The sequence below is a fragment of the Pinus tabuliformis genome, chromosome 9, assembly GCF_031772625.1.
Source record: "Pinus tabuliformis cultivar Carrire ecotype Pingquan chromosome 9, CPIR1, whole genome shotgun sequence".
Taxonomy (NCBI): Eukaryota; Viridiplantae; Streptophyta; class Pinopsida; order Pinales; family Pinaceae; genus Pinus; species Pinus tabuliformis.
Window position 1 is genome coordinate 21,183,220 of NC_142307.1, and position 144,179 is coordinate 21,327,398.

A 144,179-nucleotide genomic window follows, 5' to 3' on the forward strand; every position below is an offset into this window, starting at 1 on the left:
AATGGAATTTGCAGCTCTGGAAAAAGGGTTAAGAATCCTCCAAATTAACCAAACAAGCAAAGCAGTAATTGAGGGAGATTCAGAGGTAGCCATTAATGTGGCCAGGAAAATCCATGGAGGAACACCAGCCAGCAGAGTCACAAAACACTGGTGATCGTCCAAGGTCACAGACAACATCGCCAAGCTGATAGGAGCAATGAAAGGCCTCATCTTTCAGGCGGTAAGGAGAAATCCCAATGCGGTTGCTGACCACTTGGTAAATCATGGGATTGAACACCCCAACGAAATATGGGACAATTGTTGGCAGCAGGTTGACAACCAGCAATTAAGGGGAAAATGCATCCAACTCTCACGATTAGATATGGTGACGGCAGAGGAGTCCGACCGGAGGGTCGAATAACCCAATGCCATAATTGCATGAACAGGCTGACTAGGCGCGTTCCTTTAATTTCCAGCAGAATGCGAAGGACACACAGGATGAGGGCAACCATGATAGAAGCAGGTGACAAAGATTTGTGCAGGGTCACAATCTGTCGTGATATGAGCCACCGAAACATTATAAGGGAAAGGGACACTTGGCACAATTTGGAGCAAGCAGGGCACGGTGACCGTAGACGCATTCAATTATTCCACAACCCAACCAAAACTCCGTCACGCAACTATTATGGTGATCTGACGTGCAAGTTGCAAAAATTTAATCGATCACACACCGGAAATCTCCCCGAATTTTGTTATTTAACCACTCTCAATTGCCAAACGATAAACATTGTCTCAGTGTGCAGCAAAACCATTCTTCCTCACTCTGCAAACAGTGCTCGGGATAAAGCTAGGCAAGATAGTAACACCATGGCTGGGGAGAGCAGCCGCAACAAATCCGCCAACAATGATCTGCAGCAAGCAAGAGAGATGTTTGAGAGGCGAACCTCGCAACGGAACAAGCGCAAAATCATTGACTTAGAAGCCACTGTCCAGGACGAGGAAAGCAAGCTTTCTGATCAGCAAATCGGGAAAGAAGTCGACTGGCTCCAAGACCCTGGAACTCCGAGCACTCGGGCCACTCAGTTCGTAAGAACTCAAGTGGAAAGTTGGCGCATGAAGACCCTCCTCACCAAAGCTATGGACGTCCAAGGTGAACACGCAGAGCAGAGCAGCTGCGTAAGATTAAGCAATTTGCAGAAACTATGTCGCATGACCACATGGCGGTGGTGGAAAGCAGCGAATTCAAATTAAGCGTGATTCACCAACAAGTCGATACCATGGATAAGAAACTCACTGTGTTGATCAAGCTTCTAAAACAAACCATTGGGCAAGACAACAAGCCCTCCGACATGCATAAGGGTGAACCATCAGGAGACCAGCAGGGCAACTCGCCCAAGCCAGGGCAGATCTACATGTCAAGATCTAATCCGGTCATGGAAATGTTCAAGCGCCTCTGACTTTGCAGTCCACCAGGCCTTCTTTTGCCCCGAGGCTTGCCACCCCTGTTTTCCTCCTCTCAGCGGGATATTATGTCTTTTGTCCAGGTTTCCTTTGTCTTTGTCTATTGTCCACTCTTGTTAATCGCCGCCCTGCGTGGTGTGCCTGTTCTCAGTTTACTGTTATTATGTCTTTTCTAGTCATCAGTCAATCTGTTCTCTTCTGGTATCATGGGGTAAGGCCTGCAGCTTAACGGCCAGTAATCTGCTTCAGCAGAAGTTTTGTACTATATTTTGTTTTTTGTTAATATCAAAGCTTACTTACACAAAAAAAAAGTCAGTTGAACCGACAAGTCACAACTTGCTTTCTTTTAATATATTTAATTTAAAAGATAGCCGACCCCTTAAGGAATATTATAACAATTTATTTTGGATAAGGTTGAAGGAGATTGGACCGTGTGAAAGGGGGGGTGTTTCTTCTGAGGAAAGAAACTATTGAAGAAAGTGTAACTAGTTTCGGTCTTCATAAATGTAATTTTGATCTTTGTACTTGTAAAAGAAAAGAAATATTATTTTTGTAAATTATAAAAATGAGTTTCTTGCTCATTGCATAGGTCTAGCACATGTTAAAGCGTTATAGGAAGTCTAAAAATCAAAGTAAATGTTGAAGACCCTTAAGGACATGTTACACCATGTAAATTTATGTATTAGAGTCCAAGAAAGATCTCCAAGCAAAGTCACAAGCCTCCTCCATATGTCGGCCTCATAAAAAGGACTAATTTGAATCTCCAAAGACAAGTCGGCCTAAAGTGATCAAGTCAACCCAGAAGAGGAGGACAAACCACTATATATAGGGTCCCTCGTCCTCACCAAAGAGAAGCAAGTCACCTCTGAAATCAGCAAGGAAGAAGGAAGAGAAAAGGGTACGAAAAAGGATGAAGAAACGTGTCTCTCTTACAGCGAAGGAGGAGGGATAGAAGACTGAATTCACAAGGCATATTTCAAGCCTAATTACAGTCACACGTGCGAAGAGAAGGAGGCTCAATTTGTTGTCATAACTAACCTCCTAGTACAGTCATACGAAGAGGCTTGGTTGGGCTAGAAAAAGAGTGCCAATTAGGCCTCTTACTCAAGCGAAGGAAGAGACTCTCAAGCGAAGGTAAGAGAGCATGCAAAGCTGCAATTCTTGAAGGTATCCTCCACATGTGCAAAGAAAGGGAAGACATATTGTTGTTGTTCTAGATTTGCAACCACAGTGAAGAAAAGAGAGCTCGGTTGGGTTAGTAACAAGGTCTTCTCCTTGATTAAGGAAGTCTCTATCTCAAGCAAAGGAAGAGAAGAAGTATATCTCTTCTAGGGCATACAAACTAGGGTTGTTGCAATAAAGTTGTTAGTTGTTGGAAGAAGGAGGACGAAGTGCTGCAAGAGGAAGTGATCTCAAGAAAGGCTTGACTTGTGCTTGGAGGATCTTCTTGTCAAGGGTCTAGGGTTTGGCATTTGTCAATTGAAGCTTCAATAAGAGAAACTTGCAGAAGGGTTTTCCTCTCTAGGAGAGAGAGGTTTTGCCCTGGCTAAGAGCCAACATCTTGTGTTCTTGTCTCTTTTGTTTTGGTAATTGTTTGATGAAGTAAGAGAACACACACTGATAATAATAAGAGAAGATTGTGGTAATAAGAAAAATAAAAAGTACTTCACAAATTCTTATCATTGCTAGAAGAATCTCATTATAACTCAAATGCCCTAGATTCTTCAACATGGTATCAGAGCTAAGGTGACACATCAAGGAAGGGAATCTCAAGAACACATAGAAGAGTGAAGCATCAAGATCAAGAAGCAAAGACATACAAAGATTGAAGCATCAGATCTTCAAGCAAGGGTTCCAGATCCATCAAAGACAAGGAGAATTACCATCTCCTCTCCTAGATCCATCAAGAAGGACTACCATCCTAGGAACAAAGAAAGAAGAAAGACTTCCATCTAAAGGCATCCACAAGAAGGCTCATTCAAGAAGAGTATCCATCCTTGAAAAGAAAATCACTCTAGATCAAGCTTCATCATTAAAGGCCTCTACACATTGGGAAGTCTTCATCACCAAGCAATCTCTCACAAGGCACCTTGAAGAAAGAATTTTGAAGATCTCTAAGATCCAAGAAGACAAATCATCAAATCCTCAAAGAAGCAGCAAGACCTCTTCATCACCAACACTCTCAAGTAACTATTTGTATGTCCTCTTCTAAACATATCAAAATGTATTTTTGCAAGGAAAGCAACATTACCCAAGAAGTGAAAGAAGAAGATAAGAAGCAGAAGAAGCAGGACCCTCCAGATCTCTACTATGATTGAAATCAACTTCTTCACATAAGTCTTCTTTAAAAGTTTTGGGTATCATAGGAACATGTAGCAGTAGGATAGAATGCATGGTTTATGAAAATGGCATCTTCAGGAATATAGGAGCATTATGTAGAAATAGCTCAGATAAAGATATTCATGTAGGAAGGATGTAGCCATTGAATGACCTCATCAATGCAGAAAGGAATGATCATGATCAAGAAGAATAATCTTAGAAGGCCACTATCATCAACAGGAAAGAGCATTTGCAGAATGAGGACTATAAGGATCCTCCGGTGGAATCTTCAATAAGAAGGTTCATGACTTTCACGAAAGGCAGATGTCTTGATAGGAATCCCACTTATGGGGATTCAAGAAAGGATGATAAGTAGGCTGAGAAAGATGTAGCAAAGCAAAGAAGATTGAGATTATCTCAATCAAGGAAGCTATCAAAGGAAGTTGAAATGATCAAAGAACTAAGATGAGGTATGTATGCATCTATGTTTTTAGTTTAAAAGGTCATGTCATCATATGTGTTAATGAGCATAGGGAATGGCTCTAAAAAGCATGGTCAAGAATAGGGAAGATCTCTTTCAATAAGAATATGCTCGAAGACATGATTCACACACAGATGAAGGTCAACATGAAGAAATGTCCTCATAAGGAGTATGAGGTGGTTGACTAAGCAATCTATAAAGAAGCATATGGGCAAAGAGATTGGGGATAAAAAGGACACCATGGACACTAGGAATCAACATCTGACAGATTTGTTAAAGGCATCTCCCAGAAGAAGGCACAAGAACTCTGACAAAGGCGGAAAAATATCAAAGGACCCTTGACACCTGAAAATCCTTGGAGATGTGAAAAAGCAGGATGTTGATGATTCAAGTCAACAAGATGTCATGATAGAAAGCCATCTCGCAAGGTACTATTTGATTTAATGTTATACTTTGAATTCTTGAACAATGTTTGGATAGGTTCATGCAGGGCTACTAGAACAAGAGTTGTAAGTACAAGTACAACTAAGAATTCATGTGATGGATGGAAACTCCTAAAAGAAACATGATGAGGAAGAAGTAGCCACATGACGAAGGTTCCAGATATATATCAAGAAGACCACTTTCCATGAAGAAAAAAAATGACATGACAAACCAAGAAGGAAAGTGATCGATGGTTGATGCCCTACAAGGAAGAAGCTTGAATGAACTTCATGACATCAAGAAAGAAATTGATCAAGCAATTGAAGGTCCCACAAGAAGAAAGTTGATGATGTATAGGAGAGTCCCTAGTTAAGAGGGAGCTCTGACAAGTCCCTGATTAAGAGGGAGCTCTGACAAGTCCCTGATTAAGAGGGAGCTTGGGCAAGTTCTTGGTCAGATGGAGCTTGGGTACATTCCTTCATAAGAAAGGGCATATCTTCCCTCGCTGAGAGGGAGAGATAGACACAACATTCTTGTCTTCACTTTGGAAGAAAGAATGGAGGAATGGTTAATCATCTAGCATCTGATACCCTTCGAGGACATGTAGGGCACCCAAGACAAGAGTAGGCAAGAGGAACGATATTCTTTGAGGTTTGGGGACCCAAGACAAGAATCCTAGAAGGTCATACAAAGTGAACACTTGAGTGGGTATGTACCTTGAGAGACAATGATGAAGGTGTCTATAATCATTGATCTCGCAAACATTGTGCTCTGATCTATTGAGAGATTGAGTTCTCAGTCGAGGCCTTGCTATGGAAACAATGTTGGTTATTATGATGTATAACAGATGGATTAACAATCTGATTTCTCTTATGTCAATTCTTCAGATTGAAAATGGTCAAACACCAATGATTTATGAATACCTCCCTAGTGAAGAGGGAGTGTTGAAGAAAGTGTAACTAGGTTCGGTCTTCATAAATGTAATTTTGATCTTTGTACTTGTAAAAGAAAAGAAATATTATTTTTGTAAATTATAAAAATGAGTTTCTTGCTCATTGCATAGGTCTAGCACATGTTAAAGTGCTATAGGAAAGTCAAAGAGTCAAAGTAAATGTTGAAGACCCTTAAGGGCATGTTACACCATGTAAATTTATGTATTATAGTCCAAGAAAGACCTCCAAGCAAAGTCACAAGCCTCCTCCATATGTCGGCCTCATAAAAAGGACTAATTCGAATCTCCAAAGTCAAGTCAGCGCAAAAGGGGAGGACAACTCATCCTCACCAAAGAGTGGCAAGTCACCTCTGAAATCAGCGAGGAAGAAGGAAGAGAAAAGGGTATGAAAAAGGACAAAGAAAGGTGTCTATCTTACAGCGAAGGAGGAGGGATAGAAGACCGAGTTCACAAGGCATATTTCAGGCCTAATTACAGTCACATGTGTGAACAGAAGGAGGCTCACTCTGTTGTCATAACTAACCTCCTAGTACAGTCATACGAAGAGGCTTGGTTGGGCTAGAAAAAGAGTGCCAATTAGACCTCTTACTCAAGCGAAGGTAAGAGAGCATGCAAGTACAATTCTTGAAGGTATCCTCCACACGTGCGAAGAAAGGGAAGACATATTGTTGTCGTTCTAGATTTGCAACCACAGTGAAGAAAAGAGACCTCGGTTGGGTTAGTAACAAGGCATTCTCCTTGATTAAGGAAGTCTCTATCTCAAGAAAAGGAAGAGAAGTATATCTCTTCTAGGGCATACAAACTAGGGTTGTTGCAGTGAAGTTTTCAGTGGTCGAAAGGAGGACGAAGCGCTGCAAGAGGAAGTGATCTCAAGAAAGGCTTGACTTGTGCTTAGAGGATCTTCTTGTCAAGGGTCTAGGGTTTGGCATTTGTCAATTGAAGCTTCAATAAGAGAAACTTGCAGAAGGGTTTTCCTCTCTAGGAGAGAGAGGTTTTGCCCTAGCTAAGAGTCAAAATCTTGTGTTCTTGCCTCTTTTGTTTTGGTAACTGTTTGATGAAGTAAGAGAACACACACTGATAATAATAAGAGAAGATTGTGGTAACAAGAAAAATAAAAAGTACTTCACAAATTGTTATCATTGCTAGAAGAATCTCATTATAACTCAAATGCCCTAGATTCTTCAACAGAAACCTCCCCTATAAAATAAAATCTAAAATTGGAAAGGGGGGGGGTGTTGTTGCACAAAATTTTGGAAGAGGAAACTTGAGAATTTGGGGTTATAGACATTTAGAGTTGTGGGAGATTTGGGAGACAAGCCTTGGGCTCGAGATCTTGATTATTTGACCAATGGAAATTGGGAATTGTTCTTGGAGTTTTGGGCACGGGAGCCAGAAGACTTTGATCTCGAAGTCTTCTAGGTCTAGGAGCCGAAGAGGCTTGTCCTAGATTGGTTGGTTGGAATCAGTCGGCTTGGAAACGAAGCGGGAGCTCAAAACTTGGATAAAAATCTCATCCAGGGATCAACGTCGTCCAAGGATCAACATCAACCGGGAGAAACATAGACAATGTTTATTAAATGTATGTTAAATTAAATGTCATGTGAAAATATTATTCTATATGGTAGAGATTAACTGACAACCTAGTCCCTACACATGGTATATCTAGAAATGAACATATAATTTTACTTGATTGTAATGAAATTGCATGATATGAAGGAAAGTCTAGTCCGGGTCTTACAACCCATCAGGGAAAATGGAGATAATGGATAGATTATTTATTCGAAAATCAACATTTATTAATTTCCCCGAGACTTTTTGTTCCCGCCTAACAAACCTAGAAGCATGTAACTCACTGTTTTCGAGGAGATCAACCTAAGATAAAGATTGATGGTATTCTGATTTGAAGAAACAACAATGAAATCCATTTGTTGGAGAAAGGATATGAAACAACAACTACATTAGCAATGGTTCGATCTCTCCCAAATGCTTTACATTTAATGAATCAAAAAATATATATAAACAATTGTCTTTCCAACTTTATTCCTATGGGATTAGCAATCGTACTAGGACCTCCAGTCTATGTAAAAGTAGTATTAAATAAGATAAAAGCTAGTTAAAAGTGGAAACATCTTTTGGCTAGTAGATATCATGAAAAGAAAATATTTGACTTGAAGGGAAAAGGTAGTAAACAGCGAAATCAAACTAAAAAGAGACAGAATTTCAAAAGCAAGAAAGCTAATTGTGTACATACAGTGTTTTGGCCTTTCTTGGATTTTTTTCTCTCATTGAATAAGCAGGTCGACTAGGTCTTGAGAAAGGAAAGAATTTGCAATATAGGCATTTCAAAGAAGTGGTAGAAGTGTTGGGCAATTTTTCTTGGATGCTTTGGTAGCAACAGAGATCTCACTATTCCATACTCTATCTCTTAGACCCACAAGTGAATGAATTCATGACAGCCTATTACCCAATACTCATTATGGTGCAACCAACTTCTTGGGTAATCTGTTATTTATTTAATTATGTTTGATTCTAACTCTTTGAATGTATTTAAGCCCCAAGGGTTAGCTCAGTTGGTCAAAAACCGTGCCTCGCCATCGGGAGGTCACAGGGTCGAATCCACCCGAAGCCCTTGGGGTCAGGTCTTGCAGTAGGCCGAGGGGCGATTTAGCCCAGCTATCGCCCAGATTTTTCCGTGGGCGTAGCGATCACTCACTGACTAGGGTGCTCGTGAACCACATGCAAAAAAAAAAAAAACTCTTTGAATGTATTGGAGGCTATTGAATATCTTTATGCAATGTGATGGTATATTGAAGTGCACTTGTTTTAAATTATTTCACTTGATGCACACATTCATTTCTTGCATAACTTTCAATTTCGTTGTTACTATTACTTTTAGAAATCTTATTTTAACCATTAAAATTTTCATTTACAAAAATTACTTCACTTTTGATTGTTCATCGGCAAGTCAAAAGTGAAACTTTGTTGTATGTTAATCAAATTGAATTTTTATGTAGAACTACTACATGGATCAACATACATCATCTAGGGACCCCCCTGAGACTGGAAAACACCAGTCCGAATGGAGAGACTTACAATTGTAACAAGATCGACTGTCTAAGAGTGTCATGCAGGTTTGTGTACGAAGATTTGTGTGATAACATTTCCCAAGATTGTGAATGGACGCAAAGAAACTATCAAGATACAAAAGAAATTAATACCTAATCAAATTTTTTCCCCCTTTTTGTTTGAAATTTCAAAAGAAATATCTAAATTTGCAAATAAAGGCAATGAATAAGTTGAGAGAATTATCTGATATCATTCCTATGAGAATAGCAAGAATATAAATTGTTTAGATTTCAAAAGAAATATCTAAATTTGCAAAGAAAGGCAATGATAAACTTGAGTGAATTATCTCATATCCTTCCAATGAGAATAGCAAGAATATAAATTCTACAAGAAAATCCAGTTTAATGCAGTTCCTTGCCAAATTCTGAGAGAATGAAGAGAGAAATCGATGCACCTGCAATAAAGCATCTATCATGACTAAGCCTCAAGGACATAGAACTAAAATATTTTGCGCAACCAAAGCTTCTTCTATTTCTTCTTTCCCTCAGATTATAAGTGGAATTCATCTAACTTTCAACATAGTCCTTGCTATGAATGAAAATATATTTTCCAATATGTATTCAAACTATATTTTTTCTTTATTCAACATTCCACATATAATATGTCAAACTCAAGCTATTATGTTGTGAATCTCTCCTTTACAAACAGATAATGAATCACAATACATCCTCCGGTGAAGTGTAATAATGATCCATTCCGATATCCAAATTATAACTTAACACATTTCACTCAGAGAAGTCTTATCAAAGTGTACAAGTAGCCTAGTCATCATATCCAACTGGATTTCATTGAGTAAATTTTGCACGATCATGAGGAGCAGAATAGTCAATGTCAGAACCAAGAGGAATAATTCCATATGGATTGATAGATGGATGACTGCCATAGTAGTGGCGCTTAATGTGATCCATGTTGACAGTAACTGAAATTCCTGGGATCTGGTATATGTCTTTGGTGTAATTGAAAAGGTTAGGGTATTCACGTACCAATTTCTTGTTGCACTTGAAATGAACCACATAAACCTGATAACCAAACAGACAAATGTAACATTTGCATGTGACTGAACAAATGAATGAAAGAACACTAGAGTTGCAGGATATGTCAAGATGCACCTTACTAATAAGCATTCAGAATGATGAGGGACTATTAAAAAGCAGGTGGAACAATAATTTGAAGAAATGACAAACATACCTCATCAAATCTTATAAGAGTTACAAACAATCGTATGTCAGCCTCTGTCAAGACATTCCCACAGATGTATCGTTGATGGCTTAAGATCTCCTCACATCTGTTGAGAGCGTCAAATAATTCTTTGAATGCCTGTGTGCATTAAATTGGACAAAGTTAAAATCTAATTTGTACCATTAATGGCCCAGATGATAATGTTGAAAGGGAACCAGAATGTCAAATTAACCTGTTCATAAGGTTCTTGCTTCTTGGCAAAGCCACATCTATAAACTCCATTATTGATTGCATTATATACCCAGTCATTGACCTCATCAATCTGGGACTGCAAATGAGGTGGATATAGGTCCACCTCTGGATATTTTGCTATGTCATTAAACTCTGAGTTCAGCATGCGGGTGATCTCAGAGCTTTCATTGTTGACAATTATTTTGTTCTTTTTATCCCATAATACCTGTATATTTGAGTTAGATGAGTGCATCAAAAAAATTTAGACATGTATAGTTTCAAAATAGAATATTACAACTAACAGGATTTTCAAAAATGCAGGGAAAGGATGCTGAGGAGCTGCTTATACCGGGACAGTGTATTTGCCACTGTAATTACTGCTAGAAAGCTCATAAAGTTCTCGTATATTTTTGGCTCCATTCAATTTATCTGACTCTGCGCCAGGATCTTCGTCTTCAGATGTTGGGAATGTCCAACCAAAGTGATCCTCACCCTCTTTTGTCCTTTCCCATTTTGGTTTTACTGACTATTCAACAAGAATCATTGAAAAGTCAATTCATAAAGTAATAGATTACTCAGCAAACGTCTTTAAAGATGGAGAGATTTTACAAAAAGAGATGGTACCGTGACACCGATATAATCCTCCAGTCCCTTCAGCTTCAAGAAGGCATAACACCTGGATGCCCAAGGGCATGCATAGGATATGTACAGGTGGTATCTACCAGACTCGGCATAGAATTCAGAGGACTTATCCCTTGAAATGAATGAGCGAAAGGTAGATGCTGTGCGTTTGAATTCTCCACTATCTGTCATTTCATCTAATGAGACTCTAGCAGAAGATTGAACCATCTGCATGATTTCAGCAGGTCTAATTTAGAAACAAAGTGAAAACGAGTTGTGTTTATTCTTGTGCGTATGTGTTGTTTTCATTTAACGTTCTTCCGAGACCTAGTGGTCTGTAGGACCTCTTTCTCTTAGAATTGACATCATGAAGTCTCATTTAATCAGAATTCAATCACAAGTTAAGTAGCTGATGGAAAACTAAGAGAAAAGGACAAAGATGATAATTGATGAACATTTTTTAACCTATCTATTAGATCGATAATGACGACAAGTGAAATCAATAATGTTAAGAATCAAAACGGATAATCACAAGGGAAGACTAATGACCCAATCCTTTAAGAGTAAAAAGGGATTCCCATGTAATGTACCTTTCTATACATTGAAGAACCATAGAAAGACTTGCATGTCAGCTTAAATTATAGTCTCACGGATGTCAGAGGGAGCTCTAGAAAAAAACTTAGTAGATTTCATGTGAAAGGAGAGTATCTAGAACAGGAATCCAACAAAGAGGAAACTGCCCAGCTTTGGTCTGCACAACAGAATTTGGGACTGTTTTGCCTATCGTTGAATGTTCTTCAGGATGCAAATATGGAAAAACTTAAAAGCATATGCAATTTTTCAAGAGGGCAGTCTCAGAACTTATCGCTGTGGAGTTGCTGAGGCCATACTTTAAGGATTTCCAGTATGGGCAGCAGCTCAATTGGTGATCGCCATGTTAAAGTATTATGTAAATGACGAGATTCAAGGTTCAAATGCCAGTGGGTCAAGCCAACAAAAAAAAGAAAGGAAAATTATTATAGGAGCTGTAGAGGGGTTTCATTGTCTATGAACACCTTGCACTGTAAGATTGAGGATATTGCCTGGTACTCTCTTTAACATTTAAAAGGCTTATCTTTTATCCCCCAAGTCAAAGTTCAAATGTCAGGATTGATCGCTTGCAACATGATGGCAAGAGTCCAATTTTTATGGAGACTACTGATCCTATGTGCAACTTATAAAATGAAGAGGGATAACAAAGAAAATAAGAGGCCAACAGTCTTCAATGCATATATAAAAGGCCAAATTCTGGACCTCGTATTAGTTATACAAGGACAATTTCTGGGTTTCTTTTTAGTTGATGCATTGCTTTGATGTTCTGTTTGGATATGTAAAATTAATTTGTTATGTAGCACAAAATTACAAGGTAAAAGAATTTTAGGAGAGAAAAACTGAGAGACTGTATGACAATACACACAGATTGAGTGCGTTGTACAAACTTTCCCTCTATAAAATTTTGGAAATGATGGATTTCCAGAGTAAATCATGTCAGATTGTAATTATTTCCATTCAGGAATCTCAGGATTGGAAAATGGCAGGTTTGTTGGATTGAAGCAGAAAAGTAATTTTGGGTAAACTACAACCCAGAACTGATTTCATGAAGGTTACGATATCTTGCAAAGTAGTTCAAGTGGAAAAAGTATAAGCTATGAAACAAAATTAATCAGGCAAACCATGAAAGAATTCAAAGTTGCCAGTAAATCAGGAAAATAACTACTGGGATCACCTTAATTAATCTCCTAGCAAGAAGTTGCGAGAAGTATAATCACTCCTTTTAAAGCAAGCAGAATAGAAATTCCATGTGTCCTTTCTTTCTAGGTTTACTTTGATCTAACACTTTGCACAGACTGTATCCCTAAATGATTTATGTTACTGTTTCAGATGAATGAATTTACAATAATAACCTGCAAAATTTTAAAAATAGGCCATCAATTACCTAATGAAAACAAATAAAATTAAATTAAACTTTTGTAATTGTCTTCGGAAGACCCATGGGATCTATGGGACGTTATCAAAAGTGTCAGGCCAGGAGAGTAACTCCACGAATCAATTGTATTTTGCATTAAGAGAGAACATGAAAATATACAAGGAAAGGGAGACTATTGAGATTCATCTCCCAATGTCTCTTCGTCTTCCAATTTCCTTTATTTTACTATTTACAATATTTACATAGATTTTCCTAATCCCAAAGATTAGGTGTCAACATTCCCCCTCTTAATCTGAAGGGATGGTGAGTCCAAGCATCATTTTGAATCTTTCAAACTTTTCCTTTCCAAGCGCTTTGGTGAAGATGTTTGCAATCTTCCCCTTTTTGGAACAATGTCGTAGGTGGATTGTTTTGGCCTCAACAAGACATCGAATCAGATGATATTTTGTATTAATGTCCTTGGTTTGATCATGGAACTTTGGGTTCTTTGCCAAATTTATTGCAGAAGTGTTATCAATCAAAAGAGGAGTTGAATGCACCTGTTTCTCCTACAAATCTTCCAGAATTTTTCAGAGCCACACAATTTCCTTCGTTGCTTCAGCTACTGCCACATACTCTGCCTTGGTTGTGGAATCAGATGGAACTGATTGTTTGTGTGACCTCCAGGAGACAACTCTGGATCCAAGACTCATAAGATAACCTGAAGTAGATACTCTAGTTTTTTTTTATCTCCATCGAAATTTGAATCAGAGTATCCAATCAAGCTGAAGTCACCCACTTGTGTATACTTGAGTCCAAAGTCTTGAGTACCCTTCAAGTACTTTAGAACTCTTTTTGCAACAAACCAATGACCCTCACAAGGATTTTGCATAAACCTAGAGAGGATTCCAACAGCAAATGAAATGTCTGGTATGGTAGTAGTCAGGTAGTTGATACTTCCTACAAGATGTCTATACTTTTTTGCATCATCAAATTCTTTTCCTTTAGTGAATGTGAGCTTTAGATTCTATTCCATTGGAGTAGTTAAAGGATTGCACTCATCCATGCCATCTCCAATGTAATTCTTTTCAGAAAGGAATATAAACTTTGGATGTTGAGTTACTTCAATACCAAGATAGTAGTGAACATGGCCCAAATCTGTCATTTCAAAACCTTTCCTCAGTTCTTTCCTTATGGATGCAATGTAATTCTCATCGTTCCCTGTCATCAAAAGATCATCTACATACACCACAAGATATACAATTGTTTTGCCAACTTTTTTGACAAACAAAGTTGCATCATCAAGATCATAATGTTTGAAATTGAGTTTTAGAAGATGCTCAGCCAATTTCTCGTACCAGGCTTTTTGCGCTTGTTTGAAGCCATACAAGGTTTTGACAAGCTTGCATACTTTGTGTTCCTGACCCTTCACAACAAATCCTTCTGGTTCGGACATAAAAACATTCTCTTTCAAATCTCCATTTAAGAAAACAGTTTTTACATCCATTTGATGGATTTTCCAACTGTTATGAGCTGTCAAGGCAAAGAGTCTCCAGATGGTAGCCCATTTTGCTGTGGGGTCAAAAGTCTCCTCATAATCGACCCCTTCCTTCTGTGCAAAACCTTTTGCCGCAAGCATGGCTTTATGCTTGTCAAGTGAGTCATCTGCTTTATACTTGTTTTTGAAGCCCCACTTGCAGTCAATTGGTTTGGTTGCGAATGAAGGATCAACCAGCTACCAAGTGCCATTTTTTATCAAAGCATCATATTCTTTGTGCATCGCTTCTTTCCATTTATCATGAGAAGCAGCTTCTTTGAAGCTGTCAGGCCAGGAGTAACTCCAGACTTGGCAGAAAAACTGATTCGTTTATTTCATTAGGTAGCTATTGTTATATACATGAATGTGACTGATCAGTTCATCTTCTTGATGACTGTTCACATTCCAAATTCACCCAATCGAAGAGGATTAGGTGTCAACATTCCCCCCCCTTAATCTGAAGGGATGTTGGTGAGTCCAAGCATCGTTCTGAATCTTTCAAGCTTTTCTCTTCCAAGCGCTTTGGTGAAGATGTCTGCAATTTGCTCATTTGTGGAACAATGACGGAGATGGATTGTTTTGGCCTCAACATGATGTCGGATCAGATGATATTTAGTATTGATGTGCTTTGTACGATCATGCAACTTTGGGTTCTTGGCCAACTTTATTGCAGAGGTGTTGTCAATCATGAGTGGAGTTGATTGTACTTGTTTTACCTATAAATCTTCAAGAATTTTCCTGAGCCACACAATTTCTTTCGTTGCTTCAGCTACTGCCACGTATTCTGCTTCTGTTGTGGAATCTGCTGGAACTAATTGTTTGCGTGATCTCCAAGAGACAGCTCCTGATCCAAGACTCATAGCATATCCTGAAGTAGATACTCCAGTTTCTTTGTCTCCATCGAAGTCTGAATCAGAGTATCCAATCAAGTTGAAGTCGTCCACCTGTGTATACTTGATTCCAAGGTCTTGAGTTCCCTTCAAGTACCTTAGAACTCTTTTTGCAGCAGACCAATGTCCCTCACAAGGCTTTTGCATGAACCTGGAGAGAATTCCAACAGTAAATGAAATGTCTGGTCTGGTAGTAGTGAGGTAGATGAGACTTCCTACAAGCTGTCTATACTTTGTTGCATCCTCAAAATCCTTTCCTTCAATAGATGTGAGCTTTAAGTTTTGTTCCATTGGAGTAGAAAGAGGATTGCACTCTGTCATGCCAAATCTGTTTAACAAATCTCCAATGTATTTCTTTTGAGAAAGAAATATGGATTTTGGATGTTGGGTTACTTCAATGCCAAGATAGTAATGAACATAGCCCAAATCAGTCATTTCAAAACTTTTTCCTAATTCTTTCTTTATGGATGCAATATAGCTTTCATTGTTCCCTGTCATTAAAAGATCATCTACATATACCACAAAATATACAACTGTTTTGCCAACTTTCTTGACAAATAAAGTTGCATCATCAAGATCAAAATGATTGAAGTTGAGTTTCAGAAGATGCTCAGTTAGTTTTTCATACTAGGCTCGTGGTGCTTGTTTGAGGCCATACAAGGACTTCACAAGTTTGCATACTTTATGTTCATGTCCTTTCATAGCAAATCCTTCAGGCTAGGACATAAAAACATTTTCTTTTAGATCTCCATTCAAGAAGGCAGTTTTTACATCCATTTGATGGACTTTCCAACCGTTTTGAGCTGCTAGTGCAAAGAGTGTCCGGATGGTGGCCCATTTTGCTGTGGGGGCAAAAGTTTCCTCATAATCGACCCCTTCCTTTTGTGCAAAACCTTTTGCCACAAGCCTAGCTTTGTGCTTGTCAAGTGAGCCATCAGCTTTGTACTTGTTCTTGTAGACCCACTTGCAGCCAATTGGTTTGGTTCCAAATGGAGGATCAACCAGCTTCCAAGTGCCATTCTTTATGAGGGCATCATACTCCTTTTTCATCGCTTCTTTCCATTCATCATGAGAAGCAGCTTCTTTGAAGGAAGTTGGTTCAAAATCTGTAGACAAGTTCAATTCACAATCATAAGTAACATCCATATCAACAGGTGAATTAGAGTCATCTACATCACCTCCATTTTGTCGGTTTGAATTTCTGGTTCCTGTTTTTCCAATTTCATCAGGATGAACACTTTCAAGTGTCTTTGTCAGCCACTTTGGGGGACCTTTCTGAGATGGTCCAGGCTGCTCTGTTGATTGAGTTGGGACTGAATAAAGATTGAGTCTCCCAATTCTATCAATTACATCACTTAAAGCATCATCCGTTGTTGGAGTTTCATGCAGGGGAGATTGTTCTTCAGAAGAAGATTCCACATGTTGATCTAGTATAGGAATCCCCCCTTCAAGATGTGGAATCTGATTATCAAACTCTTGAAATGATTTCGTTTTTGTGAATCTATCCAAGCGATCAAGTTGCCGCTCAACAACATTGTCAGATTTGGATGATTCAAGAAAAATGACATCTCTAGATACAACAAACTTTTTATTTACTTCATCATAGAGATGGTATGCTTTGGAGGTGTTTGAATACCCCAGGAAGATACACTTACGACTTCTAGCACCAAGTTTGTTTCTATGTACCTTTGGTATCAAAGCATAACAGGTGGAACCAAAGATCCTGAGATGTTTTACTGAAGGAACATGTCCATACCACAATTCATAAGGAGTCTTGTTTCTTATAGCATTAGATGGACATCTATTCTTTATATATGCAGCACATAGAACAGCATCAGCCCAAAACATTATCTTTACATTTTTGAAGAAAAGCATGGATCGTACCATATTCAAATTGTTCTATTCATTCTTTCTGCTACACCATTCTGTTGGGGATTATAAGGTAAAGTTGTTTGATGTTTGATCCCATGTCGGCGAAGATAGTTTTCAAATTCATTTGATGTATATTCTTTTCCATTATCAGTGCGAATAGACCCCATATGAGATTGTGCATCATTTTCAATCCATTTATGAAAATTCTTGAATGTTTGAAAAGCATCAGATTTGTTCTTCAATAAATAAACCCAACACATTCTGGTGTAATCATCAATAAATGTCATGATATATTTATTTCCATTTGCAGAAGGAACAGGCATTGGACCACATAAATCTGAATGAATGAGTTCAAGCTTCCTATGTGCTCTTGAATGTGAATCATGAAAACACTGTTTGCTATGCTTTCCTAGAATGCAAGCATCACATTGCTTATGTTTCCTAGGAATTGTAGGCAAACCAGCAACACCATTTTTCTTCAATAAGTGGAGACTGTCATAGTTTAAATGTCCAAATCTAGCATGCCATAATAAACTTGATGGAAGTGTACCTTCTTGATGATGAGAAATGTTGTGCATGAGCAGAGGTTCCTTGCAGTTTGAGAAGTCTTTCTTCTTCTATTCCCCTCATGACAAGTGAGTGGTCAGATGCTTTTCTTACCTCAAGCTTGCCATCAAACATATGAATGGAGTGACCTTGCTGGCGGATGTGGACCAAGGACAACAAGTTTCTCTTGAGCTGTGGGAGATATAGAACATGATCCAGAAGAAAGTCTGGAAGACCAGGCAGTTTAAGCCTGATTGTGCCAAGCCCTGATGGCTTGATTTTTGACTGATCTGCAAAGTATACTGCTCCATCAACATTGTCAGTTAAATCTTCAAAAAAATCTTTCCTATGAGTCATATGACAGGTTGCTCCTGAATCAAGCAACCAATCATTTTTCGAAGAAGCAAGTGAAGCATTAAACAAATCTTCATTTACTCCAATGTTACATTGTGCCTCAATATAGTGAGCGGATTCAGGTGCTTTACCTTTGTCTGTATCATCAGTTTTACCTCTCTGCTGGTTTCTTTTCCGCTCAATTTTGTCCCATGGTAGCTTGCATGTAGAAGCATCATGTGATCCATTTCGTTTGCAGCGAATGCAATGCAGATCTACCTTTTCTCCTTGAGAATGTCTGCCCCCCCTGCCTCTGAAGTATCTTCCTCTTCCTCTTCGTCCACCTCTTCCTCTTGTAGAATCTTGAGAAGGATGTTTTTCTTTATGAGCAAGGAAAACAGTCTCTTCAGAAGATTCAGGGACTGTCTTCTTTCCAAAGGCTTTCTCTCTTTCAGCAAACTTTTTCACAAGAGAGTCAAAGGTTATATCTTTAAGATTTCCATTTGCTTGTAAAGACTCAAGATAATTGGAGTAAAGAGGATAGAGTGCCTTGAGAAAAGCAATAAGAGGGATATCCAGCTCAACCTTAGTGGATTTGATATCATGCATTATGGATTTTACTTCAGATGCAAGAGCAAGAGGATCATTATTTTTCAGTTCAAGAGTGAAGAGTTTAATCATGAGCTGAACAACTTCAAGTGCAGAATGTGAGTCATAGAGTTCTTTGAGCTTTTGTAAAGCTTCAAAGGCAGTTGAATATGATGAAATATGGCGACTTACTTCTTCATTTACAGATGTTGCGATTAATGCATATGCTTTGTTGTTCTTGTTATCCCAAATGACGAGCTCTTTGTCTGATGTAGGTTGTACTGGGTCATTGTCTCCTTCTCCGACACACACTCCCTTCCACAACTCATTGAAGATGAGGGTGTGTTTTATCATCCGGGACCATTCAGGATAGTTCTCTTTGCCAGTGAGAACTATTCCTACCATAGAGATGATTGAATGCATTCTGTAAAAAATACTTCTGCTAAAAAAAACTTCTGCTGATAAGAAATTTCTGCTGATAAAAAACTTCTGCTGATAAGAAATTTCTGCTGATAAGAAACTTCTACTGATAAGAAATTTCTGCTGATAAAAAACTTCTACTGATGTACAGTGAAATTGTACTCAAAAAGGGCAAAAAAAAATTTCAAATACTTTACTATTTCTTTAAGTCCCTCCAAGGATCCTCATATAATATATGCACCATATTCTATATGTACAGGCTATTTTAATACAGTCATGATCCATTCATGAGACAACCTCCCTTTCTAATTACAATATAATATGATGTGTTTAAATCCTTTAGAATCAACAGTGCCACGTTGTAAAAACCCAATCATAAACAAAAGCTAAAAAAAAGGGCACCACGGGATCATATCACAGCCTCAACGCTACTTTACATCAGATAAATTCATGATCCACCATGAAGGTCAATGTTATCAGCTATATTATAAACAGCCAGACGTTTCCAACTAGAACCAAAGAGCTGTTCACCGTGTATGGAAAATGTCAATGCCCATGATAGAATCACCGTTGTATACACTATAAATCCAATGGCTATTCAAACAGCGTCCAAGGCATATACAACCGACAAGCCACAGTTACAGCACGTTCAAAACATAAACAAGGCATATCATATACAAACAGCGTCCAAGGCATATACAACCCAATTCAATGTTGCACATTACAGAGTATTAAACCAAGGGATATGAATATCAGACCAACACACATATAAACTTCACCGCACATACCAGGAGTTTTAACCAATGCACAAAGAATACGCACAGAGACTCGAAGATTATTCAACACAAAATATAAACCACAGAGCCCCACATAACTTACTGCTCCATACCAGAGATTCAATGCACACCATTGTATTCAACGCTCCATTCCCACGCTACAGCGTTGCATTCAATGTTGTATTCAACGGAGTTCAACCTACGCTTTCAATACGACCTTCACCACAGTCCATTCATCACACAGAGACTATGAATCGATGCATAGAGATGCTTCAGTGTATTCATTGCTCGAACTATTCAACACACTCGCTGCTCAAACACATTCACGGCTTCAACTATTCAACGTATTCACTGCTTGAACAAGGAGGGTGTCAGGCCATCGACAGAGGCAAAGCAGCGCTCAGGACTGAGGTAGTGGCAGACTATTTCAAGACAGAGGCAGTGGCAGAGATGAAGGGAGTTACAACTATTTTTAGAACTGGCTCTGATACCATGTCAGGCCAGGAGTAACTCCAGACTTGGCAGAAAAACTGATTCGTTTATTTCATTAGGTAGCTATTGTTATATACATGAATGTGACTGATTAGTTCATCTTCTTGATGACTGTTCACATTCCAAATTCACCCAATCGAAGAGGATTAGGTGTCAACAGAAGGAAGTTGGTTCAAAATTTGTAGACAAATTTAGTTCACAATCATAAGAATATCCATATCAATAGGTGAATCGGAATCATCAACATCACCTCCATTATGTCTAACAAAGTTTCTTGTCCCTGTCTTTCCAACCTCATCAAGACACACACTTTCAAGTGTCTTTGTGAACCATTTTGGAGGACCTTTCTGAGATGGACCAGGCTGCTTAGTTGACTAAGATGGGGCTGAATCAAGATTTAGCCTCCCAATTCTCTCAATCACATCACTCAAAGTGTCTTCTTGATCAGTGGTTGGAGCTTCATGCGGGGGAGAGAGTGCTTCAGAAAGAGATTCCATAGATTGATCCAATATAGGGATACCCCCTTTAAGATGTGGAATCTCATTATTAAACTCTTGAAAAGACTTTGCATGTATGAATCTATCCAAGCAATCAAGCTGCCGCTCAACAACATTGTCAGCCTTGGAAGATTCAAGAAAGATCACATCTCTAGATATTATAAACTTCTTATTAATTTCATCATAGAGACAATATGCTTTGGAGGTATCTGAGTACCCCAAGAAGATACATTTGTGACTCATTGCACCGAGTTTGTTTCTTTGTTCCTTAGGTATCAAGGCATAGCAGGTGGAATCAAAAACCCTGAGATGCCTCACCGAAGGAATGTGGCCATACCACATTTCATAGGGAGTCTTGTTTTTTATAGCATGAGATGGACACTTATTCTTTATATACATAGCACATAGAACTGCATCAGCTTAACATTCTTGAAAAACATCATCAAATGTACCATATTTAAGATTGTCTTGTTCATTCTTTCAGTTACTCCATTCTGTTGGGGATTATAAGGCACAGTTATTTGATGTTTGATCCCATGCTGGCGAAGATAGTTTTCAAATTCCTTTGAAGTATATTCTTTTCCATTATCAATACGAATAGAGCCAATATGAGATTGTGCATCATTTTTAATCCATGCATGGAAGTTCTTGAATGTTTCAAAAGCTTCAGATCGGTTCTTCAATAAATAAACCCGACACATTCTAAAGTAGCCATCGACAAATGTCATCATATATTTATTACCATTTGTAAAAGAAACGGGCATTGGGCCACATAAATCAGAATGAATGAGTTCAAGCTTTCTATGTGCTCTGGAATGAGAATCATGAAAAGATTGTTTGTTGTGTTTTCCTAAGATACAAACATCACATTGTTTAAATTTCCAAGGAATTGTAGACAAACCAGTAACACCATTTTTCTTCAACAAACAAAGGTTTTCATAATACAAATGTCCAAATCTAGCATACCATAAAAGACTTGATGGAAGTGTACCTTCATCATAGTGGGAACTGTATGAAAACTTTTGTGCACAAGCGGAGGTTCCTTGCAACTTTAGAAGTCTTTCTTCTTTTATCCCATTCATGACAAGTGAGTGATCTAATGCTTTTTTGACCTCAACCTTGCCATCAAATATGTGAATGGAGTGTCCTTGTTGGCGGATGTGGACCAAAGATAGCAAGTTTCTCCTCAACTCTAGGAGATATAGAACATCATGTAGAAGAAATTCTGGAAGACCATGCAATTTGAGCCTAATGGTTGCAAGCCTTGATGGCTTGAGTTTTGGCTTGTCTACAAAGTAAACTGCTCCATCAACACTGTCAGTGAATTCTTCAAAGAAATCTCTTCTAAAAGTCATGTGGCAAGTTGCTCTTGAATCAAGCAACCAAGCATCTTTCCACGTGTTGAAGTTTCTAAGTCTACTTAGTTAGAAACCCTCCATGCACTTTATCTGATTTGTTCCTACCTACTTGTTATTTTACTTAACAAGTTATTTACAATGTAATTACTGAAAATAAACACTAGTGCATGCTCAACATATTACAGATCAACAACTAAAGGAAACAGAAACAATCACACCATATGACACCATTATTTTTGGACTAATGTCCCCGGAAAAACCCAATGTGGGAAAATCGGTGCAGCTATCTGAGGGTTTTTCTTATTAAGCAATATTAGAGTACAATTTGGGTGCCGAAACTAGCCTACCCAATAGAGAATTTCCTTGGCAGTAACACTTCTCAGTTTCTGACAAATCTCTTGGTTGAAACCCCGAATAATCCTTCCGGCAGCTACTCAGCACCAATCTGCCCCAAAAACCCTAGCGTCAGCCTCTCTCTGGACTGCGTCAGCCCCTCTCTGCCCAGCGTTGGCCCTACGTCACCCCGGATGGGTCTGCGTCAGCCTTAGGAGGCCCTGTGTCAACACTCTGGCCCTTTATGTCAGCAACGCTGGCCTCTCTGAGGCTCTGCGTGGCCCTGCATGAGCCCTAGCTGGCTCTGCATCACTCTCCCCAGCTAGTGCGCTGCTCTCCTGGCACTATCTTTGCCTCTCTGTCTCTCTGTACTCAATGCCCCTCAGCTGTAACTCCCGATCACTAATTCTATCTCTCTTAGCAAACCCCATTCTAGAGAATAGAATGACTGATCACTTTGGTGTTTTCTCCAAGTAACCCTCAAGCCTCCTCTTATACTTTTCCTATTAACATATCAACGGCTGATATTAAGTCCCTAATCAACGGCTAAGATTAGATCTGGCTTGATCCATGTCTTTTGGACCATTCTAACACAGTTTCATATTAAGACACATTAATATTTTATTTTCCCTAAGTTTAGACTTAGGGACTCCATTAAAAATATTAATTATTTTAATATCTCCTGAACTGTTTAGAATCTGCCCAAACCCTTTCTGGGTATTGGAAATCTCATGTGCCCCAACCTCTCCACCAAATTTCGTGGTTAGAGCACATACGATGCTACCCCAAATCAACACTCACTCTTAGCGAGGACTGTGCTCTAGCAATACTCCTCACTGAGTATTACTCTAATCATCCAGCATCGGTACATGTGCTGATGCTAGGCCTTTCTGGCCAACATCCTCTGCACTGCTGCATCCTGTACTGCTGCCCATGGTTCTGCCACTGCCACTGCTGCATTTGTACGACATCTCTCGCTGCATCTGTGCTGCTGCTAGTCCTTTCTCCCAGCACTGCACCTCCTCTCATCATGTTGCATCGCGCTGCCCACTATTGCACTGCAACTCAGTTACTGAGAAGTAAGTAACTGATCTCCTAATCTGACCTCCTTGTTGGGCTAGAGACACCCACTGACGCTGAAGCTCCCTCTGTCACTGACAAGTGCTCCCTCTCTAACCTCTGCGCTGCTGCAACAACTTCTTGCATCTCGCACCATTGCACACCTTTTTGTGCCATCCTGCACTGGTGCAACACTCCTGTGCCTCTCACACTACTGCAGCCTGCTAGCCTCACGTTGTCTCGGGACTACTGCACTGTAGCTCTCTTTGTCGCTCCATCCGCATCCGTCTCTACCCACATCAGCCAATCCTGCTACTCCTCTTCGGGGCTCCCGTAGCAAGGTCTAATCCAAGAGGCTGGGTACCTCAAGGATCCTGCCCCTCATCACCTGTAGTCCGCCTGACTATAGCTCGATGTCTCCCCACTTCCACTCAAGTGGCGCATGTGCACTCATGGCACATGTTGGTATCTAAATTTGACTGCCCATTCCACTCCAAATTCATCTTTTAACTATCATTCAACAATAATCCTAAGAAACTAAGTCATATGTTGTCATTTTCGTTATTTTGAGCTTGGGATTAATATTTGAAATTTTTATATTTAAATGACACTTTTCAGAAAAATCACAGGAAGTTGTAACAACCTGTGATTGCTTTATTGTTTGATATGTTGCAGCACAGGTGGGCAAATTCGAAGATTACGGGCATAAAGTACAATGTACAAATATGGTGAAACAACTATTCACTTTTAGTTTTGGAGAAAACAAGCGTCTAGTCAAAGCTGGTCAAACTCGGCCACTTCATCACTTTTTCCTGATTTTTGTGCACAAGATATTTTCCAGTTTTAGAATTTTTGCATAAATGGAGGAACAGACCTAAATTCGACCTCCTTGGGATGTAATTAATAGAATATTGGTAGTATTAGATGGAGAAACAATAGTTGCTTTGGTTATAGAATTCGCGATAAATAACCCCTATGGGAAAACTATGTTTTAGAATGGTTTTATGAACATATGAGAAGACCGCTTGTGTATCTTTGATTCCAGACTTAATACAAACTTCTTCAGCAATTTTATGTTTCAAGATTTAGCAACTACACTCTTCTGAATCATTTCATAGTGTGCTTGTGGACTGTTGAAGGGCTCTCACCACTTTGCTGGTACACTTTATCTTTACTCTGTTTTTCTTACTAGCTGCAAATTCAAATTTAGCAATTAGTCATTCCATGTTCAGAGTTAAAAGTTATGTTAGCAGAATTATCAATGAAGAGAACTTGAATTTGTTGTGAAGAGAGAGCCTTGTAAGAGGACTCAACTAATCTTGATCTTGAAATTGATATTTATATGTTGTTGTCATACAATTTCCAGATTTGTTTGCTAGCTTTAGTTTTGAAGGATAGTTCTAGTTTTATTTCCAAAGTGATTTAAGATTGGAGTTTTAAAATTTAGTTTTCAGTTTGGAAAATGATTCTTGTAAAAGATCTAGCTGATATTTGTTTATAACACTGCTCATCTTACTCACTGTGTGATTTGAAAATACTTTCGATTGTTGTGATTGTAAAAATTCCTTGAAGCAATATTCTTGCAAGGGAATGTAGGATTACAATCAATCATCAATACTCTGCTTTTGTTATTTTTACAACCAGAATTTCATAAAGATTTGTTTCATTTAGATTGATGTTTGAGTGATAATTAAGGATCTTTTGTAAAAAGCGCTATTAATTTAGTCCACTAGGTAGCCATTAGAGTCTTAGAGCCTTCTAGATCTATATATTTTAGGTAAGCACCTCTAAGTGTACTTTCCTGGGTTGATAAAAGAATTAAGACCTTAACTTGCCTTGGTAAGTTGGGACCAAACAGCACAGTCATCATCTGTCAAAACTTCCTTCTCTGCCTGTGCTAGCGCTACCTTAGTCTCGTAAGACTCTCCCTTACTCTTCTTCCTTGGACACTGGGTCGCATAATGACCCAGCTCCCCACAGTGGAATCACTTGATCTTGGAGAGATCCTTCTTCTTCCGCTTTTCCTTCTTTCCCTCAGATATTAGGGCAACATCTTCCTCCTCCTGTTTGACTTTGATACCCTTGCTGCTGCTACCCGTCTTCGACTGCCGTCTGATCTCTTCCTGGTGAAGAGCCGCCCACATCTCGTCCCAAGGTGGGAGAGTCCCTCTACCCAGTATACTCTAAACAAATACCTCCCAATCTTCTGACACAGCATTCAGGGTTGTCCTCACCATCAACTCCTGACCCAGCGTGGCTTCTATAGCAGTCAACTAATCTCGGATCTCATTCAGTCCTCCAAGGAAGGTGTCAATCGGTTCTTCCTTCTTCATCTAATATGAGCTCAATTGATTCTCAAGTAGCATTCTTCTCTACACAGAAGTATGCTGGTACAATTTCTTGAGAGCCTCCTACATCTCATATGTCGTTTCCTTCTCGGCAATATGTGGTACGACGTGATCCTTGACCCCGTCAAGGATGATGCTCTTGGCCCTCACCATTGCCGCCTCGTACTTGTTGTTATCATTGGGGTCGACTACGATAGCTATTACCTTCAAGGCGAAGTTCTTGACACAATTCCTGTCAAGTACGAATAAGATTCTGGCCTTCCAGACTGCAAAGTTTGATGCTCCGTCCAGTCTATCCTGGGCTCTTACTCTATGTAGTGCCATGATGCTCTTCTACTTCCCTCCTAGAAGTTCTCTGTTCGACTCCTCCGAGTCTCTACTTCCCATCTGGAAGTTCTCTTCTGGACTCCCTTTGAGTCCCGATTTCCCTCCTGGAAATCTTTCTGCCATTGTCGAGATGCCCCCTACTCCGGTAGTCTTGTGCAACCGCACCACTGATCCGGGTTCCTCGGCTAGAAACCCTCGGCAGCAATTCCCTCCTCTTGGCCTTGCTCTGTCAGGTATTGTTTTGACTACAGTACCTCACCAGCTCCACTCTGCAATGTTCCCATAGCCTTCTAAACCGCAGCAACCTGAAGGTGAGAGCTCCTAGGCTCTGCGCAATCCCGACCTTCTCAGCCAACTACGTCAGCCCTCCTAGCTTCTGTGTGGCTCTGCGTGAGGCTCCCTTTGCCTTCCTTAGCTTCTGTGCTGCCTCTTCCCGGCTCACCCTTGATGATGCAGGAACTGCGTCACCCTTCCTTGTTGCTGCTCTGCTAGAAACAGCTTTTGTCACCTCGAGACAGTTGTTTTCTGTTGCTATTGCTCCGCTCAGCTGATATCCTTAGTCCTCCTGTGATCTGCAATCACCCTCTGATGCCATGTTGAAGTTTCTAAGTCTACTTAGTTAGAAACCCTCCATGCACTTTATCTGATTTATTCCTACCTACTTGTTATTTTACTTAACAAGTTATTTACAATGTAAATACTGAGAATAAACACTAGTGCATGCTCAACATATTACAGATCAAGAACTAAAGGAAACAGAAACAATCACACCATATGACACCATTATTTTTGGACTAATGTCCCCGGAAAAACACAATGTGGGAAAATCGGAGCAGCTATCTGAGGGTTTTCTTATTAAGCAATATCAGAGTACTGTTAAAATTGGCAACTAGGGCCAAACTCCATATGGGTCATCTTATTAATAGAAGCTGATATTTTTCTTGGATCCCTCTCATCGAGAGATGTAGGATGGATCTAAAGATCAACCGATTCCGATAAGTATTTAAGGCTATCATGATCCGTTTTTACCTTGAAGTGTCTTCCCATTAGGTAGGGTCTCCATTTCTTAAGTGCATGGAGTATTGCCAACATTTCCTTCTCATAAATAGCTTTGCTTAAAAACTTTCCCTTGATTGGACGACTTTCAAAAGCAATGGGTCTTTCATCTTGCATTAGAACAGCACCAATTCCATTTCCTGAAGCATCACATTCCACAATAAAGGTTTTTGTGAAGTCCGGTGTAGCTAAGACCAGTGCTTGGCACATTGCCTCTTTAAGATGTTCAAAGGCCTTTGTTGCTTCCGGAGTCCATGAAAATGAATCTTTCTTCAATAATGTTGTTAGAGGTGCTGCTATTCTCCCGTAATTCTTAACAAACTTGCGATAATACCCTGTCAACCCAAGAAATCCTCGCAGATGCTTTATGGATGTGGGGATTTTCCATTCCTTAATGGCTTTAATTTTGCTAGGGTCTACCTTAACTCCTTCATGAGATACAATATGACCCAAATATTCCACCTCCTGGACTCCAAAGAAACATTTGGATCTTTATGCATATAATTGTTTCTCCTCCAATAGTTGTAGCACCCTGTCAACATGTTCAACATGATCCTTCCAAGACTTGTTGTAGATTAGTATATCATCAAAAAATACTAACACAAATTTTCTAAGGAATGGTTTGAAAATTGAATTCATCAAACCTTGAAATGTTGAAGGTGCATTGGTAAGGCCAAAAGGCATGACCAAAAATTCATAATGACCCTCATGAGTTCTAAATGCCGTTTTCGGAATGTCTTCAATCTTCATTCTGATTTGATGATATCCCGAACGAAGATCCAACTTGGTGAAGTAAATTGATCCATGCAATTCATCCAGTAATTCATCAATGACAGGAATGGGGAACTTATCTTTAATAGTGAGCTTGTTGAGCTCCCTATAATCCGGACACATGCACCATGATCCATCCTTCTTGTGCACCAATACTACTGGAGCTGAGAAAGAACTTTGCCTCGGTTGAATTATACCAGCCTCTAGCATTTCTGCAACCATACGTTCAATTTCACATTTTTGGACATAGGGATATTTGTACGGCCTGATGTTTGGAGGAACACTTCCTGGAATCAGATGAATAGCATGATCATGATCACGCATAGGTGGGAGACCTTTGGGAGTCTCAAATACCTTGGAATGATTGTCCAGGACTTTTTGGAGATCTGGAGAAATAGATGATTCCAATGTGGAAACATCTAGCGAACATAATTGTGCAATTACACCTCTTTGCTCCTTTTTTAGAAGCTTAGTCATGCCATTAGAGCTAATTATCTTTCCTGGTTTCCCTGCAATACCCCTTAATTCAACTTCCTTTCCTTCCGTAGAAAATTTGATGAAAAGTTCTTGAAAATTAAAAGCTATTGTACCCAAGGATTGTAGCCATTGGACTCCTAGTACAACATCGGCACCTCCCATTGGAATGGAAAGCATTGGGCTAGTCAATACATATTCTCCCATGGATAGCTTGATATTATGGCACTTTCCAGAGCAATTTATTGTTCCTCCATTTGCAATCATCACTTGACACTCTAGTGCTGGATATAGGAAGCAATTCAATTCTTTTGCTACCCTACAATGAATAAAATTGTGGGTGCTTCCTGAATCAATCAACACTATTACCTTTTTCTTCTTGATTTGTCCTTCTATCTTGATGGTTTGAGGAGTGGTAATTCCCGCCAATGCATTACAAGATATGGTTGGATTTATTTGTTCTTCATCTAGGCTTTGTTCCTGGAATATATCCTCTTCTTTTGACCTTTCTTGCTCCTTTTCTTCTTCCTCTTCACAATCTATGTAGAATAATTTCTTCTCAGCACACTTATGACCTTTTGTGTATTTGCTATCACAATTGTAACAAAGCCCTTTTGCTCTTTTTTCTTCCAAATGTTGTGGTGTCAACCTTGTAGGTTGTGGAAGATAGGGGCAAAAACACTTCCGTCTTTATAGTTGTGAGTGGTATGCTTCCTAGTTGCCATAATTTTGCTTTCCATTTTTCTTGCTAACCTGAATGCCTTCTCCAATGAATCAGGTTCCCAAAGGCAAACATCATGTTGGATATTATCCTTTAAAGACCCTATGAACACATCAATCCTATGCTCCTCTGGAATATCTTTTACCCTTATGTTCAATTTTTGGAACTCCTCAATGTGCTCCATTATTGAACCCTTTTGTTTGAGACTTATCAATTGGCTAAAAAAAGTGTTGCTTTTTGTATCCTCATAATGTGCTATCAATTCTTCCGTAAAAATTGCCCAAGTGATAAATTGTTTACGAGAACAAAGCCATTGATACCATACAAACTGATTTGGTTCCAAATATACAGTTGCCATACGTACCTTTTGTGCGTTTTGCACATTATTGAGATCGAAGAATTGCTCCATCTGTAATATCCATGTGGCGGGATCCTTGCCATCAAACTTCCTCATATCGATTTTTGGAATATGGTGATCCTTCGATCCAACATTAGCGTCTATGGAATCATGATTAACATTTCTTTTGTTCTCATTATGAGTTTCCTTTACTACCTTTTCACCATTAGTAAGTATTTCTTGTAGAAAATTTGTCAAATCTGTCTTCAAATCTGCCATGCCTGTCTTCAAATTTGTGTTCAAATCTATCTTCAAAATGTCCATCTTCGCTTCCACGCCATTTATCTTAGCATCTGTTAGCTTTTGTGAGCGTGACATTTGTTGCACTTGCTCTTGTAATTTTGATATATCATGTAGCATTTCTTCCTCTTCTTCATGAGTCATGCTAGAGCTTTCAGGTTCCTTACTAGGTGTTTGCATTTTCTTTCCTCGGGGCATCAGTTACCGATAATTTTGCTCTAATATGCCCTTTGAATTCCTTCAAAATAAATTTTCAAACCAAGCTTAAGCAAAAATTTAAAAAATCTACACACCTTTTTTCACTTTGTAGGAGCTCGATATTGCTTCTGATATATCTCTGTACTTTCCAATCATCTAGTTCTGAATTTGTGACCTGTAGTAGCTCTCTGTATCCTCTTTCCAATGCCACCAGTCTGATCCAAATTGGATTCTCCAAGAAAGAGTTATGCACAATCTCCCAAGATGACCTGATTATAGACCTTTCCAGAAGAGCGAAGTTGTATGAAGTGCCACGTGTACAATTTTCGATATTTGGTTCTGAAAAAGATACACAAGAAACTACAGTCCGTCCTCTTTCTGTACCTTCTTACGAAATTCCAATTTGATTCCCAGAGAGAAAGTTATGACAATTTTCCCCAGGTCACCTGTTTTGAATGTAATTCAGGAGTGCAAAAAGACCAACTTCCTCAGATCATATCTCCGAAAATATCGCGTGAAAAGCTCTGAAATTCGGACCCAAAGTTCAGCGCGATTTCTTCTCAATTGGGTTTTTTTTGCGAATTCTGAAACGTCACAGAAAAAAAGTTATAGCGAAAATTCCACGATGACCTGTTTGGAGCAGCGAAACCCTAGAATTCAAAGCTCTGATACCAAATGTTATGAAACCAGCTCAAGAAAAGATAGAAAAGATAAATCAACGCCTTAGAATTCAGCCTCTTTGAGGGGGCAACCTCCTTTACATTACATAAATGAACAATTCTTTAATGATTCAAATGACAAAACCTCCTTTCTATATATAGGAGTCTAAGGAGTCACAATATAATCCAGCCGACCTAACAATAATAATATAAAGCCACAAAAATAACAATATGGGGGTAATAGGGGCACAACAATATAAATAAGGGGTATAACTATAATAGTAATGGGGTAATCACTAGTATTATAGGGACCCAACAGTCGGGAATAGTCGGAATTGTCGGGAACTGCCGGAATTGCCAGTAATAGCCGGAATTGTCGGAACTGTTGGGAAAAGCCAGAACGCGGAACTGTCGGGAATCGCCGGAATTGCCAAAACTGCCAGGAACTGCCGGAACTGCCGAGAAAAGCCAGAACTACTGGAACTGTCGGAATTGCTGGAACTGCCGGAACTGCCGGAATTGCCGGAAATAGCCGGAACTATTGGAACTGTCGGGAATAGCCGGAACAACCGGAATAGCCGGAATAGCCGGGAAAACTGATGCAGAGGGCCAAAGCCGGAACTGCCGGGAACTGCCAGAACTACCAAGACTGCCGGAAATGTCGGGAATAGCCAGAATTTCCGGAACTATCGGAACAGCCAAAATTGTCGAAACTGCCGGAATAGCCAAAGCATCAGTCTCCATAGGACAGCAGCATGCAAGGGACAACTAACTAACATTGGGACAGTTGTATGGTACTTAGCAGCAAATACACCAAGCATGCAATGTTACAGCTAGCATGCAAGGGACAGCAAGCATGCAAAGGACAACAAGCATGCTAGGGACAACAAGCAAGCTAGGGACAACAAGCAAGCAAGATGCAGCCAGCACATAGGTCAGTATGGCAACATGGTGCAACAATGGCACATAATGCAGTACAGTGATGGGTACAGTCATGATTAATGAAGCATGATGAGATGCAGCATAGTGATGATGGATGCAACATGGTGGAGCACGATGAGGTGCAACATGATGATGAAATGCAGCACAACGATAGGTGAAGGAGTCACCTTGGAGAATCAGTGGAAGCAGCATGTCTTCAACTGATCTCATGTATCATCTTCTCAGAGATGATCTATGCTCTTATCTAGATAAGTCAAAGTGTTGACTTCTGTTGTAAACGTACTATCTCTCTCTCTCTCTGTTGAACTATTGAAGAACATATAAGAAGAATTGATCAAGGGTTTCCCCACATTGGGGTTTGTCCCTGGCTAGCACCACATCTTGTGTCCTCTTGTCTTGGCTTGTCTTTTGCGATTTATGTTTATGTTCTATCTGCAGTTTACTTTAATGCTGATGTGATTGTTAATCTGGAAAAGATATTGAGCTAACTGTGAAAATTAAAATAAATTGCTCTAAGCATAGAACATACCTAAAATTAAAAAATCTGGGTGTCAAAACTGGCCTACCCAACAGAGAATTTCCTTGGCAGTAATACCACTCAGTTTCTGACAAATCTCCTGGTTGAAACCCTGGATAATCCTTTCGGCAGCTACTCAACACCAATCTACCCCAAAAACCCCTGCGTCAGCCTCTCTCTATACTGCGTCAACCCCTTTCTGCCCAGTGTTGGCCCTGCGTCACCCCTAATGGGTCTGCGTCAGCCTTAGGAGGCCCTGTGTCAGCCCTTTGGACCTCTGCGTCAGCAATGCTGACCCCTCTGAGGCTCTGCGCAACTCCTGGCTACCTCTGTGTGGCCCTGCGTGAGCCCTAGCTGGCTATGCGTCACTCTCCCCGGCGCTTGCGCTACTCTCCCGGCACTATATTTACCTCTTTGTCTCTATGTACTCAATGCCCCTCAGCTGCAACTCTCGATCACTAATTCTATCTCTCTTAGCAAACCCTGCTCTAGAGAATAGAATAACTTATCACTCTAGTTTTTTCTCCAAGTGACCCTCAAGCCTCCTCTTATACTTTTCTTATTGACATATCAACAGTCGAGATTAAGTCCCTAATCAACAGCTAAGATTAGATCTAGCTTGATCCATGTCTTTTGGACCATTCTAACACAGTTTCATATTAATACACATTAATAAATGTATTTTCCCTAAGTTTAGACTTAGGGACTTCATTAAAAATATTAATCATTTTAATACCTCTTGAACTATTTAAAATCTGCCCAAACCCTTTCTGGATATTGGAGATCTCATGTGCCCCAACCTCTCCACCAAATTTCGTGGCTAGAGCACATTTGATGCTACCCCAAATCAACACCATGAAGCAAGTGAAGCATCAAATAAGCCTTTAGTTACTCCAATGTTGCAATGTGCCACAACATGATGAGCGGACTCGGGTGGTTTTCCTTTCCATTTAGCAGGTGTTTTACCTTTTTCTTCATTTCTTTCCTACTCAATTTTGTCCCAAGGCAGCTTACATGTGGAAGCACCATGTCCATTTCTGTTGCATCGTATACAATGAAGATCAGACCTTTCTCCTTGGAAATGTTTGTCCCCTGCCTCTAAAATTCTTCTTTCCACGTTTTTTCGGCCACCTCTTCCTCTAGAAGAATCTTGTCCCTGATTCTTCTCTTTTTGTGCAAGGCATACAACTTCTTCAGGAGACTGAGGAGCTGTCTTCTTCCCAAAATCCTTCTCTCTTTCAGCAAACTTCTTCTCAAGGGAGTCAAAGGAAATCTCCTTAAGTTTTCCACTTGCTTGCAATGACTCAAGATAATGTGAATAAGTGGGATATAGTGCCTTGACATAGGCTGTGAGAGGAACATCTATTTCAACACCAATGGCTTTTATGTCATGCATAATGGATCTTATTTCTAATGCTAAGGCAAGAGGGTCATCATTTTTCAACTCAAGATTGAACAACTTGATCATCAATTGAACAACTTCAAGTTCAGAGTGTGAGTCATATAATTCCTTCAACTTCTTTAAAGCTTCAAAAGCATTTGAAAATGGCAAAATATGTCGGACTCACCTCTTCATTTACTGACGCTACAATCAAGGCATAGGCCTTGTTGTTCTTATTTTCCCAAATGGCAAGTTCCTTGTCTCCTTTTCCTTCACAAATTCCTTTCCACAACTCATTAAATATCAAGGTGTGTTTTATCTCCCTGGACCACTCATGGTAGTTCTCTTTGCCAGTGAGAACTACTCCCACAATAGAGATTAAGGAGTGCATTATGTACCCGAAAAAAAAAAACTCAACTCAAAGGTAAAAAAATAAGGTCCAACTCTCACCACTACTCACACCATATATTAAACATCTCCAAAATATATTTACAACATACATATGTACTTCATAATGGGAGAACTCAACATATGGCTTTAACATAAATTATGGTCTTCCATATATGGTCATCGCACCATACCACATATACCATGACCTTTTAAAAAGTTATCATATGCACACATTAAAAGTGTTTGAAAACTTCAATGCAGGTTATCATATGCACACATTAAAAGTGTTCAAAAACTTCAATGCAGGTTATTATGCCATCACATATGACCAATAAAAACTTCGGATTATGCAGCCAACCATAAAGCACCAATGCACAGCAGCATATACTACAACACATACAGTGTAATTAACCAAGGCATATAACAGCAATGCTCACGACATAATTAGCCAACACAGAGCCAATGAAATAGTACCAAAATGACCAATGCATTTTTACTTGTCTTCACCATATTTTCATACACGGCCATACCATTTCAATGCATATAATTCCACCCAATTCAACGCAGAGATTACGCACCATTCAACATAGAGATACCACAAGCAGGAATGACCAGTGCTCAAATCAATGCAGGTTTTGAATCCTTCAATGCAGAACCGTAGAAAATGGACCAACGCACAAATCCATCCACGCACAATAATTTCAACAATGCACTGAATGCAGAGGATGGTTTGTCCAAATGCAGAGATTTGACGGAGAACAGAGGGACAATTTAATGGCAGGACACTGACACGAGTTACAACGCAGAAAACTAAATTTGGGGTTGGCTCTGATACCATGTCAGGCCAGGGGAGTAACTCCACAAATCAATTGCATTTTGCATTAAGAAAGAACATGAATATATACAAGGAGAGGGAGACTATTGGAATTCATCTCCCAATGTCTCTTCGTCTTCCAATTTCCTTTATTTTACTATTTACAATATTTACATAGATTTTCCTAATCCCAAAGATTAGGTGTCAACAAAAAGCAGAGTACATAAACTTTATACAGCTCTGTATAGTTGTATAAGATATGTGATAAGCAAATACAAGAAATATATATACTTCCCAAATTACATCGTAAATCAAAAGATGTAGTAAACTGTTTCTCATCTTCCTATGCTAAAAAAATATTTTTTTTCAATAATATAATAACTCCTTGAGTTTAACTATGTTAAAACTTAAAAGAAAGCACACATTTATCAAGCTCAACTTATATGAACTGAATTGCTTCATGGAATCCTGCATGAACCAGAGGTAAATGAGATATATTTTATCTTAATTCAACAAGCAATGGACAGCAGCCTTAATTTTTGTTTTCTAAACAATTCAACATTTTAAAATTATTCTATAAAAACAGGAAACATACCCTGCTTAGATCTAATTTTCTGGAAGCTATGAACTGGACTTCAGAAGTATAATTGTGCACCAGAAAAACCAGCCTCGTGCAGCTATTATCAAATCTGCTGCAAACTTTCAGATTTTTAAAGAGAAAACCATAGTAAGCTTTGCTCATGAGCATTGAACCATTTCTCTGTGGAGAAAAGAAGCCAACATCAGCACAGACTGCCAATGCACACTACAATACCCACTTCACAATTGTGATCTGCTGCTCAAACCAAGTTAAAAATAAAATTAAAAACTGATGGGAAGGACAGCTTGAAACGCCCCAGCTTCCTCATAAAACATTGCATTTGAAAACAAGGTTGCTATCCTACACTATATATATATATAGAGAGAGAGAGAGAGTCACTGCATTCAGCAATTCTTCAAACAAACAAAAAACAAAGTTCACTGAAGATTAAGCATTGGTGAAATTAACAGCAAAATGGTAAATTAAATCAGACAGCTGAATTATCTATATTTTTTCTGTTGATGTTTGTAGCTCGAGCAGGTACTTCTGCACAGGCCTAAATATCTAGGCATGCAGAAGTTACCCAAGATCTCCTTAGACACTTGCTCTCGTGTGAGCAAGTTTCTTTTATACCTTAGCCTAAGTTTTGACCCAGGAAAGCACAAAATTATTATGTTGGCTAACTGAGCTAAAGCAATCTTAAGAAAAGTGAAATAATTACTTTAGTGATTATGTTTTAATCTCAGCCTTTGATCTCAAGGGAGGTGAGATCTAATCTCAACCATCAATGACTTTGGAGATTAGGGTTAGGGATTTAGCTCAATGTATGTTATAAGAGCAAAGCTAAAGAGAAAGAGAAGACACACCAAACATGAGCACAAGATTGAGAGAGGAATATCAATGAATAGTGTGATCCTCTAGGACCTGATCTGCTGGATCAAATCCAAGGTTTATTATAATCTGTTATTTTCTCAGTTCGGCCATTATCCCAGGACGAGATCCCAGTGAATTCTAAGTTTTTAATGAAGAGTTGCAGATTGGGAAAATTCTTTGTCTCATTGTTATTGAGATTGGCTAATATGATTTTTGCTTCCACCAATTAAGTTAAGAACCTAGTTGTCCTTCCATTTAGTTGATCTATAATTTGTTAATTCAATGAATGGTTGGGTGTTAGTTTGCAGCAAAACTAACATGGTATCAGAGAGATAAACTCTAAAAACTAATCTATGAATCACACAAGAAGCTAAGTTCATACAGGATTGCCAGGGGCCAAGTTCGGCCACAATCATACAAGGTACAGAATTAAAAAAATTTAGGCTGCACAACAACAAAGGATTTTTTTTGCTTTTGCAAGGCCATAGTACGTGGTGTAAATTAATCCATATGTGGAAGGGGCCAAGTCATAAAAAAATATTAAAAATTAAAAAATATATACACTAAGAAAAGTTAAAGACAGAAAAAATAAAATGAGGTGGTGGGGGGGGTGGCCAACAGCCTAAGTGGGCTATCAAACCTACCCAAACAGGGTGCAGAGAGCAGTTGAAACACCACCTGCTCGGGCAGAGCAACAACACAAGGGGTTTGTCAAGCAGAGTGCATAGAAGATCAATCGACCAGTTGCATCAAAAGCTGGCATTCGTGGGATTTGATCAAGGAGCGGAGCACGAGCAGAGATGGTGGCAGCAAAGGAAATCTGGCCAAGGGAGGACATCAAGTGCCCAGATGTTGCCGTAACCAGTCACGCACAACCGACCCATGATAGAAACAAAAGTATGCGCAGGTGGCTAGGCCAAGACAAGGGACAGCAGTTTGTGACAGTTCATGACAAATCTAAGGAGTTTTCCTAACAACCAACATAGATAACGACCTACTGGTAGTCGGGCCGCAACAGAACTCTTGCAACCAACACAAGTTGTGGAAAAATGACACCAACCAATGACAAAGGAAAAAGCATAGGGAAAAGGCCGTTGTGGTAAGGTTAAGTCGAGGGGCCAAAAAATGCCATTGTAGCAATGGATTGTTAGGACTAGGCGCGGGGCAGACAACAGGCATAGAGGGATGGCGTGATTGGTGCAAAGAGTTGCCATTACAACCCAGAGACATCATGAAGGAGACACAGGCCACAAGGCGCTGAAGTGGATAGCAGCAAGGTCTGTGTCAACTCGGCAACTAAGTGCACACGTAGTCGAAACAAGCCCATGCAAATCGAGAACAACCATTGGCACAATTTGCGGGTGACTTGAGGTAGAGACAATTGCAGTGGCATTGTGACAAAGTTTCAGCAGGTTGAGCAACTAGAACATGAGCAATTGCAGGCATAAAAGGAAAGAGTGTACCAGAGACAACTTCGTGAGGTCGTCGTTAAGAATGGGCAATGGAAGACAAATCCAAAAGCAACCGGACATAAGTGCGATTGGTGCAAATCAACCCTCGGAGGGAGAGAAGGAGATAGTACCAACAATAATCTTTTAGTTGATCTTATCTAATGATAGCAACTAGTCTGAGGTTCAAGGAGAGGTTGGAGTGTGCTTATAATTTCTATCCATGGAAGGAGAGGTTGGAGGTTCTCATGGAGAATGACCTATGGGATTTTGTAAAGACCCAAGTTGTAGTTCTTTTGGACGTTGTAGCTCTGGCAAAAAAAAAATTTAAGATCTTGGAAGCCTATTCACAAGAGAAGCTCAAATATGTGACTTGCTTGTCTTGGAAGACAAGATGGAAGACTCTCAAGGAAGGGCTTGGGGAGATTTTCAAGGGTTAGTTTTTGAGTATGTGTCTTAAAAAAGGAGATCCCTAAGCCCTAGAATTCTTGTGGAAACTTGGGTTCTAGGTGATCTTTGAAGAATTAACCTTGATCGTGCATGGGACCACACGAGCCCAAGTGGACCAGAGGTTAGGTCAAGGGGATAGGATTTGGCAACAAATGATATGCTTGACCTAATTAGGGAGGGGAAAGCGATCAAGGAACGAATTTTCAATGAAAGGCAATGCAAGGATCCCAATGAGGTTTCTAGCCTAAGGGAACTAAGGGCAAGAATTGGTCTTCGAGCTAGGGCTTGCGACATCTCAAGATCCCACCGTCAAAATCTCTTGAAATTTGGAGGGCTTCTTGAGGACACACCAGCACAGTTGTGGACCAAAAATCGAAGTATTTGGATGGCTAGATTGTGAGATAATTGATGCCCTATGTGACCTAGAGAAGACGGGAGGGGAGAATAAAAATAGGTTTAAGGTGATCACCTTATGGTGGACCAGTGCCTAACCCTTGGGGGAGATTTGGAGTCAAGAGTAATTATGACTATGGACATTGAATTTTCTATGTCAAGAAGGCCTCAAAGACAACTTTGCATAACATTAGGGCAGCAACAAAAGTAGCTTCAAGAACTTTATACTTCATTTTGCAAGATTGATGACTTATCAAGATGAGTTTCAATAAAGAAGCATCTCTAGGAACATTCATTCATAATACATGCCCCATAAATGAAGCATCACTATCTAGAAACTGAATTTCCACAACTTTACATAAATGGATGCAGTAAATTATTCCTAGTATAGCGAAATCCCAGCAACAATGTACGTGACAAGAATAGAAAAGAAAATAGCATTAAATTGTACTTACATGTAATAAGAGTGTATCCAACCATCAAGAATTTGCCAATCAAGAAGCTCCAAGACAAGAGAAAATAATCCAAACATCAAAATTCATTCCATGCTCCAAAATTCATCCTCCAAGAAGGATAGTGAAATTTTCAAGAGAGATACAAGTTCAATCCAAGTGATGATGATAAAATGAAGTCACGTCACTTGTATTTATACACTTCTAATGAGTTCGATTTAGCTAATTAGGCCTACATTAGCCCCTACTACCTAGAATAAAATAATGTGCAAAAGAATTAACTTTTGGTGACAAGCCCACCAAACTAGCTCATAAACAAAAGAATAAGCCCCTTAAGAGGTCGAATGATCAATAATACATATCGTTGGGCCTTCTAAGAAGCTTGATGAAGTCCATAAGTGCCATAATGATGAATAGGACTCCCAAAAGTAGTGGACAAGGGGTTGGCCCCTTGTTCTCCCAATAATAAACCTGTGGTGTTCCTAATGGGTGTGGGGGCACACAAGTAACCTTATGGGTCTCCAAGTAGATCGAAGATCCCTGTAGACCACCTGTAAGGGCTCAGATGATAATGTAAGTGATGCCACATCAGCATACAAGTCTTGGGTCATCTGCAAAGCTTAGTCACCAAGTTCGACGAATTTGAACGAATAAGTTCGAAATTCGCCGAACTTCAAACGAATACGAACTTATTCGTTCAAGTTCGCCGAACTTTATGGCGAACTCGAACTTCAAGCCAAACTCGAATTTGAACGCGAACATAATCGATTAAGTTCGTTTCGGTTCGATAAAAATCGTTTTGGTTCGATTTAAAAAATTTCGAAATGAATTATTGCGGGCCCGTTTTGCTTTTGGTTTCATTGTTTGTGGACGCCAGAGGGTTAGGTTTCAATGTTCATTGTTTGCGGAGGGTTATACCTACCAGTCTACCACCGACCAACGCTGCAGCCTGCGACCGACGACTATTGACCTCAACCGAACGACCAGTCTAGACTCCGCGTGAGCAACATACAGACTACAATTCAGCTCTTGCCTCCTGCTGCCTCAGCTCGCCTCTTGAAGTTCACTCCTGCACGCCGACATACTGATATGGTGATACCTAGCCGCTGGCCGAGCAATCTTGACTCCTGCTGCTTGTGCATAGTAAGTTTATTAACCTATAACCTAGCACCTCTACACATAAATTATAATACCACGCTAAAGCCCCAAATTTTACATTAAAGCCTAAAGGTTCCTCTAGATTGTACCTCGCCCCTTGTACAAGTTTACAACAGACCTCAGCCCTTTATTTTAGGACAACGAGAGACTAAGCAAGGTCTGAGGCCTAATTCTGAAGCAGCAAAGGACCTGTAGGCTATAATGTCATGATTACCCATGCAGAATTAAAATTCATAAACCTAGTGACCTTATACAGTGACCATTGATTGCTTGAATTGCGGCCTACTTCACAATGATTGTCTCTATGATATATCATAACTTGTCAATGAGAGCAAGGAGGTCCAATCCTCTGTTTTTGTGGAACCAGCAAACTCATTATGGATATATGTTGAGGAACACAGAGATGTTTGTTCTCATACACTTTGGAGGCCCTGTTGGACTTCATGTACCCTTCATGCCTTCTCAATGCCCTCTTGAATTCCAACACTTCCCTGTGATCCATGGCTGTCCTCAAAAGGCCAAGCCAAACTTCAAATAAAACCAGATTGTGTAGGATAAGACCAAAAAAAGGCCTCAATTCCAGAGAGATAATGAGGATTCCCCTCCACTCAGATTTAAAAAGCATGCTACCAGAACAGAGTCCCTGCAAGAGAAGATCCTTCACGAAATTGTAGAATCCCCTTCACAAAATACACAGCAACAGACATACCTCAGGAAAGACAGACTTGGATATAAAATCTACTTGAAGCAGAGATGTGAGAACAATTTCCTGGAAAACCTTTTTAAATTGCCACAAGGACTAGAAAAGCGGAAGCAAAAGGCAATGGCGAAACCACTTCTCAGAATTGAAATCAAACAGCCTGGATTCTAAACAAGCTGCCCTATTCCTGGGGAATTGCTTACATAATCATATATCTCCAGACCTGAGTGTAGACAAATACTTGTTTCAATGTTTCAAAATCAATCTAGACAAGCCGACCTAGTATAAACAGTGAACACCATATTATTATACTTGACAATTTTAGAGTAAGAGAACAGAAGTATTACATACAGTAATACGACTCTCAGACTTCAGTTATAAGTTGTAGGTTGTAGGTTGTGATTTTTTTTTATGTTTTGGTAACTTGTGTATCAAGTTATCAACTGATCTGTCTTGACTCCTCTCCTCAAACCCTGCAGGCTGCAATCAATATCATTGATTGGTCTAAATTATAATTGTGAAATCTGAGTAGTGGTGACTGTGAGATAGCTCAAATTTTTTTTTTGAAGTTCTGAGTCTTGACAAAGCCTAAGAGCAGTGAGCCTTCAACTTTCAAGCAGCCTCAAGTTTCCAGCAAGCCGCACTATCCAGGTAAGTCAAAAATTAAAATACACTTTTTTTTATCAGTTCAATAAAATTTACTAGTTTTTATCAGTTAAAACTTAAATACAATTTATCAGTATTTAAAGAGGCTGAGGCTGAATTTTGAACTGATAATTTTTTTTATATAAAATATAGTTTCAAATTTTCATAATTTCATTCTGCAAAAAAAAATAAAACTAATGAAAATGTAAATTCAAAAAAAATTGCAGACATTTTAGACTTCAAGCCTTCACCAGTTTTCAACAATCAGAGGTTCAGAACCTTCAAATTTCAATGGCACCCCCAAAATCAACTGTTGTAGCTTGGAATTTTGTCAAAAAAGATGGTTATAATCTTTCATGTCAGCTGTGTGGACATGATTTCACTGGCACTTTAACTAGAGCAGTGGATCACCTTCTCAGTATTAGCAATGGAAGTGGAGGTGGCATTGAAGCCTGCACTAAGATCTCTGATGAACAAAAAGCCACAGTGCAAAAAGACCAATCCAATTCAAAGATGTAAAAAGAGAAAAGGGTAAATAAGAGGCAGCGAATTGAGAAGGAGATTACCATGTCTTCCTCCAACACCATTAATTCAATATCAAACATTGGTGGATCAAGTTCTACTCAAGCAAAAACAGGTGGAACCAAAACATTAAATCAATTCTGGAAACCTGTCGAGAAACAAGAAGTTGATGATGCTATTGCAGAATTCTTTTATTCATGTGCACTTCCCTTTAATGTGGCAAGGAGTCCATATTTTAAAAATGTAATTAAAAAGGCCATTGATTTTGGGAAGGGCTATGTTCCTCCCGGATCTGAAGCTTTAAGGACAACTTTGCTAAAGAAAACAAAAGACAGAGTGACAGGAAAGTTGGCTGAGATTAAAGAGTCTTGGAAGCTTACAGGATGCACAATTTTGAGTGATGGTTGGTCAGATTTGTGTCATCACCCATTGATCAATGTGCTTGTTTATAGTCCTCAAGGGGTACTTTTCTTGAAGGCAGTAAATGTAATGGATCGAGTGAAGACATCAGAATTTATTTCTGGAATTTTGGATGAAGCGATTCAAGAGGTTGGGAAGGAAAATATTGTCCATGTTATTACAGATAATGCATCAAATTGTGTTGGTGCAAGGAAGCTGATTATGGAAAAGTATAATCAGATTTATTGGACCCCTTGTGCAGCTCACTACTTAGATTTAATGTTGCATGACTTAGCCAAATTTCCTTGGGTCAATGAGACAATTCGAAGAGCCAAAACAATTGCAAACTTCATCATCAACCATCGTCTCACTTTGAGCATATACAGGAAGAATGCATCAAAAGAGTTGTTGAGGCCTTGTGATACAAGGTTTGCCACTTTTTATATTACTCTGAAAAGAGTTGTTGAGGAAAAAGCGAGCCTAAGAGCTGTTTTTTGCAACACTAAGTGGGAGAGATCTACCCTTTCAAAAGAAACTAAGGGGAAAAATGTTGAACAAATAGTGCTCGATAATGGCTTTTGGGAAAATGCAAACAAGGTTTTAAAAATTTGTGGCCCAATTATTAATGTTCTTCGCATGGTTGATGGTGACAAACCTTGTATGGGTCTTGTTTATGAAAGCATTGATCGTTGCAAAGAGACCATTGCAATGGCTTTTAATAATGTGGAAGCTAATTACCAGGAGATATGGGATTTAATTGATCAAAGATGGAAGATGATGCATAGTCCATTACATGAAGTAGCATGCTATTTGGACCCTAGATTGTTTGGGTTACCAAGACGTAGGGATGAAGAAATCATGAATGGACTTATCCAGGCTATTGAGAAGCTAAATTCAAATCTAGAAATTCTAGGTTTGATCAGAAGTCAGTTGAAGAAGGGTTATTTGGAACACAATCAGCAAAGTATGATAGGAGCAGAAGTGATCCAGCAATATGGTGGGAATTTTATGGTTCAGGGGCACTAGAATTGCAAAATTTTGCAATTCGTATCTTAAGCCAGGGATCAAGTGAATCAGCATGTGAAAGGAATTGGAGTTCCTTTGACCACATTCATTCCAAGAAAAGAAATAGATTGTTATCTGGACGATTAGAAGATCTTGTTTGTGTTCGTAGTAACTTGCATTTGGCATTGAAGAATGTGGCTAAAGAGTCATCCAATTCCTCTACTCCGTGGATCGATCCTGTTCCAAATGCATCAATGGATGAAGCTGATTTTGTAGAAATTTCTCATTTCCCACCCCGGTTTTCAGTTTCTCCTTATTTCTCCCATATAGTTAAATGCCCTTTCCCATAACCATACATTTAACAAGCTGGAAAAAATAAATTTTCTGAAAACACAAATTCTGGACATTTTACAAATGTCAAAATGCTGGAAATTGCAGAAATAAAAATCAGCAGTAAATCACAGCCATTAAAACACATTTAAACACTGAGATTTTTTGTCAATGTGACCCTGGAAAAACCCCCTACAACTCTTGGGGAAAACCAGTTTGAAAGCTCTTCTTTATTTCTGGAAAATGCCTTTTTACAGTAAGAGAAATATTCAGCAAAAATCAGCAAGCAAACTTTTACAACTTATCTCAGCCTTGCTGAAACTCAGCCTTGCTGAAACTCCGCCTTGCTGAAACTCCGCCCTGCTGAAACTCCGTTGTACAGACTTGCTGAAACTCAGCCTTGCTGAAACTCCACTGCTGAAACTCCGTTGCTGATACTCCGCTGTTGAAACTCCGTTGCTGATACTCTGCTGCTGAAACTCCGCTGTTGATACTCCGCTGCTGAAACTCTGCTGCTGATACTCCGCTGCTGAAACTCCGCTGCTGATACTCCGCTACTAATACTCCGCTGCTGATACTCCGCTCTGCTGAAACTCCGCCGCTGATACTCCGCAGCTCACTGTCCAGAAATCTCCCTTGCTCTCTTGCTCTCCTTCTCTCAATCTTCTCATGAAAGAATTAATGATCTTTTCCTCATTTTCCTCCTTTAATCTAACCCCAAGTGACTTTTGGGTGATCCCTAAATTCAATGGCTGAAATAGATTGAGATCTAAGGCTGAGATTAAATGCTCATTTAAATCTCACTTTTTATTTTTTAATTCACCCCACTTTAATAAAGACCCACTTAATCATTTATTTCCAAAGTCACTTTTCCTTTCTAATTTTTCATTGAATTTATAAAAGTCACTTTAAAATTAGACTTAGTAACTTTATCACTTAAAGTCACTTTTAAATTAGATTTAACTTTATAAAATTATAAAGTCACTTTAAGAGAAAAATTAAATTCTTTTGGACACTTTTCCCTAGGCCAAAGATCAAAGCCCAAGGGAACCACCTGTCCTCCGGTACCAAATTTCAACACTCCCTCTTACCGAGGAAGGTGTTCCTCACCACACCCATCTTGTCTCTGAAGTAGACATGCTTGCCCCGTGGTAAGGCTTTGGTAAGAATATCTGCAACCTGCTCATCAGTGGAAATATACTCAAGCTTCACAGCTCCCTTCTGAACATAGTCTCTGATGAAATGATATCTGATCCCGATATGCTTTGACCTGTCATGAAACACTGGATTCTCCGCGAGTTTAATGCAACTCTGATTATCACAGTAAATCACTGAAGGTCTCAACGACTGACCAAATAAGCCAAACAACATCTTGCGAAGCCAGATAGCCTCACAACTAGCTAGACTGGCTACCATATACTCTGCTTCCGCTGAACTCAGTGCTACTGACTGCTGCTTCCGGCTGAACCATGACACTACTGCTGAACCCAACCCAAAACAGCACCTTGAAGTGCTCTTCCTATCAGAAGCACAACCTGCCCAATCAGAATCAGTGTATCTTGCCAATCTCACCCATCTCCCTGCCTGTAGTCCACACCATAATCCACTGTCCCCTGCAAGTACTGCAAAATGTGTTTTGCATCCACCCAGTGAACCTTCCTAGGCTCACACAGACTCATCGTGTTGACTGCAAAACAGATATCTGGTCTAGTGTTGACCAAATACATCAAGGAACCAATCAGCTGCCTGTACAATGTGGGATCCACCAACTCGAAATTCGAAGCATGAAGCTTCTTCCAATTGGTGATCATCGGTGTTGACATGGGTCTACAATCCTCCATGTGGAATCTGCTAAGGATGTCCACAATATACTTCCTCTGCCCCAGGAAGAAATGCCCCTCCTCCTGCCACACCTCCAAGCCCAAAAAGTAATGCATCAAGCTGATGTCCTTCATCTCAAACTCCGTCGCAAGATCTCTCTTGCAGTGCTCTATGAGTCTCTCTGCACCTGTAATGACCAAGTCATCCACATACAACACCAGAATGAGAGGCTCCTCACCAATCACAATAAAGTAAAGGTTCGGATCTGCCTCACTCTTTGTGAAACCCATCCCCTGCAAATATGTATCTATCCTGGAGTACCAAGCTCTAGGAGCTTGCTTCAGGCCATAAAGGGCCTTCTTCAGTCTGCACACATGGGACTCCTTCCCATGCACCTCAAAGCTCTGTGGTTGCTCAATGTACACCTCCTCCTGTATGAAGCCATTGAGAAATGCAGTCTTCACATCCATCTGGTGGATCTTCCAACCCATCTCTGCTGCTATCGATATAATGGAGCGGATCGAAGTATATCGAGCCACGGGAGCGAAGGTCTCCTCATAATCAACTCCCTCTACCTGGGAGAACCCTCTAGCCACAAACCTTGCTTTGAATTTCTCAATGCTGCCATCTGCAGCATGCTTTACCTTGTAAAGCCATCTAGAAGTAACCACGGATTTGCCCTCAGGCCTCAGCACCACCTCCCAAACATCATTCTTCATGATAGAAGAATACTCCTCCTGCATGGCCTCTCTCCAGACCTGCTGGCTAGCTGCCTCCTCATAGCTAGAAGGCTCAGAGTCAAGGATGCTGGTAACCATCACCATATAGCTACAAAACCTCTCAGGTGGTCTACTCTCTCTGACCGGCCTCTTCGGCTCAGCAACAGATGTGGCATCTCTCAAGGTGTCCTGAAGCCACTTGGGCTTTCTCTTCCCTGAGCATGCTTCTCCCATAGGAGAATGAAACTCCTCCTCATCATCATCAGGAGCCTGAACTCCTGACTGTCTGTCTGTTGTCCTCCTGCCTCCACCTGAACCTGTAGAAGCTGAGGTACCGTGTGAACTGTCCATCAGTGGATTCCCTAGTGAACTGCTCTGCATGCTGCCCGGAGCACCACCCCTCTGGCTCGATGAGCCACTGTTCACTGACGGACCTGACATCCTCATAGATGTACCTCTTGATCCTCCTGATCCCTGCCCACTGGATCCCTGCGACTGACTCAACTGCTGCTGAGGGTCTGGCTGATCCAGATACTCTAACTCCCGTGACCTCCTAAAGGCTCTGTCCTCCTCGAACTTCACATCTCGTCTGACAACAACTCTCCTCTGTGCAGGAATGTAAATCCGAAAGGCCTTTGAGGTCTCACTGTAGCCCACAAAGATACCCTTCTCTGCGGTGGGCTCTAGTTTGGTCCTCTTCTCCTTGGGTATATAGGAGTATGTAATGCATCCAAAGATATGAAGATGACCAATATCAGGCTTCTTCCCAGAGAAAGCCTCCTCCGGAGTCATGTGCCCCAAGGCACGATGCAGACTCCTGTTCTGCAAGTAAACAGCTGTGTTGCAGGCCTCTGCCCACAAGAACAATGGCAACCCCTGATCATGTAACATGGCTTTGGCAGCCCCTATGATGGATCTGTTCTTCCTCTCTGCAACCCCGTTCTGCTGGGGGTTGTAAGAAACAGTGAACTCCCTCCTAATGCCTGCCTCCGCACAATAGTCAACAAACTCTCCAAGGGTGTACTCTCCTCCATTATCCGACCTCAGGGACTTGATCTTTCGACCTGTCTGTGTCTCCACAAGAGCTCTGAACTCCTAAAACCGCTTGAAGACCTCACTCTTGGTCTTCAAAAAATAAATCCAGGTCCTCCTGGAGTGATCATCAATGAATAAAACATAGTACTCATATCCACTCAAGGAAACATGAGACATCCGACCGCTCACATCGGAATGAATCAAATCAAGTATCCCAGTCGCTCTGCTGTCACTGCTGGGAAAAGGGGATTTGGCAAACTTGCCCATCGCACAACCTCTGCAAGTATCAAAGTGATCAGTACTGAAATCTGGCACACCTGTAGTGATCTCCCGCAATGTCCTCAAGGCTCCATGATACATATGTCCCATCCTGCGGTGCCAAATCTCACACAACTCAGAACTGCTAGCTCTGCTGTCGGTACTACTGCTCAATGCCAAAAGGGGCTGGAATGCAAACTTGTACACCTTTGCATGGCGTACACCTATCACTCTAGCTGAATCAGCTAGAGTGCCCCTGGGATACATCAACACCTGTCCTCCGCTGAACAGTACCTCATATCCTCTGTCCTCCAAAGCTGAGACGGATATGAGATTCTTCCTCATCCCTGGCACATAAAGAACATCTGACACTTTCAAGGGAGATTTGGACTCCCTCTGAAATGTCAGTGTCCCCACCCCGACTGCTCTAACAACTCTGTCATCACCGAGTACTACCTCTATATCAGTGCCAATCTCTGAAAGTTCTGAGAAGTACTCACGGACTCCTGTCATATGACGTGAAGCCCCACTGTCCACATACCAGATACCTGAAGATGCTCCGCTAATCGAGGGAAAAGCATGCTCCCTCTGAACCTGTGTGGCAAGTGATCCTGCACTAGAGGACTCACACGTAGTGAACGCAAACTCCCGGTCAAAACGACCTGCAAAGTCCTCAATCTCTGCTGAAGTTGCCACGTCCTGGTTCTTCCCCTTCTTCTTTTTCTTCTTCTCCAGACACACCACTGCATAGTGTCCCATCTTTTGACAATTCCAACACTTCACCTTGGAATAGTCCTTCTGTGTGTTCCCCTGTTTACCTTTACCTTTGCCTTTGCCCCCACCACTGCTTGTGGAAGCCTGCTTCTTCCCTTTGTCTTTCTTGCCTCCTGCCACCAATGCTACATCCTCATCCTGCTCAACTGGCATGGCTGCCCCAAGCTAACCTTTCTTGATCTCTGTCGGAATGCAATCATCCCAAAACCTCTCCCATGTGGGAAGGGTCTCACGTGCACAAACCCCATTATCAAAGTTCAACTATGAACGGGGGAGGCCATTCACTGCAATCCGCACCAACTCAGTGGGTGGAATGGCCTCTCCAATCGTTGCCAACTCATCTCTCACATTAGTAATCTTTGTGAGATATCCAGCTGCACTATCATTACCCATCTTAATGTTCTTCAGCTTCTCCTTCAGGACCATCTTTCGGTTCTCATTGGTACTCTGGTAGAGATTGGACAATGCTGTCCACATCTCATGGGCATTGCTCTTTCTTCTCACATGAAGAATGCAATGGTCTTTGATTCCGTCTAGAATCAGCCTCTTACCCTTGTTGTTCTTTTTATTATAAGCTGTCAACTGAGTAGCATCAATAGGCACAACAACAGGGTTCTGTGTGGTATGCACCATGATATCCCAGACTTCTGCCTCCTCAAAGATACTCTGCATTCTCTCCTTCCAAACGTTTTAATTTGTATGCCCATCCAGCCTATCCTCCACCCTCAATCCCAATGACATCCTGTTGTCCTAAAACTGAAAAATAGCACTGTTGTAGTAAAGATAAAACCGTTGTTTATGAAAAAATCAGCTTGCTGGAATTTTCTGAGTGAAAAATCAGCAGCTGTAATTTTTCATTTTGCTGTCCCAAACTGTCCTTCAGCACTCAAGCTCTGATACCATGTAGAAATTTCTCATTTCCCACCCCGGTTTTCAGTTTCTCCTTATTTCTCCCATATAGTTAAATGCCCTTTCCCATAACCATACATTTAACAAGCTGGAAAAAATAAATTTGCTGAAAACACAAATTCTGGAAATTTTACAGAATGCTGGAAATTGCAGAAATAAAAATCAGCAGTAATAAACAGCGATTAAAACACATTTAAACACTGAGATTTTTGGTCAATGTGACCCTGGAAAAACCCCCTACAACTCTTGGGGAAAACCAGTTTTAGAGCTCTTCTTTATTTCTGGAAAATGCCTTTTTACAGTAAGAGAAATATTCAGCAAAAATCAGCAAGCAAACTTTTACAACTTATCTCAGCCTTGCTGAAACTCAGCCTTGCTGAAACTCAACCTTGCTGAAACTCCGCCCTGCTGAAACTCCGCTGTACAGACTTGTTGAAACTCCGCTGTTGAAACTCCGCTGTTGAAACTCCGCTACTGATACTCCGCTGCTGATACTCTGTTGCTGAAACTCCGCTGCAGATACTCTGTTGCTGAAACTCCGCTGCTGATACTCCGCTGTTGAAACTCGGCTGCTGATACTCCACTGCTGATACTCCGCTGTTGATACTCCGCTCTGCTGAAACTCCGCTGCTAATACTCCGCAGCTCACTGTCCAGAAATCTCCCTTGCTCTCTTGCTCTCCTTCTCTCAATCTGCTCATGAAAGAATTAATGACCTTTTCCTCCTTTAATCTAACCCCAAGTGACTTTTGGGTGATCCAAGTGACTTTTGGGTGATCTTTAAATCCAATGGCTGAAATAGATTGAGATCTAAGGCTGAGATTAAATGCTCATTTAAATCTCACTTTTTATTTTTTAATTCACCCCACTTTAATAAAGACTCACTTAGTCATTTATTTCCAAAGTCACGTTTCCTTTCTAATTTTTCATTGACTTTATAAAAGTCACTTTAAAATTAGACTTAGTAACTTTATCACTTAAAGTCACTTTTAAATTAGATTTAACTTTATAAAATTATAAAGTCACTTTAGGAGAAAAATTAAATTCTTTTGGACACTTTTCCCTAGGCCAAAGATCAAAGCCTAAGGGAACCACCTGTCTTCCGGTACCAAATTTCAACAGATTTGTACATTGATAGTGACATTGACAGGGAATTGACTGATGAATCTAACGCTGAAGCATCTAGTGGATTCACAACTCCTATTGCTCTTGATGATATAGAACTTTTTGATATAACAAGTGGGCCACATGAACATCAAGAATAAAACTTGTGTTCCTGTTTTAGATTTCTAGTTTACTTTTTGCATGAACAATTTTCTAAAACTACCAAGCTACTTTAAACTTTTGAGTTTATATATTTTGAATACTTTTTATTAGATTGTTTTTCAATAAATGAAATCTGATATGGCCCATGGTTTTGTTGAATTTGATATGTGTGCCAAATTGCCAATGTTTATGATGAATTTCTCACCTTGTTTACAATGTATGGAAGTTGGAACTTGGTTCTTTATTGGAATTTGGCACTCGCTTTCATGGTTTCTAAAATTATGTCGAAATGATTTAAATGTTTGAGCAATAATCTTATGTCTTTGCAATGTGCATTATGGACTTTGAATTTGACTTTAAATTGATTTTTTTTTTATATATACATATTTTTTTCGAATTTCTATGTCGAATTTTATGTTGAACTTTATCGGCAAAATTTTAGTTGCCGAACTATATTTGAATTTCAAGGTCGCCGAACTCGAACTCGAACACGAACCTGGTGACTTAGCTGCCAAGTGCATGATACAACTATGGGGCCGGTTGGGCATGGTGAACCAGGTGCATCTTCCTCATCCAATAGATGAAACTTGAGCAATCTCTGAACATCTCTATGGATCCATGGAATGTTTTCTACTATTGTGGAGGCCCATGGCTCTCTACACACACATTACATGTGCCAATGCAGCGCTTTGGAGGGTTAGGACCCCGTATAGGGAGACCAAACCCAAAATAGAGACCATCTGTAATCCTGCATAAGATCCAATGCGTCCCCTTGCCTTCCAGTACAACAAGTCATTTAAAGAAAACAAGTAGGCACTTCATGATGGCATGCCCTTCCATAGTGGGCTTTGGCATGTGCTAACGTCTCCAAGCTCAAAGGAGGTTGACCAAGTACCCTATTAGGTGGTTTCTACCTTTAGAGGGGATAGTATGTCCAAGGTACATCCTTCAAATGGTTGGTGGCATGTGATAAAGAGATGAATGGAGTAGGGAATGAAAGGGGCAATCTTGGGCCACATGTTAGGGTACAAGGGTAGATAACAAAGGGAAGCCCACACTTGGGTATATAATGTATAGGAGGGAGCAATCGCGATGAATGAGATACCCCGACCTTGATTTTTCCACCCTTCTTCATATGCCTTTTGTCTTTTATGATTCTTCTTTGATCAACTGCTCGGGGCTCAAGGAATAAGAGCATGATGCGTAAGGTATAGCAGTGGATAACCCCTTTGAGGTGGGGCGGTTCACTGCCCACCAGGGGTTGGGAAAATCACGGGTTCCTGAATGATAAAGGAGGCTCATCTAGGGCCCCTATAGGAACCAGGGTGATGGCCATGGGAATGGGGTAGAGTTGATGCATTGGCTTTTGCCCACGTGCTAAATGTGTTTGTCCTTGCCATCTTTTGCATTTTGTGGTACATTTTCCTGTTGAATGTGGCCAATTATGCTTTTACTTTTCTTTTTAGCTGCATCAACCTCTGGGGCATCATTCCATGCCTGACCCAAGGTGTGGGTAAGGGGAAGGGGAGGCTAACCCTATGTGGACCCAGGTGGGAAGAATGATGAAATGGGGTTATAATGAATGGAGGGGGAGTGATATATGTGGATGAGGGAGCGGGACCACGCAACCAAAATCAGGGTTTCCCATGAAGTACCATCCCTAGAACCCAAAGGTCAGTAAAAGAGATCCCACGGGACTAAGGTCCAAGGGTAACATCCAAAAGAGGTCTAGGGGACAGGAGCACAGACCTAGCCCACTCTTTCCGCCGAATCCCCCCATCAATTCATGCCCAAAAGTTTCCATGATAATTAAACTACAATACTCAATTACCAAATGACAAGGCATACGTTTAGATTCAGGAGACCCACCTTCAAACATAAGATCATGATAGATGAGTGAGGGACCACATGGCTAGCTCAAGTGGCAGAGAAATGGCAAAACGAGCTAATTGGTGGCTACAAGGGGTTGTTGGCTCCCGGCTAAGGGCCATCTTGGAGAAAATTTTGTTCCTAGGGATATCACCCACAAAATGGTGGGTAACAGTGGACAGAATCCTCCAAATATGTCAAGAAGGTCTCTTGGTATGAGATGAAATTACGGGATGTTCAGGAGCAGGATGCTTCTAGGAACCAGACCAAGGGGCGCAGGACTTTGAGGATGTTCTCAAACTAGGAGGCAAGGAGGCATCCAATTTGAAGTGAGAAACCAAAGCAGCAAATGCAATTCCATGATTAGAGTCAGTTCCAAGGGGAAAAAGTACCTCCTTGCTAAGAGGAAGTGTTGATGGTTGTAGCTCAGGCAGATACTTTTGCAAAAGCCTAAGTGTCTAGGTGTGTAGATGTTGCCCAAGATCTCCTTCGACACTTGCTCTAGTGTGAGCAAGTTGCTTTTGTAACTTACCCTAAGTTTTAACCTAGGAAAGCACATAATTATTACGTTGCCTAATTCAGCTAAAGTAAACTTAGGAAAAGTGAAATAATTACTTTAGTGATTATTTTTTATCTCAGCCCTTGATCTCAAAAGTGAGGCAAGATCTAATCTGGACTGTCAATCACTTTTGATATTACTGTTAGGGATTTAGCTCAAATGTAAATTTATGAAAGCAAGGCTAAGGAGAGGGAGAAGACACACCATACAGCAACACAAGATTGAGAGAAATCTCAATGAGGAGAGTGATACTCTAGTGTGTTAGGTCAAACGAAGTGCAGAAGGGGAGCTTGGAGATCCATATCAACCAAGGGGATCGAGTATCGTGTAGAAAATCCATGAAATTTTGATCTACTAATATGAGCAATCTGAAATAAAATTTCTCACATAAACACAAAATTTCTCTACTAGATGCAGTGAAATAGGAACAAAAATAAAAGCACAGTCACACAATTCAAAAACACAGAATTGTCTACAGAACCTAACTTGGAAAACCCTCTACTTTATGAGAATTTTATTGATAGAAAAAATTGAGCAATTAATCTCTTACAAAATACAATTGTTTCAACTTAAAAGACACACTTATCTTTCCTGCTTGATCTAAGCTTGAAACCTTTACAACACTGTTTATCTTTGTTGCCCTCTACCAACTTGTGCACAATCTTCTCTTGCACACTCTTCTTCTCACAAGCTCCATGCACAAACTCATGTTTCCTATTGCTTAGTCTCACTAACTCATGCTCACCAAAACAATGATTAAACTTGTGCCTTCATTCCTCCTTTTAAAGGCAATTCAAATGGTTAAAATTTGTGAGTTTTCTAATTAAGGAATGTTTTGTGATTGATTGAGTTAGCATGAGTTAACTGCTCATGCAACTCATCCTATTTCAAGTTAACCACATGAAACTCAATCATGTGTTTTTCATCAATCAACTCACTAGAAAATCAAGAACTCGACTTTCAATTTCAACACATCAGTTAACTGCATCCTAACTCGTCCAAATTTATAGGGAATCTCCTAATATTTAGGAACTCGAGTCATGCACAAGAAGGAACTTGTTCTAGCTCCTATGATTAAGGCACAAATCAAGGAACCCTTTTCTCGCTAATATTTCCAACACTCCCTCTTAGAGAGGAAGGTGTTCTTCGAAGAACCTCGTCCACCTGGATCTGTTTTCAACTCTACCAAGTTCTTTGTTGTTGCAGCTGCTCCCTCTGAGCTAGAAGACTTCCCTGCGTTCTTTTGTGGAACCTGCTTTGAAGACCTTTTCTTTCCCACCATGCTATGCGAGTCCACCACCTTAGTCATAAGTGCCATGTACCTTATGTACCTGAGTGTCTGCTTCTTGATGCTAAGAGACTCAACTCTCTTTTGATCTCCCTTAACCAAATCCTTTGCCCACTTGGCTTGAAATTTCCCTATACTAGAAGTCTGTGACTTAGTGACTACCTCCACTCACCCTGGGCTATGGTTGTCATCATCATCGTCCTCCTGCCGGTCAGACCAACTGCCAACTAGCTTAACCTAAAACTGAGATACTGACTAAGTTGCCATCTTGAGAGTTATATCCTGCCCTCGCTCAACCACCACATCTCTACTCTGAGAACTCCCTACCTTGTTACTCAAGGCTGCACCTATCTCTACCTGCAACTTGTAGAGATTCTTCACCCTCACACCTATCTGCTTCTTACATCCAGAAGCTAAGTGTTGGAGTTATGCCTTACCTCTGTTGAAGATGACATCATATCCCTTGTCCTCAAAGGTAGCTACCGAAACAAGATTTTGCCTCGATCCTATAACATAGAGAACGTCTCTAAGATGAAGAGGATTACCTGACTCCCTCTGAAAGCTGACAATACCAACTCCTCTAGCTGCCTATTGACCATCATCTCCTAGCTCAATCTGAAACTGCATGTCCTTCTCCTTCAGGTGACTAAAACTCTTCTTGTTCTCGGTGATGTGGAAGGAAGCCCCTGAATCAATATATCATATAATATTATCTGTTGAGCTTGTCATACAGGCAATCAAAGAGAAATATTTATCGAACTGGGCAGAAAAGTCATCTACCTCCACTGATGCAATAGCAGGATCCTTCCCGACCCCCTTCTTCTTACCAAGACACTTAGAAGCATAGTGTCCAAACTCATGGCAATGAAAGCACTTGATCTTTCTTAGATCCTTCTTCTTGCCCTTCTGACTGGACTCGGCCTCTCCTTGGCCCTTCTTGCCCTTGGCCTTGCTACTCTTGCCTGCCAGGGCACAGTTCTCCTCGTCCTCTGTCATAATTGATCTCCCTTCTATGGTTCCTCTTCAGATCTCTTCCTGTATGCAGTCAGTCCAAAACCTTTCCCAATTTGGGAAGTTCTCTCGCCCGCTAATAGCAACCTAGAACCCTTTCCATGACTTGTGAAGTCCAAGTAACAACACAAGATTATGATCAGATACAACCACGCCCAGCCCACCTAGTTCATCTCTTACCTGAGTGAACCTTGTCAAATATGGGACGATGAGCTCATCCTTGTTCATCCAGATACTCCCCAACTTCTCCTTAAGAGCAAGCTTCCCGGTATCACTAGTACTCTAATACAACTTCAGGATTGTATCGTACATCTCAAGCATTGTCTACTATATGATCTCTGACCCCTTCTAGAATGATCCTTTTTGCCTTGATATCATTCTTATTATGTTGGGCCAATTGTTGGGCATCTTGTGGTGGTGGGATAGCCTGCTTCACGAATTCTCCCACACCATTATCTTCCAACACTATCATAATCCTCCCTTTCCAAGCTATGAAGTTCGATGCTCCCTCTAGACAATGATTTGCTCTCAACCCTTGGTAAGCCATCTTGCTTCCCCTGAGAGCTCTCTAAAAACTTGCCCACTAACAGTCTTGTAGTTCTTCACAAAAACTGTACTTAGGGCCTCTAAAACAGCCTCTCCTGGCAGACCTAATAGTCCTTCACAGGTCTGCAAATAGGGCTCCCTTTGACACCTGCTAGCAGCCCTCCTCACTACTCTTAAGATTCCAAACACACATTGTCCAACCTAAACAATATCCACTTAGCAAAACATCAACATGAAACACCAATCAACATACCTCCAGTTGTTGTGCTCCTGCTCGGCCTGTGCTTTCCTTTTGTGATTCTCGACATTGGTTAGGACTACCTATAGCTATTGCTACAACCCTGTTCTTGGCCCAAATTTCCTCACAAACACTGCGGCTTCCTCTTCTAGGTAGGCTCCTTTACTCGTTGATCTTTCTACCCTCCTATAACAACCTGTAATGTCTTTCCAGCACTCAAAACTGTCCCTACAAGACTCGGCCTAAAATAGGGCACACACACATAATAGATTAGGCCTGTTTACATGAGAAAACCAACCTCCAACTCGGCATAGAACTGCCCAGAATTGCTCCTTCTAGCCTCGGCATTGCTCCTCTTCTTGAATCTGCCCAAAGAGTCACAAGAAACCAACATGAACCAAGTCACCTTCTCTTCTTTGCTGAGCTCCAAGAGTTTGCGACCTATTTTAGATGTTTCCTTGATGTGTTTTCCACTTTGGATGTGCTATCTTTATTCTGATCTAGCTCAGATACCATGTAGAAAATCCATGAAATTATGATCTACTAATATGAACAATTTGAAATAAAATTTCTTCCCACATAACACAGAATTTCTCTACAAGATACAGCGGAATAGGAACAGAAATAAAAGCACATTCTGTTAAAATTGGCAACCAGGGCAAAGCTTCATGTGGGTCATCTTATTCATGGCTGATAATATTTTTATTAGATTCCTCTCGTCGAGAGGTGTAGGATTGATATAAAGATCATCCGATTCCGATAAGTATTCATGGAGATATGAATTTATTTTGATTATGGAATTATTATCAAGCCGACCTACAATTCATGTAGGCTCAGAAGCCCAACAGTCGCATCTATTCAAACACCAACGTTGTGTATAAATATAAGAGGACTTTTCCTCATTTGCACTCACTCTTCTCATCACATCTCTCTCTCTCTACTGCGCAGAAATGAGTCTCTTCTCTACTGCGCAGAAATGGGTCTCTCTCTCACACATGTGAAGCCGGAAGCTGTTGAACCTGAAGCTGCAACTGCAGATCCAAAGATTGACCTGCGTGGCCTAGAAGATCTCCTCATCTGAACTGCGTTGTAGGTTCATCTAAACCTCCTCTGAAAGCCGCAACTTTTGGTGGTGGAATGAAGTCAATCCGATGAATGGTTTGCAAGATATCGACTGCCCTAGTTTGAAGCCGGAAACTGCTGAAACTGAAGCTGCAACTGCAAAAGTAAACATTGACCTGCGTGGCCTAGAAGATCTCCTCATCTAAACTGCGTTGTAGGTTCATCTGAACCTCCTCTGAAAGCCGCAACTTTTGGTGGTGGAATGAAGTCAATCCGACGAACGGTTTGCAAGATATCGACTGCCCTAGTTTGAAGCCGGAAACTGCTGAAACTGAAGCTGCAACTGCAGAAGTAAAGATTGACCTACATGGCCTAGAAGATCTCCTCATCTGAACTGCACTGTAGGTTCATCTGAACCTCCTCTGGAAGCCGCAACTTTTGGTGGTGGAATGAAGTCAATCCGACGGTCGGTTTGTGAGATATCGTCTGCCCTAGTTTGATAATGAAGTCGCTAATGTTGATGCTGCTAATCTAGGGTTTGCTACTGCTGATATGAATCAGATTTATTGTACTATTGCTCTCTGCTGAATTATTGAAGATAAAAGAAAATTTGATCAAAAGGTTTCCCCACACATTATGGGGTTTGTCCCTGGCTAGCCGCCACATCTTGTGTCTCTTGTCTTGGCTTGTTTTCTGTCGATCGTTTAATGTCCTATCTGCACTTTACTTTATGTAAATGTGATTGCTAATCTGTGAAATATAATAAGAAAAAGAAGTAAACTGTTATAAGCATAGAACATACCATAACTTAACATGGTATCGGAGCTGAGGTGAAGACAAAGCCCAAGCAAGAGCAAGAGCAATCACCGAAGAGAAGATTGGCGAGGCTATCCTAAAAGAACTATGGGGTCCTCAACACTCTGCCGAAAGCAAGCTTCGTAAGAAGGATGACTATCACGCGTGGAAGATGTCTACCGATCTAACCCTAGAAGATCCAGGAGTGCTGGACCATGTAAGAGGCAATATTGTTGAGCCTCCATCAAATGCATCTGCTGCTGCATGGAACAAATGGAAAAGCGAAGAAGTCAAAATAGAAGATCATCTGGGACTCTATCGACTAGCACTTGGTGGCCTACATCTCTGAACTAGACACCTCTAAGGAAATCTACAATAGACTGGGAAATGGCACTCACGACTCTTGGAGGATTACCATCCGAATGGTACGTGTTCAGGACTACTCTTCTGAACTATAATGTAATTCCTAGTTTTGAGGAATTAATGGCTAGATGCATTCAAGAAGAAACAAGGGAAGAAGAGCAAGAAATGCCCATGCCTAAAGGTCCTCTTGCTGCCTTTTCTTCTCATGCTAAGAAAAGAAATAATTCCGAGACTAAATCAAAAGGAAAGGCTGGACCTAAGGGTGGAAGAAAAGGACAATGTTACATCTGCGATAAAGCAGGGCACTATGCAAGGGAGTGCCCTGATAGAAAGGACCCACACCGGGACGATGATCAAAATCCCTCTGATGACAAATCAAAGGAATGACAAATTCAACAGCAAAGGTAAGAGGAGAACTGGGGATCGAGGAAGAGGACAACCATTCAAAAAGGCTAGAAAGTCCAAGATGTATTAAATGCACCTGACCTCAAAAAGAACCTAGTGTCCATCTCGACAATGGAAGACAAAGGCTACAAGGTAACCTTCAGTAATGGCAAGGTATGTATATGGAAAAATAATGTTAAAGATGCCTTTACTCTTGGGTTTAGTGTTATATCAGGTCGATGGAAGTCCGCTAGGTGTCATGTCTTATGACACAACTCTTCAGTTTGAACTTTGGCATCGGAGGTTTGCCCACCTTCATTACAAAGCTCTACCCGATGTAAGACAGATGGTAACAGGGATGCCCGAATTCCAAATAGAGAAAGAAGGTATATGTCTGGGATGTGCTGAAGGAAAGCTCAAAAGGGGACCGTTCCCCTCAAGCCAAAGCAAGACCTCCGATATATTACAGTTGGTTCACTTAGGCATATCTGAGGCTGGCATTAAGAGGGAGACTACTACACCACGTACTCCTGAGCAGAATGGTGTGGCGGGAAGGAAGAACCGCACGATTGTGGAAGCTGTCCAGGCCATGCTACATGATCAAAGACTTCCGAAGTTTCTATGGGCTGAAACTACAAGCACTACCGTATATGTACAAAATCGATGCCCTCGTCAAGCATTGGGTTCCAAGACTCCTGAAGAAAAGTTCACCGGTAAGAAACCTGATGTTTCTCATTTTAGAATTTTTGGAAGCCCTGTATATTTTCATGTGCCGAAAGAGAAAAGAAATAAATTGGATGCATTTGAAAATAAGGGAATTTTCGTGGGCTATCGTGAAAATACTAAAGGCTATAGAATCTATGTAGCAGGTCAATGGGAAGTCGTAATTAGTCATGATGTCACCTTTGACGAAGATATGGCTCTCAGCAAGGTGAACAATCTTCCGACTTTGAGGAGCTCTCAAGAAGCCGACACCAGGGAACCGAAAGAAAAGGATGATGAATCAATGCCTGATGTAGAAGAACCCATGGATCCAATTGATCCTCCTCCACGTGAGCCTTCCTCTTCTAGGAAGAGGCCTTCATGGCTTAGGGGGCTACTTGATGATGCTGAAGGACATGCTGCACCCCGAGAAACCTTTCGTGAAAGTAAGAAACCTAATAGGTATCAGGGATACCTGACCATCATGAGCACGATCATACAAAATAAGCCTTCATCATTTATGGAAGGATGCTATGACCAAAGAATATGAGTCTATCATGAAGAATGATGTCTGGGAAGTAGTTCCCAGACCCCAGGACAAGACAATTGTTACTTCCAAATGGCTTTACAAGATAAAGCATGCAGCAGATGGAAATACGAAAAAGTATAAGGATCGTTTTATTGCTCGTGGTTTCTCCCAGAAGGAAGGTATAGACTGTGATGTGATATTTGCACCTGTTGCCAGATATACGACCATCTGCTCAATCATAGCCCTTGCCGCTTCACAAGGATGGAACCTACATCAAATGGATGTCAAGACTACGTTCTTACACGGCTCGATCAAAGAAGAGGTCTACGTGGAGCAACCCGAAGGATTTGAGATTTATGATTGAAAATCTCATGTATGCATGTTGAAGAAGGCTCTCTATGGGCTGAAGCAAGCACCCCGAGCATGGTATGAGAGGATCGATAGCTACTTGATGAAGCTGGGATTCACTAGGAGTGAAGCCGATTCTAACCTTTACTTTAAGGTTGAAGATGACAAGCCTCTCATACTGGTGTTGTATGTGGATGACCTCTTTCTAACAGGTGCAAACCCTCTCATTCACAATTGTAAGAGGGAGTTGGCTTCTGAATTTGAGATGAAGGACCAAGGACTTGAAGTGTGGCAGAAGCCAAGGGAAATTTTCCTATCTCAAGGAAAATATGTGGTAAAAATATTGGAAAGATTCGGTATGATGGACTACAAGCCTGTGACTACCTCGAGGATCTTAACTTTTAGAAGTTATATGGTAGTGATGTCAGACCAGATTTGGGAAATGCCTCTGAGTTTCATAAACTCTTTCGCATTGATGTTCTTGGTGAACCTCCATCCGAACATATGTTTTGAAATTAGCATTGTGAGCTCATATTTGGTTGAGCCTCACTGGATTGATGCCAAGAATCTTCTGAGATATCTTCGTGGTACAACGGGTTAAGATACACTGTCGGAGATGTGAGACTACTTGGATACATTGATTGGGCAAGCAGTGTGGTGGACCGTAAGAGCACTTTCGGGTGCTGTTTCACCTTGGGATCTGCTTCGATATCCTGGATGAGCAGGAAGCAGAATTCGGTGGCTTTGAGCACCGCCGAAGCAGAATATATTGTTGCTAGCATGACCTCGTGTGAGGCAGTCTGGTTGCGAAAGCTCTTCAGTGAGTTGTTTGGATTTACATTGGATACCACTGTGATTCTCTGTAACAACCAGAGATGGGATTCGATTATTGAGGAATCCCGTATTCGTCAATTGCTCCAGCAGATAGACATCATCTGGGATATGGTAAGTCAATGAGCAAGGAGGCTCCATCGCATTAAGATGATGTACAGGTTGATACACCTTGTCAAAGCCCCGAGAAAAGATCTAATCTGTGATTTTCCCAAACGACTTGGAGTCGTCAAGAAACCCTTGTGCAAGGGTCTTGCATGTTGCATACATTGAGCTCTGGGAGCTCTGAGAGCTTGCGGTTCTTACTGGAGCAACATACGACCACAGGGTGACTCACCCTCCCCTAGTGGCGCGCACTGGAACAAGATGACTCGCTCTCTTGTGGGACAAGATGATTCGCTCTCTTGTGGAACAGGATGATTCGCTCTCCTGTGTAGCAAGATTGATGTGTTCTCCTGTGAGGCCTGGATTGATGTGTTCTCCATGGTGGCCTGGATTGATGTGTTCTCCATGGCGATTGTAGCAGGATTGATGTGTTCTCCTGTGAGGACAGGATTGATTAGTTCTCCTGTCGAGGCATCCTACCCATGTAGTCTGGGACTCATGGGAAGTACCTCTCATCTGATCAATAAGCAGGGAAATGAAGTTAGGGACCATAGTAGTACAATGGACGCATCGTTGTATCTACCGTACTCCCTACGCTAGGATGACCTCCATTGATCTAGGATCAATGATACTGGTTTGGGACCAGCGGTAGGAGTTGTACCATACTATGACGCTGACTTCGGGTCGGTTGAGACTGGTTTGGGACCAGTGGTACATACTTTGAGACTGACTTCGTGTCAGTGCAGTACTGGTCTGGGACCAGTGAGAGTGGTACATACTATGACGCTGACTTCGGGTCAGTTGAGACTGGTCTGGGACCAGTGGTACTCTCTGAGACTGCGATACTGGTCTGGGACCAGTGGTAGGAGTTGTACCATACTATGACGCTGACTTCGGGTTGGTTGAGACTGGTCTGGGACCAGTGGTACATACTCCGAGACTAACTTCGTGTCAGTGCAGTACTGGTCTAGGACCAGTGAGAGTGGTACATAATATGATGTTGACTTCCGGTTGGTTGACACTGGTCTGGGACCAGTAGTACACTCTCTAAGACTGTGATACTGGTCTAGGACTAGTGGTAGGAGTGGTACTTACTATGAAGCTGACTTCGGGTCGGCTGAGACTGGTCTGGGACCAGTGGTACGCACTCTGAGACTGAATTTGAGTCAGTGGAGGATGATACTAGTCTAGGACCAGTGGAGCTGTACTCACTATGACGTTGACTTCGGGTGGGTTGAGACTGTCTGGGACCAGTGGTACATACTCTGAGACCGACTTTAAGTCAGTATGATACATCCTCGATCATTTCTTCTTCTTCATAATTCGGACAAAAGCAAAGCAGAACAGAACAATGCAAGAGTAGAGCAGAACAGAGCAAAACAGTACCGATCAGTACAAGGCAGAACAAGACAAAGCAGAACAGGCAGAATAGAGCAAAGCAGGGCAAGGGTCAGGCTGTACAGGGCAGTGCATTTGATGGATGAATAGTAACGACCGATAGACAGATTGCAGATGAAGTTCTCCCTGGTTGAGAGGGAGTGTTAAAATTGGCAACCAGGGCAAAACTTCATGTGGGTCATCTTATGCATGGTTGATAATATTTTTATTAGATTCCTCTCGTCAAGAGGTGTAGGATCGATATAAAGATCATCCGATTCCGATAAGTATTCATGGAGATATGAATTTATTTTTATTATGGAATTATTATCAAGCCGACCTACAATTCATGTAGGCTAAGAAGCCCAACAGTCGCATCTATTCAAACACCAACGTTGTGTATAAATATAAGAGGACTTTTCCTCATTTGCACTCACTCTTCTCATCACATCTCTCTCTCTCTACTGCGCAGAAATGAGTCTCTTCTCTCATGCGCAGAAATGGGTCTCTCTCTCACACATGTGAAGCCGGAAGTTGTTGAACCTGAAGCTGCAACTGCAGATCCAAAGATTGACCTGCGTGGTCTAGAAGATCTCCTCATCTGAACTGTGTTGTAGGTTCATCTGAACCTCCTCTGAAAGCCGCAACTTTTGGTGGTGGAATGAAGTCAATCCGATGAACGGTTTGCAAGATATCAACTACCCTAGTTTGAAGCCGGAAACTGCTGAAACTGAAGCTGCAACTGCAGAAGTAAAGATTGACCTGCGTGGCCTAGAAGATCTCCTCATTTGAACTGCGTTGTAGGTTCCTCTGAACCTCCTCTCAAAGCCGCAACTTTTGGTGGTGGAATGAAGTCAATCCGACGAACGGTTTGCAAGATATCGACTGCCCTAGTTTGAAAGTGGAAACTGCTAAAACTAAAGTTGCAACTGCAGAAGTAAAGATTGACCTACGTGGCCTAGAATATCTCCTCATCTGAACTGCGCTGTAGGTTCATCTGAACCTCCTTTGGAAGCCGCAACTTTTGGTGGTGTAATGAAGTCAATCCGACTGTCGGTTTGTGAGATATCGTCTGCCCTAGTTTGATAATGAAGCCGCTAATGTTGACGTTGCTAATCTAGGGTTTGCTACTGCTGATATGAATCAGATTTATTGTACTATTTCTCTCTGCTGAATTATTGAAGATAAAAGAATATTTGATCAAAGGGTTTCCCCACACATTGTGGGGTTTGTCCCTAGCTAGCCACCACATCTTGTGTCTCTTGTCTTGGCTTGTTTTCTGTCGATCGTTTAATGTTCTATCTGCACTTTACTTTATGTACATGTGATTGCTAATCTGTGGAATATAATAAGAAAAAGAAGTAAACTGTTATAAGCATAGAACATACCATAACTTAACACATTCACACAATTCAAAAACAAGGAATTGTCTAGGGAACCCAACTGGAAAAACCCTCTACTTGATGAGAATTTCATTGATAGAAAAAATTGAGTAACTGATCTCTTACAAAATACAATTGTTTCAATCTAAAAGACACACTTGTCTTTCCCACTTGATCTAAGCTTGAAACCTTTGCAAGACTGTTGATCTCTGTTGCCCTCTACCAACCTATGCAGAAGCTTCTCTTGCACACTCTTCCTCTCACAAGCTCCACGCACAAACTCGTGCTTCCTATTGCTTGGTCTCACCAACTCATGCTCACCAAAACAATGATTAAACTTGTGCCTTCGTTCCTCCTTTTAAAGGCAATTTGAATGGTTAAAATTTGTGAGTTTTCTAATTAAGGAATCATTTTGTGATAGACTGAGTTAGCATGAGTTAATTGCTCATAAAATTCATCCTATTTCAAGTAAACCACTTGAAACTTAATTACTTGTGTTTTTCCTCAATCAACTCACACTAGAAAATCAAGAACTCAACTTTCAATTTCAACACATCAGTTAACTGCATCCTAACTCATTCTAATTTTTAGGGATTGATTCCTAAATTATAGGAACTTGTCCTAATTTGTAGGGAATCTCCTAATTTTTAGGAACTCAAGTCATGCACAACAAGGAACTCATTCTGGCTCCTGTGATTAAGGCACAAATCAAGGAACCCTTTTCTCGCTAATATTTTCAACAGATCGATCTAAGGCCTAATATGTTGGATCAGATCCAAGGTATATTGTGATCTATTATTTTCTCAGTTGGGCCATTATCACAGGAAAGGAGGCTAAGTAAGTTCTGAGTTTGTATTGAAGAGTTGTTGATTGGGTAGGTTATGTTTGTGTCATTGTGATTGAGATTGGCTAATGTGATTTTTGCTTCTACTAATTAAGTTAAGAACCTAGTTGTGTTTTCATTGAGTAGATATGTAATCTCCTCGGTCAATGAACTGTCGGGTGCTAGATTTGCAAGAAAATTTACATTTTCTCGTAAAAATATTTCATTTATACTATTGAATAAAACAATATGTACATAAAAAGCATTGTTTAAAAAAAAAGCTACTAGGGTAACCACCATTACCAAAATAAAATGGCATTAAAAGCCATTAGCTAGATAAAACTACCTTAGAACATGTCTACACTATCAAGGACCACATGGTGTAGCAAAATGTAGGGGTATCTGTTACCACAAAATCTAGCAACCTAGTGCAAAGCCTCACTAGGAAACCTAGGTATTATGGAAACTAAGAGATCAACCACCATTGTCACCTCAGTGACCTCTCTCCTATTGTTTTGTGGTCGAATGTTATCCCCACAGGGAGGCTTCCCTAGCAAAACTTAGAGGTTCAATGACCTAGGTTTTCCAAGCCAAATGGCTCTCTAAAAAATTTGCAAATAAAATCACCTAGAAAAGTCTTCAATAAAAGAAGGCTCCAGGGTGAGAGGAGTTTAATGGTTATGGAAAAAGGTACCAGCAAAGCCTTGAAGACCAAGATAGGATTTAGAGATGTTCAAATACACTTTCCACCACCCCGAATAAGCTAAAGGAACGCTATTATAGGTTAGGTTTTTAACGATATGTAGATTCACACCATGCAATAGCATATAACATCAGGAAAATAGCTTACAAAGGATGAAATCAACAAAGGCGTTGGGCTATCCAAGAAGGTAAGCACGAGAGAGGTAAACAAGTAATGTTTAATGGCTGACAATGCAGAAACAACAACAAATACCTAGACGTCATATCTATTTTCAGTGGTAAAGTATGCAATAAATGATATATTTTTCCCTTTAAACATTGATGAATGCAACCCTACCTAAAGGACAACAACTTATAGGAGCACCAATGCTATTAAATGCAGATTTAGACCAAACCCTGACCCTGGCTAACATATAATAATAAAAAGAAGAAAATTTAAATTTATCGACACACCAAGACTAGTGCTTTCAATCAATTAGGAAATGGAGTCAATTAGGATAAGGTCAAGATAGAAGGACCTAAGATAGAGAGGGTGTAAGTCAATTTGTGTTCTCTTTAGAAACCCTAGTGACTTTCTTCTTAGGATATTTAAGGTCAAAGGATGCAAGAAAACTAGTTCCTTTGATGGATTCTTGATGACAAATTTTGCATAAACACATAGAAACAAGAGTTCATAAAAGATATTGCACTTTTTAATATGGCATATGACAAACCCTAATTTCAAAAATTTCATGCAAAATGGGAAAAAATAGCATTAGAATTACACCATTCAAGCAAGAATCACTTCATCAAATTGTAAGAAAGCCTCTACGTGCAAAAAATATCCTCCGCAAAACAATTTGCACTATATTCCATTGCATCCAAGAGAAAGAGAAGAAACACTAGTATGCACTCCTTCAAGAGAAGAACAATATGTGTGTTTAACAATGATTCAAAGGAAATAAACTCGCTCTATTTATATGAGGGTAACCAAGTCAATTTTCCTTAATTTACAATTAAAAGCCCTAAAAAAATTCTCAAAATGTTCAATAAGGCTAATAGGTCACAAGCCAACGTAAAGATTACTTTACAAAATGATAAATCATAACAAAATGCTATAAATTTGTTGGAAAATCCATAGGTTTGGCAGTTAAAACCAGTGTTGAAAATATCGGTATCGGCAAAATATCGGCAAGGGTCCAGAAAATATCTTATCGGCAATATCGGCAAAAATATCGGTAAAATATCGGCAAATATCGGCAAGCATAAAAAAATAAATTTTTCAAATTTTTAAATATAGCCGATATTTTCAAAATATCGCGATATTTTGCCGATATTTTCAAAATATCGCGATATTTTGCCGATATTTGCCGATATTTTGAAAATATCGCGATATTTTCTCGGCGATATATCGTTTTGCCGAAAATATCGCGATATTTTCGAATATCGCCGATATTATCAACAGTGGTTAAAACAATTTCCCTTATTATGACATTAACTTGTGATGTTTTCATTATTATTATTAGATCTCTTAATTATATTTTCTTATCATCAAGATTAGTGCCTAGCAACAAAAGAAAAGAACACAAGATATAGGCACGCTGCCAAGGCAAAACCCCCCTCGAGGGGAAAACCCTGTCACAAATTCCTCTTCAAAAAGATGAGACGACCATGACCCTTACAATCTAGACTCGAGACTACCTCCATCCATCAAGTCAACCTTGTCATGTTTCAATTCAATAGCTCCTGTAGTAGTCATTCTTCTTCACACTTGCAATGGCACCGAACTTGTAGCAATGATCTCACTGTGATAGCATTAGCATTGAGATTGTGATACCAAGACTTCATCACTGTACTAACACTGAGCCATTCTGTGGTAACACCGAGAGATATCCACTGTAGTATCAAAGGTCAACGAAATAGATTCATTGTAATAGTGTCAGAACTGTGATAGCACTGAAGAGTGTTCACCGAAATGTGTCCTCTGAGATATCATCGAAGCGTACTCACTGTAATAGAACTGAAATTGTGGTAGTATCGAACTGTTCACTATGATTTCCGCACCTGTAATGACAAAGATCCCTATAATGACAACGAGCCTTTCCATCTGAAATAACACTGAACTGAAGTCATCCGAACTATGATCTCCGAACTTATTACTGTAAAGACCCAAAATATATATCTCTAAAATCATGTCCGAGCTTCTATGTGACCACCAAAAGTAGGCACTTTGAAATCTGAACTTGAAATAGTGTTATGCGAAAATTACAGGCTTGTCTATATAGTGGTATGTCCATACTAAATGAGCCGACATGAATCATGAAGAGATGCGTCTTTGTTGTAGGCCGACATGAATCATTTTATGACTGTTCCTTTGAGGCCAACTTGAAGAAGTCGTTGAGGAGGCTGACTTGATGATGGAGGAGTCTTTAACCAATAAACAAATTGTCTTTGACAACACCCTAAAGCCTACAATGGAGGCTTGACCTAATACAAATGACCCAAGCATGAAACCCATGGTTTAATAAGTCAATAATAAAATTCTTTTTGCTTTTCTTTTGACATATATATTACATTTTGACTTCAAGTACAATTATGAAGACCAAACCTAGTTACATTTTCCAACACTCCCTCTTAACTAGGGAGGTATTCATATTTACATATAACCAAAGAGGTACATGGAAGATCTCAAACCACATCATCTATGAAGAAGTTTAGGCACCGCAATGCCATGGACTAGATTCCTAACCAGGGCAATCTATCCATTGGTCTCTCAACAATTTAGGCACCACAATGCCACAAACTAGATTCCTGACCAAGGAAATCTATCCGGGTGGGACTAAGATGGACTCAAGCTTTCAACCTCTCTAGGTACCATCAAGCTTACTTGCTAACCATCAACCCAGAGATCCAAGTGTGTCAAAGCTCAATGACCAACACCACCCTTCCAACTTTGGGACCTAGACATCAACACAAATTGTCGACCCGATGTCCTCCCAAGCAATGCTTCACTCACAAAGCCTCAACACTCCTTGATCCAACAGAACAAGGACAACAAATATCTCCCAATCAAATTGATTGGTAACCAGCATGCTATCAAAACCTTCGAGAGATTCACCTGTACAAACACAAGTCCAATCAATAATATATAATCAAATTCAAACCTCCAGTGTCTTTCAAACCACTGATGTTGCTTCTCAACACAGTAGGACTATCAACCGAATCTTTGACAGAAGATTCCTCAATCATACACTTTCCTTTCCCACTTCACATGTAGCAACATATCCTTTAAAATGCATTCTCTAATCAAAACCATGCTCTCCCTCTCATCTAGGGAAATTTCCTCCATCCAGGCTCCCTCTTAACTCAGGGAGATTTCTTCTATCCAGGCTCCCTCTTAACTCAGGGAAATCAGCTTCTTCTTTTCGTCATCGAAGAATCTTTCGTGGCTTCCATCCTTCTTATCAAAGTCATTCATATATCATGCTTATCATATCAACTTTATTTTACGATCATCTTCACCAACTTGAAGATGATGTACCTACACAACTTAAATAGCAAGTACAACCAAAATTACAGAAGCATGAAGTTAGCCATATCAAAACTTATAATAGCGGAAGCATTAAACTTTACAAACATAATCAACAAGAGACTATACTTCAATACTTCAACTTCTTGCCCAGATTTAGTTACAAACCTTAAATCACATCAACAACTCAAAATATTAAACTTCATCTAGGGTTTCAATAATCTTTCAAGCAAACTCTAGAAATAATTCAAACAAGTAATGTGTCCAACAATTACAGAATTCATATGTTAGAATCCTCACTAGAATTTCATACATATCGTAAATTTCATACTTGAGCTTCAACAATCAATACAACTTAATCACATCATGACTAGCATCTACTAGGGTTTGATGTAAACCCTAGATTTTCATCTTCAAATTCTCAGCAATCACTATATAGATTCATAAATTCTAGACAGTTATACATACTAGAGAATTTAACTACTACTAGGGTGTAGCAGCTAAACCTTGGGTTTTCCAAACAACATCATCCTAGACCATCAAACTTTGACTAGGGCTTGTTTCCAAACCCTAGGACTCATGACCAAAAACACTTAGGTCAACGCATATGTCAACATATCATAAGCACATCATATGTCAAGCAATATTAAAATGTTAGACATATACCGACCTAGAACAGGCTAGGGTTTCAACCAAATGAACACATACCTAGGGTTTCATTCCTAGGACTCTATATACATAACAAGGGCTTCTCTTATAGATCCAACCAAACCCTAAAGATATAGGGTTTCATAACATAGCAAAGCAAACCCTACTATTCCAAAATTTCAAAGGTTTGGGATCTCAGACAAACATCATTCAACCCTAACAAGTTAGGTTTTCATGATCATACCGAAATCCCAAACATGACATCATCAACAAAAACTTCAAATAGCATTTCCCAATAACCCTAAGCAGTTTTAGGGTTTCAAACATTGACATTAGCATACCCTTAGGTTAGGGTTTTCCAGAGAACCTGTCTAGGGTTCTATAAAATCAATTAAGAATATGAGGAGGGGTAGATTTATCAAGTGATGAATCACCCAGAACAAGAATCATTATGATTCAAGGCTAGACATAACGATGTTAGTCATGTAATGCAAAATTTCAAAATAAGATAAAGAGAATTTTATAGTCTAAGACATACCTAGAGATGTTTCTTGACAAACCTTGTAGGAAGTGTAAGCCATGATCTTCTATACCTGTAATGCATACTTTCAAGCAGAACATGTGATACCAAGAACATGATTTCATTCCTTAAGTTAGATTTCTTACATAGATATGGAGGATGGAATTCTATGAAAAGTTATTCTTTCTTTCAATCAAGGACTTTTGCTTGGAATCCTATATTACTTGTAAATCCTAGGGGGAGAGGATTACGGTTCTAATATGTTATCTAGAGAGTACACTTCTTAATCATAGACTAGATACAAACAATGATTATTAATAGAAACCTAAAAGCTCATAAATGTACCTTATGATTACGTACCTTATTTGACTTGTTGCAAATACATCTTGTTAAATGCTTACTTGATTTTTCTTGAGTTGGTACTGTTGGAAATACTGAGAGGGGGGGGTGTATCAGTATTCCTTAGCAATTAGCACTTTTAAATCTTTAAGAGCATTAGTTAATCTTCAATTATTATTAAAGTTTAGGCAGTAAAAACAGTAAATAATAGAACACAATAGGCACAAGAATTTTAGGTGGAAAACCCCCTCCGGGTCAAAAACCATCGAATGCTTTTCTAATAAATTCTTTAATCTTCAACCCCAACTGAAATAAAAGTTATAACTTCCTAGAATTCTAGAAAAGCATTCTTCTCCAACTCCCACTAGAAGGATGCCCCAACGCCCTGGTTTCTTCAGTAGTCAACTGAATGGATGCCCCAACATCCTAGACCAACCTACCACCCTGAAGTGTTCACACGCTCCAACCTGTAAGCGACTTCATGCACCTGCCTAGCACCTCCCTGCCACCCTATAATGACTGAAATGAGACGAGTGTGGATTCCCATACCAGGGACAACGATCCACGATACAATATGATTTACAATGATTTTGACAGAATGCCCAATCACACTATTACCTGCAACCCAACCATGACATCACCCCAACAGAGACTCCTATACCTCCCAATAATGCCTTTTTGGCTCTAGGCAGATTGACTATTTTACAATAATGACTCTTCCAATGATGACACTTTTACAAATGACTCTTTTACAACTTTACAATGATGACTCTTGGCCTTGACACTTCTTCACAATATATGCATGGTTGTCATGTATTCAAAGGATGTCCCGCTGCAATGCTTCCTTTGATTTGATACTTCAGCTCTTGAATGCTCCCTTGATGTTGTCCTTGAATCTTCTTCCACCTGCATGCAAATTTGCCTAACGAAACCCAATCCCAAACAGAAAAACAAAAAATACCCTTTAACTTACCTTTGCCTGTAGTACACATGTAAGTACATAAAAGTAAATGTACAAATTAAATGATTACAATACGTATCTGAAATGTGTTTGTGTTTTGAGTTCGTCCCTTTTGTTGTTGACTTGTTGCAGCAGCTGACAAACTTTGAACACAATCCTAGACTCTACTTAAACATACCCAACCTTGACATTTTCCAACAAAATTCTCCACATGTGGTGAATTATCTCTTCAACATGACATCATCCTCCATAAATGAGCATCTCCATCAAGTAACATGACAAAATAGGTCCAAGAGTGTTCCTCACTCCAAGATACCTCGTCAAAGTGAATGGGTGCATCTCCTCATCCAAGACGTCATTATCAAGAAGCCTTGGGTCACCTTTCTATGGTCTACATGGGTGACGTAGCAACCATAGGACATGGCATTAGCATCAAAAGTTAGTGTGCCTACCCTCCCAACATGTCTCAAGTGATCTCCATCATCATTTGGGCTCAAGAACAAGGCAACATCCATCAAGTAGTTATAAAGCCAACTGGGGGCATCTTGGGTCCTCTCGGCACATCATCAATCAAGTTGACGACCTGACTTCTTGGCTGAGCATTTCAGCATCTAGAGGTGTATAACAAACCATAGGTCCATGTGAAGGCTCCTCAAGGTCTAACGTTGATCTCCGGAGGGCCAACATTGGGGCTACAATGTCATAAATGCTCTCATAATTGGGCTAGAGATCCTCTTCAATGTGTTGGAAAGGTGTCAAGCCATCCCTCAAGGGACATCCAATGTATCTATGAAAAACCAACTAAAACATACCCTCAAGATCAAGTGAGATCAATATAATTAGGTAAAGAAGCCATTAAAGTATCATAGTGAGCCATATTCAACTCTAGCGAAACAAAATACTTCACACAAACCTTGCCTTCAAATGTCTTTCTAGTAGATGATTTGTAAGCAAGTTACCACACTTGTGTTAGGGATGATTATAAAATTATCCCTATTAGGTGTTTCCAATCCCTAAGGGGAGAGACAATTCCTAGGCAAGCCCATCAATCGATAGGTGCATGTGATAAATGTGGTCATAGAGTGGGAAAGGCTTCAAAGAAGATGTCATAACCATGGTGCCAGCTGAAGGAGGTCCAACATCTTAAGTGTAATGATGATAAAAGGGAGCAATCATGGAGGTTTGAGTTGCCCCTTTCCTCAGCATGCTATTTCCACCCCTCTAGAGCGCCTTTTATTTCAATAATTTTCTTTTCTTTCTTGTATAGCTTAGGTGACCAGCTTGCTTTATGCTTTTCGAATACTCCTTAAAGATGTAACGGTGTATTGCTCATTGACGTTGGAACATTATAAGTTCCCTTGATTTAGATAAAGCATGAGATGCTTAGGAATTGGGTGATGGCTAATGAGGGGGGTAGAGCTCAGACTAAGCTTTTGCCCATGTGCTCATTATTACTCTCAGCCATCTTTTGCATTTTTCATTTTCTCTCAATTGTGTCCATATACACTTTTATCTTTCTTTTTGTTGCATCAACCTCTTAGGGAAAAGCTTTTGGGCCCTAACTCAAAGGTGTGGATATAGGGTGCTAGTACCAATGACAAATGACAATCAACCCAAAGAATCAAAGTGGATATCAAGAACCGATAAAAAGTGACGAGTATGGATTACCTTGGGCACACTATATCAAATAGAGCCTCCTATTTGTGACTCTTGAATAATGGAAAGAAAAGGCCTCATGGGAGGTCACACTGGACTAGGGTCAAAGGATAACCTATATCAAATAGAGCCTCCTATTTGTGCCTCTTGAATAATGGAAAGAAAAGGCCTCATGGGAGGTCACACTGGACTAGGGTCAAAGGATAACCTCCCTGTTAAAGAATATAACTAGTGTCCGTCTTCATAATTATATTTGAATCATAATGTAATGTATTTGTCAAAATAAAGAAAAAGAAATTTTATTGTAAAAGAAATTAATTTATTAAAGCATGGGTTTCATGATTGGGTCAATGATTAATAGGTCAAAGCCTCCATTGGCGGCTTCTAAGTTTTATGTCAATAGTCCTTGTCCATGTCATCATGTAGTAGGCCCTTCTTGGCTTTGTTTATCAAGAAAGAAATTTATTTTTATGTACAATAAGTCATTTAGGCCTCCTCCAACAAGTCGGCCTCAACCTTGACAAGTCAGCCTCATTGGGAGGAAAAATCCACTATATAAAGGCAGCAACTCAACCTCTTTTGGAGCACATTCACAACAAGTTCAATCTGCAGTTGTTGAAGAAGAAAAGAATTTAACAGCCCTGGTGAAAATTCCATGTAATAAAAGTTAATAAAAGCCAAATAATAACCACAGTTGATGGAACACTTATTCCAAGCTGAATGTTGGGCAAAATCCTAGTGATGCGGATCACTTGTGATTGATTAAAATTGGCAAAGGCAATGGCTAAGGCTTTGGAAAAACAAAATGGCATTTTTGGCACATTTATTTATGAAAATAATGGAAATTAGGAGAAAAGGGAGGTGAAAGGTCACAAGTTGCATGTGAGGAGGAAAATGAAGGAAAATAATGGAAAATGAAGAAAATATGGACCTCATTCATAAAAAGGCTTCTGATGATCAGTCGGTAATCTTTAGTCAGTTCAGTTTTGGAGCTCTCTCTTTATTCTCTCTCTCTCATATTCTTTGAGAGTTTTCTTGGAGCACTCTTGGAGGGTGTGGCATACTTGGATTTTGGAGCAAGAAGGCAAAGGAAGAGCAGGAAAGAGCAAGCGGACATCGAGATCACTAACTACAGCGGGATTTGCTTGCAGGTATCGAGTTTCATGTATGTTTTCCTCACTAGTTTTGGCATGCATGGCATATGCATGTGGTTTGTTGGTTGTGATCTGTCATTGGCATGGAGGATGGTCGGGATTGACAGTGGATTGCGTAGCCTTGCCATTTCCTGGATAGCCATGGAGATTGTGGATTTATTTTCATTGTTTTGTTTTGGTTGGTTCTCATGTTTCCTAGTTTGGGTTGAGTTATTAGTCCCGTAGCCTTGGTTGGACAAACGCTCTGAAGCCCTGTAACAACTTGGGTTGAGTCACTAGTCCCATAGCCTTGGTTGGACAAATGCTCTTGAGCCCTTGGTGGGTTGAGCTACTAGTCTCGGAGCCTTGGTTGGACAAACGCTCCAGAGCCCGGTAAAAGTTGTGTGTTGAGTTACTAGTCACGAAGCCTTGGTTGGACAAACGCTCTGGAGCCCTGGAAGGCTTGGCTAGAGACCGATCTGATGATGGCTTTGTGATGTCCGACCGTGAGGTGGAATCACTGTTTAATGGGTTGAGGTGGATGGCCTCTAGAAGCCCTCGATGGTTTTGGATTGATGTGTTCTATGAGATCCCACATTCATGCTTGGAATATGCCACAGGGGTGAATGGCTGAAGAGAGATTTGGCTTAGCCATTCTACGGTCGGGTGGAACGTGGAAGTCCCATCCCGGGTTTGGATTTTGCATCATCAATATGAGGTTATTTCTCCTTGTATTTCTATGAGTATTATACTAGTTTATATGTGGATCATATGGTTGTGATTTCATTGGTATTTTTGTTGCTATTATGTTGGTTATATATATGTTTTATGACAAAAGCTATGTATGGCTCTCATCATGTTTTTACTGGTAAATGAATGAACAATGTATCCATGACCTAATGGATGAAATAGCAGGTCAATGTGTTGAGGGCCGAGGCATCAATGTCTCTTAGTGATTTGCAGCTAAGTATGAGACCGCTATGCTCAGATTTGTTGTTTACACCTGTAGATTACATATTCGTGATATGTTTGACGAAATGCCTGTCATGGCTAGTAGGGGTCCAGTCAAGGTCTCATTCAAGTGATTGCATTTATACTGTCATTTCCTTGTTATTTTACTATTCTGAAGATATGATTCAATTCTGGGCAATGACCTAGGCTCTGGGCCTGAAAAAGTGGCTCAAATCCCGGGGACGTTGGCACAACACTATGCAAAAGAGTCCCTGGACGCTGGCTTGCAGGCCTGTGAGAGCATCCAAAGGTCCCTGGACGCTGGCATGCCCATAGCATGAGAGCGTCCAGAGGTCAAGTGGTCCAAAAGCTCAGTGGAACCCAGGGGCTGGTTGGCAGAAAGGTTGGATTGGTTCCTAAGGGTCCTAACGCTGATGTTGAATGTATGTATGGTGTGTTTTTGTCGATTCCACTTCCTTAATGTGACTTAGGAGGTTGAATCATATCATAGTGGCCTCTTGTCGCATGTTTACCCATGTTGGTCAGTTGCTCGGGTAGATGTGGGTGTTACAAAGAAAGTGTGAAATTCTTGGAAGAAGGAGAAAAACCCTAGCGAAGGAGAAGAAACCCTGGCGAAGAAGTTTGGAGACCATTTTCTCTCTCTTTTGACTCACACGTGCAAAATTCTGAAGTTATTGGAGTGTCGAAGTTATAGGGCTGCAGTTGGGCCGAAATTTTGAAGCTGGGGGTCGAAATTCCAACTTGAAGTTGGGTTGAAGTAGTTTGACAAAAGTTGACTTCTGGTGTTTGGTTCATCATCTTGGAAGGTTGACTTGGTGGAGGAGGAAGGTCTTTTGGTCTGCTCTAAGGACTTGGATTGTCTCAAGTTTGATTTGAATCTACTAGTGGAAGAGTTTAACTAGGTTTTCCCCTACATTGGGGTTTTAGCCCTAGTTGAGTGCCTACTTTTGGTGTCATTGATCTTCATGCTTTTGATTTGATGATGGCTGTTGAAAATAAGATAAAAGAAAAACATAAAGAAATCTAATAAGAATACAAGAATATCAGAAGTGATTATCAATATAAGAAAATCTTTCTGCCTTTCTGGTTTTCTAACATGGTATCAAAGCTAAGGTAAAAGAGGAGAAGGAAAAAGGAAGCTTAAAGATCTATTGAAAGAAGGAAGGATCAAAAAGAAAGGATTCAAGACAAGATCATAAGAAGAAGGGAAGAATCAACATCTAGAAAATCTATGGCAACTTCAATGAAGACAGAGAATAAGTTAGAAGGAGCCACCAACTATAGAGCATGGAAGAAAAGGATGGATCTCATCCTTGCAAAACACAAAGTATTAGAATTTGTTCAAGGGAAAGTTCAAAAACCAATAGATGATGCAGGAAAAGAAAAGTACAGGGAAATTGACATCTTGGCCATGAATCTAATTGTAGATGGAGTGAAGGACAACCTAATCCCCTACATATCCAATATTGACTTCTGCAAAAAAATGTATGAAGCTCTCTCCAAGTTATTCACCATCAAGAACATTGGACAAGTGGCTAGTCTCAAGAATGAACTAAGAACAATAAAAATGACAAAGGATGATATTGTATCTTCCTATTTTGTAAGGATCTCTCGAATAAGAGATGAACTCCAAGCCATTGATGAAATTGTACCAGAGAAAGAACTTGTGATTGTTGCACTATTAGGTTTACCAAAATCATGGAGCTCTTTTGCATCAGGTATTAGTAGTTGGAAGGACACACCATCCTTTGAACAAATGTGGAATGCTTGCAGTCAAGAAGAAGCCCGCATCTCATTAGCAAATAATAAGAAGGAAGAAGATGAGGACAACACCTCCAATGCATACTCTGCTAATCACAAGAAGAAGGGAGGATACAAGAAATTCAAAGGACCAAAGAAGAAGGTTGATCTATCAAAGATTGAATGCTACAATTGTCATAAGATGGGACATTACAAGAGTCAATGTCCTGAAAATCCAAGGAATAAAAAAAGAGAAAGAGAACATGCAATTGTTGTTGATGAAGCTCCACCCAAGAAGAACAAGGCCGAAGAATCCGAAGTCAAAGACTTGTACTATTAAGTCTTTCTTTGCATATCCCTCTAGATAATTGTTTTAAGTTTTGTAAAGTTTGTCTTTTATGTTTTGATCTAATATGTCTTGTTAGAAGTTCTTAAATTGTTTTGATATGTTGTAGGTATCCCTCAAAATGATTGGATTAAGAGGAAGCCTTCACCATTTTACCAAAAGATAAGTATATTGTTCTTTGTTTCCTCTTCAACGTTTTATTTCCTCCACACACCTAGATTCATTTGTATTACATACTCATAATCCTTTCTTTGTATTTTCCTTGGCAGGAAAGCCTGCAGGAATACACAAAGGTTATGGAGTAAACTTCAAGAAAAGACTTGTGTCATGAAAGTAGGCTTGTTGCTAAAGAAACTCTACAAGGTTTGTTAAAGAACAACTCAAGGTATGTTTGATTTTATTTAACTTGTTGCAAAAGAAGGTATGAATATTCTTCATTTTGAAATTTGCTTCATATTACTAACTCTCTCATGTCTAGGGTTTTGAATCATAAGGATTCTTGTTAGGGTGATTAATTGCTAGATTGAATCTACCCTTATCATTTTGTTTTGATAAACCCTAACCTTAGGGTTCACTGTAAAAACCTAGTCTTTCGATGCTTAGGGTATGCCAATGATGAAACCCTAATCCTCTTAGGGTTTATTGATAAAGTTTAGATCTTTTGTCTTAATCCTACTCTTTTAATGTTTAGAGTTTTGGTAATGTTATGGTAAAACCCTAGCCTTTTAGGGTTTGTTGATAGAAACCCTAGTTTTCTTAGGTTTTGGTAAATTAGGGTTTATGACAAAACCCTTGCAATAGTCAGTCCTAGGAATGAAAATATGGGCATATGTGCTTTTGTATAATTGAAACCTTAGCCTGGTTAAAATTTGTTGTATATCTAATTTTTGGAGTTTGATGTTTGTATCTAGAGTTTATGATAAAACCCTAGTATGAGACTGATATAAGTTTCTAGGAAATAATAATGGAACCCTAGAGATGAAATGTTGGTATGCTAACTTGATTGTTGATATTCATGATTTAGTTTTTGAAATCTAGGGTTTGTAACAAAACCCTAGTAGAGATTGATATTCTAGGGCATGATAATGAAACCCTAGAAGTATAATGTTTTTTATTATTGATATGATTTAGTTTTGATAATGAAATCTAGGGTTTATGATGAAACCCTAGTAAATGTTGTTGCAAAAAGTCTAATAGATAAAACTCTTGATTATAAAACCTAACTAGGTTTAGGTCTTGAATGTCTAAAATCTGATTTATTATGACATGTTTGACTTCATGCTCTTGTACATATATATTTGTGTTTGGTTGTACTTGTTGTTAAAGGTTTACAGGTACATAGTCTTCAAGATGATGAAGATGCTTACCTCATATTTGATGATAATTTGATGATGATGTGGAGCATGATAGAAAGAGGGAGTTGTGAGAACCTCGATGACATTCAAAATGACCTTGTTACCACGTGAAGGAATGATGAAGTTTTGGAAAATCTAAACTCTCTGATGGATTGTTGATGCAAAAACGAAGAGCTTGTGTGACTGGAAAAATAAGATGGTTGATGGACTTGTCCCCTGGTTACTTGGATAAAGGAAAGTGTATATCTCCCTAGTTGAGAGGGAGCTTGAAGAGAAGTGAATGACTTGATGAAAAGGCCATGAGGATGTTTGAAATCGGAGAATAGTTGAAGCACTATTAATGGTTATTCATGATCGATAAAGTTGTGAACAAAACTTGGATGTTTTTGAAAGAAGTGTTGAGGCTGAGTTGGGTGTTGCCGAAGAAGTTAAAGAAGATAGCTTCCGACAAAGATATGTTTGGATAATATGATGATGACCTAAGCAGCAATAGTATATTTGAAAATCCCAGAGGTTTGTGTTAACTTGTATATATATTTGAAGTTTGTTGCTAGTTGAGATTGTTATTGTACAAAATATCTCCATAAGAAGATTAATAGTTTGAAGCGTGCTTGGATTGGTGGACGTATCTGAGAGAGATGAAGCATCTTGGGGCAACAAGATGCTTGGGAGGACATTTGGCGAGCCCGTGATGATGTCTAGATCCCGAAGTAGGGAGGGTGGCATTGGTCTTGGAGCTCTAATCTTGGATATGCACCTAGATCCCTAGGTTGGTGTTAGAGCTAAAGTCCAATGTTACCTAGAGTCGCAAAAGCTTGGAACACACCTTAGTCCCACTCGGTTAGATACCCTAGTCAGGTATCTAATCTGTAGCACTACATGTGCTATGACACTTCATAAAGTATATCATTTTGAGATCTTCCATGTACCTCTGAATATATGTAATTATGAATACCTCCCTAGTTAAGAGGGAGTGTTGAAGAATGTAACTAGTGTCGGTCTTCATAATTATATTTCAATCATAATGCAATGTATTTGTCAAAAAAAAAAAAAAAAAATATATATATATATATATATATATATATATTGTAAAAGAAATTGACTTACTAAAAAATATGTTTCATGCTTGGGTCAATGATTAATAGGTCAAAGCCTCCATTGTAGGCTTCTAGGGTTTATGTTGAGTCTTTGTCCATGTCATCATGTAATAGACCCTTCTTAAGCTTTGTTTATCAAGAAAGAAATTTATCTTCATGTAAAATAAGTCATTTAGGCCTCCTCCACCAAGTCAACCTCAACCTAGACAAGTTGGCCTCATTGGGAGGTAGAATCCACCATATAAAGGCAACAACTCGACCTTTTCTTAGCACATTCACAACAAGTTCAATCTGCAATTATTGAAGAAAAGAAAGTGTGAAATTCTTGAAAGAAGGAGAAAAAGCCTAGCAAAGAAGGTTGGAGACCATTTTCTCTCTCTTTTGACTCACACATGTGAAATTCTGAAGTTGTTGGAGGGTTGAAGTTGCAAGGCTATAGTAGGGCCAAAATTCTGAAGCTGGGGGCTGAAATTCTTACTTGAAGCTGGGTTGAAGCAGTTTGACAAAAGTTGACTTATGGTGTTTGGTTCATCATCTTGCAAGGATGACTTGGTGGAGGAGGAAGGTTTTTTGGTCTGGTCTAAGGTCTTGGATTTTCTCAAGTTTGATTTGAATCTACTAGTGGAAGAGTTTGACTGGGTTTTCCCCTACAAAGGGGTTTTAGCCCAGGCTGAGTGCCTACTTCTGGTGTCATTGATCTTCATGCTTTTGATTTGATGATTACTTGTTGAGAAGAAGATAAACGAAGAACATAAAGAAATCTAATAAGAATATAAGAGTATCACAAGTGATTGCCAATATAAGAAAATCTTTCTACCTTTCTGGTTTTCTAACACTCCCAAGTGAAGTGTGGGAACAAGGGTACAATCAAGAGGAATCAATCATCCAACTTAACCTGTGATCCCTATTAGAATTCCATTTTTTTTTAACAAGATCGGATAGTTGTTATATTATCAAAAACGTTTTTGGAGCGAGCTCCTTTTACATTCCGTTGTTCTGATATGATAGATTGAGCAGTTAAATAGGCACGCAGACCTTTCTTCTGTGCTTGGTATCAAAAAATCATAAGGCTTTTTAGTTATTCTAGAGTACTGTTTTACATATTGACCCGCTAAGAAAACAAATTTACATAGCATATTTCACAGATTTTATGGTTTGTAAACTGGGAGAGTATATTCTGTGGCCTTTTCCATATGTTTTGCATTTTGTTGTTCCTTAAGTTTGTTGTTCCTTGTGTTGTTATTCGTTCTGCATGCTGTCCCTTGCTGCTGTTCCATCGACCTGTTATTCCTTTGGTCTGTTTTTCTTTCATCTATTGTTCCTTATGTTGTTGTTTCTTTTTCTGGTTGTTGTTCCTTCTTCTGTTGTTCGTTCTGCTTGTTGTTCCTTGCTGCTATTCCTTCGGCCTGCTGTTCCTTCGTTTTGTTGTTCCTTCGGCCTATTGTTCCTTCGGCTACTGTTCCTTTTGGTTGTTGTTCCTTCGGGCGTTGTTCCTTCTACTGCTGTTCCTTGTGGTTGTTGTTCCTTCTACTGCTATTCCTTCGTCTTCTTGTTGTTCCTTCTGTTGTTGTTCCTTCGGCCTGTTGTTCCTTCAGTTGTTGTTCCTTCTGCTGTTGTTCCTTTTGGTTGTTGTTCCTTCTGGCATTGTTCCTTCTGCTACTGTTCCTTCTGGTTGTTGTTCCTTCTACTGTTGTTCCTTCATCTTTTTGTTGTTCCTTCTTCTGTTGTTCCTTCTTCTGTTGTTCCTTCAGTTTGCCCCGATTTTCCCCAATGCCTCTGCTTTTCTCCTTAAATTTGTGATCTGAGTTGTCATCACTTAATCTTTCATGTGTTGTTCCTCGCTGTCGTGATTTTTCCTTTGACTATCCGAGTTTTTTTTAATTTCCCGATCGCTGCGAATTCCTTGTTGCATTGTACATTCTCTTCCTTGATGTTTCTCTCTACTTCTTCTGCGTTGTCCTATTGTATACCAAAACTTCATTCTTGTCATTTTTCGATGGGAGTTATGGCACGTTGAGATAGTATTCCTCCTTATTCTCTCTAACGATTCCTTCTTCCTTCTCCACAGCCTGATTTGCATGATTATGCGCTTGCTTATTATGCATCCTCAAGACGTGTTTGAAGGTTGCATTTCCGGATCCTGCTAAATTCCTTCTAGTTCTTTGAATGATTCGGCTCATAAACTTGTTGTTGGGGTTCCTGTTTCGAGCCATAATCTCGATTATGATGGCTGAGTCTCCTATGATGATAGGATTTTGAATTCCTTTTTTTGAATCAGCCTTGTTCCCATCAGTAAACTGTATGCTTCCGCCTGATTATTTGACATTTGTCTCAATCCCCACTCGTAGGTGGTTATTTTTTCCCCATTTGGATCATAAATTATTCCACCAGCTCCTGCTTTTCCGGGATTATTCTTTGAGGCTCCATCAAAATACATACAGTGTCTATTCTGAGTTTTCTTCTAGCTTTCCAACTCCTCTTCCATCATTCTTAATTTCCATTTTCCTTTTGTATTTTCTTTTCTCTAACCTTTCTGCCCATTGTTGTCTATTATGGCCTTGCTGAGCCAATCCCTTTCCTCTTGTTGGAGAATGCTATAGTTCGTTGGTGCAGTTCCTTTTGCGTTGAGAATTTCGGAAGTCATTCCCCAAGTTTTGGATAGTGTTTTCCCAATTCTTGGGTTTTGATTTTTGAAAATGCTCTTGTTTCGAGCCAACCAGATTTGCCAACATAGCACTGTTGGTATACATTTCCATATTCTTATAATCATGGCTTTCTTCTTTGTTTCATAAGGGTACGCTTTCTCAAAGTTTCCGAGAAATTCTGGCAAAGGTTTTTCAAAGCTTAAGTTAATTTCCAATGGCTGTATTAGTTGCTTCCAACATTCCTTTGAGAATTCACACTCTTGGAATAAATGTTGTATGTTTTCTTCCGCTTCCCAACATAAAGGGCATCTTGATGGCCCTTGAATGCCTCTATTTTTTAAATTTTCTGTAGTCAAAACCTTCCCTTTTAACAAGGTCCATATGAAAATTTTTATTTTTGGCAGGCTTTCTGACTTCCAGGCTAGTTTCCAGGGGTCCCATTCCCGGTGATCAATCTGCTCTTGGAGGATATTATATCCAAATTTAACTGTGTACTGCCCATTGTTTGGATCCCATAGGTAGTTGTCTTCCTCATCATAATGGGTAGGAGCTGCCCCTTTTAAATGTTGTTTGATTTTTTTCCATTGTCCTTCTAGGTTTACTGGAATGGCTGGAATTTTCCACTCCTACCACTCCTTCTGGTTCCATAGAGAGATTGAATGGATAGTGTTGTATCCATTTTCTTTTAGCCATTCTTGAATGCCTTCAACTTCCGGGAGATTTTGGATTTGATCTTTCCCCATGACCCTGTCCTCCCATATCGAAATGGTTTTCCCGTTACCTAGAATTTTTCAGATGCGGTTTCTCATTAACAGAATTACTTTTTTGACTAGCTTCCATACTTGGGAACTTTGTCTTATTGGGTTGATTCCTTTCAGCAACTTTTCTTTGGATCCATCCATGTATTTGTTAATTAGGATTTTTTTCCACCAGCTTTCTTTACCTGTTATGAGTCTCCACACTATTTTCATACCAAGAGTTGCATTCATTAGTCCAGGCAGTCGAATAGATAGCCCTCCCTTTTCATATGGTAACACTACTTGATCCCACTTGACCAGGCTGAACTTCTTGTTTTCCTGCTTCCCACCTTGCCATAGAAAGCTTCTTATAATTAACTCCATTTGTTTATGGGTGCTTGTTGGTGCCATAATTATAGCAGATTGATAAATCAGCAGTGCTGCAAGAAGAGCTTTAATTAGAGTCACCCTTCCAACCATATTTAACCACATCATTCCCCAATTTTTTATCTTAGCTTGCATTTTTTCGATCTGTTTTGTCCATATTTCAGCTTTCATGCTCTCTTTGGAGATTGGGAGTCCCAAGTAGAGGAAATGGCTCCATCTTTCTTATGCTGGGATTTCCATGATTTGGGATATCCTTTGCATAATTCTAGGCAGAACATTCCAGCCATAAATCCTGCATTTAGTGTTGTTTAATAGCCCACCTGACACCTGTAGGAATTTATCCAATGTTTTTTTAAATCTTCTGGCTATTATTGTTGATGCTCCTCCCAGCAGCAGAGTATCGTCCGCAAACAAGGAGTGATTTATGGTTTTTATTCCTTTTGCTATTCTTATCCCTGTTATAGCTCTTTCTTTCCTTTGGGCTTCCAGAGCTCTACTTAAAGTCTCTGCCATTATTATGTAAAGAAAAGGGGAAAGAGGGCAGCCTTGCCTAAGACCTCTTGTGCTTTGGAAGAAATCGTTGGGTCTTCCATTTATGAGAGGGGCTATCCATGGAGTGGAGATGCATGCCTGAATCACACCTGTTATTTCTTCTGAGAAGCCAAGTTTCTGGAGGACAGCCATGAGATAAGGGTGGCTGACCCTATCAAAGGCATTTGCCATGTCTAGTTTAACTATCATGCCTTTCTCTTGCTTCTGGATACTAGAATGGACAGCTTCCTGGACAATTATGACATTATCAATGATTTGCCGGTTTGGCACAAACCCTCCTTGGTTTTCAGATATGATTTGAGGTAGCACTTTCTTGATTCTGTTTGCCACTAATTTGGTTATTATCTTATAAGATGAATTACATAGAGAGATGGGCCTGAATCTATTGAAAGTAATGGGATTTGCCTCTTTTGGGACAAGCGCCAGATAGGAGGATTTTGTATTGCCTCCCATCTTTTTTTTTTGAAGGTGTTTTTCACCATTCTTATGAAGTCCTTTCTTATTGTGATCCCTATTAGAATTCCATTAACATTAAATGAAAGCACATGATTACAAAAATGGTTAGTGCACTTTATGATAGAAGACCCACTTTCCTTCAAGAAGTATGCTAGATGGGAGAGAGCACTGACCAGAGCAAAGGTAGAGAGCTTTCAAGAAAAGCTATCTGTGGATCATCATAGGGTTGTTGGTTGGCTTGCTAACCAGAGGGGGAAAAAATTTCTCCTAGGGGTTACCCACTTTTGGTGGGTAACAGTATCAAAAGTCCAAAGTTTAAGGCCATAAAGGCAAGTACATCAAAGGACAATCACCACAGTGAAAATAACCAATCATCAATGTAATAGCCCACTTTCCAACTATCAAACATCAATATATAGACGTTCAATGACAAGGGGATATGGGTATCTAACATGGGACACGTAGATCCCTTGAAACATGGGTGTTTGACACAAGACACATAGACCCCCTGAAAAAATCCATGCAAGGACACACATGCATATATGTATGTATCTGTATGTGTTTGTGTCTATGTGTCAGTTGGGTTTATCTCGGGTGGTTCAGAGGAATGATTGCTATCCTCCCCACCTAGGTTCAATACCTGCAAGTAACATGATGAGCTCATATTGAATATACTATTGCAATGGCTTCTAACCTTGTTTTTGAGACATCTTAACCCTAAAGAATATCTTACCCTTGACTATAGGTTGGAGGGTGGGGTGCTTTATTTCATGGAAAATATATATATATATATATATATTACAAGAATAGGTCCAAACTACTAGGTTTGACTGTCCAATTGTCATGAAAAGTATTGAAAATATTTCAAAATGCATGTTTTACACGGGCATATGCAGAATATAATTTTATACCTTTTTGGAAATAAAATTACATTTTTTTTCCTAGTAAAAAAATATATATTACAAAAATAAAATAGACATAAAGATGTAAATTTTTTGCACATATAGAAAATAGAACTAAAGTAAATACACATCAAGAAACATTTATTGACACAATGGGTGACATCTGCACACATTTTTTTTAATTTTTTTTTTTTAATGTTTGGCATCCCACGTATCAAACATGTTGGGACACATGTTTGAGTGTCAGACACTCGTGGGATACATCTTGAACATGATAAATCCCACGAGTTACTTTAACACTCAAAGATCGAGTATCCAATACACTCGACACTGTTGAAGTTTCTAAGTCTACCAGTTAGAAACCCTCCATGCACTTTACTAATTTATTCCTACCTACAGGTTATTTACAATGTAAATACTGAAAACAAACACTAGTGCATGCTCAACATATTACAGATCATCAACTGAAGGAAACAGATACAAGCACACATAATGATACCGTTATTTTTGGACCAATGTCCCTGGAAAAACCCAATGCGGGAAAATCGGTGCAGCTATCTGAGGGTTTTCTTATTAAGCAATTTCATATTACAATCTGGGTGCCAAATCCGGCTTACCCAACAGAGAATGCCCTTGGCAATAGTACTTCTCAGTCTGAGACAAATGTCCCAGCTGAAACCCTGGATAAACCCTCCGGCAGCTCCTCAACTCCAATCTGCCCCAAAAACCCCAGCGTCTGCCTTTCTGGACTGCGTCAGCCTCTCTCTGCCCAGCACTGGCCTTGTGTCACCCTGAATGGACCTGCGTCAGCCTTCTGGCCTCTCTGAAGCACTGCACAGCTCCTGGTTGCCTCTATGTGGCCCTGCGTGAGCCCTGGCTGCTACTGCATCACTCTCTCTAGCTCCTGCACTGATCTCCCGGCACTATCCCTGCCTCTCTGTCTCTCTATACTCACTGCCCCTCAGCTGTAACTCCGATCACTGATTCTATCTCTCTTAGCAAACCTTGCTCTAGAGAATAGAATGACTGATCATCTGGTGTACTCTCTGAATGACCCTCAAGCCTCCTCTTATACTTTTCTCATTGACATATCAACGGTCGAGATTAAGTCCCTAATCGACGGCTAAGATTAGATCTGACTTGATCCATGTCTTTTGGACCATTCTAACACAGTTTTATATTAATCCACATTAATATTTTAATTTCCCTAAGTATAGTCTTAGGGGCTCCATTAAAAATATTAATTATTTTAATATCTCCTAAACTGTTTAGAATCTGCCCAAACCCTTTCTGGGTATTGGAGATCTCATGTGCCCCAAGCTCTCCACCAAATTTCGTGGCTAGAGCACATTCGATGCTACCACAAATCAACACTCCCTCTTACTGAGGACTGTGCTCTAGCGATACTCCTCACTGAGTATTACTCTGATCATCCGGCATCGGTCCTTGTGTTGATGCTAGGTCTGCTGCTCACCATCCTTTGCACTGTTGTATCCTGTAATGCTGCCCATGGTTCTGCCATTGCCATTGCTGCATCTCTACGACAACTCCCTCTGCATCCGTGCTACTGCCCATGGCTCTACCACTGCCACTGTTGCATCTCCTCTCATCATGTTGCATCGTGCTGCCCACTGTTGCACAACAACTCAGTTACTGAGAAGTAAGTAACTGATCTCCCAACTCTGACCTCTCTGTTGGGCTAGAGACCCTCCTGATGCTGAAGTTCCCTCTGTCACTAACAAGTGCTCCCTCTCTGACCTCTATGTTGTTGCAACAACTCCCTACATTGAGCTCACACCATTGCACATCTCTCTGTGCCATCCTGCACTGGTGCAACACTCCCATGCCTCTCGCACTACTACAGCCTGCTAGCCTCGCGCTGTGCTGGGAATCTTGCACTATAGCTCTCTCTGTCGCTTCATCCGCATCCGTCTCTACCCACATTCGCCAGTCCTACTACTCCTCTTCGGGGCTCCCGTAGCAAGGTCTAATCCAAGACGCTGGGTACCTCGAGGATCCTGCCCCTCATCGCCTGTAGTCCACTTGACTATAGCTCGATATCTCCCCACTTCCGCTCAAGTGGTGTGTGTGCACTCATAGCACAATCATCGTCTGTCTTCACTTCCTTCTCTGCCCTTGCTGGCGCTACCTTAGTCTCGAAAGACTCTCCCTTACTCTTCTTCCTTGGACACTGGGTCGCATAATGACCCAGCTCCCCACAGTGGAAGCACTTGATCTTGGAGAGATCCTTCTTCTTCCGCTTTTCTTTCTTTCCCTCAGATGCTAGGAAACATCGTCCTCCTCTTCCTTTTTGACTATGATCCCCTTACTGTTGCTTCCCACCTTTGTCTGCCGTCTGATCTCTTCTTGGTGAAGAGTCGCCCACATCTCATCCCAAGGTGGAAGTGTCCCTCTGCCCAGTATACTCTGGACAAATACCTCCCAATCTTCTGAGACTGCATTCAGGGTTGTCCTCACCATCAATTCCTGATCCAACATGGCTTCTATGGAAGTCAACTGATCTCGGATCTCATTCAGTCCTCCGAGGAAGGTGTCAATCGGTTCTCCCTTCTTCATCTGATATGACCTCATCTGATTTTCTAGTAACATCCTTCTCTGCACAGAAGTATGCTAGTACAATTTCTTTAGGGCCTCCCACATCTCATTTGTCGTTTCCTTCTCAGCAATGTGTGGTACTACATGGTCCTTGACCCCGTCAAGGATGATGCTCTTGGCCCTCGCCATTGCCTCCTCGTACTTGTCATTCTCAATTGGGTCGACTGGGATAGCTATCGTCCTCAAGGCGAAGTGCTTGACACGATTTCTGTCAAGTACAGATAAGATTTTGGCCTTCCAGACTGCGAAGTTTGACGCTCCGTCCAGTCTGTCCTGGTCTCTTACTCCGTGTAGTGCCATGATGCTCTTCTACTTCCCTCCTGGAAGTTCTCAATGTGACTCCCTCTGAGTCTTGATTTCCCTCCTGGAAATCCTTCTGTTGATGTCGAGATGCCCCCTACTCTGATCGTCTGTGCAACCGCACCACTGATCCAGATTTCTCAGCTAGAAACCCTCAGTAGCAACTCCTTCCTCTTGGCCTTGCCATGTCAGGTACTCTTCTGACTATAGTACCTCACCAACTCCACTATGCAACTTTCCCACAGCCTCCTAAACCCCAGCAACCTGAAGGTGAGAGCTCCTAGGCTCTGCACAATCCCGGCACCAGCAACCCGGCCTCCTCAACCAACTGCATCAGCGCTCCTAGCTTCTGCGTGAGTCTCCCTTTGCCTCCCTTAGCCTCCCTTAGCCTTTGCACTGCCTCTTCCTGCCTCACCCTTGATGACGCAGGCACTGCATCACCCTTCCCTTGTTGCTGCTCTGCTAGGAACAGCTTTTGTCACTCGGGACAGCTGTTTTCTGCTGCTATTGCTCTGCTCGGCTGATGTCCTCAGTTCTCCTGTGATCTGCAACCACGCTCTGATACCATGTTGAAGTTTCTAAGTCTACTAGTTAGAAACCCTCCATGCACTTTACTGATTTATTCCTACCTACTTGTTTCGTTACTTAACAAGTTATTTACAATGTAAATACTGAAAATAAACACTAGTGCATGCTCAACATATTACAGATCATCAACTGAAGGAAATAGATACAAGCACACAAAATGACACCGTTATTTTTGGACCAATGTCCCCGGAAAAACCCAATGCGGGAAAACCAGTGCAACTATCTAAGGGTTTTCTTATTAAGCAATTTCAGAGTACAATCTAGGTGCCAAATCCGACTTACCCAACAGAGAATGCCCTTGGTAGTAGTACCTCTCAGTCTGAGACAAATGTCCCGGCTGAAACCCCGGATAAACCCTCCGGCAGCTCCTCAGCTCCAATCTGCCCCAGAAACCCCAGCGTCTGCCTTTCTGGACTGCATCAACCTCTCTCTGCCCAGCGCTGGCCCTGCGTCACCCTGAATGGGCCTGCATCAACCTCAGGAGGCCCTACGTCAGCCTTCTGGCCCTCTGCGTCAGCTATGCTGGCCTCTCTGAAGTACTGCACAGCTCCTAGCTACCTCTACATGGCCCTGCATGAGCCCTGGCTGCTACTACGCCACTCTCTCTAGCTCTTGCGCTGATCTCCTGACACTATCTCTGCCTCTTTGTCTCTCTGTACTCACTGCCCCTCAGCTGCAACTCCGATCATTGGTTCTATCTCTCTTAGCAAACCCCGCTCTAGAGAATAAGATGATTGATCATCTGGTGTACTCTCCAAGTGACCCTCAAGCCTCCTCTTATACTTTTCTCGTTGACATATCAACGACCAAGATTGGAGGTTTGGATGGTTAGGGTGTTCACTTGGTTCCATGGATTGTTGTTCACATGGATGATGATGTGTTGGAGGTTTTGATGATGTATTCCTTTATATAAATGCTTATCATAGAGATAGCATTACACCTAATCATGCGATGTTCTAGTCTGCATTCCTTGCTAGATGATTGGACATGAGGACGTATAAATCTCTTGGTGAAATGCCCTAACAATTTGGGGCTAAGTGAACATTTTATTGGCATCTCTATTAATTACCTTCATCGTGACATAGAGCACTTGGCATGTACTTACCTTTCTACATATGCTTTGTTACTTGGATGGATGGATAGGGGCATGGTTGGGGCTTCTTTTCTTTAACACCCTAGCTGTAATGGACAATAGTCACATATGGAAGGATTTTTTGTAACATGGAGCATGATATCACCTTAAGCGCTCCCCTTCCTAGACCCACGATTGGAAGCACATGCAGACTTATCTTCCCTTCATGCATATTGTGAAGAGGTCGTCCTTTTCATTCACGAGCTAGTGGGGCTCTCGATGACTTGGCATAAAGGTTCATGGCATATTTGACTTACTCTTCCTTGGATCTACCACATCATGCTTTATTGGTCCACATGAGCCATCTTGAGGGATTACTTGCACTCATGTTAAGGCATATCATTGGATTAAAGAGGGTTCATCCCTTCTTTATGGAGATGGCTGAATGTTATTGTGATTCCACATATTAAGGATCTGAGGATTATATCCATTTCGGAAGTTACTTTGCACACCTTCTCATACTTATTTATGGAACGTCCACCTTGGGAGATGCCACGAGTCTCTTGAGGAGGTTCTTCATGGTTTCATGCACTATTTTGAGGAGACATCTATTTGGAAGAAGGTTGTTTGCATTTATAGTTGAAGACATCCCAAATTGGAGAAGATCTAGGAGATTCAAAACCCTAGATCTAGGGTTGCATGGCATATTTTGAGAGCAACCTAGCTCCATGAGCAAATATATTTTGACAAAGTGCCCAGATTTCCACTAGAACAATGCCATCATATGTAGAGTGGCCACAAGATTTCCAAAATGTGGTCATAATAGAAATTTTGAAAAAATTCGTTGCACCTATGGTGCTTTTAAAATCTATCAGTAGAAAATTCTCACCGCATTTTGACCACTTGTTTGAGGAACGCCTCACATTTTTCACTTGATCATTTTGGTTATTTGGGGAGATCATTATTGATATATGAACATGGTGAAGAACACCCTAGCACTTGAAACCACATGGTCCATATTTTTATGCATCTATTTAAGGCTTTGTACTTGGACATTTAACCTTGGCAAGCTACACATCCACTTTGGAGATCTAGGAGGTTCCAAACTCTAAATCTAGGGTGCTCTTCCCTACTTTCAGAAGTTGGTTTTGGATTTATCAACTTGGTAGCCTTTGGAGGCTAGACATTGCACCTTTGACTCATCTCATTCCTTCTTTGATTTGGGATGTCCAACTCTTTTGGGCATATGTTTGGTGGAGACTTGTACTTATGACCACTTCATTATTTTATGTATTGTTGATTAATTAGTTGGAGAAAATAGTTCTTTACTCCTCCCTAGACTAGATCTGGTGTTTTCACATTTGATATTAATATTTTATTGTAAAGGAAGTTGAGTTAGACTCTATATAAAGAATATCCTTCCTCATTTGTACTCATGGTTCGAATTTTAGAACTCCCCAACCATGGAGCTTAATGGATACATCTTTCTTGGATCATATGTGATGTCTAAAGCCTCTTTCTTTATTAAGTGCATAATATTTTGATGCTTAAAGGTTTGTATTTGGTGTTGTTTCTTCTACATAAACTAGCAACTTGATCCATTGGAAGGGTAAACTCTACCACCTAGAAGGGATTTTGCATGTGAGCTAACTCCTCTCCATTGCTCCTTTGTTAGTTTCATAGTTGTTTGTTGATTTCTTGCTTTGTCTATCCTCTAGGAACCCTAGCAAGGTCATCAATTTCAAGTACTATATTAATGATGAGTTTTCTAGTTCAAGGTAGATCCTTTTGAAGCTCCTCATTTCCTCGTAAAATGTTTGCATTAAATTCCAACAAGCTTACTATGGAAGTATTGAGTCTCTTGGTCCTACTTCCAATGCGAACACATAAGAAAATAAGCCCTCGTAGATATCCCTTGACTCCATTTCCCTTGTTGGATTGGCATTAATTTCTATTTCCTTTCATCACCCCCTTTATATCCTAAAATACAAAAAAAAGCATTACTACTAAAGCCACTCTCATATCACATCGTGCCTTGTTACCTACTCATATGCACATGGCAGGGAACGAAGACCTCATTCATTTCCCTTGTTGGATTGGCATTAATTTCTATTTCCTTTCATCACCCCCTTTATATCCTAAAATACAAAAAAAAGCATTACTACTAAAGCCACTCTCATATCACATTGTGCCTTGTTACCTACTCATATGCACATGGCAGGGAACGAAGACCTCATTGCCTCATGGACAAAGCACTTATCAATTTTTTCGAAGATCAGAAGTCCACTAGGGCCTTTTTGCCCCTTCTTCTTTGTCCTCTTCTACTTTCTTCTCTCAAATTCCATACCCCCACAGGGGGATTGTAATAAATGAATGCTAGCATGATGAACTTATGTAACAAACTTAGGCAACTTGGGACCTGGTTACCAAGTGAGTCCACTCAATAGTGTTTCTTTCACTTGACTAATTATTTTCGCTTTTTAGCGATAAATAACTAGTCGAGTTTTTTCATTCATATATCCCCAAAGATGGAGTGCAGCTTAATAGTTGGGCCTTGGGTGTGTTTTGAGTCTAGAGTCAATGTATATTACCATGTTAGGCCATATCCAAAGTCTTACGAAATTTGACTATGTCTTTCTAGGATTTTTTAAATAATAGAAAATTCCTGCAGGATAAGATTTTTAATTAATTTTCTATGTAATAATGTAAATAAGTGGCGTTAGGAAATGTTGGTGGCATGTGAGTGCTCAAAATTCATGCTCAGAGCACCAACATTATCATAGTACCCACTTTGGGGGTCAAAAAATGATTATTTCCCCACGAAAACCTAGTTTTGCTCAAAAAAGTGAGGAAAAAGACAAGGAAATTCAATAAACAAATAAACTAGGACATGATAAAAGCATGTTCCAAGTCAAAGGATGATTTGGAAAATAACTCAAGTCAAATGGATGACATAAGAAGGTTGAGTGGGTTTCCACATAGGAGGGACGAATTGCTTCTTTCAACTACAAATAAAGGGGACCGGTTTCCACGATTTGAGGACCATCTATAGCCAAATGAAGGGGGTTGAGTTCCTCTCTTCTAGGGGTCGAGTTACAACTCTTTGATAGGTGGAAAATAGGGGTAGTCAACTAGGAGAGAGGGGAGTTAACACCCACCTCATTCCCCCTCCTTCAACACTTGTTCACCTAACATAACATTCAGCCTACACTGCAATTTTGCGCTGGCAAACTAGAGACCCATGCAGGTCAGAATTGGAGGGATACGCAGCGATGTGTTGACAAGTGGTTTCTCACAGCAGTTTTGGGCCTAATTTCACTTGGGTTTGCTGCAAGTTGAGTGGGATATTGTTTCCACTTATCCCCCTCTCACCCACACATGGCAACTGTTGGAAAATCAAAGCAGTTATATTAGGGTTTGATTCTCCTTTCTTGATAATTACTTGTGAGTGTGTTGGCTTCTTTTACTTCTTTATTGTCTTATCATTCATCAAGCAATTACCATATTATGTGTGTGTGAAGATCACAAAACAAGAGACACAAGATGTAGGCAGTATGACAAGGAAAACTCCCCCTTGAGGGGAAAACCCAATCAAGAAAATTCTTCCTTTCAATAGTATTCTTTGAGACTCTTCACCCTAGACAAAGACCAAACCTTCCCTCCACACCAAGTCAGCCTCCTAGATCTTCGACCTCCTTTCCAACAACTTCGACTAGGCAACAACTTCCGGCACCAATGAAACTTGGAAGACTTCGATCTCCCAAACTAGGGCACGAAACAGAGAGAGAGGCACCAAAAGTTTGATTTTCTTCTTCTCCTTAGACTTCCCCAAACTTGCACTTCCTTCAGCTTCCTTAGACCCACTTCGTCCTACTTTGCACTTCTCCAGCTACTCTTGAGATATCGAACTTGCTTGAGATGAGTTGCTCCAAATGACTTCGACTTGCTTCTATTTATAAGCTCCATGTGAGGTCGAATTAGTGTCCTTAAGACGACTTGATCTCTTCTAGGTCGACTTGGTGTGGTGGATACATAAATTATATTTGCCTCAATAATAAACCTTTTTACATGATTCAAAATCCCAAGAAGGGTCTCTATGAATATACAATGACTCTATAAACTCAATATTAATCCTAGGAGTCCACAATGGGGACTTTGACTAATATAATGATCATTGATGACCCAAGCATGAAACCCATGATTTAATAAGTCATTGTTACAATAATAAAAATTATTTTCTTTATTCTTTTGACAAATACATTTCATGATGACTCAAATACATTAAATGAAGACCGAACCTAGTTACAATTTCCAACACTCCCTCTTAACTAGGGAGGTATTCATCATATACAAATACAATAGAAGATCTCAAACTATATGAACAATGAAGAACTTTAGGCACCGCAATGCCATGGACTAGATTCCTGACCAGGGCAATCTATCCATTGGTCTCTCAACAATTTAGGCACTGCAATGCCACAGACTAGATTCCTGACCAAGGAAATCTATCCAAGTGGGAATAAGGTGGACTCAAGCTTTCAGCCCCTCTAGGTACCATCAGGCTTACTTGCTAACCACCAACCCAGGGACCTAGGTGCGTATCCATGGTCAAAGCTCTACGACCCATGCCACCCTCCCTTCTTTGGGACCATGACATCAACAGAAAGTGTCGGCCCAATGTCCTCCCAGGCAATGCTTCACTCGCACAGCCTCAACAAATCTCTTCCATTTCCTTATCTTTAATACAATCAGCAATGTCTACCAAACCAAGCAGGTTTCTCAAATACTCAAACTTCTTATTAGGAAGAGCCTTTGTTAGTATGTTTGCTACCTGTTCACCTATCAAGACATACTCCAACTTCATGATCCCATCCTACACCAAGTTCCTAATAAAGTGGAACTTATTATTAATATGCTTCGTTCTAGAATGAAACATGGGATCTCTAAACATCTTGATACAACTTTGATTGTCACAATTAATCATTGTAGGACCCAGAGACTTCTCAAACAAATTTGTCAGAAGCTTCCTTAACCAAACAGCCTCCTTTCCTACTTCACATACAGCCACATACTCTGCCTCAGCACTACTTAATGCAACGGGATCTTGCTTCCTACTCATCCATGAGATCATAGCGGCTCCCAGACTAAAACATCCTCTGGCAATGCAACTTCCATCGGTCTCACTGCCACCCCAATCAAAGTCTGTGAAGCCAATTAGCTTGACTTCTAATACTATCATACTTTAGGCAGTGATATATAGTGCCATGAAGAAAACATCCATTGTTATGTTTAGAAGCGATCGGAACCCGCGCGCTCTGCTCCCCGCGGCCTCTGCTGCTGCGTAGCCTGACCCTCTGAGCGCCTGCGCCTGGCAGCGCTGCTGCTGGGCTGCTCTCCCCCTCTGCTCGCCCTCCCTGTCACCCTGGGGCCTTCTGCCCGTTTCCTTTGGGGGCCTGCGGCCCATCCCTCCCTCTGCTTTCCGCTGGAGCGCCCCCTGCGCTTCTGACCTTCCCTGCAATGGATCCCCCATCCCATGATCAGGAGGATCTGGAGAAGTCTTTTGCCTCCCTCATCCAAGAGAATACCAATGAGAAAGCTCGCCCTACAGCCTCAAAGTTTATTAAGAAGCTTGATGAAATCCCAGAAGTTTCGCTCCCTCCTGCCCTTCCGAGGAGAGCAGCCGTCGCTCTGGCAGATCGGGGCTTGGTAGGACAGTTCACGGGACTATGGCCCTCTCCCCGCACAGTCCAACGCTGGGTAGAAAGGAACTGGAATTCGATGGTCCAAGGGAAGATCGCAATAAGATTCTGCGGGAGGGGTTTCTTCACCTTCCTTTTCGAAACGGTGGAAGATCGCAATCTCATATTCAGGAACGGTCCATACTTCATGGACACCAGAGGACTCTACCTCAACAGATGGACTCCCGACTTTGACCCCGAGATGGACGTTCCCAGCGCTGTCCCGGTCTGGGTCCGTCTCCCCCATCTGCCTCTCCATTGCTGGGGAGACGAATCGGTGAAAGCTATAGGAAACGCAGTAGGGAAATACATCGACAGATCGGAGCCAAGAGAAAACATGCACGCATGTGCCCGGATATGCGTAGAAGTGGATTTGGGGAAAGGACTACCAGAAGCGATCAAACTCAAGGTCGACCAGTGGACGCACATTCAGCAAGTGGACTATGAACAGCTGCCGTTCAAGTGTAAGGTATGTCATGAATATGGGCATTTTGCTAATAGATGTAGTAAGAACAAACCTATAAACTCTGAAAACAATGATGAAACCCCTGAAGAAGTATGGGAAAAAGTTAAGAAGAAGAAAACAAATCCCCCTCCTGGAACCTCCTCAAAGCCCTCATCTGAAACACCAACCCCTCCCTCTCACCCCTCCGGATCTGGTTCTTCCCCCCCCCCCCTTCCTCTAACCCTTTCGAATCTCTATCAATAGAAGACCCTCCATCCCCCCCCCCCTCACCGAGAGGCCCCAGAACAGCCCCTCCCTCTCCCCCTCAGTCCTCCCCTCCCCCAACGATCGAAAGAATCCTAACAAGAAACAAGACGAAGGAAATCACCACATCCACCGATCCACCCAGGAAAGTTGGAAGGAAATCAAATAAAGAGATCAGGGACGAGAATGCAGCAAAAGAAATGGCAACAGGGACCCAACAGCCAATGGATACATACTTAGACAAGGCCAAAGGAAGCGGGGAGAAGATGAAGGAGAAAGGAGGAACACATAACAAATATAGTAAATGATGAATCTGGTCTCTTGGAATTGTAGGGGGATGGGCTCCTCCCTAAAAACTAATGCAGTCCGCGACCTTCTCAAATTGGAACACCCAGACTTTCTACTACTTCAGGAGACCAAAATAACTGAACAAGAATTCCAGAGCAGTGTGAAAAGAAGCAGAAGCTACGAAGGAATGGCACTGAGCGCATCAGGGGCCTCAGGAGGAATAGGAACAATATGGGACAAAAACAAATGGAAACTCAAGGACAGCAGGCAGAATAGGTGGTGGCTAAGAACAGATATGCAAAACATCTCCATGACTGAGGAATACACCATATACAACGTTTATGCCCCTCCCCACTTCAGAGAAAAAGCCGCTTGTTGGGAGTCAATCACATCTGATTTAATGAATGCTCAGGGCAGAAACATCTTCCTAGGAGGAGACTTGAATTTAATAAGGAATGCGGAGGAAAAATTGGGAGGAAATTTCTTCGCAGACCCCTCAAGGGATGCTTTAAAAAAAATCATTCAAGAGCACAGTCTTGTTGACATCCCACCTCAGAACGGGCGATTTACTTGGTCAAACAAGAGAACCGGTAAAAACAACATCAAAGAGAGGCTGGACCGCATTCTAGTTCAGCAAAGAATCATGGTCAACTTCGCAAGGATCCAAAGCTCAATTATACAAGGTTTTATCTCAGACCATAAACCTGTAGCTCTGAATCTGATTAAAAGGGAAAACCTGGGACCGTTACCCTTTAAATATAACAAAGTGTGGGACAGCAGCGAGGTTTTCAGGAACTTGGTAAGGGACACCTGGGCAACTGAAATCAAAGGATCCCCGCACTATGTATGGGAAACAAAGATAAAACTTCTCCGGATAGCCATCAAGCAATGGGCGAGGAACTATGCAACAGAGGCAGAGAAAAGGAAAAGCGACCTCCAAAGGAAATTAGCGGAGTGGAATCAAGAAAAAGAGAAAAGCCAAGACACAGAAGATGACATAAGGAAAGAAAATGATCTGTACATGGAGCTGTACAAGCAGAATCGAGTGGAAGAAGAAGAGCAAAGGCAAAAATCGAGGTGCCTCTGGCTCAAATCAGGTGATAAAAACACCTCTTTTTTTCATAATAACATCAAATTGAGGAGAGCAGGGAACAACATTGGGAAAATATCAGTTGAGGGCAGAGTTTTAACAGAGCAAGGTGAGATTAAGGAAGCAGCGTCCCGGCATTTCCAAACTCTTCTAACTGCTGACCCTCATTACATGGAAAAACCGGAATTCCTAAACATAATTGAGAGCAAAATCACAGAGGCTCAAAACAAAGATCTAGATAAGGAAATCACAACGGAGGAGATAGAAAAGTCCATCTACAGCATGCCATTGGATAAGGCTCCTGGCCCTGATGGCTTTACAGTGGCCTTTTATAGAACCCATTGGGAAACTATCAAGAAGGATTATGTCAGAATGGCAAAAAAAAATTTTGCAAAATGTAAGCTGGGTAGCAGTATTAAGTCCTCTCATCTAGCCCTTATCCCCAAAGACCCTAGCCCCCAATCTTTTGACAGATTCCGCCCTATTTCCCTGTGTAATGTCTCGTACAAAATCATCACTAAGATCCTGGCGAATAGGCTTAAAAAGGTCCTTCCCTCCCTCATATCCGAAAACCAGGGTGGCTTTGTCCCTGGGAGACATATAACGGATAATGTCATCCTCATCCAGGAGGCAATACACAGCAGCATATCCAGGAAGGAGAAGGGCATGATCATCAAATTGGATATGGCAAACGCCTTTGATCGGGTTAACCATGCATTCCTCCAGGCAGTCCTTATGAAATTTGGCATCTCAGAGCACTTTACTAGCAGGATCATGGAATGCATTTCCCACAATTGGACAGCACCCCTCATCAACGGAAGGCCATGCAACGCCTTCAAGAGTTCCAGAGGCCTAAGGCAGGGGTGCCCATTGTCACCCTTTCTCTACATTATTGTGGCTGAAACCCTCAGCTTACATTTGGAAAACAAGCGAAAAATCAAAGAAATAACAGGGGTGGATATAGTCCGAGGATCTAAGGGAATTAATCACTCCCTTTTCGCAGATGACACTCTACTAATAGGGGGTGCCTCCAGCATAATGGCCCGAAGGTTCAAGAAAGCATTGGATCTCTTCCTCCAAGCCTCCGGAGGCAAACTAAACAACAAGAAGTATATGATCTACACCTGGAATGTCCCAAGAAACATCAACCAGAGAATTTCCATAATCATGGAAATCCCTGCCCAAGGGAACTGGTCCCACTTTACTTATCTAGGATTACCTTTGGCCAAAGAAACAATCAAAGCCGAGATCTGGTCAAAACTAATAGAGAAATTGAGAGGGAAACTACAGAGCTGGGGAGTGTATTGGCTCAACCTGGCAGGCAGAATCATTCTCATAAAGGCCATACTCTCAGCCCTCCCAATCTATCAATTTGCTACTACTCTTGCCCCGACAGGCATCCACAAACACATGGAGCTGATTATCAGAGGTTTCCTATGGAAAGGAGGAAAGCAGGACACAAAAAAGTTCAGCCTTGTTAAGTGGGACAAAGTCATTCTCCCCCCAGAAAAAGGAGGACTTGGCATCAGAATACCAAAGCTAGCAAACATGGCAATGGGCTACAAACTGGTTTGGAGAATTCTCAATGAGAGAGGGACCTGGTGGACAGAGGTCATCAAGAGGAAGTACTTAAACGGGGTCAATAGCAACATCCTATCAGAAAACATCATCGAAAGACCGTGTACTCCTGTATGGAAGCTGATTAAAAAGACTCTTCCTCACTTCAAATCATGCATTTCAAGAGCCCCGGGTAATGGCAGAGATATTAATATATGGGAGGACAGGATAATGGGCATGGAGGCAAGGGCAACGCTCATCAAATATAGGCCCCTTCAAAGGTGGATGGACGAGGCAAAGCTCAAAACCTTGTACGATATCTCTCTCTGGGATCAGAACTGCTGGACAGGTTGGAGACCACTCCCCCTCCCTGAGATCCTCAAGAACCTCTGGGCCGAGCTCAAGACTTCGCTGACAGGCTCAGCCCCAACAAACCGAATGGTGGAAGACAAATTCGTTTGGGACCCTAATGGTGGTAGCTATACAGTTAAAGAGGGATACAAAGTTCTGCAAAATGCCTCAGCACTAAACAATTGGCCACTTCACAAAGCAACATGGAGAACCGAATGTCTGCCAAAGGTTAAGTGTTTCAACTGGACCCTTCTACATGGCAAAATCCTGACTGCTGAAAACCTCAGGAAGAAGGGCCTTCAAGGCCCTTCAATTTGCTGCATGTGCAGGGAGGAAGAGGAAAGCAGTAACCATCTCTTCATGGACTGCCCCTTCGCAAGAGTGTGCTGGAAGCTCATCACCAGCCCTCTAAACATCAGGGACCTTCCCAACCAGATCACTCTCTTCCAGAAACAATGGGGAAACAGCTTCCCTCAATCTGGTAAGTGCAAGGGCCTAGCCAAAAGGATTTGGAATAGCATCCCTGCCAACCTCTGCTGGCAGATATGGATTGCAAGGAATAAATGCATTTTCAAGAACAAAAAGCCTAGTACCTCCAGTGTTCTAGCCAAAACGATGGCCCTCATCTCTGAGTCCATAGAGGCAAACGGTATAGCCCAGGAGGAATTGGAACCGACAGATGCAAAAATAAAAGAGTGGTCTAACAAATTCAAATGCGAAAGAAGCACTCAAAAAATAGTAAACAAAGGAAGCAGGCATACGGAATGGAAACTGAGAGGGACGAAGGAAGAAGTTAAAAATTGGATCCAAAAGCAAAATAGACCCACCCTCTTCTTTGACGGTGCATCAAAGAACAACCCAGGTCAAGCGGGAGCAGGTGGAGTTATCAAAGACGAGCAAGGGAGAAACTTAGTCACGTTTGAATGGGGTCTGGGCATCATGACAAACAATAAGGCAGAGGCATACAGCCTCCTTCTGGGGACATCCATTGCCAGGAACCTGGGCATTAGAAACCTTCTGATCGTGGCGACTCTGCCATCATCATAGCAGCAATGATCACAGGGAAAGAGTTCAATCAAGCAGCCTTAAACAACATCAAAGGAAGGATAATGGACAACATCAAAATTATTGGAGGAGCCACCTTTAAGCACATCCTACGAGCAAACAATGTGGAAGCAGATGCACAGGCAAACAAGGCTACTGAAAGGCAAGCGGGTCAAGTCAAGGAAAATGATATGGTTTACGAGAAAGACATCCCATAAGCGGGCCTCTCCCGCTGCCCCTCCCAAGAATTTCAGTCAAAGCAGGTACAAACCCCTTCTCATCCAGCCCTCCCCCTACTGCACTACCCGGTTCCATCGAAAATCCAATCTCCCTCATGATCTGTCTACCATCATTGTGTTTTATCACATCGGGATCCTCCATCTGACCAGCGCAGACATTCTCAGAAACGGGGGCTGCGCCCATCTTCTCAGCACGCCCCTCAACAGCAACCAAATCAAATCTTCAGATCTTCCCTCTCCCGAGATTAGATCTGCTCAGACTCTACTCGAGATCGGGAGGACCCTTCATGGCATTATAAATCGCAGACAGGGTTCTTGTATTCGCACAGCTTCGGGCAATGATCTGCACCTCCTTTACATTTTCACAAGTCGAAGACACCTTGCTGAAGGCAGCACCACTCAACGGGATACAAAGGTCAACAACGAGCTCCTAGTAACAGTGGTCACAGCTCCGGGCAATGCTCTGCACCTCCACTGCATTTTCATAAGTAGAAGACACCTCGCTGAAGGCATCATCACTCATCGGGACTCAAAGATCAGCAGAGCGCTCCTGGTAACTGCTGTTTTAAGTTTACTTGTTTTACATCCTCTGATATCTTTGCTTCTGGTTGGCAGGAAAGCTCCGGATATTCTTCCACAGCCTACCCTCATCACTCTGATTCCTTCGCTCTCCTCTCGCCTGAGACAGAACCACTGTGACACCTCGTCCCCTCTCTTTATTCTCCAGCTCCTCGCTCATCTTGGGACTTCTCTTCCTTCGAATCCCAGTCCTCTGTTAGCTAATATGGCCGAACAACAGAATCAACCCGCTGACCAAGCTCATCCAGCCAATCCTCTGGACAACATCTTCAACAACAGGGACTGCACCATGTGCAAGGCCCATACATTTATGATCAATCAGCTAACCAAGCAGCTTAAAGAGCTGCAAGATGATTACCATGCAGATAGGAACTCAAAGCGCAAAAAACTGGACAAAAGGAAGAATGAGATTGAAGGGTTGAAAGAGCGATGCAGCCACCTGGAGGCGGCCATGGAACACATCCGCTCCCTTACCCAGAGTTACCAGGCTGAAGCCTCAACCAAGGCAAGCGCCAGGAACCAGGAGGATTCTGTCACCCAACATTTCCCTTAACAGATGCATTGTAAATTTAGCTGGTTAGGAGGTTCCTTTGTAAGGCAATACAGTCGTCTTCAGTTTGCTTTCAGATTAAACAAGAGAAGTATTGAGGAATATGGGTCTGCGAACCCGCTTTTGCTCCTCAGATCAAAAATCTCTCTTCTGCAATGTAATAGATCTCTGTAACTCAGGCTTTTATAATAGATAAGTACCCGACTTCATTAAAAAAAAAGATATATAGTGCCATGAAGATACCTCAGTATATGTTTTGCAGCTATCCAATGATCATGACAAGGCTCCAACTGAAACTGACTAAGAATGTTTACTGCAAAACATATATATGGCCTAGTATTTACCAGATACATTAGGGAACCCACCAACTGTCGATAGGAGGTAAGATCCACAAGACTAGAGTCAGAGTCCCTCGACTTCTTGAGATTGGTGATCGTAGGAGTAGTCATCAGTTTGGAATCCATCATCCCAAATTTCTACAACAACTTGATGATGTACTTTCCTTGCCCCAAATATATCTCCCCAAGTCTCTGCCATACTTCTAGACCTAGGTAATAGTGCATCAGTCCTAGATCCTTCATTTCAAATTCAATTGCCAACATCTTCTTGCATTCTTGAATTCTTTGCTCCACACCTGTGATGAATAGATCATCCACATAAAGTAGAATAATGATGGACTCATCATTCATGACCTTGATGTAGAGATTAGGATCAACAGAACTCTTTACGAACCCAATTCTAAGTAGATATGCATCCATCCTTGCATACCATGCCCTAGGTGCTTGCTTCAAACCATATACGGCTTTCTTAAGTCTGCAAACATGAGAGTCCTTGTTATTAACTTCAAAGCCTCTGGGTTGTTAGATGTACACTTCCTCATCAATGGTACCATTCAAAAATGCAGTCTTCACATCCATTTGATGGATATTCCACCCCATTGTAGCAGCCAATGAAACCAATGATCTAATGGTACTATACCTTGTTGTGGGTGCAAAGGTTTCTTCATAATCAATGCCTTCCTTTTGAGAGAAACCCCTTGCAATGAATCTTGCTTTGTACTTGTCTATACTTCCATCAACAGCATGTTTGATCTTATAGATCCATTTAGATGTGACAACCGATTTGTCACTAGGTCTAGGAACGATTTCCCAAACCCCATTCTTCATGATGGATTGATATTCTTCCTACATTGCTTTCTTCCAAACCTCTTGATGCGCAGCTTCCTTGAATGTAGATGGTTCGGCTTCAATCAATTTCATCATATATGCAGCATAACCAGAATATCTCTTCGGTCTCTTTCTTTCCCTGAAGGTTCCTTTCGCAGCTTCATGTCCTTCAACATCTTCCAATGTAGCTTTCAACCAATTTGGCCTTTTCCTTGTGGTTGGGATGACCACCGATTGAATAGGCTCACTTGGTCCTTCTTCTTTGAGATTTGTAGTAGAGTTTTCATGATGAACTTCTTCTTCTTCAAATATGGGAACTTCTTCGTCATCAGAATCAATAGGAATATCTTTTGATTTCTTGTATGCTTGATTTTCATCAAATATGACATCCTTGCTTACTTCAATATATCTTCCTTCCTTGATGTAGATTCTATATGCTTTTGAAGAGAGACTATATCCAACAAATATTCCCTTGATACTTGTAGAATCCAACTTCTTTCGCTTGTCTTTCGAAACATGGATGTATGTTGGATTTCCAAAGATTCGAAGGTGATCCACACTTGGCTTCTTTCCTATGAATACTTCTTCAGGTGTTGTATTATCAAGACTCTTATGAGGACTTCTATTTTGAATGTATACGGCTATCATTGTTGCTTCTCCCCATAAGAATTTTGGTAGGTCTTGATCAAGGAGCATAGTTCGAATGCCTTCTTCAATTGACCTATTCTTCCTTTCAGCCAATCCATTTTGTTCGGGATAATAGGGAACAATGAGCTCCCTCTTAATACCTGCTTCCTTACAATATGCAATCAATTCCTTAGAAGTGTATTCCCCACCATTGTCAAACCTCAGAGTTTTTATCTTTCTTTCGGTTAGGGTTTCCACTTCGGCCCTAAACTCCTTGAACTTATCAAATACTTCATCTTTTGTTTTGAGGAGGTAGAGCCATGTCTTTCTAGAATGGTCATCAATGAATGTCACATAGTAGAGATGACCTCCAAGTGATTTGTCAGACATGGGCCCACACACATCGGAATGGATGAGGTCTAATATCTCTTTAGACCTAGTTTCACTATTATGAAATGGCTTTCTTGTATGTTTTCCCAAAGAGCATCCCTTGCACACACCTTCATGATCTAACTTCATATTAGGAATACCATGAACCAATTGACTAAGAGTAGGGATGACCTTATAATGTAGATGACCATACCTCCTATGCCACAGCTCAATGGGACTTATTTCCATATGAACCAAAGCTTGAGGAGGTGGTGTAATGACTCTATAAAGACTTCCTTCACGAACTCCAATAACCCTAGCTTTATCAATGCTAGAGTCTTTTCCCCAAACCAATACTTTTCCATCAACAAAAGCAACTCTTTCCCCTTTATCTTCTAAACAAGAAATAGAAAGAAAATTCTTTTTCAAACTTGGAACATATAGAATGTTGTTGAGGTGCAACTTCGATCCATTATCCAGCTTCAACAATGTTGATCCCAGGCCTCTAACAGCATAGCTTTTGTTGTCACCCAATTCCACTGCATGAGAAGATGGCTCCTTTGATAGTGTATGAAGTTGTTTACTTTCTCCTATCATGTGTCTCGATGCTCCACTATCAATGATCCATGCATTGTCATCATTAAGAGAACCTATAAGAGCAACCAAGAATCCTTGACTTTTGACCTTGTTGAATAAGTAGTAGATGACCTTCTTGATCCAACTTCCAGTAGTGTTGATACCCATTCTTATATAGTTCATCAAAGAGGGAGAATCCATGCCAACAAAGTGATCTTTGACTTTTCCTGACCTTAGCTCTGATACCATGTTGGAAAATCAAAGCAGTTATATTAGGGTTTGATTCTCCTTTCTTGATAATTACTTGTGAGTGTGTTGGCTTCTTTTACTTCTTTATTATCTTATCTTTCATCAAGCAATTACCATATTATGTGTGTATGAAGATCACAAAACAAGAGACACAAGATGTAGGCACTATGCCAGGGCAAAACCCCCCTCAAGGGGAAAACCCAGTCAAGAAAATTCTTCCTTTCAATAGTATTCTTTGAGACTCTTCACCCTAGACAAAGACCAAACCTTCCCTCCACACCAAGTCAGCCTCCCAGATCTTCGACCTCCTTTCCAACAACTTCGACTAGGCAGCAACTTTCGGCATCAGTGAAACTTGGAAGACTTTGATCTCCCAAACTAGGGCACGAAACAAAGAGAGAGAGGCACCAAAAGTTCGATTTTCTTCTTCTCCTTAGACTTCCCCAAACTCGCACTTCCTTCAACTTCCTTAGACCCACTTCGTCCTACTTCGCACTTCTCCAGCTACTCTTGAGATATCGAACTAGCTTGAGATGAGTTGCTCCAAATGACTTCAACTTGCTTCTATTTATAGGCTCTGTGTGAGGTCGAATTAATGTCCTTAAAATGACTTGATCTCTTCTAGGCCGACTTGGTGTGGAGGATACATAAATTATATTTGACTCAATAATAAACCTTTTTACATGATTCAAAAGCCCAAGAAGGGTCTCTTTGAATATACAATGACTCTATAAACTCAATATTAATCCTAGGAGTCCACAATGGGGACTTTGACTAATATAATGATGACCCAAACATGAAACCCATGCTTTAATAAGTCATTGTTACAATAATAATAATAAATAAATAAATAACTTTATTCTTTTGACATATACATTTCATGATGATTCAAATACATTAAATGAAGACCGACCCTAGTTACAATTTCCAACAGCAACAAGGAAGGACTACGCACCAGATTGAAGAGGATCAGCATTGTCAGCTAGAGGCCACCTATAACAGTTCGTTGGGATACTTGTAGAAGTCTGCCTAAACTTGGAGAAATCGACCCAACCTTGGGATTGACACCCATTGCCACTTGCTTGATCAGTTCTCATTGGGATTTTCTCTCGAATTTGTATAAATAAACCTCAACTCTCATTGCTTAGACAGTATTAAAGCTTGAGAGCTTGGGAAACTGCTGCTAAATTGTGTACTTGTTATGTCATTCAATAAAAAGGCTTTGGAGGCAAGAATGGTGTATGACTTATGTGGTTGCTTTGATCTTTCATGAGGTAACATTGTACTGATTCCATTGCTTTGCTTTGATCGGTTATCATAGGCCTTGATAGGGGCATTGTTGCCCAAATGACGAAGCAAACAATCTTGGTTGTTTGTTTGCTTTCTTGGTGGTGTTGTATTTTGGAATTGAATTCTCATGTTTCTTGGTTGAATGTCATGGTCTTTCAATTTCCATATGCAAGCTTCACCTATCTTGACTAATCTATTGGCAAAATCTTAAGAAATTTGCAGGTACCTCAAGGCTTGAAGACTTAGGTCTCTCCTCAATTGGAGTACCCATCTTCAAATGATTAGAGTATTCTCACCTTGCACCAATTTCTTCTTCTAGAACCTTTAGAGCCTTCTCCAACATATCTCTCATTTCTTCTTGCTCAAATATTATAAAACTTCTTTAAATTCCTTAGGTTTACTTTTGGAGCATTGTTGTTGAATCTAGCAAACTAAAGGCTTATCTTTGTGGTTTTCCTAGCAGTCACAAATCAGCCAAGAAAAGCTAATTAAACTCAGCTCTTCTTGGCTGCTCTAGAATAAGAATTTCATTCATTTAATCTAGAATTTGCCTAGGAATTTTTTATCAAGATTTTGTGCTAACATTGCAGATATCCAAAGTTTTTTTGGCATCTTTCACCCTGCATGTTTGCTGATTTTTTTTTGCAGATCCATAAAAGAGGGGGAGTGCTGGTGGGTTTTGCCAATCTTGGAAGATTAAAGCACCCAAAAAAATTTATTAAACCACTACTTGTGACAAAACCAGAAATATTTGTAATAATCCACTTGGTTTTCCAAGGGATTTATTGTAATTTTCGAAAGACATTCCTTTCACCTTTTGGCTTGCCAAAGGGTCCCTTGTAACTCCTCAAAATTTCTCTTAACTTGCAACCTTTGGAGAGGAGCATTTGAACCCTTTGAAGGAATATCGTTGTAAGCTCTTTCCAAAACATTTCTTCAATCCTTTTTGAAAAAAGGGATTTATTGTAAACTCTCCCTCTCCAACCCTCACTCTATAAGAGGGATTTAATAAAGAAGTCATTTTTTCTTCGGAGTTATGGGATTTTTCCCCTAAGCATCCCCCTCTTTCCCATTTGAGGAAGTGTCCCTTGTGGTGCTTGAATGATTTTCATTTCTTGCTAAACTAAAGTAGAGTAGTATAATCACGCTAGATTAAGTGGCTAGTTCTTACTTCATGCATCTAGTTTCTCTTATGCAAGTTTTTCCATTACTTCATGCAACCTAGTTTAATTTGCAATTACTTGTTTCAAGCAATCCTTTCTCATTTCATTGCATCAATCTAGTTTAGCTCGATCTCTTTTTCATTTGCTATCTAGTTTAGTTATTTTACTTTGCATTTCAAGCAATTCTCTAAATTAGATCTAATCTTGCAATAGTTAGATTTGCTTTTGCAATAATTAATTTACCACAAACTTGTTGGTTAAAGTAGTAACTTAGGGACCCTCTTTCCCATAAGACTTCTTATTCTGAGATCTGAGCCCTGGCGAGGATAAGGCCTGGGGAAGGAGTCCAATTGCAACTTGTTTCAATCTTGCAACTAACTAATTGGCAATCTAACTTAACTTTAAAATAAACCAAGAACACATTTCACTATAGTCATCTTACAACATTGGTGCTTAAATTTTTCTCATTTTTCCTTCTTATCTCACAAAGCTCATCTATTTTGGGCAATTGTCATTACTTCGAGTACACATGTTTCATTTACAAAGCATTTTGTTTCAAGTACTTCATATTGAGCATCCTTGTACATGCTTAACTTTTATTTTCATATTTACATTCCTAAGCATTTCATATTGAGCACTATTGTACTTGCTTAACTTTTATTGCCACATTTACTTTCAAAGAATTTACTTTTGGGCATTTATCTCTTGAGCATTTATTTCCAAGTTTTACTTTCAAGGTCATCTCTTTTATTTGGATCATTTACTTTGCAAGTACTTTATATTAACAGTGATCTACTTGTTGATTTGTTGCAATATTTATATTTATAGATGGTTATGCTCATGAAATATATTTGTAGACGGTTATGCTCATGAAATTTATGAATATACTTTAAATTCATTTGTTGCTTTTACATAATGGATGTGTCTTGGTCAGTAAAATTAACTCCTAGAACTTAACTTGTCTAGCATAGATTAGTTGAGCCTTAGTTATTTTTATAGGGTCCAACCCCTTGGATTTGCTAGGAGTTAGCTTAGACGAAGGAGTTGAGATTTGAGTGACAGCAATTCAACTTGAAACTTGCCCCCAAGACCACACCAAATGGAGTTAAAGATTTTCTCCACGATAATCCCAGGTGTGAATTCAAACGGCAACATGCCTCATTACTTATCTTCGGTAATACTACTAGGGATACTTCCCCTTGAGCCAAAGGAGAGCCAACCTAAAGTGAAGAGGATAGGTTATTTAGGTGACAATGGTGTTAATTTTAAGTATGTTCTATGCATAGAGCAATTTATTTCAATTTTCACATTTAGCTCAATATCTTTTCCAGATTAGCAATCACATCAGCATTAAAGTAAACTGCAGATAGAACATAAACATAAATCGCAGAAGACAAGCGAAGACAAGAGGACACAAGATGTGGCGCTAGCCAAGGACAAACCCCAATGTGGGGAAACCCTTGATCAATTCTTCTTATATGTTCTTCAATAGTTCAACAGAGAGCGAGATAGTACATTTACAACAAAAGTCAACACTTTGACTTATCTAGATAGGAGCATAGATCATCTCTAAGAAGATGATACATGAGATCAGTTGAAGACATGTTGCTTCAACTGATTCTCCAAGGTGACTCCTTCACTTATCGTTGTCCTGCATTTCGTCATCATGCTACACCTCACCGCGCTGTACCATGCTACACCCATCATCACTATGCTGCATCTCATCACGCTTCGTTAATCATGACTGTACCCATCATTGTACTACATTATGTGCCATTGCTACACCATGTTTACATACTGACCTATGCTTTGGTTGCACCTTGCTTGCTTGTTGTCCCTTGCTTGCTTGTTGTCCCTAACATGCTTGTTGTCCTTAACAGGCTTGTTGTTGCATGCTAGTTGTCCCTTGCATGCTAACTGTAACATTGCATGCTTGGTGTATTTGTTGCTAAGTACCATACAACTGTCCCAATGTTAGTTAGTTGTCCCTTGCATGTTGCTCTCCTTCGGAGACAGATGCTCCGACAGTTCCCGGTAGTTCCGGCTGTTCCGGTAGTTCTCGACAATTCCAATTGTTCTTGGCAGTCCCGGCAATTCTGACAATTCCCGCAGTTCCCGGCAATCCCGCTAGTCCTCGCAGTTCCCAGCAGTTCCTAACAGTTTTGGGCAATTCCGACTGTTCCGGCAATTCCGACTTTAACCAGCAGTTCTGGCAGTTCCAGCAATTCCGGCTGTTCCCGGCAGGTTCGGCAATTCTAGCAATTTCGGTTATTCCAGCTATTCCCAGCAGTTTCGGTAGTTCCGGCTTTTGCCCTATGCATCAACTTTCCCAACTGTTCCAGCAATTCCGGCTATTCCCGGCAGTTCTGGCTTTTCCCGGCAGTTCCGACAATTCCAGCTATTCCCAGCAGTTCCTGCTGTTCCCGGCAGTTCCGGCTTTTCCCGGCAATTCTGGCAGTTCCGGCTTCTGCCCTCTGGATTAGGGCAGCGTTATCCCTTAGGATCTCTCCTCCTACTAAAACCCAAAGACAAGTAGAGAGAAAGAGATCCCAAGTGTTTTGAAATGACTTGAAGGCCACCTCTATTTATACTAAAACATTGAGCACAAGTGGGGTTTATTTGGTTGCTGGCCGACCTTGACGAATTGTCCCATAACACAAATAAATTCATATCTCCATGAATACTTATCGGAATCAAATGATCTTCAAATCAATCCTACACCTCTCGATGAGAGGGATCCAAGAAAAATATCAACTTCCATTAATAAGATGACCCACATGGAGTTTGGCCCTAGTTGCCAATTTTAACAAATGGTGATCGTCCTAGTAATTCCCTCTTGGGTTGTACCTTGTGGATTAAGGTTTTTATGATCAAGTACAAGTTGGGAGGTAACATTTTGGCACTGTTGTTGAGGATAACGTCCATTCTCTTGGAATTTTGAAGACTATCAGTTTATCTAAAATTGGTTTCAAATATACCTAGGGAACTTTCAATATATCCAAAAGTATGTGGAAATGATATTTCGTATATAGGTGTTGTTTGATTCGATACTACTCGAATAGGTACCAACAAGCGTTACAAGGGTTTCCAACAAAGTGATTCCACTTGCATTTCCTATTTGTATTCTTCCCCAACTATAGTTTTCTCCATTGAACCACATATCACTATGTTATTCAATGATGTCAAAATGCGTCTCTAGCCTGAAAAATTCTACTAAAATTCATATGTGTCCTAGCTCAAGAAAGAGCTTTGATACCACTTGTAGTATTCCTTAACCCTTAAACTTGAAACACACACCAAGTAATATGAAGATAATAAATGCAAAAAAACAAATACAAAAGAAAGTAAAATAAAATATGTAGATTAAACCCTTGGATTCATGATATTGAGAATAAAGAAAGCAATGTTCACATGCCTCTTAAGGTGGGGTGACCTTTCACTAAGCAAAGCTCCAAATACAATAATGCTCGAGAAAACATTACATGGCCTCCTAGCTCTTTAATTAGAGATTCCAATAGCAATTCTTAACTACTTGTGATCCCATTGTGATCCCATCATTAATGAGTACCAACCACCAAGTGGTTCATATTTAATAAAGAGGACCCTTTTAATTAAATAACTATCCACTACTATTTAGCAGACCTTATTCAAAGAAGATGGCAGCATACATTAATTAACTAACTCCTAGGCAACCTTAAATAGGGCCTAAATAGGGACATTAAGGTAGAGCCCCAACACACTACTGAAACACTTTGCACTCCCAAAGCATCAAGCACCCAGCAGTACAGCACTAAATGCAATACATCCTAAGATATACAGCATCAAATCTGAGGCATTCAGATCAAATGGTGTATATACCAGGATATATGGCAATCAATGTTTATTGATTGCTATCAACCCTCCATTTCTAATGTTAGAGAGTGGCAGCAGTTTATGAACGACGAGCTAGGGGATGACAATATGATGATTTCCAGTAGGAGGAGGACCTCAAGAATGGTAATGTATGGAGGTGATTCGATGGATCTGGCCAGGATTAGTGCAAGAAGAAAATACCACACTGCTTTTAGGAAGAGGAGGACGCACCAACACATCTCAAACATAAACAAAGACGTTTCCCACTGATATCTTCAAATGAAACCAGTTTGCTCGTTTGTTGAAGGGTGGGGAAGGCATCCGGTCTCGGATAATCTTCAGATGAAACCAGTTTACTCTGTTATTGAAAGGTGGGGAAGGCAGCTGGTCTGGGCTTTAGATGGTGTCCTGGGTAGAAAGCATCAAATTCACCTTCAGGAGACTCGATGGCCAGATGAGGCCGCAGAGGCAGAGGTGGCAGAAGGAACCAGAGAACCGAAGCAATCGGAGAGGGGCGGCCATGCCATGAGTTCGTTGACCATTTTTGCTAATTGTAGATAGGGTTTAACATTCAGGGATCTACAAATTTAGAAAACTAGTTTGAACACAATTAAATACAATTATATCTAAACATTTCATGGCTGTTCGTATCAGTATAACATAATCACAGTTTAAATGGCATTTATGGGTGAAAACAAGAGAGAGGCCCTGGGAGTTGCAACCAAAAATAAATATATAATTTGATAATGATCCCAACATACTAGGAAAATCGTTTAAGGTTTATTGCCTGAAATATGCTTACAGTAAAGCATAAGGCCAAGTAGTGGCAGAACATTACCTGTTTGTATCTACCAACGCAATGCAAATACCGATCGGAAGCTTAGGAAACGTGAACTTGTCATCAAATATTATGCCCAGTGTTGACTCGTACGTTCGCTCAGAATTCATAGCCGTGTCCGAAAACAATTTTTTATATTCAATTCAATCCTTCCGTGAATTTTAAATTACAAAGTGATAACATATAAAATTATTGTAGTGAGTAGTGACGTTTTCAAATTATAAACTAAACTACAAATGTTGTAGTAGGTACTGTCGTTAATGATGATTGAACATATAAAAATGTTGCTGGATGGTTTTTTTTTTTTTTTTCTCTTATATATTAAAAAAATATTAGAATTATTTGTAAAGTATTATGGGTGGTTATCTATATAAGTGTATATTCATTTATTATTATGGGTTATTATATATATATATAGATTTATTTTTGTTATTCAAGAAAAACTATACTATTTGGATAATTATAATAGGTAGCCTTTCACTCTTGTGTGTTTTTGGGTGGATCATTAACATGTTATCTTATGTTTTAAGAAGAAAATTTGTAAGCCAAGCAAAAGTAATTGTGGGTCATATTGGACCATATATATATTAGAAGGTATATATTTTTATTGAGAACATTTAAATATTATATCTTAGACTTTTGTGATCCATATTGATAATAAGGTTGTCTTTCGGATTAATCACATGGTAGAGATTTGGTCAACGTTTCGAATCAACTAATGTGGTTTATCCTCAAGACAAATGGTGAAAAAATCAATCTTCACAAAGGTTTGAATAGCAGAGAAGCATCCTTGCCCGAAATTAGCCATTAGGAAAAGGTTGTTAAGAATAATTGTGAAAACAGTTATTCTAATTTTTTTAATGCATATTAGGAAGTTAATATTACAGAAAAAAATTGTATCTAGGGCTTATAGTAGAGAGATATAGAATAGGTTTCTCATCATAGTTTTGAGATTCAAATGGCCCATTAATTCTTTTTTTATAGTGTCATCTACAAAACACGTACAAAAGTGGAAACAATGTACATAATGGTGTTATGTTAAAAATTCCAAATAAAAGAGAACCATTACAAACTTCATAAGCAAGGACCAAAGATGACATCTAAAATTGATCGAAACATGGGGAAGAGCATCCATTGCAGTGTTGCCTCTATTGGTGACCTCCCTGGTACTGGTTGATTAATGAAAGTTCTTTTGTTGTGCTCTAATCTGGGTGTTTGCCGCATGTTTTAGTTGAGTCCAATGTGGGCCTATTGGAGATGAAAATGAATGCAATTCCTATTGTTGTATTATTGTATCGCTTCATTGGTTGCAACTTGATTCATAAATTGAAGGTTCTAGAGCATATAATTTCCTCTTTTGTTGCCACAACCTGCCCACAATTCTTTCAATCTTAAGGCCAAAACTAGTATCTTGCTTACTCAAAATATTTAGAAGGGATCGAAGTGAGGAACTCAATCTTTTGAGGGTGTCCTTGTGCCTCTACAAAGAGAGGTGCATTTCTCGGAGTTGTTTATGGTCCATCTTCTCAAGACAAAGATTTATAAGTTCAGGATAATTGAACTCAAAGGGGGGTAGCATAACGCTATGGAGCGGTACCAAAAATCAAGTGCCAATCTCACTCTCCTAGGTACTGACACCTAAAATGTACTAGCAAGTTGTTTCTTGAGTTAGAATATCCAATTCAAAGTTGGAACATTGAACAAACTTAGATTTTACCTCTATTAAGAATAATGCATCGAACCTGACCAAATGAGTTGTTTCATTCAACATTTAGAGGAGAAGGCCTATGTCTAAATGCCAAAGTTCGTCAAATTGTTAGGTCCCTATAATACTAGTGATTCCCCCATTACTATTGTCATTGTATCCCTTATTGTTATTATTGTGCCCCATAGAATCCCACTATTGTTATTTTTGTGCCTTTATATTATTATTGTTAGGTCGGCTTGGTTATATTGTGACCCCTTAGACTCCTATATATAGAAAGGAGGTTTTGTCATTTGTATCATCCAAGAATTGTTCATTTGTGTAATGTAAAGGAGGTTGCCCCCTCGAAGAGGCTGAATTCTAAGGCGTTGATCTATCTTTTCTATCTTTTTTTGAGCTAGTTTCATAACATTTGGTATCAGAGCTTTGGATTCTAGGGTTTTGCTGCTCCAAATAGGTCATCGTGGAATTTTCACTATAAGTTTTTTCTGCGAAGTTTCAAAAGCGAAAAATAAATAAATAAACCCATTTGAGATGAAATCTTATTGAACCTTGGGTCCGAATTTCATATCTTGTCTCGCTATATTTTCAGAGATATGATCTGAGGAAGTTAGGGTTTTTGCAAGCTCCAGAATTTCATCTAAAATAGGTCATTGTGGAATGTTCGCTATAACGCTTTCTCTACGAAGTTTCAAAAGCTAAAAAAAACCCATTTGAGAAGAAATCGATTTGAACCTCGGCTCCAAATTTCAGATCCTGTCTCGCTATATTTTCAGAGATATAATCTGAGGAAGTTAGGGTTTTTGCAGACCCCCGAATTACATTCCAAACAGGTCACCTTGGGAAAATCGTCATAACTTTCTCTCTGAGCATCAAATTTAATTTTCATAAGTTTGCAGAAAGAGGATGGACTGTAGGTTTTTGGGTACCATTTTCAGAACCTAAGGTTGAAACAGTGACCCGCGGCACGTCGTACAAGTTTGCTCTACTGAACAAGTCTATACTCAGGTCATCGTGGGAGATTTGGCATAACTCTTCATTGGAGAATCCAATCTTGATCAGACTTGTGAAGTTAGAAATATTACTCAAAGGGTTACCGCAGGAAGAAATTTCAGACCTTGGAGATCCAAAATTACAAAAATACATCAGATTCAATATCAAGCTCCTACAAAGTGAAAAAAAAGGTGTGTAGTTTTTTTTTTTAATTTTTGCATAAGCTTGGTTTGAAAAATTAGTTTGAAGGAATTCAAAGGGCATAGTGAAGCATTATTATCGGTAATTGATGCCTCGAAGAAAGAAAATGGAAACACCTAGTAAGCAACCTGAAAGCTCTAGCATGACTCATGAAGAAGAGGAAGAAATGCAACATGATATATCAAAATTACGAGACCAAGTGCAACAAATGTCACTCGCACAAAAAGTAACAGAATCTAAGATGGATGGTTTAAAGAAAGACGTAGAAGCTAAGATGTATGGCGTGGAAGCTAAGATGGATGGTTTAAAGAAAGGCGTAGAAGCTAAGATGAATGACGTGGAAGCTAAGATGGACGATTTGAAGATAGATTTGACAAAGTTTCTACAAGAAATGCTTACTAATGGCGAAAGGGTAGTAAAGGAAACTCATGATGAGAACAAAATAAATGTTAATCATAATTTCATAGACTCTAACGTTGGATCGAAGAGCCACCATGTTCCAAAGATCGATATGAGGAAGTTTGATGGCAAGGATCTCGGAACATGGATACTACAGATGGAGAAATTTTTCGATCTCCATAATGTACAAAACACACAAAAGGCACGCATTGCAACTTTATATTTGGAACCAAATCAGTTTGTATGGTATCAATGGCTTTGCTCTCATAAACAAATTGTCACTTGGGCTATTTTTACAGATGAAATGATAGCACATTATGAGGATACAAAAAGCAACACTTTTTTTAGCCAAATGATAAATCTCAAACAAAAGGGTTCAATGATGGAGCACATTGAGGACTTCCAAAAATTGAAGATAAGGGTAAAAGATATTCCAGAGGAGCATAGGATTGATGTGTTTATATGGACTTTAAAAGATAACATCCAACATGAGGTTCGCCTTTGGGAACCAGATTCATTGGAGAAGGCATTTAGGTTGGCAAGAAAAATAGAAAGAAAAATTATGGAAACAAGGAAGCCTACCACTCACAATCATAGAGATGGAAGTGTTGTTTCCCCTAGCCATCCACAACCTACAAGGTTGACACCACAACAATTGGAAGAAAAAATAGCAAAAGGGTTTTGTTACAAGTGTGATAGCAAATACACTAAAGGTCACAAGTGTGCCGAGAAGAAATTATTTTACATAGATTGTGAAGAGGAGGAAGAAAAGGAACAAGAAACGTCAAAAGAAGAGGATATACACCAGCAACAAACCCTAGAAAAAGAAGAAATGAATCCGACCATATCTTGTAACGCATTGGCTGGAATTACCACTCCTCAAACTATCAAAATAGAAGGGCATATCAAGAATAAAAAGGTAATAGTGTTGATTGATTCGGGAAGTACCCATAATTTTATTCATTATAAGATAGCCAAGGAATTGAATTGCTTCCTATATCCAGCACCAAAGTGTCAAGTGATGGTTGCAAGTGGAGGAACCATAAATTACTCAGGAAAGTGCCATAATATCAAGATATCCATGGGAGAATATGTATCGAATAGCCCAATGCTTTCCATTCCAATGGGTGATGTTGATGTTGTACTAGGAGTCCAACGGCTACAATCCTTGGGTACAATAGCTTTTAATTTTCAAGAACTTTTCATGAAATTCTCTGCAGAAGGAAAGGAAGTTGAATTGAGGGATATCACAGGGAAACCGTGAAATATAATCAGCTCTAACAGAATGACAAAGCTTCTAAAGAAAGAACAACGAGGCATACTTGCACAATTATGTTCACTAGAGGTTCCCACATTGAAATCATCCATTTCTCCATATCTCCAAAAAGTCTTGGACAATCATTCCAAGGTATTTGAGACTCCCAAAGGCCTCCCACCTATTCGTGATCATGATCATGCTATCAATTTGATTCCAGGAAGTGTTCCTCCAAACATCAAGCCTTACAGATATCCATATGTCCAAAAGAGTGAAATTGAACGTATGGTGGCAGAAATGCTAGAGGCTGATATAATTCAACCTAGTCAAAGTTCTTTCTCTACTCCAATAGTATTGGTTCACAAGAAGGATGGATCATAGCGCATGTGTCCAGATTATAGGGAGCTCAAAAACCTCACTATTAAAGATAAATTTCTCATTCCTGTCATTGATGAATTATTGGATGAATTGCATGGGTCAATTTACTTCACCAAGTCGGATCTTCGTTCAGGATATCATCAAATCAGAATGAAGACTAAAGACATTCCAAAAACAACATTTAGAACTCATGAGGGTCATTATGAATTTTTGATCATGCCTCTTGACCTTACTAATGCACCTTCTGCATTTCAAGGTTTGATGAATTCCATTTTCAAACCCTTCCTTAGAAAATTTGTGTTAGTATTTTTTGATGATATACTAATCTATAGCAAGTCTTGGAAGGATCATGTCCAACATGTTGACATGGTGCTCAAACTATTGGAGGAGAAACAATTATATGAAAAAATATCCAAATGTTTCTTTGGAGTACAAGAGGTGGAATATCTGGGTCATATTGTATCTCATGAAGGTGTTAAGGTAGACCCTAGCAAAATTAAAACCATTAAGGAATGGAAAATCCCCACATCCATAAAGCATCTACGAAGATTTATCAGGTTGACAGGGTATTATCGCAAGTTTGTTAAGAATTATGAGAGAATAGCAACACCTCTAACAACATTATTGAAGAGAGATGCATTCTCATGGACTCCAGAAGCAACAAAGGCCTTTGAACATCTTAAAGAGGCAATGTGCCAAGCACCAGTCTTAGCTACACTGGACTTCACAAAAACCTTTATTGTGGAATATGATGCCTCAATAAATGGAATTGGTGTTGTTTTAATGCAAGAAGAAAGACCCATCACTTTCGAAAGTCATCCAATCAAAGGAAAGTATTTACACAAAGCCATTTATGAGAAGGAAATGTTGGCAATACTACATGCACTTAAGAAATGGCGACCCTACCTAATGGGAAGACACTTCAAGGTAAAAACATATCATGATAGTCTTAAATACTTTTTAGAACAAAGATTATCTTCAAAAGAGCAGCAAAAATGGGTCACACAGATGTTGGGCTATGACTTTGAAATCATCTACAAAAAAGGGAAGAAAAATGTTGTGGCAGATGCACTCTCAAGAAAGGATGAGGATGTGGAAGCATTTCTTTGCGCCATTTCTATTATCCAACCAGATTGGATAAACGAAACAAGGGATGAATGGAAGAATGACGAGGAAGTGTGGGCACTCATTCAAAAGATACAACAAGATCCCAGTACATCTGATACATTTAGTTGGAAAAATGATTCATTATGGTACAAGGATTGGTTATACCTATGTAAGAATTCCCAACTCAAACAAAATATTCTTAGGGAATTGCACACCTCTCCCTTAGGAGGGCACTCGGGATTTCTAAAAACCTACCTAGGGTTAAGAAGGATTTTTTTTGGGATGGCCTTAAATCGGATATTCAAAAGTTTGTGGCAGAATGTTTGGTTTGCCAACAAAATAAAGTTGAAACAATTAAGACCCCAGGACTATTACAACCTTTATCGATTCCAAGCCAACGTTGGGAGGAGGTTTCAATGGATTTTATCATAGGTTTACCCAAGTCTGAAGGAAAGAGTGTTATCATGGTGGTAGTTGATAGACTTACCAAGTATGCACACTTTTGTGCATTATCTCATCCATTTAAAGCGAGTACAGTTTCCATTGCATTTATGGAAACAATTCAAAAGCTACATGGAAACCCAAAGATTATTGTAAGCGACAAAGATCCCATTCTCACTGGAAATTTTTGGACAGAATTATTTTCTTGTCTTGGTACTCATTTAGCTCATAGCTCATCTTATCATCCTCAATCTGATGGGAAAACTGAGATAGTAAACAAATGTTTGGAAGGATATCTTCGTTGCTTTGTATCTGATAAACAGACACAATGGGTCAAATGGTTGCCTCTAGCTGAATGGTGGTATAACACTTCCTTCCATACTTCAACAAAAATGACCCCATTTATGGCTCTTTATGGATACCATCCACCATCCATCACATCATATTTAAGAGAAAATTCTAAGGTTCAAGCAGTGGAATATCACATCGAGCATCAGCAACAAGTTCTCCAACTCTTAAAGGATAACCTCACCTTGGCGCAAAATAGAATGAAATAGCAGGCAAATCAACATCGCAGCGAAAGAAGTTTTGATGTAGGTGATTGGGTATTCTTACGGCTACAACCATATAAACTAATGCCCCTCAAGCAAGCTAAGAAGGATAATAAATTATCACCAAAGTATTATGGTCCGTACAAGGTGTTGCAAAAGATAGGTAATATGGCATACAAATTGGAGCTTCATGCAGCTTCCCGAGTGCACCCAATTTTCCATGTTTCATGCTTAAAGTAGGTTATAGGTGACAAGATTCTAGTTTAAACAATATTGCCAAAACTTGACGAGGAAGGACAAATCATATTGGAATGTGAAGCAGTCAAAGAAACAAGAACTTGATAGCTATGAAATCGATCAATTTCATAGTATCTCATCAAGTGGAAGAACTTACCCACTGAGGATTCCACATGGGAGGATGAGAATTTTACACAGAAGCATCCAGAACTACTCAAGCGTTGAGGACAACACTTTTTTGAAGGAGAGAGGCATGTTAGTTCCCTATAATACTAGTGATTCCCCCATTACTATTGTCATTGTATCCCTTATTGTTATTATTGTGCCCCATAGAATCCCACTATTATTAGTTTTGTGCATTTATATTATTATTGTTAGGTCAGCTTGGTTATATTGTGACCCCTTAGACTCCTATATATAGAAAGGAGGTTTTGTCATTTGTATCATCCAAGAATTGTTCATTTTTGTAATGTAAAGGAGGTTGCCCCCTCTAAGAGGTTGAATTCTAAGGTATTGATCTATCTTTTCTATCTTTTTGTGAGCTGGTTTCATAACACAAATCCATATTATAAGACCTTGAAGGAAGACTAAAAGGCTACAATACTTACGACATTGAGTGGCATTGCCATTATCCCGCCATGGTTCCAATTAAATGGAATGAGCAATTCGTTAGGAGTCATGTTAGTAATGTGAAGCATGTAACAAGAATGATCAGGTCTTATACACCTTGTCCTTGCTATATGGGAAAATGTTGTCATTCTTCATGCGAGTGCCCATAATGATTCAATAGTTTGGGATATGAGTTTTAAATTAAGGAATATGTCGAACATACTCCCAATTATTGATAATATTGGTCCCCCATTTTTTTTCCTTGTAGCCATATTTTTTGAATAGGGCATAGAGTTATGCTCTCGAAGGTTATGGAGTCATTTCACTATTTCAAATTTGCCACAACTATTCCTTATCCTTTCCAAGATGGAAGCTAAGAAAAAGTCAAATGGAATATTGTTCGAGACCATATGCTTTAGAGTAAGTTTGATTTTGCAAACATGGTTACTTTTTAAATTTATAAACCAGTGGAAAGTTTGAGTCCATGTAGTGAAGTGTATGTTTTTTCCCTATTGTTGGTCATAAATCCAAGACTCCATTCATACATGTATTCCCGCCCCCCCAAGGCTATAAGTAGACTCTCCCTTACCTACTTCCCTGAAAAAAGTCATTATGATTTTAGTAAGTAGAAAACACATAAAAAGTAATTAAGTTTTTTGAAGATTCAAAAATTTGTAACATTGATTTATAGAAATAAAGTTGATGTATACCAATTGAAAGGAGCATCATCTCTTATCAAGGCTTACCATTAAATCGTTGGATAATCCTAACATACAACCCTCGATCATAGTGGATTCATAAACGGGAGGAATGAAGTCCTCTTAAACACCAATACACCACAACATAGGTTATCAAAATAATTAAATTATGAAATTAGGTTAAATCACCTCTTATATTATTAAGGGTAAGGCATACTAATAAGAAGTGGCTACATATGTGGTGTGTGTTTCCAAGACGGAAACGAAGAAGAGCTCAAGCTGCTGCGCGTGCGTCCAAGGGTTTCAGCAACGCAGCCAACTGGTTCTTCACTCATCGCCTATGGCCCCTCCGGAGGGGAACGACATATAGCAGGCCTTTTCAAACTTGGTAAAATCAATGCCTCCTCAGCACCCACGACTTGTTGTTTCAAAATTTGTTAAGAAACTCGATGGCCTTCAAGAAGTTCACTTGCCTCCTACTCTGCCTCGCTTGGCCGCTCTTTCGCTGGCAGAAAAAGGGCTCATTGGACAGTTCACGGGCCTCTGGCCCTCTCCGAAAACCGTCCAAAGGTGGGTCGAGAGAAACTGGTCAGATAAGATACAAGGGAAAATATCCATAAGATTCTGCGGGAAAGGGTATTTTACATTTCACTTTGAATCCAAAGAAGACAAGGATTTAATCTTCAGAAACGGGCCCTATTTCATGGACTCTAGGGGCCTGTATCTCAACAAATGGACCCCTGATTTTGATCTCGAGCTTGATGTGCCCAACATTGTCCCAGTTTGGGTCCGGCTCCCTCACCTCCCCCTCCATTGCTCAGGGGATGACTCGGTTCGAGCCATAGGGAACGCAGTGGGCAAATATGTCGACCGAAGTGAGCCCAAGGACAACATGCAAGCTTGTGCTCGGATCTGTGTGGAAGTGGATCTCGGCAAAGGCCTCCTTGAAGCCATCAAGCTAAAAGTGGACGACTGGAGCCATATTCAATGGCTGGACTACGAGCAGATCCTGTTCAAATGCAAAGTATGTCACGAGTACGACCACTTTGCAAATCGATGTACTAAGCTTATTAATGTAGAAAATGATTCTCAAGAGGAACAATGGGAAGTTGTTAAAAAAAAAGAAATCGGCCTCCCTGGTCAAAGCCACCCATGAAGTAGATCCATCGACCTCAGCAGAAGGCCATCCTCCCTCCTCCCCTCATGCACCCTCCAAATCTTCCCCCATCTCCCCTATTCCGCCCCCTTCATCTAACCCCTTTTCAATTCTTTCTCTCCCTGAAGGCCATTCCCTTGACCCTCCCTTCCATGAGAGCCACCCCCAAAATCCTCCTAAATCCTCCCTGCCCCTGATCACCTCCACTCAGCCCCTTCAGGATCCACCTATAAACAAAATCACCAAAATCTCTTCTAAAGATCATGGAGGACCAAGTGATACTTACAAGAAGCCTGGTTCAAGTAGGAAATCCGCCAAGCAGCATCGGGATGAGAACGCGCAGAAAGACATCGCTATGGGAACCCAGACACCCATAGAATCCTTCATCCTGAGTCAGCATGACAAAGAAACAGTCAATAAGGAACAAGGGGGGTGAGCACCACCCCGGACATCACACCTGCAATGATAAAAATCCTGTCTTGGAATAGCAGGGGATTCGGGCACCCCTCCAAGATAGTTGCCCTCAGAGATCTCATTCATCAAGAGAAGCCTGGAATTATTTTGCTGCAGGAAACCAAACAAGGCCAGTGGGAAATGAATGGTATCATTGAACAACAGAATCAGTTTAAAGGAAGTTTCAGTGAAGCAAGAGGAGCTTCAAGTGGTATAGCCACTATGTGGAATCATAACATATGGAACAACAAGTCGGAAACCATCAACCAACACTAGATCAAATCAGTCTTAGAAAACAAAGAAGACATGCAAACTGTAATTATCTATAATATATATGTGCCCAATCATTACAGAGACAAGGATCGATGTTGGAGTGATTTAAAGTCCAATATTGACTAAGAAGAGTGCTCTGACATCATATTGGGCGGCGATCTCAATCTAGTCCTCCACGCCAATGAAAATAGAGGCGGCACTTCCATAGCAGATCACTATAGGACCAGCTTGGAAAACATAATGCAGGAACACGATCTAATGGATATCGTTCCCAAAAATCGGAGATATACATGGAGCAACTGCCGGTTTGGAGCAGGCAACATCATGGAACGTTTAGACAGAATATTAATTAACGTTTCGTTGCTTTCCAGATTTTCGGTTGGGTATGCCAGCATTCTGTCATGCCTTGTTTCAGATCACTTTCCCATCACGCTGACGCTGGAAAAGCACAACAATTTGGGGCCAATACCCTTCAGGTATAGCTCTCTTTGGAACAACATACCAGCAGTAAGAGAAATTGTTCTCAGAACCTGGAGACAACATGTCGAAGGATCCCCTGGATTCATCTGGGAGTCCAAACTAAAAAGAACCAAACAGGCCATTAAAGAATGGGCCAAAACAAGCTATAAAGAACCTAAAGAGGAAAAAAAGGAGCTTAAAAATAATCTCAATAGCACGCAAAAGGTGATAGAAGATTTTGGACTCACCCAAGAAAGCAAACAACAAGAAGATGGCCTCTATTCACAATTGTGCCGAATTAAAAAAGCAGAGGAATTAAAATGGAGATTAAAATCTAGGCAATTGTGGTTGCAGGAAGGAGACAGAAATACAATGTTTTTCCATAAACAAACAACTGCTAGAAAGATAAGGAATAGTGTAAGTTACATTATAGATGCTGAAGGAAACAAACAAGAAGACCAGGAAGCCATTCGAAGGATAGCAACTGAGCATTTTCGAGACCTTCTAATAGAAACCAAAGATCAGGAGGATTACAATGAGCTTTTACAACATCTGCCTGTTGGGATTAGCAAACAAATAAATGACAGTTTAACCAAAGAAATTGACGAGGAAGAAGTCAAAAGATCAGTTTGGGCTCTTCAACCTGATAAAGCCCCAGGTCCAGATGGCTTCCCCATATGTTTTTACCAAACTTTATGGGGAATCATTAAAAGAGATCTGATAAAAATGTTAAAGTGGACCCAACGAAAGTGCAAAGTAGGGGGATTCACCAATGCCACACATCTGGCCCTTGTAGTGGTTCCAGCTAGGGTACTAGTCTAGACTCTATATTTAATATCGACCGAGGTGCGTAAGCTTAGAGGCGTGGTCTAAAATATATAGACATAAAGGATCTCTGGCCAAGTGATTGTGATGTAGGTTACAAGGCTTCTTTACGGAAGACTGGAATATGTAGCCTATCATTCAAACACTCAGATTACCCTACTGATATACTTGATTACAATGCCTGTCATGAGATGCATCTATCAAATTAAACACTAAATCTAAGTACTGTGTATGACTGTGCAAACCTAAGCACTGTGTATGACTGTAACAATGATTTTAATCTCCTTACAGAGATATTGCCCAGAAAACCCTTGTTCAATAAACACACAGCATTCAATGATATTTACACTATATCAAACTATATAGAAATCATAAATGAATTATGAAATAGAAACAGAGTTTATGGTGGTGTTTCTACAAGCCACACAGGGATCGAATCCCTTACAAGACTCACTTCCAGATCTCAGTGATGACTGTTCAACATAACCATAAACGCAAACCATTCATAAGTGCACACCATATACATGCAATGGAAATCAAAAGCTATGGGAATCGAAAGCTATGTAACTGTTATGCAAACCATATGCTATGGAAATCGAAATCCAATATGAACATTGTGCAAACATATGATAACCGAAACGTAAATGAAACAAACGGACAGTATACCAATTGAACGCAGGGCCCGTCCGCGTCCTAAGGGTACACTGGCTATAATCGATCAGCTACCAAATCAATGCAAGAGGTATACACGTCGTGGCTGTGAATAGGTATTTGTATTAAACTTAAAACTCTGTTCTGAAAACGATTCAACGATAAAAACTATTCAAACATTAACCTGATTGTATTTACATATGCGTATGCACAGCCATGTCATTGCTACAATGAATGTACATTCGGTTGTTGCCGCTTTTATTACATAAGCCTTTTCAAAATGTTTCCATGCTAAATGTTTCCAAAAAGAACAAAAACTAAAATGAAAATGGAACGAGCTGTTGTTGCTGCTTTTGTCTTCCAGAGTGCCCTGCTTTGACTTGAGTTGACCGTGTACATAGGAGGTTCGATTCGACTGGGAGATAGGTGTTTGTCCATGCTTGGACATTCTGCTTTTCGCCCATGCCTTTCGTTCTAGCTCATCTGCTGCGCCACATGTCAAACGATAAGCTCATTACAGGATGTGGGTACTTCCTGTAATCATTTCATTAAAAACTTCTAATTCTTCAACATAAAACCCCTAAATCAATTTCTATGCAATTTAATAACTATAGAACTATTAATAATCAATTTTCAAGGATTTTGAGGGATATATGATGAAAATGAATGGATAAATGATATGTTTTTGGGAAGGAAAAAGGGGTCTTGGGATGATACCAACATCTCTCCCTGACTTAAGGACTTAGCATGTCCTCATGCTATCCCTGAGGTGCTTCCCTTGAACTCTGTCCCTGCATGGATCTCTGCTGCCTTGAGCAAGGTGTCTACATTCTTCTTCACCTGGTTATCTTTTTGTCCCTTGAGCTCCTGCTTTAACTTTTTATACTTTTCTTTAAGAGCCTTCTTCTGATTGTACCACTTAGTGGCCCAGTTAGAAATCTCAGTTTGCTTAGTCTCCAATTCACTGATTCTTTCCTTTAACTTTTCATTTGTCTTCTGTGTTTCTTTGCTTTGCGCCCTGAGCAGTTCATTTTCTCTTTTAATAACTTTTTCCAACATGTTAGCTTCCATGAGCTCTTCCTTCAATTCTTCAATTTGTTTTTCTAATTTCTTCTGTCTTTTGGTGGGAGGTGGTGAACATTTTTCCTGTTTGTTATTGCTTTCTACCTCCATGTCAACTTCTGGTGCTGGTAGTGAATGGTCACCACTCTCAACATCCATTTGTGCAGGTGCATGAGATTCAAACTGTTCTTCTTGCAACTGGGCTTTTGGTGTCCTCCTTGTTCTTCGTGAGTAAGTGGTAAAAATTTTGTCTTTCTCGGCCCTCTTAGCATCTTCTTTTTGCATGTTCCTGGTCCTTATGCTGCCCACAGGTAGAGGTGCTTTGCTGGCTTTAGACACTGGAATTTCTTCATCAATGTCCTTCATAAACCCTGAATCCTCTTGCACTTCTTCTTTTTCTTCCTCATCTCTGATTTGATTGACAGCTAGGAATTCTTTCCATGGTTTCCCTCGCTTCTGCAACTCATGTTCAATGAGGATTTTAATTAGGCCAAAATGGTACAAGCTTTTGTCTTCATTCCCCTTTTGCTTCTGGATAGTCTTGGCCATCTTGGTTAAACTTTGTAGCAGAAAGTATGGCACACTGATTACACATTGTTTCTTCAAATGGAGGAGTAGTTTGATGTGGTATAGATAAACAATATTGTACCTACCTTCACAGGTTATGAACTTTTGAAGAATGTAAACCATTTCATCCCAAGGATGAACTAACCAGCTTCTTGGAACACCCTTCTTCCAGTTTACTGAGGAAACTCTAGATCTGGACATGAACTGTGTCCATGATTTCTCCTTAAATTGCTTGGTTTTAAAGTACTTCTCTCCTTCAGGACTAATCCCAATTGCCTGAGCTATAGTATCCTCTGAGATTCTGAAGGAGAAGTTACCTATTAGGGCCTTTTCTCCATTAAAGGTGAAGGCAAATTGCTTGGTGACTTCCTCATTACTTCCATGGAATTTTTCTAGAAATGGTAACCACTGTATTTCTCTGAGAATCTCAATGCAATCCTCATGGTATTGTGAGTTGTCGAATACACTGGGTTCGACCCTATTAGTCATGGTGATGGCAGAGGGTCGTGCCTCTAACCCTTCTCTGTCTATACTCTTAAAATTTAACACAGAAATGTCGAATTGGTTACCTGGTATATATCGCTTCCTTCAGTCTTCAATATGGTGCTCGGCCGGTCGATATGACTGTGATGGGAGTCAAAAAAATAGAATGGTGATGCTTTCCCCTTTCGGCGCTTACTGGTTTCAATCTTTACTGTGTAAACCGACCCAAATGGTGATACTCTCCTCGGCGCTCCTTGCTTCTGATTTTCACTTTGTAAATCTACCCAAATGATAATACTCTCTTCGGCGCTCCTTGCTTCTGATTCTCACTTTGGAAGTTATGGGAATCGAAGGTGGAAATGATGGTGAGATAACCCTGTACTCACTTCACAACATAACCATTCATTTAAAAAAACAGAGTGTTGTACGCTTGCATGCATGTTACCACAAGAACGCTGAGAGCGTATCTATAGTGCTGGGCTATAATGCTGGGTATGATTTCGGGGTCCCTTTGGATCATTGGGTACGTTGGGTGGCGAAGTTATGATTTGGCTGTGTGTGGAGTGAAATATATATAGGCCGCTTATTATGATTTGGCTGTGTGGAGTAGTATATATATATAGGCCGCTTTTACATCTGTCTCTTCCTTTGTATTTAAAACACAGCTCACCACGTGTCCTTTTCAGTTGGTATTCGGTCGTATAGAGAATGTTGGTATGACTGTAGGGTATATGACAAGGTGGATGCGTTGATAATGGGTTTTTAGGGATATGAATAGGTTGATGTATGGGAATGATGAAAATCGGTGGGATAAGGGTGATAGGAGATGGATGTAGGTGTCCTTGAAATCAATTATAACAGCTCACAGTCATCAAAGTTACATTAAAAACCAATCTAGGAAATTAAATGTTTAAGAACAGAAATACATTACTCTTTTGTTGATCATTATCATATTGACATGCTGAGTTGCTAATCCTTTTTTACTGTTCTTTTGCTTGTTGTAACAGGTCTTCTGAGGAAGATTGAATGCACAGGTCCTTTGAGAAATTTTTTGAAGATGTAACAGGTCCCTTTAAGAAGATTTGAATGTACAGGTCCCTTGAGAAAACTGAATGTAACAGGTCCCTTGAGGAAACTGAATATGTAACAGGTCCCTTTGAGAAAACTGAAGATGTAATAGGTCCCTTTGAAAATTTGAAAATGTTCATGCAGCTCCTTGTATTGTTACAGGTTCACTGAGCTTGCCATTTGCTGGAGTGTTGGTGCCCAAATCCTTGTAGAAGCTTGATGGAATTCTGTTGAAGTAGCCCTTGGTGTCAATTTCTTTAACAGGTCCCAACTGAATGTTTTAAACAGGTCCCATGACTGCTGGTGTTGGTAGCATAGATGTCTGAACAGAACAGGTCCCCCTGCAAAATATTTATAAACAGGTCCCTCTGAAAGCATAAATGACAAAACAGCTTACTTATTGAAGTCTGGAATGCTGGTAACAAGCTGCTGTTGGAAATTTACAGTGAAGATATAGAATAAGAAATCTGAAGAATTTACAAGGGAGAGATAAAAGTAACAGAACAAAATGGTGAAGTCTCTCTCCCCGACTTAAAGTTTGACTTGTCCTCAAGTCATGATTCAGCTGAGAAATGAAACAATGAACAAAAGAAAGAGAATTCATACCCGCCAACGAATTGGTTTTCAGGTAGGAATTCGGGGTTAGATTGTGCCAGATACTGGTTTTCACAGCTAACCCATTATTATTTTTTTTTGTTTTTTTTTTTTTTTGTTTAAAAAAAAATATTTTTTTTTATGTTTGTTATTTTTTTTTTTTTTTTCTTTTTGACTTTGAAATTGAAAGGAAATGAAACTAAGGCAGTGATACTGCAGCTGAGGGCTGCAGTATCTCAACCTCTTCTTGCTGAGATAGTGTATGGAGAAAATCTTGCTTGCTGATGGGCTTGTTGTACAACTTCAGGCGATGACCATTGACTGTGAAGGAATGACCCTCTCCATCAATAGTTTGGAGCTTAACTGAACCATTGTCATAAGCCTGAATAATTTCATAGGGGCCCATCCAGTGGGTGGTGAACTTGGCTTTATGATCCTTGAATTTTGAATCGAAAAGCAAAGCCCAGTCACCTTCCTTGAAGTGCTTCTTCTTAATGTGTGAATCATGCCATTGCTTCCTGTGTTTTTGCATGAGGATGGTGGTTTGTTCTGCTTGCTGTCTCATCTCATCCAGCTGGTTCAACTGCTGGATTCTCTCTTTTTGTGCTTGGTCCAAATCAATTTGTAAATCTGCAGCCAGTTTAAAAGTGTGAATTTGGAATTCAATAGGAAGCATGACATCCTTACCGTACACCAATTGGTATGGTGTAAATCCAGTGGTATCTTTCCAAGTAATCCGGTAAGCCCAGAGTGCCTCTTTGAGCTTTTCTTCCCAGTTTTCCCGGTTCATTGCAATAGTTTTGGTAATGATCCCCTCCAAAGTCTTGTTTGTTGATTCCACCTGCCCATTGGCCTGTGGATGGTAGGGGGTAATTTTCCTATGCTTTATTTGGTACTTGTCTGTGATGTCCTTCATGAGCTTTGAGGTGAATTGAGTACCTTGATCAGTTACAATTTCCCTTGGTACTCCATACCTCACAAAGATCTCCTCAAAAAGGAAATTGACTACTGTGTGTTCGGTTGCTCTCACCAGTGCTTTTGCTTCTGCCCACTTTGTGACGTAATCAGTACATACTAAGATGTACTTCTTACCATTGGAGGCTGGGTTGATAGGTCCTATAAAGTCCAGAGCCCACTTATCAAATGGTTCTAAGTGAACTTGGGGCTGAAGGGGCATCTGATCGGTAGCTGTTGGTCTGCCCATTCTTTGGCAGTTGTCACAACTCTTTACATACTTCTTGGCATCCTTGAAAATGGATGGCCAGTAGTATCCAAGAGTAAGAACTTTGAAGGTTGTCCGCTTCGCTGCAAAATGCCCACCACACGGTTCATCATGGCAAGATTTTAAAATGTCAATTACCTCATCATTTCTTACACATCTCCTAATGATCATATCAAAACCAGTGTAAAAGAGATCGCCATTAAGCCATGAATATCTAGCACTTTGTTTGATCAGTCTTTTCCTTTCCTTTGCAGTGAAATGTGGAGGTGTCCTTCCTGTAGACAAGTAATTAGCTAAATCAACATACCAAGGAGTTACTATGGAAATTGCAAATAAGTGCTCATCCGGAAAAGAATCTTCAACTGGAACAACCTCACCTGGATTTTGCAGTCTAGAGAGAAAATCTGCCACCTGGTTCTCTTTGCCTGGTCTATCTAACACTGTGATGTTAAATTCCTGTAACAATAGTAACCATCTGGTAACTCTGCCACTAGTTATTGGTTTATTCATGAGATGTCTAATGGCAGAATGATCAGTATGTACAAAGACTTCATAACCAGTTATGTAATGTCGGAATTTATTCACAGCATAAATGATGGCAAGTGTTTCCTTTTCTGTAACTGTATAGTTTAGCTCGGCAGGTGTTAGATTTTTACTAATGAAATAAATTGCATAAGTACAAGATTCTTCTTTTTGGCCTAAGGATGCACCTATTGCAGTGTCAGATGCATCGGTAAAAATATGAAATGGTAAACTCCAATTAGGCCCTCTCAAGACTGGTGCGGTAGATAGTTTCTTTTTGAGTTGTTCGAATGCATGTTGGCAGTTCTCAGTCCAATTGAAAAGTACATCTTTGGTTAGAAGTTTAAACAAAGGTAAGGCTATCTTGCTAAAATGTTCAATGAATCTGCGGTAATAGCTAGCATACCCAAGAAAACTTCTTACCTCTCTCTGATTCTGTGGAATAGGCAAATCGGCAATAATCTGGATCTTGGCTGGGTCAACCTGGATGCCTTGAAAAGAGATATAATGGCCCAACACTATCCCTTCATTTAACATCATGAAGCACTTTTCGTTGCTGAGGGACAAGTTAGCTTCAATACACCTTTTCAACACTCTCTCAAGATTTTCTAATGCATGTTCAAAAGAATTGCCATATACTGAAAAATCATCCATATACACTTCAACACAATCATGAATCAAATCAGCGAAAATAGCTAACACAGCTCGCTGAAATGTAGCTGGAGCGTTACAAAGTCCAAATGGCAAAACATTGTAGGCATAGGTGCCCCAAGGACAGGTGAATGTGGTTTTGTCCTGGTCTTCAGAGGCAATCTGGATCTGGTTGTAGCCACTGAAACCGTCAAGAAAGGAAAATGATGATTTGCCAGCTAGGGTGTCTAACACTTGGTCAATAAATGGCAGTGGGAAGTAGTCTTTGAGCGTTGCTTTATTCAGCTGTCTGTAATCAACACAGATGCGCCACTTGCCATTTTTCTTGGGCACGATAACCAATGGGGATACCCACTGACTGTCAGAAATAGGATATATAAAGTTGACTCTCAAAAGTTTTTGCAACTCCTCTCTGACAATGTCTTGGAGCATGGGGTTCATTCTTCTTTGTGGTTGCCTCACCGGTTTAATGGTGCTATCTGTGTAGATGTGGTGAGTGCATGTGTCGGGGTGAATCCCATGCATGTCAGTGTAATCCCAAGCAAAGGATTTTTGGTACTTCTTCAAGAGTCTAATCAATTTGTCTTGTTGAGATGGGTCTAGGTGGTTGCCTATGTTCAAAGTTTTCCCTGGACTGATCTCTATGACTTGACTCTGTGTATTGGTGATGGATTGAACTGGAAAGATGTCATGAAATGTAGATTGCAAGGAGTGGATGGTGCATGTTTCTTGAAAGCTTTGAGCCAAAAGTACATCTACAGCATTATATTGTTCATTTCTCAGATTTTCAGACATATCAGGTTGAGAAAGAAATAATTCTACCAAATCATTATTGTCTTCATGGAAATCATAGATCTGGTCAATGCTAAAAACAGATTGTACTTCCTCTTTATCATTAAATTTATCATCAAGCCACAAGTTATGTGTTATTGCAGGTGATTGTGCCGATGGATAGAGGGTGAGTTGTTTTCTTTCGGTCCCTCTAGAGATAATCATGTTACCTGATCGGCATCCAATAAATGCATCAGCAGTCGCTAACCATGGTCTACCTAGAATGATAGGGTGTCCTCCTAGATTGGATTTGGGTTGAAGGACTAGGAAATCCACTGGATACTCCCAAGAGTCCAGTGAGACAATGATATCTTCCAAAATCCCTTCAGGAATGACTTTGGACCTATCAGCTAGTTCAAGAACAATCGTGGTATGTTGCAAATTCATGAGCTGGAGTGTTCTCATGGTTTCAAGGGTCATGACATTGATTGCGGCTCCAAGATCTATCAAAGTGTTTGGAATCCGTATGTTGTTAATGATGGTGGTCACTTTTGGAATGCCAGGATCAACATACTTCTCCATGGAGATGGTATTGGTCATAAGGCCTGCTAAATTTCCTAAAACATGAATGGTCTGAGGATCAATCCTTTTCCTAGCAGGCTTCTTGAGACACATGTCTTTGATGGCTTTGGTGTAGATAGGAATGTCCTTTATAGCTTGCAGCAGAGGGATTTTTATGTAGACATTTTTAAGTTCATCCAAGACATCAAATTGTGGTGGAGGCAGTGGTGGTTTTACTTGGACCAATCGGTCTGGAAAAGGTGGGTGCAGTGATTGCATCTGTTTATCTTTGGTATCACTGCTTGGTTTTGTTTGAGCTGTCATTTCATTTTCTTTTTCTAAGTTTTCTTCTTGCTGATCTGTTATTGGAGAATCCTTTTGGAGCACCCTACCAGACCTCAGATTAATGTTTTGCAAAGGCAGTGTGGAGTATGAGGTTCCTTCCTCTACATTATAGGCTGGCCTCTCTGCTCTATTGTTCGGATTTGGGACAGTTTGAGCAGGTATTTGTGTGGGTCTGGGAGGTTGTGGGTTAGTTGGAAATTGCAGTTGTGGTACATTTATTTGTGGAGGAGCAGGCAGTGTTTGTTGAGAAGGTTGGGGCTGATAAACAACTTGCTGAGGGTGCTGCTGATATGTTTGAGAATGTGATGGATATGGCTGTTGGTACTGCTGATATGGCTGTGAGTAAGGTGGGTATGATTGCGGATATGGATGGTAGGATTGGGAATACTGTTGAGACGGTCTCCATTGATTTTGTGATTGGTTTCCATGCTGCCATGGCATAGGTATATTCCATGAGTTTTGTGCATACATCTGATCATTCATAGGAAATTGCATATTTTGATTAGGAAACATACCTTGGGGTGCTTGCCTTGGCTGCCATGGTCGCTTTGCGCCCATGTAATACACGTTTTCCATCTCTGTGCTGGCTGCCATGTTACAGTTCTGCAAAATTTTAACTTTAGGACAGTTAAACATATCATGATGCTCAGTACAGAAAGCACATACTTGGATATTCTCTAGAGGGCAGTCTTTTAATGCATGTTTCTTGCGGCACTTGGGGCAGAAAATAGCCATGATATTATCTTCTTCCTCCTGTTTCTTTTTGGCCTTTAAGGTATCAATTTGGTTCCCTAGAGTGCTCAACAAATCTGTTTTGAACTCTTCTAAAAGATTACCAATTTCAGCCCGGGTGACACTAGCAGAGGCAGTTTTTGTGACCCTGGTTGACAAGGTTCTCTTTCCCATTTTGGCTTTACTTCTTGAATATTTTTCACACAGTTCAGCTATTTCTTCAAAGGGTAAGGCAGAGATGTCACCTTTGCCCATTAAGTTGAGATCATCCATGTATTCTTCCCGGATACCTTTCAAGAATATTGTGCGGACTAGATCAAAAGGCATTGTTCGGTGTTTAGATTTTTGCAAGTTATAGACAAACCGTTCTAGATATTCTTCTAAGGTTTCATCCTCCTGCTGACTCATTCTAAAGATGTCATCTTTAGAGTCTTTGGATCTGCAATAAGGCTGATATTTCCTTAGAAATATTCTCCTCATGCCATCCCAATCAACTATGGCATGCTCACCTAGCCCCATAAACCATTTCAAGGTTGCTGCCTTTAATGTGGCCGGAAACAATCTCAATCTATGAGCATCATCTGTATAGCCATAAGTTCGACATACAATGTCAAACTCGAATAAGAATGAGTCCGGATCCTCTGAAGCCATACCATAGAAATTGGGTAGCACGGATGGGGGTATATTTTTCATTTTGATCTCCTCATCCTCCTGTGGTTCTTGTATGGGGAACTTAAAAGTTGATTCCTCCTCCTCTTGATGGGGAACTGATCCAGATCCCTCCTCAGCCATTCTAATTGGTCTCTTAGTGTCACTTGGTGGAAAAGAGAGAAAGGAAGATTGCTTGGTAATTGTACTACTTTTCCCTTGTGTAGAAGATCTAGGAAAGGGCTTCTGCTGTGATTTATGTGCAAATAGAGTTTCCCTCTCAGCAAGAGTAATTTGCTGTCCTGAATAAAATATTTCTTCCAATGTTTGGATATCCTCCTCAGCTGGTGTTGTATTCCCTAGAGAGTCTGCTCCTGATGATGATGGGTTAGTTTTGAGATGGTGGGGGGTTCTTACAAATCTCCCTTGATTGTCTCTAACTCTAGGCATAAATGAACATGATTTCTAACTGTGTTTTTGTTTGTTTTTGTGTATTGAATTTTTTTTTTTTTTTTTTGAATCCTTTAAGTACGCCTCCCCGGCAACGGCGCCAAAATGTAGTGGTTCCAGCTAGGGTACTAGTCTAGACTCTATATTTAATATCGACCGAGGTGCGTAAGCTTAGAGGTGTGGTCTAAAATATATAGACATAAAGGATCTCTAGCCAAGTGATTGTGATGTAGGTTACAAGGCTTCTTTACGGAAGACTGGAATATGTAGCCTATCATTCAAACACTCAGATTACCCTACTGATATACTTGATTACAATGCCTGTCATGAGATGCATCTATCAAATTAAACACTAAATCTAAGTATCGTGTATGACTGTGCAAACCTAAGCACTGTGTATGACTGTAACAATGATTTTACTCTCCTTACAGAGATATTGCCCAGAAAACCCTTGTTCAATAAACACACAACATTCAATGATATTTACACTATATCAAACTATATAGAAATCATAAATGAATTATGAAATAGAAACAGAGTTTATGGTGGTGTTTCTACAAGCCACACAGGGATCGAATCCCTTACAAGACTCACTTCCAGATCTCAGTGATGACTGTTCAACATAACCATAAACGCAAACCATTCATAAGCGCACACCATATACATGCAATGGAAATCAAAAGCTATGGGAATCGAAAGCTATGTAACTGTTATGCAAACCATATGCTATGGAAATCGAAATCCAATATGAACATTGTGCAAACATATGATAACCGAAACGTAAATGAAACAAACTGACAGTATACCGATTGAACGCAGGGCCCGTCCGCGTCCTAAGGGTACACTGGCTATAATCGATCAGCTACCAAATCAATGCAAGAGGTATACACGTCGTGGCTGTGAATAGGTCTTTGTATTAAACTTAAAACTCTGTTCTGAAAACGATTCAACGATAAAAACTATTCAAACATTAACCTGACTGTATTTACATATGCGTATGCACAACCATGTCATTGCTACAATGAATGTACATTCGGCTGTTGCCGCTTTTATTACATAAGCCTTTTCAAAATGTTTCCATGCTAAATGTTTCCAAAAAGAACAAAAACTAAAATGAAAATGGAACAAGCTGCTGTTGCTGCTTTTGTCTGCCAGAGTGCCCTGCTTTGACTTTAGTTGACCGTGTACATAGGAGGTTCGATTCGGCTGGGAGATAGGTGTTTGTCCATGCTTGGACATTTTGCTTTTCGCCCATGCCTTTCGTTCTAGCTCATCTGCTGCGCCACATGTCAAACGATAAGCTCATTACAGGATGTGGGTACTTCCTGTAATCATTTCATCAAAAACTTCTAATTCTTCAACATAAAACCCCTAAATCAATTTCTATGCAATTTAATAACTATAGAACTATTAATAATCAATTTTCAAGGATTTTTAGGGATATATGATGAAAATGAATGGATAAATGATATGTTTTTGGGAAGGAAAAAGGATCTTGGGATGATACCAACAACCCTTATTCCCAAAGAAAACAGACCATCCTCATTTACCAGATTCCGCCCAATATCTCTTTGTAATTCTTCCTACAAAATTCTAGCCAAAGTCATCGCCTCCCGCCTCAAACCCTTTCTCCCATCCCTCATCTCTGAAAACCAAGGGGGGTTTATAGCAAACCGCCACATAACTAACTCCATTCTCCTAGTACAAGAAGCCATTCATTCGAGCCAATCCAAGAATGAGAAAGGATTTGTTCTCAAACTAGATTTGGCCAACGCTTTTGATAGAGTGAGGCACCCCTATCTCTTTGTAGTCCTGAAAAATATGGGATTTGACGTAGGCTTTCTGAACCTCATCAAAGCCTGTATTACCGGACCTTGGATCACCCCTCTTGTCAATGGCAGACCAGGAGAAGCTTTCCAATCCACCCGTGGCCTTAGACAAGGATGCCCCCTCTCACCCTACCTTTTCATTCTGATGGCTGAATCATTTAGCAAATTGCTGGACTTCCATCGGAGAGTTGGTCTAATAACAGGAATAAAATTTGGGAATGGAGTCAAGAATATCAATCATTCGCAATTTGCTGATGATACCCTGCTAATTGGGGGGGCCTCCATCACAATAGCTAGGCGCTTCAAAGTCCTTCTGGACAAATTCATGGATTACTCTGGCGGCCTGGTTAACCAGCAAAAAAGTTGTGTTTATGGTTGGAACACATCAGTACAGGTCCTCCACAATATAGTAGCAACATTTGGGGTCTCATGCAACTATGACTGGTCTCATTTTTCATATCTGGGCATTCCTATAAGCGTAGGGCACTTAAGGGCAGAAGTTTGGGACACTATAATCAATAAGATGAAAAGGAAAGTCCAGCAGTGGGGCTCAATGTGGTTGAACCCAGTTGGCCGCCTCATCCTTCTCAAATCTAGTATATCCTCTTTGCCTCTATACCATTTCACTCTTCTTCAAGCCCCAGCCTCCTTTCACCACAAAATGGAAGGCATCCTTCGACATTTTTTATGGCAAGGAGGGAAGCAGGAAAAAAAAAATTCAATCTGATCAGATGGACGCAGGTAATTCAGCCCCAGGACCGAGGTGGTCTGGGCATCAGATCCCCTAGATTTCTCAACTTAGCTTTTGGAGGCAAAATTGTTTGGAGACTCATAACTGGTCTTCCTGCTTGGTGGAAAAGGGTCCTGGAAATCAAATATTTAAATTATTCAAGGCATCAGCTCCTCGATCAAGACATCCCCAACAGAGATTCCACCAAAATCTAGCGCTTATGTAAGAAAGCAATTCCCATAATCGCCCAAAATACCTCCAAAATTCCTAAGGGTGGAGCCAGCATTAACATTGGAGTGGACAAAATCATGGGGCAGCAACCCATCAACACGCAAGCAGGAGTCAACCCCATCCTCTCATTTTTACAAAGATCTGGTATCCACCATTTGAATCAAATCTCTCAGTGGGATCCTTCAACCCATCTTTGGGCTGGATGGTCCTTTCCTGCTATTCCCAACAATCTCAAAGTTAGCTTGTCAGCTCTTCAATCTCACTTGCATAGCATAGCTCCTGTAAAAAAAAATGACTTAGATGGCTTCAGCTGGGACCCTACCGGATCTTCATACACCATTAAGGCTGCTCACCATCTCCTCTGTAGCAGCAACTACCCGATGCCTATCTGGAATCATTGGAAGGCTATTTGGAAGTCCGAGGCTCTCCCGAAAATCAAATTTTTTATGTGGACTCTACTTAAAGGCAAGATTCTTACCGCTGAAAATCTGCAAAGGAGGGGCATCATCGGTCCTTCTCGCTGCCCCAATTGTATGGCTGCAAAGGAAACCATTCCTCACCTTTTTATTGGCTGCCCCTTTGCTACAGAATGTTGGGGAAACTTATATCAGAACAACCAGATTCCTTGGACCAGCCAAATCACCATAGGCGAAATCTTGCACAAATGGAAAAAGAATTTCCCCTGGCAGAGAAGGAAGAACAGCATAGCGAAGAGGGTATGGGACCTTCTCCCTTATACCATGGTATGGAATCTATGGTTGGCCCGCAACCGAAATTTTTTTAAGGACAAGGGATCAAATGCTAGAAGCCTCTGCAGTAAAGCAAGGGGTCTCGCCCTTGAAATCATATCGGCCAAAAATCAGAGGGGAATAAACATCACTGAGCTCAGTGTGGAAGAACGAAGTTTCATTGGCCCCTTGTTGGACAAACACAACAACAGGCACACAGGTAGCATAGCTAGCAACAGACAAAACACTGTCCCTCAGAACTGGAAAATAAGGCTCAAAGAAAATGAGTTTGCTGCCTGGATTCAACATTCCAAAAGGTACAGTGTTTTTTTTTTATGGAGCTTCAAAGTCGAATCCAGGGGCTGGAGGAGTGATCCTCGATGAAAATGGAGAAACTATTTTATCATATGAATGGGGTTTAGGACATATCTCCAATAACAGGGCAGAAGCCCTGGCACAATATCAGGGACTTCTTCAGCTTGGGAAGCTAGGCATCAAAGCAGCCTCCATCTTTGGAGATTCAGCAATAGTCATCAGTTCCATTGCCTAGAAGACAGAACCCCTCAATGTGCGCCTTCAGCAGACCTTAAGCCGCTGTCAAAGTCTAGCTCACCAAATGGCAGATCTTCGCTTCCATCATGTTTTACGCAGCTTAAACAAAGATGCAGATAACCAGGCTACTAAGGCGTGTGCCAGATCACAGGGCTGCTTAGTTTGCAACGGAGTGGAGACTATCCAATATTTGCCATGACTGTTTACAGCATCTCTCTCAACCAGCGTTGCACCAAACAAATAAGGACAGATGCAACGGAAGGATCGAAGAACCTTAGCTCTCTCATTGTGATTAAGATAGACAAAGGATTCAGAAGCGTTCAAAAAATCAAGGGAACGAGATTCCAGCTAGGCGGTCGCCCCACCAGATCCCACCGCTTCAGCATTCTCGACACAGTCCCACCTTTCTCTTACTCTGCTCAAAATAACGCTCGGTATATGCTCGGTGTTCGCACCCCTCCCACATGGATTTTCTACTCGGGCAACATCCTTCAATTACAGAGCACCAAGGGCAGAGTCCCCATAGCATCGCATCAGGATCAAGCCTCGGTCCACTCAGGAATTGTTCTCTTTTCTAGTTTTGTCGCAGATCAACCAGAATCTACAATTAACCAATTAGGCTCCTCCTCTTCATTGGTGTGGAGCAGGCAGGCATATTAATTTAGCAAATCAGGCTTCTCCTTATCTTTCATAGTCAGGCACAACAATCACCTTAATATTAAGTGAAAATGTTCTGCAAATGTCGCTTTTTAGTTTTTCAATTTGTCAGGATATACAGTAGCTTAGCTTTCATCTTAAAGCCTAAGTGGCGGGAATCAGGAGGATGTTGTAAATCTTTCACTCCCAGCACCACTCGGCGAATAATCATGTATTACAGGAGAGCAGTCCCATTTTCTCCTCTTTTTTTCGAAACGTAATATAGCAACCGATGATGTTAAAAAAGAAGAAGAAAAAGTGGCTACATTTTCAACCTCCTTTATATAATAAAAAAATGTAAATATCTTCATTTAAATGTGTTTTTGAGTTAATCAAATGCCTTGTTTCACTATGAAGGACATTGGTCTTAATCTTAGCAACATTCGTTTTGTTTTCTGACTCTGTGATGCTCATAAATAGTTTTGATTAACCATATTAATATTAAATGTTTTATCTTCCTTTAATACTCAGTTCATTGTCATTTTGAGTCTTCTCTTTAAACTTCATAGGCATGCAAGGTTTGAAATTATCAATGTTGTTAAATTGTTTGCCTTCTCTACACCTCAATCGCTAAGTTGGGCCATAAAATCTATAGCACAATTTCTTTTGAGCTCACGATGACAATTGTTCATATTAAAAGTAATAACATAATAGTTATCCTTGGTCAACGTTAACGAAATATTCTTGTATTCTCGATATTTAATCATACCTTTAGGCTCCACAAAAAAAGGTTTCACCTTAACTAAGAGATTGAACTAAGGAGCATTATATCTTATTTTTAAAGTATATATGTTCATCAATGATGGCACCAATTTTATTCTAAGCCTTAAAAAAGAGATTGCGGACCTAGACTTCACAACCAAACGGATTGAGCTAAGGAGGATTATATCTTATTTTAAAAGTATATCTATGTTCATCAATGATGGTACCAATTTTATTTTAAGCCTTACAAAAGATATTGCAGGTCTGGACTTCACAACCAAATAGATTGAGCTAAGGAGCATTATATCTTATTTTAAAAGTATATTTGTGTTTATCAATGATGGCACCAATTTTATTCTAAGCCTTACAAAAGATATTATTGGCCTAGACATCACAACCATATAGACTAATTATCATATCACTATTAATAATAAGTTCGCATCTTTATTAATAATAATAATAATTTCATACTTTTAACTAAATTATTGAGGAACTTTTACTTATTAAGATTATCAATAGTTTTGCCAAGAAAAACAATATCATCTACACATAGTAGACAGCTAACCATGAGTTCCCCATATTAATACCAATGCACCACCTCCTCCTCTAAACATGTTTAATTTGGTCAATTTAGAAGTCAAACGAGTGAGATAAAGGAGACGTCCTTATTTAACACCAATATTATAGTCAATGCTCATTGACCATTTCTTATTATAATTCTTCTTAACAATAACTTTTTCGAAAAACATATCGTAGTTTGATAAAAAGAGGAATGTCATCGTCTAATTATTTTATGTTTTAGAGGTTTTTCAAGCATATTTTTTGGCGACATTTGACAACCTTATAGGAATTTGTTGGAATCACAACTTTAATCTTTGAACTCTACATAATATGAATGCATCACTAGTTTTTCAGGGCACTCAATCAATTCATGCATTCAAAAATAGATTTTAAATAACAAAAAAAAATGATCTAACTAAAAAGTATTCACCAATTTCCGACCAAAAATAACAAAACTTAAAATAGTTAAACAAACACCAAAAAGAATAGCCATTTATTTTAATGTTTTCTTAACTTAATTTAAGCTTCCTAAAATCAACAAAAACAACCAATTGAAGCATCTTTTTTATATATAATTATCTACTATAACTATAAAAATGATAAAGCAATTATTAATAATATTTTGATTCCTAAATCAATTTACCTTTTATTTTTTTTATTATTATCTTTAATTTTTTTTCAACTATTTAAAAATAATAAAAATAAGAATTTGTTTCTTAAAATAAAGTAATTTTTATTTTCAATTTATTTATTTATTCAATTAAGATTAATTACAAGTTTTTTTCTTAAAAGTTTCATTATAATAATTTGATTATTTATTAAATCTTCTTTTTATTTAATTAAAACAATTAAACTTTCCATCCCATTTATAAAAATCTTGCTATCAATTTGATAATTTAAAATGCATTTAAATTATAATCAGAAGTATAGTAATATGAAGATATAAAAATCTTTTGAGAGCCAACGAGGGAAAATTTTAAGAACCACCCTATATTTATATGTATAATAAATGGGCTAATCCCCATGATACATAGGAAAAATGGGAGGTGATTTTATTAATAATATAATATGTATATATAATTTTTTTAGCGAATCTCTCACTAGATTATATTATCTTGTATAGTGATGGAGAATCTTTCACTGAATTATAAAATCTTGTAAGATCTTGGCAAATCTTTTATTGAATAATAAAACATTGTGAAGTCTTGGCGAATGTTTTGTTAAAGTATGAAACCATATATGATAATAAGAAAACATATTCATTAAACTGTAATATACTAACATACATGTTTGGAAAAAAGAAACATAATTTTCTCTTCCTACAAACAATGTTCCTAGTTTCAGTAGCCGTGTTTGTCAAGGTTCTTACAATACACTCTTTCATATCCTTCTATTAGTTTTGATAATATTCCACAACAAAGTTCTTGTTGACCACGAGTTCTATCAAGGTAGGAGAGATTAATTTTTTCTCTACAACTTTTGTCAAGCTACCACTTTTTTTAAGTTATCAAATTTCTTTCTTATTCCATAGACTCCAACTGTGAAAAAAAAAAAAAAAAAACACACATCAAGTTTGTTTACCCTAACACGCCAACAAGTAACAAGCCCCAACTATATTATATAAGAAAGTATTAGATATCCCAAAGGCTTGAAGGGGATCTAATTGAAAAAGTGACCATTGTGAGAAGCCTTCCAATCAATATATGAATATATAAATGTAGATTTATTATTATTTTAATTAGAAATCTTCAATTAAATAATAAAATTTAATTACGTCTCTCCCAATCTAAATTGCTTATTAGCATAATTCACTACCCTCATACGTCTCCCATTTTTTAGTGGCATTGTAACATGTAGATTAATTTCCTTTTTGGTGAACAATCTCTACCTTTTAGGAAAATATGGTGCAGTGGTTCCAACCCCTACAGATAATTAGGACAAACTAAGAATAGCACAGAAGATGAAAGGTTGTACAAACCAACTTATTTTTCAAACAACTAATCCAACATCAGTACCTAAACTTTTTCATGAAGATATCATATTGAGAATGTTTGAAAAATGGTGGGAAATCTTCTGCGAGGGTGATGCGGAAAGAGTGATAAGGTTTCACTATTTTGAACTTTTTTTGTTAAATCAGAAAAACCAATATTAATGGAGATATCTGTATTTTTTACTAAATTTTGTGAAGTGACTAAAGGTAGTTTTAACCATTCACCTTAAGGTGTTTTTACAATATAATTTCCTAAGTCTATTTAATATCTTCATTATCATAAAAACCAACCTATATCCATCTTAACTCCACATCCACCACTCTTAGAGGGATGAAATCTATTTATCCCTCTAAACACTTGGTAGATCCAAAATTAAGATGGATCTAAGATGATAGAATTTCCCCTTTAAATAGTCTATGCTAACATGAATACCATGGGTTATCATAAACCTGGAGCTTAAAAATTACTATTAGTAATTTATAAAAATTAATAAAATTAATAATTGATTTTTATTTTATTTTTTTATTTTAACCAAGTTAAAATGTTTAACATACATTAAATTACAACATCCATTTTTACTCTTGATCCACCAAGCCCCAAGAGGGATTAAATATTTTTTCACTCTATGCTAGTTTGCATATCACGATATTTGATCCCTCTTGGGGCTTAGTAGATCCAGAGTAAAGATGGATTGGATATATGCTGGTTTAATTCCCCCCTTTAAATAGGCTACGTTTCATGTGAATACCATGGATCAATACCATGTGCCATTTTTATTTTTATTAATACTAATATTAGGGTTAATAATGTTTTTTTGCATGGTATTAATAATAATCTAGCCCATGGTATTTGACCCATAGTATTTTGCTCATAGGTTTCACTTAAATATAACACATTTTTTGAGTGTTTGTAAATATAAGGTGACTTATGGAGTAAATATAAAAAAATGTTTTATTTATTTACCATACCTCTCGTTTATTTATATTTTTATTAATTTACCATACCTTTTTTACAAATATGGTATTTGGCCCATAGGATTCATTTAAATAAAACCTCTTTTTTGAGTCTTCATAAATAGAAAGAGGGTTATGGACTAAATATAAAAAGTGGTTTTATTTATTTACCATACCTCTAGTTTATTTATATTTTCATTTATTTACCATACCTTTTGAGTAAGTATAAAAAGAGATTTTATCTATTTACCATACTTCCACTTTATTTATATTTTTATTTGTTTACACCCTTGCATGTATATAAGGTGGCTTATGGAGTAAATATAAAAAATGTTTTATTTATTTACCATGCCTCTCATTTATTTATGTTTTTATTAATTTACCATACCTCTTTTATAAATATGGTATTTGGCCCATAAGATTCACTTAAATAAAACCTATTCTTGAAAATTAAGGCGAATAGAAGGTTGTAACTCATAATTCCAAGGGATAAATTTACCTTTTTTACCCTCTCTCTTAAAATAAGGTGGGCTAACCTCCATACCTAATTTTTTATAAAATAAATTTGAGGCGATTTGTAAAAATGTATTATGATACAAAATATTTGCCCACTAAAAATTTAAACTCCTTAATTTCGCTTAAGGGCGAAAATTCGCCCCTAAAATTTTCCATGGGGCCAACAATGTATTCATCACTACACACATATTAGTCGAACTTTTTCTTTTCTTTTCAACGTGTGGTTTTATATTTTAAAAATTTAGTGGTATGTACGTGAACATTTTTTAAACCAATGGGTAAAGGATAAAAATCTTTTAAAAACATTATAAAACAAAAATGGAATAAGAGTATTGAAAATGTAATGGAATAGGAGTATATGGAAAATGTAATATTTTCATTGAAAGTATAAAGATTATTTTTACACCCTATCATATTCTCTTTATAGAAGTAGGTATTTCCCCTATCGAGAGCCTAGCTATGACTAGGCTTCTGGTGTACAAGCACAAGCTCAATAATATAGGAGATCATAGACT

The 144,179-nt window shown here is 39.9% G+C and overlaps 1 protein-coding gene across 4 annotated transcripts; it reads right to left on the minus strand.

Moving 5' to 3' along the window:
* Positions 1-9,296: 9,296 nt before the first annotated feature.
* On the minus strand, positions 9,297-112,268 carry LOC149146909 (uncharacterized). Of its 4 annotated transcripts, none has more exons than XM_089438248.1 (7): positions 112,109-112,268; positions 35,249-35,488; positions 10,776-11,000; positions 10,501-10,677; positions 10,153-10,377; positions 9,930-10,058; positions 9,297-9,760 (listed from the first exon to the last, which is right to left on the minus strand). In XM_089438248.1, the coding sequence occupies exons 2-7, from the start codon at positions 35,399-35,401 to the stop codon at positions 9,527-9,529; spliced, it is 1,143 nt and encodes a 380-aa protein (XP_089294374.1). In that variant the 5' UTR covers positions 35,402-35,488; positions 112,109-112,268; the 3' UTR covers positions 9,297-9,526. The 4 variants fall into 4 exon arrangements, with proteins under 4 accessions (XP_089294374.1, XP_089294376.1, XP_089294375.1 ...); XM_089438250.1 differs by having other exon boundaries at positions 35,249-35,413; positions 112,109-112,266; XM_089438249.1 differs by having other exon boundaries at positions 35,249-35,485; positions 112,109-112,265.
* Between the last annotated feature and the right edge of the window lie 31,911 nt (positions 112,269-144,179).

Excerpts from the sequence above, each read along its gene's own strand:
- LOC149146909 (XM_089438248.1), bottom strand. The coding sequence starts at position 35,401 with ATGCTCATGAGCAAAGCTTACTATGGTTTTCTCTTTAAAAATCTGAAA. Across the intron at positions 10,678-10,775 it reads AGGATTATATCGGTGTCACG|TCAGTAAAACCAAAATGGGA; the intron begins GTACCATCTCTT and ends CTTGTTGAATAG. Across the intron at positions 9,761-9,929 it reads CTCTTATAAGATTTGATGAG|GTTTATGTGGTTCATTTCAA; the intron begins GTATGTTTGTCA and ends TTTGGTTATCAG.